The sequence below is a fragment of the Onychomys torridus genome, chromosome 11 (genome assembly GCF_903995425.1).
Source record: "Onychomys torridus chromosome 11, mOncTor1.1, whole genome shotgun sequence".
Classification (NCBI taxonomy): domain Eukaryota; kingdom Metazoa; phylum Chordata; class Mammalia; order Rodentia; family Cricetidae; genus Onychomys; species Onychomys torridus.
In genome coordinates, this window is record NC_050453.1 from 20,957,375 (window position 1) to 21,101,553 (window position 144,179).

The 144,179-nt window shown below is 38.6% G+C and overlaps 6 protein-coding genes across 6 annotated transcripts; 1 reads left to right on the plus strand and 5 right to left on the minus strand.

Moving 5' to 3' along the window:
- Positions 1-7,206: 7,206 nt before the first annotated feature.
- Positions 7,207-8,204, minus strand: LOC118592784 (olfactory receptor 10X1-like). The gene has a single exon (XM_036201846.1). The coding sequence runs from the start codon at positions 8,181-8,183 to the stop codon at positions 7,251-7,253; it is 933 nt and encodes a 310-aa protein (XP_036057739.1). The 5' UTR covers positions 8,184-8,204; the 3' UTR covers positions 7,207-7,250.
- Positions 8,205-24,212: 16,008 nt separating this feature from the next.
- On the minus strand, positions 24,213-25,190 carry LOC118593281 (olfactory receptor 10X1-like). Its single transcript, XM_036202650.1, has one exon. The coding sequence runs from the start codon at positions 25,167-25,169 to the stop codon at positions 24,213-24,215; it is 957 nt and encodes a 318-aa protein (XP_036058543.1). The 5' UTR covers positions 25,170-25,190.
- Positions 25,191-44,554: 19,364 nt separating this feature from the next.
- Positions 44,555-45,496, plus strand: LOC118592944 (olfactory receptor 10Z1). Its single transcript, XM_036202033.1, has one exon. It carries the CDS (start codon positions 44,555-44,557, stop codon positions 45,494-45,496), a length of 942 nt encoding a protein of 313 aa, XP_036057926.1.
- Positions 45,497-49,446: 3,950 nt separating this feature from the next.
- Spta1 (spectrin alpha, erythrocytic 1) lies at positions 49,447-120,858 on the minus strand. Its single transcript, XM_036202783.1, has 52 exons — positions 120,835-120,858; positions 118,989-119,225; positions 117,640-117,765; positions 115,288-115,428; positions 114,404-114,550; positions 113,881-114,014; positions 113,065-113,209; positions 111,046-111,200; positions 110,070-110,205; positions 109,856-109,957; positions 108,835-108,972; positions 107,960-108,070; positions 106,338-106,415; positions 105,592-105,747; positions 102,715-102,919; positions 100,587-100,768; positions 99,831-100,074; positions 98,332-98,454; positions 95,354-95,571; positions 94,765-94,857; positions 91,500-91,637; positions 89,605-89,756; positions 88,358-88,544; positions 87,420-87,521; positions 85,516-85,607; positions 84,337-84,481; positions 83,485-83,666; positions 83,027-83,126; positions 82,739-82,936; positions 81,405-81,548; positions 78,591-78,694; positions 78,146-78,308; positions 77,767-77,898; positions 76,871-77,008; positions 76,579-76,683; positions 75,383-75,591; positions 73,710-73,830; positions 73,026-73,147; positions 71,858-71,990; positions 64,198-64,296; positions 62,550-62,712; positions 62,143-62,219; positions 59,383-59,592; positions 56,953-57,249; positions 56,246-56,358; positions 55,141-55,158; positions 54,372-54,423; positions 53,022-53,209; positions 52,051-52,104; positions 51,432-51,578; positions 50,609-50,753; positions 49,447-49,572 (listed from the first exon to the last, which is right to left on the minus strand). Exons 1-52 carry the CDS (start codon positions 120,856-120,858, stop codon positions 49,447-49,449), a joined length of 7,251 nt encoding a protein of 2,416 aa, XP_036058676.1.
- Positions 120,859-130,052: 9,194 nt separating this feature from the next.
- On the minus strand, positions 130,053-131,068 carry LOC118593533 (olfactory receptor 6K2). The gene has a single exon (XM_036203071.1). The coding sequence runs from the start codon at positions 131,021-131,023 to the stop codon at positions 130,058-130,060; it is 966 nt and encodes a 321-aa protein (XP_036058964.1). The 5' UTR covers positions 131,024-131,068; the 3' UTR covers positions 130,053-130,057.
- Positions 131,069-139,350: 8,282 nt separating this feature from the next.
- Positions 139,351-140,356, minus strand: LOC118593516 (olfactory receptor 6K3-like). Its single transcript, XM_036203033.1, has one exon. It carries the CDS (start codon positions 140,323-140,325, stop codon positions 139,378-139,380), a length of 948 nt encoding a protein of 315 aa, XP_036058926.1. The 5' UTR covers positions 140,326-140,356; the 3' UTR covers positions 139,351-139,377.
- Positions 140,357-144,179: the final 3,823 nt, after the last annotated feature.

The window sequence follows — 144,179 nt, forward strand, 5'->3', positions numbered from 1 at the left end:
CCTATTACTCATTTAATGAAAAACTATAGAAAGGAGGTCAGTCTCCAAACACAAAGAAGATGGTAAGGAAATGCTAATAATCCCTCTTTAAGCAACCATTACGCACTGTAAGCCTGGGTTAAAGTGTCACCTCATATTCCACAATATATCATCATTACATTCAGTTATAAAGAAAAGAAATGAAAACATTTCTATACCCTAGAACACACTTACACTAATGAAAGTTTAAAAACATTTATTGTTTACCATTTCCATAATTGTAAAAGCATAGGTCTGAGGAATCATACTATGGGATACTGAATGATTAAAATTTCAGAATTTAAGCAGCCTGGACAGCCAGGGAAAAATAGCTTTGCAACTTCATGAATAATTTGTAAGGAATGATGAATGGCCTGAATAAATGACACATTTTCTTTGAGATGCTCACCTGGTCCTTTAGCTTTCCACTCCACAGTCACTTTCTTCCCATCTTTGGATGTTTGTTAGGTCTGTTTCCCTATTGATTCTGAGCAGGCATGGTCTATTACAAGTCCCCTTCAGTAGACCAGACAATTCATGATGAAATTAGAGTTATCTGTGGCAGGACAGGACAGAGCTGGAGCAGTTCGGGCCCCAAAGCCAACAGGGGTGACCGTAGCCAGCTCTTATCTGCAGAACTGTCCCTCATCAGGGACATGGCCCCTTAAGACATATTGTCATGGTGACCCATGCTTCCCCAACAAGACTGTCCAAGTCTCACACCCGAGGGAGAACTTTTTCCTAGGGAACCTGTGATAATGTAAGGCCTAAAGGGTACAACCTTCAAATGTATTGCTTCTCAAATTCTGATTTCAGAGAGTCTGGAGAGGCAAATAAATAGGAAAACTCAAGACTAAAATTCCGTTGAGGAAATGAAATAAAGAAGTCAGAGAACTGGGGATGAATGAAATCTCACAAACTCTATTTGGGTTTTAAAGAGATGGTCATTTGTCAAACTAGTCTTGTCTTTTCATCTTACCATTTTTTTCTGCCTATTAGTTGAAGATGCATGCTTTTTTTCTTCCCCTTCCATAGTTACAAGCTTCATGAGGGAAATGTCCTTTCTAGATTTCTATTTCTCCCAAACATGTTTCTAGATAGAACTGTGCTAGGAAGTCAGGTAGTGTGGGCCTCAGAATAATGGGACAGGGAGGCATAGGAGTAATTGCAGACTGCTGATGCTGTGTTCAGAGCCAAGGCAGTTTAAGAATGTGATGAATTCTTTCTACCACAAATCTGGATTTCATGACTGGTTTCATGGGCAGGCATCTTCTTGGTTTTTTGGTCTGCTGAAGATGTCACAGATGAACCAAGTAATCTCTTGAAATTCATGCTAAAAGTACAAATGGTTTCTCTCTCATGCCACGTTAAGGGAAGAATGAGTTGCAATAAACCCAAGTTCTCTCTCTTCTCTGCAGTAATGAAATCTTCCTGTGACTACAGAACAATAGAGATGCCAACACAATCATATGTGGTATAAAGGAGCATTGGTCCCATTGACGACAAGGGAGCTGACAAATTCTTTCCATCAAGTGAAGTAAAGCAGTATTATTCAGGAGTTTATTATGATCTGGTATAAATGATCTTACTACAAAGCTAGTTTTATAAAATGCTAGTACATAAATTGTGTGTATTGCATACTTCATAATGACAATAAACGACTACTGGATTATTTACTTCAGCGTAACTCTAGGGTCTATTTCTTTTATATATTTTTAAAGCTAATAATGGTAATAAACAACTATGCTGGTGTACTTTTTGTCAGTTTTATTTCAGTGCTGGAGATTGAACTCAGGGTCTGAGATATGTTAAGCTTGTATTATATCACCAAGCTACACTCCAACCATGACTACTTTAGAATTTTTTCATACTTATGCATAAAGACTGTTTTATATAAATAATATGCATATTACATCTGCAGCAGCCTCAGATAGCTCATGTTTACAATGTCTTTTGATTAATATACACTGTCTAGGCCTGTACAAATACTTAAAATTGCCTATTGGAATGTTTAGCAGAATATGCAGCCCTTGCTAAGTGATACACAACTGCATACTTTTTGACAGATTAGTTGAGACTATAAGAAACCAAAGCTCTAGAGTTATGTCTGAAGCTTTAGTCCAATGGTTCTCAACCTTCCTAATGCTGTGTCCCTTTAATACAGTTCCTCATCTTGTGGTGACCCTTAACCATAAAATTATTTTTGTTGCTGCTTCTTAAATGTAGTTTTGCTACTGTTATGAATTGTAATGTAAATACCTGTGCTTTCTAATGATCTTAGATGATCCCTGTGAAAGGGTTATTTGACCCTCAAAAGGGTCATGACCCACAGCTTGAGAAATGTGAAAAGATGACAATAACTTTCAGAAAGACACAGGTAAAGCACAAGAGAAAATCAGTTTGACATATGAGTGCAAGGAAGAAGTTGATACACACTGTTATTGCTTTGAATCATTGACTTGGGTCTTAGATTTAATAAATGCAAAGGATCATATTTGATATGACTAACAGAGGAACAGAATCAGTGACAGAGAAGGATGGGGAGAGGAAAAGGACAAAGGAAAGAGGGATAATGAACTGGAAAGGGATGAGCAAGAAGTCTTTGAAAAAGCTACTTTGGCTGACAAAAGGATGATTAAAAGATCAGGAGTCATCTAAGAGAGGAATCACAAGACTCAGGAAAAGACAAGAGTCTAGTACTCTGGATGTTGAGAGACTAGATGTTTCAAGAGGTGTGTGTGCGCACAAATGGGAGAAAGTGCTTTCAGTAATGGAACAGATAGAACTATAAGCTTCTTCCTGGAGGTACAAAAAATACACACATGCATTTTATTGGATATTTACAATGCCACTGTATGATTCCCACTGTGCGATTCAGTGCAGGATTCTCACAGATATCTATGTATACATACCTAGATCCCACATGTAATAAATGGTGTAGTGATTGGCCATAGATCTCTCCTCACTTTCCTATATGATTAGAATCATCTAAGATTAGTTATAATTCTTGACACAATGTAAGCAATATATAGCCATCAATCTAGATTGTTTCTAATTTGTATTTTAAGGTGTTTATTGCTATATGTGTTATTTTACTGCTTTTTTCCTTTAAAATGTTCTTTTTAAATTTAAGTTACCTTTATTTTATTTTTTAACATTTTAAAATTTTATTTGATGTGTATGAGTATTTTTCCTGTGTACATGTTTGCATACCACATGTGTTCCTCGTAGCAAAGCCACCAGAAAAAAAATATTTGCAACACAATGTATGTATAATCTGAAATGACAATATATTAGGCAATAGCTTATGCAAGACAGACTTTTATTTCTTTTTACATGACTGCAGTGGTCAGCTGCTCACCATTAGCCATGCTGCCGGGACTTTAGGAAGGTGATGATCACTATATAAAGAAAAGAGGGTTATTTGCACCACAGTTTGGAGGCTGTAACAACAACATTGAAGGGTTCATCTATAGTGAGGGACTTGGGGCTGCATTACAAGGTGAGGGCACTATGGAAGGAACATATGTGAAGAGAGAGAAGAGGGAGAAAGAGGGAGGGAGGGAGGGAGAGAGAGAGAGAAAGAGAGAGAGAGAGAGAGAGAGAGAGAGAGAGAGAGAGAGAGAGAGAGAGAGTCTAATAATGCTATGCTTATAGAACTATTGCATTCCAATAGGACATGGATTTGGTGAGATAAAGCATCCATCCATTTATGGGAGTAGAGCCTCCATAACTAAATTAACTTTCACTAGGTTCCACCTCTTCAAGACCCTCCATATTGTGGGAGGCCAGCTACCACCTTCTAAAGAGTTCCTATGAGAAGGAGAGAGGGATAAGAAACTTTTAGATAGAAAGATAGTGGAGAGGAGACAGACAGAAACACAGGATAGCTTCAGGAGGACTTGGATCAAAATCCAATGTCCCTTCTGTCTCTTCAATGGGGCTGCAAAAGTTTCTCACATATGCATGGGTGTGGGGCTATCCACTGGGACTTGAGCAAGCTACCAGTGGTGACACTCCCAAAGGAATGTGACTCTTCCTCTCTCAGCAGTCATCAACTGACAATAACTTCTTAGAGGTAAGGCCCTGGAAGGTTCTGCTCTATCTGTGTTGGAATTTTGATGGGCTTGGTCTTGTGCAGGACTTCTGATCTTGTGCTGGTAAACCAAGCTGCTACAAGTTTATATGTGGAATATCCTTGCCATGTCCAGATGACAGCATTTCACAACATTTCTTCCCACCCTATCTCTTGAATTAGTTCTGTTTCCTCTTCTGCAATGTACTTTGGACCTTGGATCAAGGAGGTTGTTATAGATGACCCATCTAAACTTGGATAAATAGTGTCATAGTTTCAGTAGTTTGTTTTTTTCCTTTTATTGAAAATAGATTTTTTTTCGGTTTCTCCTCACCTCTATTCCTCCCAACTCCTCTCCACCTTTCTTCTCATCCAGATCCACTTCATTTCTGTCTCCCATTAGAAAATAAAAAAAGGCTTCTAAGGTATAATAATAAAATTAAAATATAATAAGACAAAACAAAACTAACATATCACAATTAGACAAAACAAATCAACAGAAGGAAAAGAGCCCAAGAGAAGGCACAAGAAACTATAGCATGAATCTTAAAGAGTCTTATTAATAAAAACAAACCCGGCACCAGGTATTGGGTTAAAGCTATAGAGAAGCAGAACAAGCTACAGCTTCCTCACCTCACAATTCCTCAGCTGATCCTGTTTCCTCAGACTGGAAGCCTCTATGTCCTTATCCAAATGGATCTCAGCTGAATTGCTTCTCAAAAGCCTGAAAGCTTAAGCAATCCCAGTTCTGGTTTTCATGTCTTATATACCTTTCTGCTTTCTGCCATCACTTCCTTGTTACCACACCTAGCTGTTTCCAGTGTGGCTTTGAACTCACAGAGATCTGAATGGATCTCTGCTTCCCAAGTCATAGGATTAAAGGCATGTGTGCCACCATTTTCTGGCCTCCATATCTAGTGGCTGTTCTCTTCTCTGACCCCAGATAAGTTTATTAGGGTGCACAATACTTTGGGGAACACAATATCACCACACATTCACATTTAGGAATCCCATAAAAATACTAAGTGGAAGCCATACTATGCATGCCAAGGACCTGGTGTAGTAGATCCTTGCAGTTAACTGTGCATGCTTCCCCAATCTCTGAGTTTATAGAAATCTTGATCATGTTGATTTTTGTTTGTTTGATGTCCTCCATCCTCTCTTGATTTTACATCCATTCTGCCTCCTCTTCATCAGGGTTCCCTGAACCCTGAGGGAGGGGATAAAGACACCCCCTTTAGAGCTGAGTGTTCCAAGGTGTCTCATTCTCTGCATATTGTCTGACTGTAGGTCTCTGTATGTGTTCCCATCTGCTGCAGGAGGAAGCTTCTTTGATGTCGGCCAAGCAAGGCACAGATCTGTGAATATAGTAGAATCTCATTAGGAGTCATTTTATTGCTACTTTTTATATTTCTTTTTTAGAACAGTACTATCTAGTTTTACCATGGGTCTCAGGTTCATGTTCACTCAAGCAGTGTTAGGTACAGGCTCCATCTCATGGAGTGGGCCTTCAGAAAAATCAGATATTGCTTGGTTACTCCCACAAACTTTGTGCCGCCACCACACTAGCAAGTCTTACAGGTGCTACATCACTGTAGATTAAAGGGTTTGTGGTTGGATTGGTGCTTATGTTTCTCCTTTGGTAGCATGCAGAATACTTTCTTATACTAAAGACACATAGGAGTGAAGGCTCTGTGTAGGCACCTGCTTGACATCTCCATGTTCGATGAGTTGTGTAGGTATTGTCTTCAGCAATGGAAATTTGTGAAGTTTGTGAATCTTTAGTCTTAGCAACAACCTGGGTTGTCTGAGGATTCCCACAGGACCCCTTTGATCTGGTTGCTTTAAGGGATTTTTAAAAATTTCCTCTATAAGGACCTCTATTATACTCATGCAGGCTATTTTAAGGTCTTTGTCTTGTACATCAGCTATGTTGAAATACTCAAATACTCAAGGCTTGTTGTGGTAGAGTTGCTGGACTCTAGTGGAGACATCTTGTCTGGACTGTGTTCTTTTTTTTTTTTTTTTGGTTTTTCGAGACAGGGTTTCTCTGTGTAGCTTTGCGCCTTTCCTGGAACTCACTTGGTAGCCCAGGCTGGCCTACCAAGTGAGTTCCAGGATGATTTTCATTCATTACTTCATTTGTCTTTTTAAAACATCACATACGTACCCCCTCCTCATACAGAACTTACATCTTTTATACACATCACAGTCAATTAACTGAAAAACTGATAAAAGCTTTCAAGGAATTTTCTATATTTTTGTTCCTAAATTGTTAGTAAGAGCTCTCAATATTCTTCTGCTGCAAAATTTGCACAGTGTTTCTTTTTTATTTCTGACTAGATTTACCTAGTATTAAAAGTTTTATACACTTTTAATCTTGCTGGTATTGTCAAAAATGTTTTTTGGGGCCTCAAATATCTCATTATCCCAGCAATTTTATTTGAATAACCTGGCAACAGAGAATAAAATAATACATTTTTATATCAAACATTTCACAAATCACAGAGCACTCAGGTATTGGTATCTTATTTGTTCACATGAAATGTGCTGGAAGAGTTGTCCTATACTTAGAAGTTATTATTTAGAAGTCATGTGATGTCATAGTCACAAATAGGGCACTATTAAAGTATTTATTAATCAGTCTGTCATTAGTTTGGTGTGACTACTCAACAAGTCAACAAGTGGGCTTGTGTGTTTGAGAATGTGTGTGTACATATGCACATTTATGTTTGTACAAATAGCCCATTGTTGGATTTTACAACATAGATCTCCTACCAGAAATAGCTCTTCTACTGGAAAGTCTAACTCCATGCATTACAATCTGTGACAGAAAAAAAAAATTAAGACTTAATCATTAGATAATGAAGACACTTGTCCATGCAGTAGTCATATTGCAGCTTATCATGTTGTTTTGTTTCTTTTCTCACTTGTGAAAGACACAAGAGACCCAGAAATTGATTGGCAGAATCCTCAGCTCAGCAGGGCTAGGTCTAGTAGAGAGACTGGATAGCTTCCTGAACTAGCTTATAAATTATTCAGAAAAACTTTGATGAAAGTCCCATCACTTGCTCATACAGCTAAGCCATTTTATAGAAGTGACAGAGCAAATGTTCCATGGACTAATGAAGAACCACATATTAACAAGAATATAAGATTATTTTTTCAGTACTACTGTCTTTCTCATGACCTTTCTAAAAGCATTCTTCATATCCTTATTCCTGAGGCTGAATATGATGGGACTGAGGAAAGGAGTAATGACGGTATAAGGAACTGCTATGAGCGTGTCATCTCCTCCCCAGGCTTCTGGCTTCAGATAAACGATAGAGGCAAACCCAAAGTGGATGATGACCACAGTGAGGTGTGAGGCACAGGTGGAAAAAGCCTTTTGCTTACCCTCAACTGAAGGTATCTTGAGGACAGAAGAAAGGATGAACACATAAGTTAAGAAGATGAGCAAGAATGTACCCAGCAAACCTGACACTGACATCAGTGTTACAGTGAATTCTGTGAGGTCACTGTCTGTGCAGGATAGCCTCACAACTGCCCTCATATGGCAGAAGAAGTGTCTGATGAGGTTGGGTATGCAGAAAGACACCCTGAATATCAGTGCAGTCTCTATTAGAGAAATCAAGAATCCTCCAGCCCAAGCAGAGACCACAAGTTGTCCACATGCAACATTGGTCATAAGAAGAGGATATCTGAGGGGGTTGCAGATGGCCAGGAAGCGGTCATACCCCATCAAGGTGAGAATGATGCAATTTGTTCCACCAAGGCCCAGGAAGAAGCACATCTGCAAGCCACAGCCAGTGACTGAAATTCGTCTGTCCTTGTCCAGGAGATCCACCAGCATCTTGGGGATGATAGTCAGGGTATAACAGGTCTCAGAGAAGGAGAGTGCACTGAGGAAGAGGTACATAGGGGTGTGGAGAGATCTGTCCACCCAAGTCAAAGCCATGATGGCCAGGTTGCCTGCAAGAGTGAGAATATAGAGGCAGAAGAAGACCACGAAGAGGAAGGTCTGTACATGTGGGTAAGCAGAGAAGCCTATGAGAATGAATTCCTTCAGGATTGTTTGGTTGATTGCCATTGCTTGGATTCCTGAAATGTGAAAGAAGAAACAAATAAACCTTCAACCATCCTTAGTTTTTTTTATATTGTCATATGAAATGCATGGTGTGAATAAGAGAAATCATCAGACTTATAACATCCATCAATTTTCCATTCAGTTTAGCGAAACTCAGCCATGTATGTAGATGATGTGATTTCCTAATTATGCATTCACTTATGTCTTCAACAATATCTTAATTATGACTTACCATGTCACCAGAAAGTTTACTTATTCTGGCCTTAGAGAGGTTGACTATCACTTAAAAATCTTAATGCTATGTATGGGTGACCTCTCTTAAGCTGTTGGTTCCTGGGGTCCCATAGATCACCAGAACAATAAAGGCTGTTGCCATTGCTCTTGGTGAACATCCAAAACTTATGGTAAGACCCTATTGTTATAGACATCACATAATTAAGTCATATGATTTAGGGAAATCAAGGTGATATGGATTCACTCATGGTGACTAAGTCTGATAATGATAGAACTATAACATTTATTCATGCTGACTAGGTCTTGTAGTGCTAGAAATTTCTGTCTACACAATTGGCGAGGAAAGCCATCAATCCTTGAAAAAACAGTAATGGCTGGCCTTGAAGATATACCCACTGTTGTAAAAGTGCATCAAGGTTGTGGGAGTAACCAATTACTTTCTAATTGGATTTAAATCTTGCTTCACAAAAGATACTTATGCCTGGCACTATTAACTGGTCCCCAAACCATTGACAGGACATGTTATAGGCAATAAGGGATAATTTAATGCTACTATTCTGATATGTGGGCATAGTAATTGACTACTCCCTAAGTTCTTGGCTTTATACCCATAGGTTAGCGCATCTCTCAACTCTCAGAGTTGAAATTTTTTGTCACAGATTGTGGTTAATACAAAGACTAGTCAATATGCAGAGAGCTAGATTCTGTGGCATGCTCAGCTCTAATTGGGACATCTGTGTCACACTCCTACCCAGAGGGCTCAGGGATCAATGAAGAAGTGTGGGGTATTGCTGTGGGCTGTAAGTATATGAATTAGAGATTCAGCTATATATGATAAAGCCATATATAAGACTTATAAGGGTCAAGGAATTCTAGAGGAAAGTCAAATATCAGGGAATATTTGATGTTATTTGGCTTTTAATATATCAGCCTTTTCATACTATCAATTTCTTGTGTGCCCATAACTCCTAGGCCATAATGGCAAACAGTATAAGCTTCTCAGACCTACTGCTGATCTGAACTAGGTAACTTCTCTACATAGACAATTCCTGTCTTCTAAGTATAGGAGACAGGTGGATTATAGAAACATAGCTTTGTTTCCTATGCAAATGAAGCTCAGCTGATCCCTTTCCTCTGGGCCTAGAGGCATTCTAGAGCTATTGGCTGAGAACAAAAAGGTTTTTTTTTGTTTGTTTGTTTTGGTTTTTTTTTTTTTTTTTTTTTTTTTTTTTTTTTTTTTTTTTTTTTTCTTTTTTTATAGCCAGGTATGAGTGAGGGATGGGGCAGGTTTTCCTGGTTTGGGCAGAGTCTCATATTTGGAGAGGAAGGGACAAGGCAAAGCTTTTGTACCGAGTAAGGATTGGGTCAAGTGAGGAGAGTAGGAAAAGGAGAAATGAGCATGGACAGAAAAACTGAAAAGGAAAATGAGATGGAAAGTATAAGGACTTAGTCAGGGTTATGAGAGGACAAGAAAAGAAGGGACAGGAACTGAAGTTGTGTAGACAGAATTTCATCATAAAGAAATAAAGTGGATGGACAAAAGAGCCCAGTGTACCTAGATTCTTTTCCCTCAGAATACCCCATTGCGGTCATAGCACCTTCCCCAGGACTCTGGGAGGAATCTTCTCAGGGCAGGCCCGTGGGAAAATTCTGATAGGGTATAAGACTGTAAGAGCTGGAGGTTGTAGATGTGTGCAGTGAAAAAGAAAAAAGTATTTGCTAGACATGACCTCATAGGGGCTGTGACCTCAAGCACAACGTTGGCAAGATCATGCCAACCACTAATCCCAGCATGGCCGGGGAGGTGATCGTGAAGTCCCTCCTTTATCTGAGAAGCTAGCAGGAATTGATAGCTGTTGGGAGGGAAAAGCAGTGAGAAGGTGAGAGGGGATTGGATCAAAACATTGCATATATGTATGGAAATTTGCTAACAATAAACATTAATAAAATTAAAGAAAATATTTGGGGAACATATATGAAAAATATTGATCTTTCTTAAAAGGAAAGTAATTTACCTCAAAAGAGATTTCTTTGGCTAGTAATGTAACAATGATGAGATACTGCAACTGATGGTCTGAAGAAAGAGACTCAGATACATTAATGGATCCACCTTTGGATAAGACTCTCAACACTGAATGGTGATCAGTGAGTCTGAGGCTTGCGGGGATAGCTCAATGGATAAAGCATTTGCTTCCCAGGTATGAAGACTTGTATTCAGACTCCAGCACCCACATACAGGTTGGGCAGTCATTGCTGCCTGTCTGTTATCCCAGTGCTCAGGAGTTAGAGACAGCGATCATGAGGACAACAGTCTAGTGAGACCATTTAGAATTGGCAAGCTCTTGGTTCAACAGATATCCTTTTTCAATAAACATAGAGCAATTGACAAAGACACTACTCAGTGTCAACTTCAGATCTCCACATGGATGCACATACATGTCCTTCACACATATGTCAACATGCCAAACACATATACATACAACACACAATATACCACATATGTGTATACATGCAACACACAACATACCACACATGTATAATACAATACAGAACATACCACACATGTATACACATATAACACCAAACATACCACACACGTACACAAATACCACATACCACACCATAAACATGTACATATATAACACACAACATACCACACACATACACATAACAACACACAACATGCCACACACATTTACATGTAAACAAAACCAAACAAAGTAAATGAAAATATGCCAAGTGATTTTCTTAGTTAGATTTTCCTTGCTTCAATAACCATGACCTACAAGCAACATGAAAGGAAAGATTTTTCTCATCTTATAGCTCACAGTGTGTCATGGAGGAAATTCAGGGAAGAAATTCAAGGCAGGCACTGAAGAAGAGACTGAGGAGGAATAAAGCTTCCAGGCTTGTTTCCTATGGCTTGATCAGACTGCTTTCTTACAACATCCACAAGAAGGTGCCATAGGTGCTGCCATACCTAGTGAGGTGGGTCTTCCCACATCCATCATTAACCAAGAAAATATCTGATAGGTTTACCCACAGGCCAGTCCTACAGAGGCATTTTTCTCAATTAAGATTTTCCCTTCCCAGATACATATAGGTTTGTGTCAAGTTAACAAAAAAAAACAACCCAAACACTTGAAAAAGATAGAAGCAGTCTAACCCAGCCATTCCTATGGAACATATAAGCCTATGTCTGTTAAGGAAATATTGAAATGGTTTCCCGGTCATTTTAGGACTAAGCTTGGACAATGACTTAAAATTGTTGGAGAAACCTGAAATCATCATTCCTTCTTGAGGTTGGCAACCAGGCACTAAAATATCAAAAGAAATTAAAACAAAACAAAACACGCCTACCTCCCTTTTAATACTTTGAGGGGAGAGAAGGGTGGACATTAGGGCACCCCAGCATTGTTAGGATTCATAGTAATTAGCTAGAAGTGTAACACTAATTGATGAAGACTATATGTAAGCTTGAAACAGGAGGCAACTGATATTATACCCATTTTCATAACAGCAAGCTCATCGCACAAAGGTAAATGTGAAGTCACTGTGTGGATTCTTCAGTAATTCTTCATCTGTTTACTCTCAACTTCCAAATTCCACAACATGATACCTGTCTATATAATTAAAACATTCAGTTTCCTATTAGGCAGAGGTATTTTTCCTGTCTCACATGTCAACATATTTGATAACTAGCATTTATGGAGTTTGCACTTCCCCAAATTCTTTCAAATGTTTATTGATTTTTCACTTCACTGCATAAATATGAAGGGCATATGGCAGCTGCGATCTGTGTGGGACAGCTGAGGTTATCTCACTTTGAAAATAATTATATCTAGGAAGTGGCATATTTGTAACTGGAATCACACTGTTTTGACTCCAACCCCCCATTCTTTCCACTCCCCCGTGTTTTCCTTACAAGAATGGGACCATGATCATCATGATCATCATTTCTGTATTTCTTGAGGTAACACTTTAAGAAGACTAGAATTCCCAGTAAGTGATGTATAAATAAGTTAAGAATCAGAAAGTAACTAATTTAGAAACAGTGTTTATATCATGTTTTCAGTACTGTGAGTTTTGAACATGTAGAGCACCAGAGTTTTCATGCTCCTTAGATTTAATTCAGTCTAGATTAAACTTCTTGGCATTGTCAGAAGAGGCACAGAAAAATAATGTACATATAAACAGCTCCAGAGATAATATAAAACCCCATTGATTCTGTCTTACAGGTTTCTTTGATTCTTCTGTCCTCTTAGACCTGCTTAGAGCATCATTCATCCCCAGGCATGCATGAACAACATGCTCTGTTTTTCCTTCTTTTGCACTTCCGGTTTTTTTTAGTCATATTGTAATCTTTTCTCAGTTCTTTTCTAAAGCTATGATGTTGGGGATTGTATTTTAGGAAACCCAGGGCTTCCTTGTTAGTCATTTGGTGTAAGCCTCCTTAATGTCTAATTCACTGTGATTCTTCCTCATTTCAAAATTTGCTTGGGGGTGATTGTTCCATTCTTCAATGATTAGTTTTCTGTAATATTCTAGACTTTCACCCCATCCCCCCAAGGAAAATTAAGCCATACTAGGGCCCTTCTGTTTCCCCTAATACAAGGAAACTCATTTCTCCCATCAGAACATCTTACACACCAAAGCTTTTAAACTTTCACTTTAGGGTTGGGGATTTAGCTCAGTGGTAGAGCACTTGCCTAGCAAGCACAAGGCCCTGAGTTCGGTCCTCAGCTCTGGAAAGTAAAATAAAATAAATTAAAATAAAGGTGTGAAAAATAATAATAAAGTAAAAAACTATTTATGGCCAATATTTAAAAAAAAACTTTCACTTTATAACAACTCTATAAGTAAGTCAATTCTAAGTATTTAAAGCCAAAAGGGTTAAATTATTGTATCAAAGACATAATAGAATACATTACCAAAGCAAGCTGATTTAGTCTCTTGTGTATTTAGAATAAACCCTGTGATTTCTCTATAACATACTATGTATAAGTAAATGATATATTTCATTCCACATGCATGATCCCCTTCCAGCACAATTAAGGGATGGGTATTGTTGGCAAAACCATCATTAATTTCAGAACAATTTTGAGATGAAAAACATTGAAATATGTTCATGTAATCATAGAACTCAGGAAACCAATGCAGGAGCGCTGCATGAGTTCAATGCCAGCCTGAGCTACAGTGAATTCCAGGAAAGGATGGCTAGAAAGCACTGCAGTGTGAAATCCAGTCTTTCTTTCTTTCTTTCTTTCTTTCTTTCTTTCTTTCTTTCTTTCTTTCTTTCTTCCTTCCTTCCTTCCTTCCTTCCTTCCTTTCTTTCTTTCTTTCTTTCTTTCTTTCTTTCTTTCTTTCTTTCTTTCTTTTTTTCTCTCTCTTTCACTATAGCTTGATGGATTGCTCAGTGCTTATGAGCATTTGTTGCTATCCCAAGGGACCATAATTCTGTTCCTATCATGCATATCACACAACTCTCAAGTGCCTGTAACTCTTGCTTCAGGGGATCTGATGCCTTCTTCTGGCTTCCTTAGTGCAAGCCACATGCCCATGGCATGAACACACACATGCACAATCACACACACACATATAAATAAAATAAAAATTTAAAAATCTTAAAAATAAGAAAGAAAAATAAGTGAAAAGAACAGAAGCATTTTGAAATATTCTGCAATGTAAAGAATAAGCAATATACTTTCCACAAAGGGATCTTTCCTTATCTGGTCAATACCTAACTGTGTGCTAGACTTTTTCTGGGTAAATCGTTGATACCACAGTACAGCTTCCAGATTTTTGCTCTACCTTAGGCATAGTCTGAGTTAGGATGTGGCTATTAGATCCCACCTCATCTTCACTGCTCTCTGAAGTTAACCAACTTGTGCCCATTTTAATTTGTGTTACACATCTTTAGACAAAAGAATCATGTATTTTTCCAACTTTAAAGAGGAATGATGAGTGAGTGATAACAATTCATTGCTAATAAAAGAGAGTCACAGGATGTGAGTAGTATCCTACCTTGTTGCTTCATTAGGTTACAAAGCAAGTCACTGCCACTGGTAAATTCTGAAAGATATTCTTCATGGTTTTTGTAGAAGCACACCTTGTTCTTCACTCAAAAAAAAAAAAAAAAACCGAGTTATGAACATCACTGCTCTAAGAGTCTGGATCCTTCTATTGCTGGTTGTTGCTGTACCTTTTGTATTTGAATTTCTGCAGTTGGCAAGGATGGAGTTTTCTGAGTTTGTGCACCTTTACTCTCTCTGTGGCTCTAGAGTTGTGGGATATGAGGGTTAAGTGACTAAGTAGGCTATGCTCCCTCACCACCCATGAAATGACTGTGGGTAGAGCCTTGCTTTCTGCCACTGTGAGATGCTGTGTGATTATTATCAAAGGCTGAGGCTCCCCAGCTCTTGAGGTTTGTATGGTTCTGGTTAGGAGAGCCCTGGAGATCCCTGTTGTCTTTCATCAGAGAAGGAAGAAAACTTTCTTCCTCAACTTTATAATTTGGTCTCATTAGTTATAGGGCTTTGTGTAATACACGACCTTTAAAACACTTCTGCAAATCCTTGGGGGTTTCAGGTGTGCAGGATTCATCATGCACATTAAAAAAACTTTCTGCTGTCTGTAAATTTCCTTTTGGCAGGAAGCCTAAATGAGAGTTAGAACACCAGTGCTCACTGAGTTCACTTTCATTGACAAAAATCCTTCCTCGAACCAAACTTTTTGACAAGACTTTAAAAGCACTTACAGAATGTAAGTCCTTGAAGGACATTCAGCATTATCATTCACTAGTTAAATGAAAATTTAACAGTGTGACTCTACTAAATGACTATGTGGATGGCTAAGGTAAAGACAATTGTATGTACACATTTTTACCATGTGTTCATCAGTTGAAGGCTATCTAGGCTGCTGCCATTTCTTGAAAATATGAATAGAGCAGCAATGAACATGGCTGAGCTATCTCTGATGTGGGATGTTGAAGCCTTTGGGTATAGGCCAAAGGATGATATAATTTTGTCATACAGTAGGTCTATTTTTAGCTTTCTGAGCATTCATACTGATTTCTACAGTGGCTATACCAGTTTAGTGTCCTAAACAGTGAATGAGGGTTCACCTTGTCCACATCCTCATCATTGTATGTCAGTTGTTTTCTTGATCTTAGCTATTCTGACTGGAAAGTAACCGAACTTGAGTTTCCTTGGTTGCTAAGGATGTTGAACACATTAAAATAAATATTTTAAGCCAGGCAGTGGTGGCACACGCCTTTAATCCCAGCACTCGAGAGGCAGAGGCAGGTGGATCTCTATGAGTTCGAGGCCAGCCTGGGCTACCAAGTATGTTCCAGGAAAGGCACAAAGCTACACAGGGAAACCCTGTCTTGAAAAACTACTAAACAAACAAACAAACAAATATTTTAGTCATTTTTATTTCTTATTTTGAGAGCTTCCTCTCTCCCCAGGTCAGTAGCATGGGTACACACACACACACACACACACACACACACACACACACACACACACACACACACACATTTAATTGAGTCATTTGTTTTCTTGATTCTTTGTGTTTTGAGTTCTTTATATATTCTGGATATTAATCCTCTATTGGATTATAGCAGGCAAAGATTATCTCCCACTTTGTGTGCTTTTTCCTCTTTACATAGATTGTTTCCTTCACCGTGCAGTAGGTTTGAGGCCCCAGTTGTCAAATGCTAGCTTTATTTCCTGAGTGAATTCAGTCCAATTCAAACTCACACTCCACTCCCATATCTTGAGGGACATCTTGCCCATGGTTTCTTTTATCAGTTTCAGATTTAACTTTGAGATTTTTGATTCGTTTGGAATTAACTTTTGTGTAGGTATTAGATACGGCTGTAATTTCATTCTTCTGCATTTTTCTCAGTACCATTTGTTGAAGACGCTGTTTTTCATTCAGTGTGTATGTTTCACCATCTTTTTTCAAATACTAGACGGCTGTAATTAAATGTAATCATATTTTGTCTGTCTGACTGACAGATAAGGCGGAGGGAGGCAGGACCTGTCCAGCCAGTCTCTCCCTGGGGATGAACCGTATGGTGAGTGTTGATGGCCCAGACCTACCCTGTCCACTGGAGGGAAGCACACTGAGCCAGGAGTCTTGTCAAAGCAGGAATTTGTTTTATTGCATCAGGAGTGGACTTACATAGGTTGTAGTTATGGGGTGTGGAGGGCGGATATGAGGATAGTGGGCCAATGAGATAATGCCATCTCAGCGGTTACTAGGCAGAGGCAATTCTAGGTCCCATAGACCTGAGTCACTCCTATGCGGAAGTCGTGTCCAAAGATAGGTCGCCAAACTCGAGCTAGGCTCTGGAAGTTACACTGAGCCTCACACCAGGACCTTATGGGACCCAACAATATTTGGGTCTTATATTTAATTCCATTGACCAACATGCCTGTTGTATGCCTGTAGAATATTATATTTATTACTATTGCTCTGTAATATAGCTTGAGATCTGGTATGCTGCTCACTTCAGCATTATTCTTTTGGTCAGGATTGCTAAAGTCATCAACTTTTGTTCTTCCATAAGAATTTTAGTTTTTTCTCCTATTAGAATAATGTTGGTCCCACCCCTGGGCACCAGCCATCCTGGGAGGACCTGTCCAACTTGGCCCCAGTTTCTGGCCACTCCTCAGGCCCTGCAGGAAGGCTCCCCTTTTCCAAGACTGCAGGCAGATCCTGCAGTCTCCATGCCCTGCCCCCACACCCATCTGCTGGAGACCCCAGCCACTTCCTGAGACTCAGAGACCAGCCCCCAGCTCCCATCCACCCAGGAACTCCCATCTGGACCAGAACTTCCATCCTGTCCTGGAACTCCCATCTGGACAAGAGGAGCTCCCATCTGGACAAGATAAGGAGACCCCAGGGACTTCCTGAGACTTAGAGTCCAGCCCCCCAGCTCCTATCTGGCCAGCACTCTCATCTGGACCAGAGCTCCCATCCCACCCAGAGCTTCCATCTGAACCAGAGTGAGGCTCCCTAAATCTGTCAGCTCTGTCTGGACCAAGTACACTGATAAGACCAAGAATGAGCCCACAAGGAGATGGGCAGATGTCAAGGCAGAAGTACATACAACAAAATAAAGAGCAATACAGCATCACCAGAACCTAGCCCTTCTCAACAGCTAGACCTGAACATCACAGAATGGAAGAAGAAGAAGAAAACAACCTTATAAGTAACATCATGAAGAGGCTAGAGCCTTATATAGAAGAAATCAAAAATAAAGTGGAGGAACAGACAAACAAAAAATGGGAAGAATGCTATAAAAAACTAGAGGAAAGGACAAATAAAGCAGAAGAAAACAATAAGTCCCTGAAAGAAAATCATGAAAAAGCAATGAAACAGATGAGGGAAACAGTCCAAGACCTGAAGAGGGAAATAGAAAAAATGAAGAAGACACTAGCAGAAGGAATGCTGGAAATAGAAAATCTGAGTAAACAAACAGGAACTTCAAATGCAAGTATAACCAACAGAATGCAAGAGATGGAAGAGAGGATCTCTGGTGTTGAAGATAAGGTAGAAGAAATAGATTCATCAGTCAAAGAAAACACTAAAGCCAACAAAGACATGACCCAAAATGTCCAAGAAAATTGGGACACCATGAAAAGACCAAGCCTACAAATAATAGGGACAGAGGAAGGAGAAGAATACCAACTCAAAGGCACAGAAAATATATTTAACAAGATTATTGGTGTAATTATTAAGGCCACTCCACGTAGTTAAAAGGGAGGTTTATTTTGTGGGGTAACTTACAAATGAAGGGATAGGTTGCACGGTCTGGCAAAGGTATAGCGCAGTCCAGTGGTGTTCTCTGGAGAACTCTGCTCGGTCTACCTCCAGCGTCCAGAGCCCCAAACCAAGAGAGCGACCTCCTCCTGATCCTTGGTCTTCGGCTCCCTCCTCTGCCCCGCCTTGTGGGCGTGATCATTACTGAAGCCTCAATGGGGGTTGGAACTTCCAGGCCAATGCTGGGTTGGCTATCCACTACACAAGATCATAGAAGAAAACTTTCCCAACTTAAAGAATGAAATGCCTATGAAGATATAAGAAGCCTATAGAACACCAAACAGACTAGACCCCCCCAAAAAGTCCCCTCTCCACATAATAATTAAACAACTAAATGTACAGAATAAAGAAAGAATATTAAGGGCAGCAAAGGAAAAAGGCCAAGTGACTTATAAAGGCAAACCCATCAGAATAATACCCGATTTCTGGATGGAGACTTTGAAAGCCAGAAGGACCTGGACAGATATAATGCAGACACTAAGAGACCATGGATGCCAGCCTAGACTAATATACCCAGCAAAACTTTCAATCATCATAGATGGAGTGAACAAGACCTTCCAAGACAAAACCAGATTTAAACAATACTAATCCACAAACCCAGCCCTACAGAAAGCACCAGAAGGAAAATTCCAACCTAAGGAAGGCAGATACACCCATGAAAACACAGGCAATAGATAACACCACAGCAGTAAACCCCAAAGAAGAGAAGTACACACACACACACTACCACCAAAAAATAAAAATAATAACAGGAACGAACAATCACTGGTCATTAATATCCCTTAATATCAATGGACTTAATTCACCTATAAAAAGACACAGACTAACAGAATGGATACAATAATAGGACCCATCTTGCTGCTGCATACAAGAAACACACCTCAAATTCAAAGACAGACACCTCCTAAGAATAAAAGGCTGGGAAAAGACTTTCCAATCAAATGGTCTTAAGAAGCAAGCTGGTGCAGCCATCCTAATATCCAGCAAAATAGACTTCAAACTAAAATCAATCAAAAGAGATGATGAAGGACATTACATACTCATCGCAGGAAAGATCCACCAAGATGAAGTTTCAATTCTGAACATTTATGGCCCAAACACAAGGGCACCCACATATGTAAAAGAAACATTACTAAAGCTCAAATCACATATAAAACCCCACACATTAATAGTGGGAGACCTCAACACCCCACTTTCACCTCTGGACAGGTCAGCCAAATTGAAACTTAACAGAGACATAATGGACTTAACTGATGTTATGGCTCAAATGGACTTAATCAATATCTACAGAACATTCCACCCAAATAAAAAAGAATCTACCTTCTTCTCAGCACCCCATGGAACTTTCTCTAAAATCGAGCACATACTTGGCCAAAAAGCAAATCTCAACAGATACAAAACAATTGGAATAACCTCCTGTGTTCTATTGGACCACCAAGGTTTAAAGTTAGATTTCAACAACAAAAAAAACCCTACAGAAATCCTACAATCTCATGGATAAATGCTCAATCATATCACAAGGGCATTTGCTCAGCTATGTTCATATCAGCATTGTTTGTAATAGCCAGAACCTGGAAACAACCTAGATGCCCTTCAACTGATGAATGGATAAAGAAAATATGGTACATATACACAATGGAGTACTACTACTCAGCAGAGAAAAACAATGACATCATGCGGTTTGCAGGCAAATGGATGGATCTAGAAAAAATCATCCTGAGTGAGGTAACACAGACTCAGAAGGACAAACATGGTATGTACTCACTCATAGGAGGATACTAGATGTAAAACAAGGATGACTAGACTGCTACACAACTCCAGGGATGCTACCTAGAAAACGGGACCCTAGGAAAGACACAGGGATCACCCAATGACAGAGAAATGGATGAGATCTACATGAACAACCTGGACGACAGTGGGAGTAATAAAGGGCAAGGTTTGAGGGAAAGAAAGCTTAGGGGAGCAGGAGATCCCAGCTGGATCAAGAACAGAAAGGGAGAACAAGGAATAACAGACCATGATAAATGAAGACCACATGAGAACAGGAATAGGCAGAGTGCTGGAGAGGGCCCCAGAAATCTACAATGATACATCCTCTGTAGACTGCTGGCAATGGTTGAGAGAAAGCCTGATCTGACCTAGTCTGGTGATCAGATGGTCAAACACCCTAACAGTCGTGCTGGAACTCTCATCCAATAACTGATGGAAGTGGATGCAGAGATCCTCAGCCAGGCCCCAGCTGGAGCTCCAGGTGTCCAGTTGTCGAGAAAGAGGAGGGACTGTAAGAGAGTGAATTGTTGAGACCAAGATTGCAAAAAGCACAGGAACAAATAGCCAATCGAATGGAAGCACATGAATTATGAACCAAAGGCTGTGGAGCCCCCAGCTGGATCAGGCCCTCTGGATAAGTGAGACAATTGAATAGCTTGAACTGTTTGGGAGGCATCCAGGCTGTGGGACCGGGACCTGTCCTTAGTGCATGAGCTGGCTGTTTGGATCCTTGGGCTTACACAGGAACACTTTGCTCAGGAGGAAGGAGGGGACTGGACCTGCCTGTACTGAATCCACCAGGTTTAAATGAATCCCCAGGGGAGTCTTGGCCCTGGAGGAGATGGGAATGGAGGGGAGGGGAGGGGATGGGGGGAAGGTGGGAGTGGGGGTGGGAGGGGGGAGGACAGGGGTACCCATGGCTGATGTGTAAAATTAAAACACAAATATAATAATAATAAATAAAAAAGAAAAAAAGAATAATATCACATATAATTTGACTGGGATTGCATTGAATCTGTAAATTGTTTTTAGTAAGATCGTAATTTTCCCATTATTAATTTTTCCAATGCATAACCATCAGATATCTTTCTGTCTTCTAGCATTTATCTCAATTTCTTTGTCCAGAGGTTTAAAGTTCTCCTTGGAGAACTTTATCATGTTGATTAGGTTCATTTTTGGGTATATCTTTGAAGCTGTTATGAATGGTAGTATTTCCATGATCTTTTTCTTGGTGTTTTTGTTCTAGATTTATAGAAAAGCTACTGATGTTTTGTAAGTTGATATTGAATTCTGACACTTTGATGAAAATGTTGATCGTATTTAGAAAATTTCTGGTAGAGTATTTTGGAGCTCTTGTATAATACCATTTTTGTCTGCAAATAAAGAAAATTTGAGTACTTCCTTCCCAGTTTGTATCCCTTTAAGTTCCTTCCCTCATTTTGATGCTCTGTATAAGGTTTCAAGCACTGACTGAAAAGGAGGAGGGACCATGGATAGCCCTGGCTTATTCCTCATTTTAATAGAGTTACTTCAAGTTTTTCAGCACTTACGATAATGTTGGCTGTGTTTTTGTCATATATAAACCTTGTCAGGTTGAAGTATGTGCCCTTCATCCCCATTTTCTCCAGGATTTTTAGCATGATGCTATATTGAATCTTATTAATGGTCTTTTCTTCATCTATTAATAAAATCAAATAATTTCTATCTTTACATCATTATTATTATACTAATAAACTAACATATGTTTAATCATCTCCATGTTTCTTGGATAAAGCAATCTTGATTGTTGCTGGTGATTTTTTTTTATTTATGTGTGTATTTTGTTTACAACTATTTTAAATAATTCTAAATGAGTTACTTATTTTATGTGTATGAATCCTTTGCCTGCATGTACATATCTGCACTGCATGTATGCTTGGTGCCTGCTGAGGTCAGAAGAGGACACTGGAACTGAAGATCATTGTGAGGCACTCTGTGGGATCTGGGAACTAAACCCAGTTACTCTATGAGAGCAAGTGATGTTAACCTCTGACCCATCTCTCAAGCTCCTAATTTGTAAGTATTTTGTTGAGAAATATTTTCATCTATGTTCATTAGTGGTAATGGTCTATAGTTACCTTTATACATTTTTAGAAATTTGATCAAAATATAATTATGTCACTTTCCCCTTCCCTTTCCTTCCTCCATCCCCTCACAGCCCACTCTTTCAGTGTTTCCATTTCCCAAACCCATTTATCTCTCGAACTCATAGCCTCCTTTTCTTTGAGTATTTGTGTTCCCTATGTGTATATAAATAGGTAAATATATAAATACAACCTGTGAATTTCATTTGTGTGTCTGTGATTTCGGAGCATCCACAGTGGGGATATGTACAACACCACTCCTGCTCCTAAGGCTCAGGGAACTTCATGGAAGATGGAGGGGAAGGATTGTAAGAGCCAGGAGAACCAGGAAATCCGTTGTGAGACTGTGTCTCCTAGAAATGGCAGGGAAGCTTCACCTGTGACAACTCAACAATATGGGTACTTCAGCAAGAATGAACAATGGCAACAGCATTAGACATGCCACCTCAGAAAGTCAAATCTCAGACTCCATGATAGGGGAAAGAACCACAGGGCACTGCTGAAAGAGGGAGAGATCTTTCTCCTTTGTGTCGTGTCTTTTCCTGGCTTTGCTGTTAGAGTGCTATTGGCATTGTAGAAGGAGTTTGGAAGTGATTTCACTGTTCCTATGCTCTGAATAATTCGAGAGATATTGGTTCTTCTTTGAAAGTCCAGTGGAATTTTGTATCAAATCTATCTAGAGCTGGATTTTTAAAAAAAATTTATTTTGGAAGAGGTTTTATTACTGTTTCAGGTGAAAAAGAACACACTTAGTATTTAAACAACTTTCACACATCATCAACAGTAGAGATTGTGGCTGTAGATGTGTCCCAAACATGAGCCACTGAAACTAAGAGAGTCAAGACAAAGGTACCCTTAATAAACTCATATGTGTGACTATTTTAAGCAATCATTATCTCCATAAAAATATCACTTAAACCAGAGTTAAAATTACTCTAACTACGTGCCTCAGTTTAAAGACACACACACACACACACACACACACACACACACACACACACACACATGCCTTTCACAGAAGTCATAGAGTTGTTTGACAAAACATAATTGAGGAGACGTTTCCATAAGTTTTCCAGACCTTCATGACTGAATGCTTAGTAAGTTCTGCACCACTCTTCTGTTATACGAACTGCACAGTGCTTCTGTTTTGTTCTTGGCTTTAAAAAAATGATGGTATATCCATCTTGTATCCTGTTTTACATTTGCTTACTCTGTTACTGTCTTTGTTAAGTGCATTTTTGGTCAAATATCTTAATATCATACATAGCCCATTAACACTTGCTTTTGAATATTCTCCCCACAGAGATGACAGAAACACACTCCTTATATTCAACTTCCACCAAATGATAAAATATGCAGTTATTAATAGCTTGTTTATTTACATGAAAGGTATTGAGTGGTTTCCTCTATTCTCCAAAGGGGGGAATCATTGACAGGCAACAGTCTCTTAAACATGGTATTGTTAAAACAATAAGAAATGGGAAGAAGGATAAGTATGAAAAAAATACATTGTAATAAACTGGAAATCTAATAGAACCAATAAAATAAGGTTAGTGCAAAAATGAATTAGTAAGCAAGGATCAGTATGGTGTGAATATTTAACAAATGGGATTTTGTTAGTGTGCATATATTTATGTACATATATATGCATATATATGTTTTCACAAAAATAGCTGCTGGTTTTTATAATATATGTATCTCCTACTAGAAAAAGCTCTCTCATGAGAAGTCCAACTTGGTACATTACAATCTTTCCAGAAATATTGACCATTTGCATCTTTAGACACTGAAAACATCTCTCAGTGCATGGTCACACTGTGGCTTTCCCTTCTGCTCTTTCCTCACTTATGAGAGGTACAGAATGCCCAGAAATTGGCAGTTTTCTTATCAGTAGCATTATTCTTCCCATAGCTGTGGAAAGAAGAGTCACTGGAGAACTTCCTGAGCATACTTAGAAAATACTTGGGACAGGTTAGGTGAAAGTCTCAGTCATGTATTCCTGGATTTCACCTTTCCATAGAAGACACAGATTGCATGCTCCATTGACTCCTGGAGGAAGTTAAACAATACACTAAACTAGAAACAATAGCCCAATGTTATTTTTCAAGGCTACTGTTTTTCTCATGATCTTTCTAAAAGCGTTCTTCATATCCTTATTCCTGAGGCTGAATATGATGGGACTGAGGAAAGGGGTAATAATGGTATAAGGAACTGCTATGAGTGCATCATCTCCTCCTGAGGCTTCTGGCTTCAGATAAGCAATGGATGCAAACCCAAAGTGGATGATGACCACAGTGAGGTGTGAGGCACAGGTGGAAAATGCCTTTTGCTTACCCTCAGCTGAGGGGATCTTAAGGACAGAAGAAAGGATGAACACATAAGTCAAGAAGATGAGCAAGAATGTACCCACTAAGCCAAACATTGACATTAGTGTTACAGTGAATTCTGTGAGGTCACTGTCTATGCAGGACAGTCTCACAACTGCCCTCATGTTGCAGAAGAAGTGTCTGATGAGGTTGGGTATGCAGAAAGACACCCTGAATACAAGTGCAATTTGTATAAAAGAGACCAAGAATCCTCCAGCCCAAGCAGAGGCCACAAGTTGTCCACATGCAACATTGGTCATAAGAAGAGGATATCTGAGGGGGTTGCAGATGGCCAGGAAGCGGTCATACCCCATCAAGGTGAGAATGATGCAATTTGTTCCACCAAGGCCCAGGAAGAAGCACATCTGCAAGCCACAGCCAGTGACTGAAATTCGTCTGTCCTTGTCCAGGAGATCCACCAGCATCTTGGGGATGATAGTCAGGGTATAACAGGTCTCAGAGAAGGAGAGTGCACTGAGGAAGAGGTACATAGGGGTGTGGAGAGATCTGTCCACCCAAGTCAAAGCCATGATGGCCAGGTTGCCTGCAAGAGTGAGAATATAGAGGCAGAAGAAGACCACGAAGAGGAAGGTCTGTACATGTGGGTAAGCAGAGAAGCCTATGAGAATGAATTCCTTCAGGATTGTTTGGTTGATTGCCATTGCTTGGATTCCTGAAATGTGAAAGAAGAAACAAATAAACCTTCAATTTGTCCTTCATATTGTCAAATGAAATGCATGGTGTGGATAAGAAAAATCACCACACTTACAGCATACAATCAATTTTCCATTCAGTTTAGCAAAACTCAGCCATGTATGTAGATGATGTGATTTCATAATTGTGCATTTATTTCTTCAGCAATAAATTATTAATTTATTAATCAGCCCAGAGGGATGATTTGGGACTATTTAAAGCATTCTATTGGCTGGTAATTTAATATTGGTGAAATACTCCTCTTGGTATTCAGATAAAAGGTGCTCAGATCAATTAGCTGAACTACATGTGGATAAAACTCTCAACGCTGAAAAAATACTGAGTGACTTTTCAGCCTGAGGAAATTACTCAGTAGATAATACATTTGCTGAACAATCATGAGGACATTAGTTCAAAATACAGCACCTAAATAAAAGGTGGACATGCCTGTATCCAGCACTGAAGATGCAGAGACAGAATACCTAGGGCAATTGGCTATCCAGACTATTTGGAACTGCGTCTCTGACTTCAGCAGAGACCCTGCCTCAGTAAATGAAGTAGAGAATAATAGAGGGAGACACTCAGTATCAGCTTTGGGCCCTCATGTGCATGTGTATCCATGCACACCCAAACACATATGCGAAAAAGCATACTCCCATGTAAACATGAAAACCATAATATAAAATAAAAGACATGCTGAAGGATAAAAGGACAGAGTTAGGTCTAACACAGATACTCCTAAATAATAAATAGCCTGTAAATATTCAGTAAGTGGAGACTGAGAATTATTTCTAAGTGCAATGGCTTACAACTGTTGGAGAAACCTGAAGTGATTTTACTTCTTGAAGAAAGTAACTAGGTTCTAATTTATTAAAGAAATACTTTAAAAGTTGTTTTGCTTTTGATACTCTGAGAAGAGGGATGCATGAAAGTTAAAATACCCCAGCTTTAACAAAACATAGCATATCAAGTTGCAGTAAGACTAAGCCCTCCACATGTAGTAAGGCTGGGCAAGAAGCCCAAGTATGAGAAGCAGGATCCCAAAAGCAAGTAAAAGAGTGGGAGACATGCCCTGTTCCCACTGTTAGGAGTCTCACAAGAGGACCAAGCTACACAACTGTAACATATATGCAGAGGGCCTAGGTCAGTCCCATGCAGGCTCCTTGGCCATTGGTTCAGTCTCCATGAACCCCTATGAGCCCAGATTAGTTGATTCTGTGAGTTTTCTTGTGGCATCCTTGACTCCTCTAGCTTCAACAATCCTTTCTCCTCTTCTTCTGCAGGATGTCCTGAACTCTGCCTAATATTTGGAGACCCTCCCTAATGTGGGAGACCTGCCCTTTCCTAAACAGAAATATAGGAGGAGTGAATTGAGGAGTGTGAACAAAGGGACTGGCAGGAGAGGAAGGTGGGGAAACATCCCTGGAATGTAAAATAGAAATAAATTTATTAAAAAATATTGCAGCATTAAATTTGAAAATGGTTAGTTATCATGAGACAGCTAAGCCCTAAATGGGAGATACATACATATATATTTGGCACTGCCCCACTATTAAGGCTCTAGATACATTACAGAAAAGGAGGCAGAAAAAATTTGAGAACTGGGTGATGGGAAGCATGTTTTGAGTTGCTGTCTTGTGGACATTATATGGTGACCCCAATCGTGTTCTTATAACTACACAAGATCGAATCAGCAGAAATCTCAACATATAGAGCTGATGGTCTCCAGACCTAATTACATTCTGTTCTCCATTGCCATTGATTATTTCTGGAAGAAGGGAAAAAAATCAATCTTCATTGAATATTTGGCCACTGGTAGGTTTCCCATACTTCAGTGGAAACACCCATGCACAAATGGGTAGGTCTAATTGGATTGAGTGTTCAGATCTATGTGTAGTGCATAGATATGATTATACTTCATTGCATCTATATATGCAATTTTCAAAAAAATGAGAAAAGAATTAAAAAGAACACCCCAGGATACTCAGGATTAATAATAATTAGATCACGTGATATTGACAGTCTCAATATGTAAGCCCGATACAGGAGGTAATGAGATTGTGCTCATTTCCTGAATGATCAGCTCGTCATTAAAAAAGGAGAGACAAATTCTGTGAAATCAGTGTGAATTCTTCAGTAACTCTGATGTATTTAATCTTATCCTCCCATGACTTCCACAACATGATGCCTGTCTTTATAATTAATATATTTGCCTTTCTATTATACAGAGCTATTTATCCTGTCTCACATGTCAATGTATTTGATAACTAGAATTTACGGAGTCTACATTTTCCCAAATTCTTTCAAATGTTTATTGATTTTTCACTTCACTGCATAAATATGAAGTGCATGTGACAGCTGTGGTCTGTGTGGGACAGCTGCGATTATCTCACTTTGGAAATAATTATATCTAGGAAGTGGCATATTTGTAACTGGAATCACACTGTTTTGATCCCAACTCCCCATTCTTTCCACTTCCCTGTGTTTTCCTTTCAAGAATGGGACCGTGATCATCATGATCATCATTTCTGTGTTTCTCGAGGTGATACTGCAGAACACTTTAAGACAAGTAAGTGTTGTATGGATAAGTTCAGAATCAGAAAGTGGCTAACCTAGAAATGATGTCTGCCTTGCTTTTTCAGTACTGTGAGTTTTGAACATGTAGAATAACAGAGTTCGCACTGCTTAGATTTCATTCAGTCTAGATTAAGCTTCTTATGGCAGAATCTGTCTTGCACTGTCAGAAGAGGCACAGAAAAATAATGTAAATATACTAATAGTTCCAGAGATGATATACACCCTGTGGACTCCACCTTACATGTTTCTTTGATCTTTTCTCTTCCACCTGCTTCAATCATCCTTTTTTCATGTTGTGCAAGAACAGTGTGCTCTAATTTTCCTTCCTTTTTTCCCTTTGTCATATTGCCTCAGTAGCTTCTTATCTGTGAATTATAATTTCTCAGTTGGAAGCTAGGGACTTCTGTTCTCTTCATAGATATCTTACAGAGGGTTGCATTTTAGGAAACTCTGGCCTTCTTAGTATCTGAGTATACTGTAAGTCTTCCAGGCCTCAAAACTTGCTCACACAGTATTACTCCAATTACCCCTAGGGCTACCATTCTGTAACAACCTGGGTCTTCACTCTTCCCCTCCCAGAAAAGTTAGGTCCCTCAAGGCCTCTTCTGTTGTGATCTGCCACTCAAACACACACTGATGGGAATCAGTAGAACACCTCACACACCAGTACTCTTAAGTTCTCTCACTCTTCATGTAGCAACTCTGTAAGAAATTCAGGTCTATGTATCCTAAAATTGAGGGTTAACTTATTTTCTTAAATCACATAATAACACATTAGCAAAAAGGATGCTGATTTAGTTTCAGTGTCCTTAGAACAAAACCCATAACTTCTCTGTAACATTAAGTACAAGCAAATTCCATATTTCATCCAACCTATATAGTTACTTCCAACGAAACCATGGGATGGGGGTTGTTTGCAAAGCTTTCATAAATAGAAACATTTTGAATTGCAAACACAGGTGTGGTGGCTCAAGCCTGTCATCCTGTAATTTCAGCACACAAAAGGCTGAAGCAGGAGGTTTGCTTAGTTCAAGGTCTGCCTGGGTTAAACAATGAGCTCTAGGCCAGCATTGGTTAAAGTGTAGTATCATTTTATTTTTAATGAGGTGGAGAGATGGCTCAGAACACTTGCTGCACTTCCTAAGGACCCTAGCTCAGTTCCTAGTACCCACATAAGGCAGCTCACACATGCTTGTAACTACAGCTCCATTACTGGATCCCACCTTACCTTCATCTATTTTTGAAGTTGCCGCTAACTCTACTCTCTCCAGTTTAGTTTGGGTTATCAATCTGTGCTCTTCAATGACAAACAGAAATAATGAGGAGGGGCATAGTCAGTGCTGTCTTTCTTTCTGTGGTGATAACTAATTATGAATAAAAGAGAGCCAGCAGAGCTGGAATACTTTCCTACCTTTCATTTAATTAAATGCCAAGGCCAAGTCACTGTCGCAGGTATATTCTTCTGGAAGATACTCTTCACAGTTTTGGTGTCAGCATTTGTTGTCTCTACTCATCAGAAACAAAACCGAGTTATGAACATCACTGCTCTAAGAGTCTGGATCCTTCTATTGCTGGTTGTTGCTGTACCTTTTGTATTTGAGTTTCTGCAGTTGGCAAGGATGGAGTTTTCTGAGTTTGTGCGCCTTTACTCTCTCTGTGGCTCTAGAGTTGTGGGATATGAGGGTTAAGTGACTAAGTAGGCTGTGCTCGTCCCTCACCACCCGCGAAATGACCTCAGGTCATTGCTTCCTGCCACTGTGAGATGCTGTGTGATTCTTATCAAAGGTTGAGGCTCCCCAGCTCTTGAGGTTTGTATGGTTTTGGTTAGGAGAGCCCTGGAGATCCCTGTTGTCTTTCATCAGAGAAGGAAGAAAACTTTCTCTCTCAACTTTATAATTTGGTCTCATTAGTTATAGGGCTTTGTGTAATATGCGATCTCTGATACATTTCTACAGATCCTTGGGGATTTGCTGTGTGCAGAGTTCATCATGCCCACAAACAAAGCTTTCTGCTGCTCAGTGATTTTTTTTTGTCTGGCAGGAAGCCCCAGTGGAAACTAGGAACCCCAGTGCTCATTGGGTTTTCTTTGACACAGACGCTGTTTTGAATAAAATGTTATTGAGCCTCCTTCCCCTTACTTCTTATTTAGAGTTTGGCCCCAGGCTGCAATGACCAGGCTTATTGGGCCCCTATAAGCCAGCTGTAGCAAAAACAAAACAAACAAACAAACCCTTGATGTGTAAATGTAGTGGAAATCTCCTGTCTGATCCCCTCCAACATCTGGTTAAATGTATCTACTCCTTTCCTCCAGGTGATGTCTGATTATCCCAGCTTGCATTCAGCAAGAGTCCTATTGGATCAGTTTAGCAGGAATCCCCTTTGACTCATCATATATCTCAGTAATTTCTCATCCACAGAACTTCCTCCCTGTGCCATGGCTACATCTCTGCTTTTCCTTGCTGTGTAAAAAGTTGTGTCTGTGCTCCATTTTTAAGTGGATTGTTTTTTCCCTTGATGTTTTGTTTTTAGTTGTTTATATATTCTAGATACTAACCATCTCTCAGATTTATTGCCAGTAAATATTTTTCCCATTCTGTAGGCTGCCTCTTTACTCAGTTAATTATATCTTTTGCTATACAGGTTCCTTTTCTTTTTCTGAAGTCCTATTTACTAGTTGTTGGTCTTAATGCCTGTGTCAGCAGGGTATTGTTCAGAAAGTCCTTTTATCTGTCAGTGAGTTCAAGCTTACTCCCTTCTTCCTATTTTTTTTTTTTTTGTCAGAGCTGAGGACCGAACCCAGGGCCTTGTGCTTGCTAGGCGAGCGCTCTACCACTGAACTAAATCCCCAACCCGTCCCTTCTTCCTTCTATATCACATTCAGGGTATCAGGTCTTATGTTGAGGTCCTTGATCCAATTGGAGTTGAGTTTTATGCAAGATGAGAGACAAGGATCCACTTTCATTCTTCGGCATATAGCCATTTAGTTTAACCAGCACCATTCGTTGAAGATGTTGTCTTTTCACCCAAGTACATTACTGGCCTTGTTTTGGTCATGAATCAGATGGCTGTATTAGTGTGGGTTTATATGTGTGCCCTGCATTGTAGTCCATTGATCAGTGTGTCTGGTTTTATGCGAGTACCATGTTGTTCTTTTATTACCATAGCCTGCACTATAACTTGAAATCTAGGATAGTGATTCCTCCTAGAGTTTTGTTATTGCTCAGGATTGTTTTGACAACCCCAGGTCTTTTTGTCTCCATATTAAATTTGAGGTTTATTTAAATGGAGAATTACATTGAGATACTGACAGCTATTGCAATGAATCTTTAAGATTGTTTTGGTAGTTTGACTAGAGTTTTCAAAAGGTAAAATACAAATGGCTGAGAAACATTAAAAATTATTTATGTTCCTAAGCCATCAGGAAAACACAATTTAAAACTACTTTGAAATTTCAAGTTTCCTTGTGGCTAAGATTTAAAACAACACCCCTTCCACACACACACAAATGACAACAAATATTGGTGTAGATTTGGGGAAAGGGGCAATTACTCATTGCCAGTGGGAGTGCTAATGGATGCAGTCACTATGGAAATCAGTGCACCATTTCCTCAAAACGCTAGAAACTGATTTACCATAACACTCCTGTGCATATACCCAAAGAATTGTACATGTTAGTATAGACAGTCTTGCTCACCCATGTTCACTGCTGCTCTATTCATAATATCCAGTGGTTCAGAGCACTTACTACTCTTCCAAAGGAAGTGAGTATAGCTGCAGTTTTTCTGATACAGCCTGACCCACGGTCAGGACAAATCTCTCTCACTGGCCAGTTCTGCAGCTGCTCAGACCCAACCAAGAAAACATACAGAGACTTGTATTGCTTACAAACTGTATAGCCATGGTAGATTTCTTGTTATCTAGTTCTTCTATCTTAAATTAACCCATTTCTATTAGTCTATACTTTGCCATGTGGCTCATGGCTTATTGGTATCTTACATCTCACTTGTCATGGCAGTGGCTGGCAGCATCTCTCTGCCTCAGGCTTCCACTTCCTATAATTCTCCTCTCTCCTTGTCCCACCTATACTTCCTGCCTCTCTACTAGCCAATCAGTGTTTTATTTATTAACCAATCAGAGCAACACATTTAACATACAGAATATCCACAGCAAGTGATTTCAAATCCCAGCATCTAAAGGGTGATTAAGAATCAATTGCTCCAGTTCTAAGGGGATGCAATGTCCTTTTTTGGCCTCTGTGGGCACTGCACACATGTATTGTACAGACACACATCCAGATAAAACAATGAAATGCATAAAAACAAATAAATCTTCAAAAACAATGAATAGATAATAAAAATGTGGCTCAATGGAATATTATTTAACTGTTAAGGAAATTGAAATTATGGAATAGGCAAGTAAATTGATGGGGCTGGAAATAATCATTCTGTATGAGGTAACAGATCCAGAAAGACAAAAATCACACATTCAAAAAATAATTTGTGAATGTTAGCTTTTAATCATCAGACATGTATTCTCTATTCTCCATTTGGAGTACTCACAAAGGTAAAGAGCCATATAAGGTAATTTTAAGGCAGTGGAAATAGAATGTAGTGGAGTATAAATGGATAGAAGAGAATTATAGAACAGCCTGACCAAGACAATTCTCATATAAGAAGACATTTAATTGGGGCTACATCCTTATCCATAGTTTGAGAGAGAGGCTGGACCTAGAGGGACTTTTGAAACCTCATGACCAACCCCAGTGACACACTTCCTCTACCAGGGCCAAATCTTCAATACTTCTAACCCTTTCAAATAGTGCCATTCCCTGGTGACTACACACTTAAATATATGAGCCTGTAGAGGTCATTCTTAATCAAATGACAACATTCCACTAACTGACTTCCATATTATAATGAAATCAGACAATTAGCCTATCTTCAAAAGTCCTCATAGTTTATCACAGTCTCAACAATGTTTAAAAGTCCAAAGTTCAATGTCTCTTATGAGACACAAGGCAATCTCTTAGCTGTAACCTCTGTAAAATCAAATAATCAAAAAAATCAGATCACATGCTTCCAACAAATAAAGGCACAGGATATACTTGACCATTCCAAAAGGAAGAAAGGAAGCATAGTGAGCAAATACTGGAGCAAAACCAGAATGAAAGCCAGCAGGACAGACTCCAAATTCTGCACCTCCATGTCTAATGCCAAAGAGCTCTTCAGATCTCAAACTCTTTTCAGCTCTGTTGACTGAAACACACTTCTCTCTCTTGGGGTGATTCCACACCTGGTTTACAGTAGGTATCCCATAACTCTGGTGTAGTGGATAGCCATCCCAGCATTGGCCTGGAAGTTCCAACCTCCATTGAGGCTTCAGTAATGATCACGCTCACAAGGCGGGGTAGAGGAAGGAGTGGAAGACCGAGGAGCAGGAAGAGGTGGCTCTCTTGGTTCCGGGACGCCGGACGCTGGAGGTGGACGGAGCAGAGTTCTCCAGAGAACATCGCCGGACTACCCTATACCTTTGCCAGACCCTGCAACCTACCCCTTCATTTGTAAGTTACCCCACAAAATAAACCTCCCTTTTAACTACATGAAGTGGCCTTAATAATTTCACCAATATCTGGCGCCCAACGTGGGGCAAATTCCAAAGACCCAGGCGGCTCCCTCCCTCAGCCTCCTCCTGGCTGGCGGCTGGTGGGCACCTAAACCCGCCTACAAAGTTCCATTTAACCAGGGGACACCTACACGGTCCCATTCCCAAAAAAGGGAACAGCTAATCCAGTCTCAGTTCCCCAGCTTAGCCCCTAGACCAGCGAAAACCACTGTGAGTGAGGCATTCCCACTCCTCCCTGAGTGCCAGCTCCACGCCATCTTGGCTCCTGCCTTCAGCTGCCGCCAGCCAAGGTCGCTAGCAGGCCTTGCTTTGGAGCTATACCAACGCCTCCTGCTGGCTGAAAAGTGCTACTGCACCCCCCAAAACCACGGAAAGGTAAGCTTCTTTCAAGTAAAAGTACTTGATAATTTTACACCTTAAAACTGACTAACAAATTTTGAGTAATTCTTATAATATGGCTGACAACATTACCTCACAAGAATTTAAAAACCTTTTTGCCTGTATGATGAATGACATTTTCCTGGAAATATACGACCTCCCTAAGACATATCTGGCCTGTACCATTTTGACATTCATTATAATAATTCACACAGTGTTCAAACACTGGTTTAATAGTAAGAACAAAGATGAGTCATTATTGGGACTGATACAGGCTTTAAAAGATAGCAATGAGGATTTACATAAAAAGATTCTCTCTCTGGAATCTGCTAACCAGAATTTACAAAACAAGCTTGTACCCAAAATTGCTTTTATTGATAATAAATATGAGTATTTAATGGATAGAACACTAACTCTCCAGAGTGAAGTTGTAGCTACTCAGACACTATATAAGGAAAAAAAAATTATCATTACTTGATAAGATAAGGTCCATGGAATCATATGTTTCAGAAGAACATAAAAACTTCCATGATTCCATGAAAAATCTAAAATCCCTTACAAGAGAGGAGGTTTACTCCCTGGAACAGACCCTAGGAGCTCGTTTACAAGCCCTGGAGAAAACTCTCAATAAACGTGACAAGGGACCTAATAAGCAGAAGGGCAAGACCATACAGGTTGTAACATCTCCAAATGGCTCTCATACAATGGCTTATCCTGTTATCATCCATGAGAAGCCAGCAGATGACACACACCCCGAGCCATATACAACATATACATTACAACCAATTTCAACAAGGGACTTCCAAGGCAGTTCATGTTTCATTTTCCCAGCTTCACACAGTGACCTCTTTGGTCCTACATTCAGGCACACCCCTGACACATACTTTCCCTCAATGGCTTTTCTTAGCATGAAGGGGGAGGAAGATTCCACAATACCCTTTTGTGCTTCCTTTACTCTAAAGCCAGAGTGATGTGGCTGAAGCAGCCTGGTTCTGCTGCTTGCTGGGGCTGGAACTTGACCCCCCTTTTCAATTACATTTGTATTAGCTTTCTGTTATTGATTTTTTGTTTTTTGTGTGTTTTTTTTTTTTACACTGATTAAGCTTTCTTTAATTTCTTTTCACAAGTTCAAATATTACCTGAGTGAGGTCCTGCCCCAGCACTGACTTTCATGTTTCTTCCAGTATGACCCAATAAGCCTTGCTTAAAGCATTCAATCACTCTCCTTGTTCAAAGTCCCAAAGTCTTCCATATTCCTCCAACAAATAGCATGGTCAGTCCTGTCACAGCAATAGCCCAACCCCTGGAACCAACCTCTGTCTTAGTCATTGTTTTGTTGTTGTAAAGAGATACCATGCACAAGGCAACTTATACAATAAAACATTTAACTGGGGGCTTGTTTATAGTTTCGACAGATCAGTCCATTATTAACATGGTGGGGAGCATGGTGACATGAATGGCATTGGAGCAGCAGCTGAAAGCTACCTCCTGATCTTTAGGCAGAGAGGCTGGACCTAGAGTGGGCTTTTGAAACTTCAAGGCGAACCCCAGAAACACATTTCCTCTAACAAGGCCAAACTTTCTAATCCTTCTAATCCTTTCAAATGCTGCCATTGCCTTTCTCTGGTGAGTAAGCATCCAAATGTAAGAGACTATGGGGGCCATCTTATTCATAGCACCATAGCTGGCCAACACATTATTCCATTTTGTAGACTGCCTCAAAGGTATAGTGATTGTTGTTTTTGTTTTGTGTAATCTCAACGTGTTAATAAATAAGTATTTGAGTCCTTTTTCTAAAAAACTTTGTTTATGTGGTGACTTAAAGTGTTTTACCTTTAGCATTTTCTAAGTTGCAATTCTTATATTAAAGTATTTGTTAACCGTTTGAGTTGATCTTTGGACAGGTTGAGAGATATGGATTTAGTTTCTTCTTCATGTGGATATCCAATTTTCCAAGTTCCATGTTCTAAAGAAGATGTCTTTTTATATGATGTGTATTTATGTCATCTTTGCCAAAAACAAAGTGAACATGGATATTAGGGCTTCTTTCTGGGTCCTCCATCTTATTCTATTGGTGTATATGTTTGTTTTTATGTCAGTACTAAACAGCTTGAAATTCCTTCAGCATTGCCCTTTTTTACTTAGGGTTGCTTTAACTATTCAGTATCTTTTATGTTTCATATGAATTTTATTTTTAAGGATTTATTAAGTATACAGTGTTCTGCCTGCACGTATGCCTGCATGCCAGTAGAGGGCACCAGATCTCATTACAGATGGTTGAGAGCTACCATGTAGTTGCTGGGAAGACTTGAACTCAGGATCTCTGGAAGAGCAGGCAGTGTTCTTAACCCCTGAGCCATCTTCCCAGCCCCTGCATTGTTATTTTTTCTAGAACTTTGGTGAGGATTTCATTGAATCTGCAGATCACTTTTGATAATATAGTATTTTCAACAATATAAATTCTACCAATACAAGAGCATGGGAAGTCTTTTCATATTCTACTGATTTCCTTACTTAGTTTCTTGAGTGTTTTGAAGTATTTGTTATAGAGATCATTCACATTTATGGTTAGGTTTCTTCCTAGATATTTATTTTTTTCCCCTAGTGTACTGTGAATCAGATCTTTTATTATGTTTCTTTTTCAATAAGTTTGTAACTGGTATATGGAAAAGCTGTTGATTTTCTACCCTGCTGCTTTGCTGAAAGTGTTTCCACCATTAAAAGTTTTCTGGTGGAGCTTTCAGGTATTTAAGTTGTAATCATATTATCTATTAATTTGGATACTGTTGACTTCTTTATTACTTGCATCTCTTGTGTTTCTTTTTCTTGTCTTATTGCTCTAGCTAAGATTCCAAGCATTGAATAAAAACAGAATAAATGGACTTCCTTGCTTCATTCCTGATGTTAGATGCAATTCTTCCAACATTTTACAATCAGTATAATGCTGGCTGTAGATTTGCTATACAAAATTTTATGTTGGGCAATGTTCTTTCTATCCTTATTTTTCTCAGTGCTTTTATCACAACAGGATGTTGAACTTTATCTGAGGCTATTTCTACAACATTATCCTGTGTGGTTTTTTTCTTATCTACTTATTATGTATATTACTGATTCACATATATTGGGCCATTATTATATTCCTGGAATGGAATGGACAAAGTTGTGGTCAAAGTGCTTAATATGTTCCTTAATTTATTCTCAAATAATTTATTGAGAATTTTGCATCTATGTTCATTAAGGAATTTTGTCTATAGTTTTCTTTTGTTGTTGTTTCTTTCTGGTTTGACTATCAGAGTAATACAGACTTCATAGAATCAATTTTATATCAATCTTTATATCTGTGAAAAGTTGTTTTCAATGCCAGTATTATTCTAATATAAAAACCAGGTAAAGGCACAAAAACAACAAAGAAAAACTATAGTCCAATATTTCCAATAAAGATAGGTGCAAAAAAATCCTCAGTAAAATAATTGCGAACTGAATAAAGAAGTATATAAAAATTATCATCCACTACAATCAAGTTGGCTTTATCCTGGTGAAACAGAGATAGCTCAACATACTTAAGCCAACAGATGAAAAATCATATAAATTAAGTTAAAGACAAAAATTACATGATTATATCAGCAGAAGAAGAAAAGGCCTTTTGACAAAATGTAATATAGCATAATGGTAGGTGTCCTAGAGAGAATACAACTGGAGGGAACACATTTAAACATGATAAAGGTTATATATGACAAACCCACAGCCAAAATAATCCTAAATGGAGAAAAACTCAAAGCAACCCCATTTAACTCAAGAACACAACAGGCCTGTCTACTATCTCTACTCCTTTTCAATATAGTTCTTGAAGAACTAGTTAAATCAATAGTATAAGAGATGAAAATTTAAAGAATATTTATATTTAAATATAAATTATTTTATTTCCTTCTAGTTGTATACAAATAAAAACCTACTGGTATCATAAAAATTTTTGGCTTTAAACAATTTATTATTACATATGATTTTACTAGTTTCCTTTTTCACTTTTATATAAACAATGTAGAATCTGTGATATTTGCTATATTTATTGAATACAATTAATACTATTGTTTTTAATTTTGATACATTTTTCCTAAAAGTTTTCTATTCATCATGAAATAACTTATATAAATAATAGTTCATATTTTAATTGCAGGCACTTTAAGTTTTATATGCTTAGAAGACCTAGGAAAAGAAAAAAATATTATTCAATAAATATTTTGCAATTTTTTATTTTTATTGATTTTTTTTTGTGAATTTCCCAACATGCATTCTGATCCCATTTGTCTCCCTGCCCCCTACCATCTCCGCTTTGCCCTTGCAATTCCCCCCTCAAACAAAACAAAATTTAAAAGAGAAACTAAAATCCAAATGAAACAAAGAAACAAAACAACACAAAAACAAAATGAAGAATCTTGTCATGGAAGCTGCTGTAGTGTGTCCTGTTGAGACACACAGTTTAATCTGTTCATCTTTATTTGCAAGTGTTCATTTCCAGGTCTGGCTTGAGGCCTCTGGTTTCTGCTACATCACTGATAATGGACTCACACTGTGGCTCCTCTTTGCTATCCTGTTGCTTTTGTCATGGAGATGCTGCTGTTTTGGATCTATAGGTTCCTTCCCTTCACTGGTTCATTTATTCAATGGATGTTGGGGTGGGACAACTCATAGTCCTGGTTCTGAGCCTGAGTGGCAGCTGGGTTGGTCAGCTCATGTGTTTTCCCTCATTGTATAACATATTTTAACTTTTACTCTCTATTTTCCTATGTGTAAAAAATATATGATAAGTTTTTTGCACTCAGACAAGCCTCTCTGCCTGACACAGCAATCCAAATCAGACCAAATTAGAAAAGTTTAATGTGTAAAGCATTCCTGGATGATTCTCCAGCCCTGCAGAGAGGAGACTGGAAGGAGAGACTGGAAGGAGAGACTGGAAAACCATGTGTCTGTTTTCGGGGATGCAGTTTATATACCTTGTGATACTGGTCTTGAGCCTCTCTGGGGGAAGAGCTGTGTTTGGTGGGCTTTGAAGGAGCGGGTGTGGGGAAAGAGATGGGAGGAAGGGAGTTGAGGTGGATTTTCCACCAGAACACCCCAGACTCTTTGGGTATAGGGTTGCCAGGGTGCTAGGGGTTGAGGTGTAGCTCCCCCAAAACAGTAGAGATTTCACTCATTCAAGTTATGAAACTCTTTGTGATTTATATAACACCTAACTAAAACCAGTATGATTTTCACTTTTATGAAGTATTTAACCCATGACTGCCACTTAGTACAATTGAAAGACAGTTTGATACTAAAATATTCATTTTAAACATTTCTGAAGGTTGGAGGGTGCACAGAGAAGGTTCAGACTCCATAACCAAAAGGAAACATGGCAGTATCTTCCCTAGATAGTTTTGGTTGCCTCATGTATCCTATCTTGGAGCTGATGCAATCATCAACTCAGAAATGCCAATAGACAGTTGATAAATAATTGTTTAAGAACTTAAGTCCTAATTCCTTTTTCTGAAAACCAGAAATGTGGAAGCCTTTGGATATAGAAAATGTCTGGTGATAACTGTTTCAGTCCAGCCAAACACCACAGAAAATGCTGTCATCTTGTTTTTATTTATGACAAGAAAAGGCCATATGAGGAGGATAACCTACCCTTTTGAGTCTGTAATAAGGTGGCCTTGCAGAGTAGTGCTAATTATGACTGACTATAGACTGAAGATTCCTGCAGGTAAGTAGTAATCTCCCCTCCTGATTCTAATTTCCTCTATGAGAAGTTTGGTGGAACCTGGTATTTCCACTTAAACTAGGAAGGACTCAAGAAAAGTTGGAATTTCTCCATTCCCAGAGGTGCCTGGTGAAAGGGAGGCTTTTGGGGTGAGTGTCACTTAAGAACTTCCTGGATGGCTATGGTGGTATAAACAGAAACACAATAGGGAACCAGAAATAAAACGCTCAGCCAGTTCTGAGAAGTCTCATCCCATTCCCAGTGTTAGGATTCTGCCACTCCAGCTACATGACCACACATGTGCAGTTCAGTTGCTAGGTAAGGGGTCTTACCTCTTACATCATCAGTGAGTGCACTGTGTGATTGAACATATGTGTGGTGTAGCTCCTTAAGCCCACCTGCACAGGTACATGGGAATCCTTAAAAGCTCGACACAGACTTCTCCCTTCTCCCTTCTGCTCTCCCACCCACCACTCTCTTTCTCTCTGCATGTGCTGCTTCCAAGGGCTGGTTACTCTCTTCTGTACCACCTCCTCATAATAAAGCTCTGATATTATTATTTAAAACCAACACCCAGTGCCAACAGATGCTGAGTGGGAAACTGGGTCAGCTGGTCGTGAAATTCTGATTTCCCACTTTTCCTGCTGGAGTGGTTTCAGAAGAAGTGAAATAAAATGAGAGATTTAAGTAAGATCTGAATTGTTATGATGTGATTATCGGGTTTCCAGACACTCATCCTATCAACCAGGAAAGTACTGTGGGATGTTCTGTATGTTAAATGTGTTGCTCTGATTGGTTAATAAATAAAACACTGATTGGCCAGTAGCCAGGCAGGAAGCCTAGGTGGGACAAGGAGAGAGGAGAATTCTGGGAAGTGGAAGGCTGAGGCAAGGAGACACTGCCAGCCACTGTGATGAGAAGCAGATGTTAAGATACTGGTAAGGCACGAGCTACATGGCAATTTATAGATTACTAGAAATGGGTTAATTTAAGATAGAAGAAGTAGATAACAAGAAGCCTGCCTCAGCCATACAGTTTGTAAGCAATGTAAGTCTCTGTGTTTTCACTCTGTTGGGTCTGAGCAGCTGTGGGACTGGCGGGTGAGAGAGGTTTGTCCTGACTGTGGGCCAGGCAAGACTGGAGAAAATTTCAGCTATAGGAAAACTCAGTCACTGTTTTTAAATCTCCCATTTCTTTGGTGACATTTCTTATTTGCTGAGTATATCTCAAATGCATAAACCTAAAGAAATGCACCCTAATATATGTTGAAATAAAATTTATGAAACCCAAAGACAAATCACCTTGAAATCATTAAGGAAAAGAAAGGATTTGGGTTTGATTGTAGAATGTGTTCCATGGGCCTATGTGTCTGAAATACTTGGTCACTATTGCTGGATATGTTATGAAAGTTTGTGGAGGTAGAGTCCCACTAGAGGAAGTGAGTCTTGGTGGGGCTTTGTTTGATAGCACAGCTCTACTTTTTGTCCATTATATCCTTCCTGACTATGGATGTAATATGATGGCAACCCCAGGCATATGCCTCTATGTATTTCCATTTTCAGTGGACTGCATCCCTTAGACTGTAGACTTCCCTAGTCATGTATTTTTTTCTCAGCTACAAGAGAAATAATGCAAGAGATAAAGAAAATTGAAGCATCACAGATTTCTCATGAGGAACTGAGGATTCGAAGATAGGATTTTGCAGAGATAATTGTTTTTGCAATTGATAAGTGACATATTTTCAGGAGATCAATAAAGCATGAACATTTTAGGAAATCCCAATTTCCTAAGATTAACAAACATCTTCAGCTTACTAATTCTCTGAATATTAGATATAAATAATTTAATTTTCACACTAATTTCATTTTAAGCTTTTAATAGAGATAATGAACACATCAGTAAGAGATTATTAATAGGACAACACAATGCAGTTTGCTTGTCTTAAAATCATATGTCTTATTTTAGAACTGCCAAATCTAATATTTTGCTGCGTTAAAAACTTACTCATCCTAAAATAGTTACAAGTAAGGAGAATCACAACTCACTTCAAAACAGAAACCACATTTAAACTTAAAATACCAACTTAAGTCAAGGTAATTTTATGATGTATATTATCTCTAAACTGCAATTTTTTTTTTTACCATTCTCTCTCCAGTGTGCAACTATGATCCAAAGATATTTTGTTGAGCTTTATTGTGCATATTTTTACATTAGTAAATCAACATGCTTTTAAAGTTGAGTTTTTATTTGCAAACAGCAAAATGAGCAGAACAGGATAGTGCTTGGACAGGACCAGAGTCTGGTTGTCAGCAGCTATACTAGAGGGCTCATAACTGCACATAGCTCTGGTTCCAAAGGATTTGATGCCCTCGTCTGGCCTCCTTGGGTACCTCCTGTACATACATGCCATTCATTCAAGCATACATACACCCATACATAAAAAGAAGCCTTAAGAAAAGCAAAGAAATGCTGACCTCCATTTTTTAATTCACAGAGTAGACCTCACTCATGAGAACTCATTACAGAAAAGAGTGAAGGCTACTGAAATGATGAACACTTGGTTAAATATAAAGCACTGTGCACAATTATACTTTTCTCTTACTTTGTTATTATGATTCATGTCTAGAAATACTAGAAATAATTCCATAGTAATTTTAACTGGATTGTGCTTAAAATGCATGCTAAAATTCCAAGAGCACCAACTAAAACAGTCAAGGAAAAGTCATAAATTTGTATTTACACTAATACTTAACTTCATTTAACTTTATTTCAAATTATTTCTCATCTTTTTCATGTTTATAACTGGTGGTAGTTTATCAGGAATAGTACTGAAGTAGAAAGAATATTTTTTAAAAAAAGATGATATATTATGGCTTCATGATTCCTCTTGCTACAGTGTCACCAGTTAGCTTTCTTATCATAAAATCATGTTTTAGGTATTGCATTCAATTTTTCCTTGCATTAGTTATCTCTCAAACATAGAGATAACATTATTAATCCTTAAGTATTATACTAAATCCATAAAATGGAATTAAATATTTTATCCATATTAACCATTTGCTCCATAAAATAGAATTGAATCATTCTAGTGTTGAGTTAATGTTACCAGTTATTATTATGGTTTCCATTGCATCAGAGAATACAGCTGTATATCACAGGTGCACATACTGAAGAAATGTGTTTTGAGAATGTAAGTTGCATACAATGATTAGCTATCCTGACTTCAGGGAGGGAGGGTTCATGTTATTCAAGGGTGGGAAGTAGAGGCAAATCTGGATACAGACATTTCAGCTTTGTAGCAAAAGAAAGAATATGAAAATAGGTGGTGTTACTTTTTAAAAAAGAGTGATACTAACCAAGGGAAAGATGCAGGTAAAAGAATATATTGACCTGTAGAGATCAAGATCGTCTTCACAATGGCCTTGAGACTGAACACACTATGAAATAGTTGCTACGAACTCCTCAGTCCACAGTAAGAAAATGTGAGTTCCTGCTTTCTTATAAGTATATTTTATAAATTACACATTTTATCTGTGAATTTGAAAGCACAAGTCCAGAGTACTGGAATCTTGGATGAGCCATTTCAACTTTACATATCCAGAAAATGTAACTTAACCTTATTTTCCTTATTTCAAGTTTTAAAAGAGATTTAGTATGTGAAAATAATATTTTTATTGCATACTAGACACACTAATTATTGTGGCTTGAATCGTGATCTTAGCTTCTCTTTGTTTACATTTTTCTTCACTGCTTTCCCCAAAAGGATAGTCCCAAATGATAATAAGGAACACAATTAGATGTGTTTCCTGAAACAGCACCTGATGGGACTACAGAACCCTCTGAGAGAGAAGCTCTTTGGAGAGAAGCAGATACAATTCACCACCTGGGGCCAAAGTTGAGGAAGGAAGCTTCCTGGTATCCCTTGGACACATCGCTGTGCTCAGAGTAGGAGCTTCTGAGATGGACCTCAAGTCTTACTCCTGCAGAGCAGGCTTCTGAGAGCTGCCTATGGCATGGCACGGCTGCCAGAAAGCAGGACTCAGTCCCACTGTGATCTTCTTCATGTGAGTGAAGACTCCCCCTTCCTCTCGAAACACTGGCTGCTTTCATTCATGCCTGGACTCACAGCTAATCTGAGGGTGGGAAATGTGGTGCTGGGTGGCTGATCATTGGGCTAATGGAAGCCTGATGCCCAAACCTCTACTGTACCCTGTTCTTCCTCCAGTGTTCAGCATGTTGGTAACATAAAAAAGAAGCCTGCTTCACTCAGGGAAGGCATTTGCAAAGGTTAGAATGTCTTGGAGGGGAGTGATTGTATAGAAACAATCAATTTTTATATTGGGCAAGATACTTAATCCACACTTATTAAGTATAATGGTCCCACAGTGCCTGAAGAGAGTAATCATTGTGTGGAAATGTGATGCTGAATTATAACACAGCAAATCTGTTTTCTTGTCCTACTTTGGTTTGACTTCAAAAACTTAACCTCTATTGACCTTTCTTGCCTAATCTACAAAACATTCAAAAATCCTTCCAGCTCTACTGTACATTTTAATAGGCAATGTATTTGTGTTTGTCTAAATGTGTATTCTTAGGTATAAGGTCAGGATGAATGAATACATGGTGCATGAAATTTCAAACTTGCCTATATGTGAATATATGTGCATTCATTAGATAAAAATACAACTTACTTATACAGGGTGGTGATTTGTTGAAGATGTGTAGCACACAGCTTGAGTACATTATATAAAATCATTTGTTTCCATATTTGCCTACATGTACTTAGACATACCAGAGTTTATGTTAATTTGAATGTAGTAACATACACGGATAGGTATAGAGTAGTCTTATACATGATTTGTGTCTAATGCAGCACATAATTTTCTAAAGTTTAATTATAGTATAAATCAGAGATTCTTTTGTTTTGTATTCCTGACAGGCACACAGAGAAGAGAATCCCTCTCACTGGCATCTAAAGAGGCTAGACATCTGCTGGCATGGTGGAAGGAGTCAACAGAATTATCAGGACTACCATTCAAAATGTTACAGACCAACACCACCTGCTGGAGTGGCTTTGTCTTCCTGGGCTTCTCTAGCTTTGGGGAGCTTCAGCTTCTGCTGTTTGTTTTGTTCCTCTCTTTGTACCTCGTCACCATCACCAGCAATGTCTTCATCATCATAGTGATCAGGCTGGATAGCCATCTGCACACACCCATGTATCTCTTCCTCTCCTTTCTGTCCTTCTCTGAGACCTGTTACACTTTGGGCATCATCCCGAGGATGCTCTCTGGCCTGGTTATGGGGGGACAGACTATCTCCTTTATGGGATGTGCTACCCAGATGTTTTTCTCTGCTTCCTGGGCTTGTACCAACTGCTTCCTCCTGTCTGTCATGGGCTTTGACAGGTATGTGGCCATTTGTGCCCCACTACACTATGCCAGCCGTATGAATCCCACCCTCTGTGCCCAGCTAGTTGGCACCTCCTTCTTGAGTGGATACCTTTTTGGACTAGGAATGACACTGGTCATTTTTCGCCTCTCATTCTGTGGTTCCCATGAGATCCAGCACTTTTTCTGTGACACGCCTCCAGTGCTAAGCCTTGCCTGTGGGGATACAAGACTAAGTGAGCTGGGAATCCTCATCCTCAGTCTTCTGGTCCTCTTGGTGTCCTTCTTTTTGATTACTGTCTCCTATGCCTACATTCTGGTAGCAATCCTGAGAATCCCTTCTGCCGAGGGGCGGAGGAAAGCTTTCTCTACTTGTGCCTCTCATCTCACAGTAGTTGTCATTCACTATGGCTGTGCCTCCTTCATGTACTTGAGGCCCAAAGCCAGCTACTCTCTTGAGAGGGATCAGCTTATTGCTGTCACCTACACTGTGGTGACACCTCTTCTCAATCCTGTTGTTTATAGTTTAAGAAATCGGGCTGTGCAATCAGCTCTAAGGAGTGCCTTCCGAGGGAATTTACTGGGCAAAGGATGAAGGTTAGTGCAATGACACTCTCCTTTGTGTAAGCAGGTCCTAGACACAAAAGAATCCCTGATTTATGCTGTAATTAAACTTTAGAAACTTATGTGCTGCAATAGATGCAAGCATGCATAAGTCCACCCTATACATGTCCATGTATGTTATGGATAACCAATCATTACATTCAAATTAACATAAACTCCTATATGTCTAAGTACATTGTAGGCCAATACAGGAACACATGATTATATATCTCAAATTGTGTATTACACATCTTCTACAAGTAGCATATGACCTTCTACTTGCATCTACACTGCAAGTAAGTTGTACTTTTATGTAATGAATGCACCATTCAATCTAATGGGCCAAATATTCCAAAATTTTGGCAAAACTGCTGTACCTCAAAGCCCACATCCTCCTCTGCCTTTCCTCCTGCAATACCTGAAAGAATAAGCCAGGATTTCCTGCTCTGGTGACTGTCTCCACCCACAGTGAGCTGAAAATCTTAATATTCACCTTCAGTCTCGTAGATGCCACTCCCAATGATCAAAATTCAATAAGAAGTAGGAATTTTCTTAATTCATTAATATCATTACAAATTTCCCAGGTGAGGTAAAAAAGATGAGGGAATTTCAGAGTATTTAAGTTCAAGGCTAAGATGTCAGGAACCAGGTACATTGTAGAGAGTTGTAACATGGTTACACAATGAGAATATTTGACCAATAATGTTCTTTTAATGTCTGAACCTCAGCATGTAAGAGTCCTGGAGATGCCAGGCAGACAGAAGCCCTGCTGCTGTATTTGCTTCTCACTCCTCAACACAGCTCTTATCTTTCTGACTTTGCTGTAGAACTATTTATTTTGCCTGATCCAAATTCCACCTGTAGTGTTCTATATATGTTCTGCTGGGTATTGTTAGGAATAAATAAAAGTGAACTCCCACAGTGCTCTGGCAGGAGTGTGAGCACCAGCTCCTTAACTAGCTGTGCTAAGCTGGGTAAGTCACTTAACTTTTTCAGCCTCAATGCCCTCATTTGTAAAATAGTTATCATTTCATACTTTTGTGTTGGAGACTAAACATGTACATAGATAAAGAATTTATCAATATGCTTGAGTCAGTCATTTTTTAAAAATAAATGTAAACTGCAACTTTTAATAATGTAGTCTGGAGAATGATGTTGGCTTTTTGTCCACGGAAGGGGTTACTCTAGGTGAGAGGCTGTAAAGGCTTAATGCCTAAGGTAGCATATGACCTTGTTCCTCAAGAGTGGGTGGAACATTTCCTAAACTGAATGGGACATTCAGAGAAGATAACAGAATAACAGAAGCTGGGCAATAAGACACTGTGAATATGTAACAGAGCTGATTGAGGGTGAGAAGTGTTTTAACCCGTCGTGGGGGGTGTTGTTGAGGGTGGTCATCAGTTGAGGTAGAATCCTTTCACCAAGAGGGATACAGGGCACAGTAAATGAAGCTGAGAGGCATCTGTGAACTGACTTAGAAAGATTAACCCATGAGCAGTGGGGATGGAGTTTCATCAGAGAAAATAAGAAGTAAGGGGATGAGGAAAGAGTCACAGCTATCACCCTAGAAGGGAAGGCTGAAAGCTGAAGGAAGCAGGAAGCTTTGAAAAGCTAAGTCCAGATCTGCCAGACTTATGAAAGAGATGGAAGTATGAGTGACCTGAGAAAGGAATGTAGGCAGACTGGACAATGTTTTTCTTTAAGAATTTTTTTTTTTTATTCATTTTACATACCAACCACAGATCCCCCTCCCATCCCTCCTCCCAACTCCCCCAGAGCCTCCCCTCACTCCCCATCCCTTCCCCACAAACATTCAGTTGAGGCAGGACCAATCCCCACCCTCCATCAAGGCTGAACAAAGCATCCAGCCATAGGTAATGGGGTCTAAAAAGCCAGCTCATGCACTAGGGATAGATCCTGATCCCACTGCCAGGGACCCCTCAAACAGACAAAGCTACACAGCTGTTCCCCATATGCAGAGGGCCTAGTTCGGTCTCATGCAGGCTCCACAGCTGTCGGCCTAAAGTTCATGAGTTCCCACAAGCTTGGTTCAGTCAGACATGACAATTTTAAGACAGGAACTTATTATACTCATTTTTGATGGTCTATTATGTCATACACCTCCATTGTAAAGATTTTGGTTATTTGTAACTCATTTAAATATTGGCAAACAACTATTTTCAGGGTGTGTTCTGATTGCTGTATTCCACTGTAGTTAATGGCCTAGGGCAAGTATCATAAAAATACTTACATATCATTTTCAAATACCTTTATTTGTACCCCAAATTATTATTTTTTTATTAAATTTTTTTCATTTGTTCTACATACCAACCACAGTTTCCTCTTTCTCCTCTCTTCCTGTTCCCTCCCCCTACTTCCTGTCTACTTCCCCACTCCTCCTCCGTTTAGAAAGGGCCAGGCTTCCCATGGAAGTCAACAAAGCATGGTATATCAAGTTGAGGCAGGACAAGTTCCTCCCCCTGCATCAAGGCTGGGTGAGGCAGCCCAGCATGGGGAATAGGTTCCCAAAAGCCAGCTCATGTGCCAGGGACAGGTCCTGATTCTACTACTAGGGGCCCCCCAAACAGACCAAACTACACAACTGTCACCCATATGCGGAGGGCCTAGGTCGGTCCCATACAGGCCCCCTAGCTGTTGGTTCAGTGAGCTCTCACTAGATCGCATCAGCTGTCTCTGAGGGTTCCCCCATCACAATCTTGACACCTATTGAATGTACATTCCCTCTTGCCCCTCTTCATTTGGAGTCCTGGAACTTGACTTAGTGCTTGTAACCAAAATTATTTTAACTGGCTCCTGTGATAATATTTTTCCAAAAATTAAGAAGGGGTCGATTTCTACTTAAGTGGAAGAACTTAGACGTAGTATAGTAAGTAAGGGGCAATATTCATGGGTGAGGGACTCTGTGTAAAATGCTATGTTATTCACTAGGCAAAAAAGTTACCCAAGCAACATCTGTCCTAAAAATACCTGGATATAGTATCCTATCCTCTTGGATGTTCCCCTTAATTCATAAGTTCTGAACAATTTCCCTGATTCTTCAGAGAACATAGAAATGAAAAAACACATGCATCATATGAAAATGTAAGAGAGTATTCAGGGATTTAGAGCACAAGAAAGTACTCTGATATGCCAGAATTATGTCTTTCTAAGAGTAGAAACATCCACTCTAATGGTGAAATACAAAAATAAGTTTTGTGTTATCTTTATGTGGTTCTGCTTCACAGAATAAGATAAATTGACACACATTTTTTTTTTTTTTTTTTTTTGCCAGAGCTGAGGACTGAACCCAGGGCCTTGTGCTTGCTAGGCAAGCGCTCTACCACTGAGCTAAATCCCCAACCCCAACACACACATTTTTTTAAAAATTTTCAAATTGTAAGGATTTAAACACACACTAAAGCTACAAATTGTAAATCATCTTGAATTTTATTTACTACTTTATTATTGTCCTTCTTTACAGCATAATTAACTACTTGTATTTAGTAATAATATTGTTCCCAAAATGCAGAAGCACAATTTTAGTTAAGTTTCCCCTTTAAAAAGAAATACTTCTATAATCAGAATTGCAGAAAAATACTAAAGGCATGCAGAATACATGTGTGTGACACACACACACACACACACACACACACACACACACACACACACACAAAAAAACCTTAGCACCCGAATTAGAGGCTATGTATATTCAAATAATCCTATAGCTGTCTGTCCTCTCTTTGCAACATCTCCATAAGCTTGATAAAATTTTTTTGATTCTGCAATAAATGTAAAATACACACATACACACACACACACGCATGCACACACACGCAACACACACACACAGCATCATCTTTTCTTTTTCCACACTTGTCTGTGCTTCTTATCGTTCAACACTCCCTGCCACAGTATGACCTATGTCCCATAAGCATCTGCTTATCAGTTGCCAAAGAACGAATTGGTGAAGCCGACATAGTCGTAGCCGGCAGGTTGGCTTCGACCCCGTGGGTCCATATATTGCTGCATGTGTATGGTGCAGAATGACACTTGTTCTGGGGTTAGAGCCTGAAAAGAATGGAAAGAGAAAGATGCAGTTACAGAGATCCAACACTAGTTGTCTCTGTGGGTTCCCTTCCTGTCCTAAGTAAACACAGGAGGTGGAGGGACTTCAGGAGAAGCAGCCTTGTTCCTATCACTCTCCTCTCTCATAAATTTATTACTTCCAATGAATTAAAAACGATCCGAATTCCTACCTGAGTCTTTCTTCATAGCCCCTTCTTTAAAGGATTTTGGGAAAAAAATGAATACATGATGTATTATGTTTCTTTATGGCATTTCAAACACAATTTGATTTTATTGATCTCGCCCTCCCCCATTCTTTTCCACCACCTTCCTGCTTGTCTTGTACCCTTCCATCCCGACAGTCCTCTATGCATTTTATGTGTTGTCGGTGTTCTGTCTGTCTCCACTTCTACTTCAAACCCTCTTTTCCTATCTGCAGTTCGCTTTCTAGTTTCTTGGTTTACACCTACTCATTCCCAACCTACATACATGCTTACAAACATCACCATTTAGTGTTCCAGTGTAAGACAGAACATTCAGCATTAGTCTTTCTGAGTCCTGATTAACATACTTAATACATTCTAGATTCATCAATTTTGCTTCAAGCTTCATATTTTTTCTTATGGCCCAATAAATTTATATATATATATATATATATATAAAGATGATATAGATATATGTATATCACATTTTTTTTCATTATCTATTCAATAGTCCATGAGCATCTGGAACTTAAATTTTTTTATTTTCTAAATTTGGCTTTTCATTTCTAAATTAGGTGGAAATGAAATTAAATTGTTGAAAAATTGAGTTGCATATTTTGAACTGACCATAATAGTCAGTAGTAAACCTTTAGAGGTTTTTGAGCTGGAGCAAGGTAAATGATTTAACTGAAACAAGTGATACCTTGTGAAAGAGGAGGCCTGAGGTAACACAGTGGGTATGTATGTGGAAGGTTATGGACGAAACAGCCAAGGCTAAGATGACCCAAACCAAGGTTACAGTGTCAACATGGAAGAAGTACCATTGAGAATCTCACCTGTTTCATGTCCTCCTTGGTAATATAGGCCTTGCCCTCTGCCAAGGCTTGGAATCCACTTTCTATGTCATCACAGGTCTTGATGTTCTCTGACTCCTTGTCAATCAGGAATGCTGTGTAGTCCTCCAGAGAAACATAGCCTTTCCTGTAGGAGAAACAGCAGGAGCTGAGCCTTCTCAAGACAAGTTAGTGTATTCCTTCCATCCTGTGCAGTATCTCAGGGGCAGGGGGAAGCCAGATCCTCTGTAGTTCTATTTCAAGTAGGCTCTATGACACTTGGGGTCTGCTCTCCACTCTGAACCCCCTATCATCCTCTTATAGACACACAGTAGTCTCTGAGACTCCAGAAGTGCCTATATGGGTCACCAGACATGTTTCTTTGGAATTTTCTATCAGTGCAAGTGCCCAGATAATAGTCCTTTGTCCTCCTCCATCTTTAGAATCAGAAAGAATTAGTTCCTTGTTCTTACTTGGCTCTGTATTATCTATTGCAAGCACACAAGACTCCACCATAAACTGTGGCCTTTGAATTACTAATTTCCCCTTAAGAGCTCATGAGCAAGAGAGGATTCTTCTCTCAAGTCCCTCTCTCAGAAACATCTGAAATATACAGAATAAACATAATCACCAGTTGAGAAAATTGTTGTGCTTGGGACTAAATTAGGGACAGTGCCATTTACTTCTGAGCCAATTTCAAAAGCAAATAAAGCTTCACAATTGTCTTATTTGCCTATTTTCAAGAAAGTTAATTTTGTGTTCCAGGGACTATGTCATTCTATGTTAATCTCCAGTCAAGTCCCAACCTTTAGCCTCTTCTTCTTACCTCCCTGGATCCACAGCATTCAGGAATTTCTCGAACTTGGGCTCAGGTTCACCTTCCTCTACCATAGGCAAGTAGTAATTGAGTCCTCTCAGGCAGGACCGGAACTCTTTATGTGTCAAACGCCCTGTCAAATTCTCATCAAAGTGTCTGAAAAACAAAAACATTTTTTTTCAAGCTCAAGAAAGATCCATATAAGAACAGAACAGATCAGGTCCTGTTGTGTTGACTAGATCTTTAATGCATACTATAAGATTGCTGGAAAATAGAGTAGAGAATCTATCTGTAGATCTCTGTGTTTTGTTATACCCAGTAAAGGGAGGACTAATAGCACTGAATATTCTTCTCTCAAGTTCTGCCCTCAGAAAAAGCTGTAATTCACAGAGCCAACATAATCACCAGTTGAACAATGTTTTAAAGACATGTTTTACTTTTAAAATCCAGGGATCTCATAGGTTATTAAAATCAGATAGTAAAATCCAATACTGATGTTAATTAACATACCTAGACTAGATCTTCACTGAAGATCCCATGAAGACACACAGAGAGAAAGGCATTATTTGTAAACTTGTTCTGAATTTTCTAGAAGAAAAGGACCACCCAACTATGAACTTATACTCACTTATATGTGGTACTAAACTCCTTCAGTGTCTCTTCACTCACACCTATGGTGTCCCTGGAAGGGAAAATATGAATTAACTCTGGAAATAAAACAGGAAATTTCAAAAGACTGTCATATGAAAGGTAGAAGGGTTTTAATGAACAATGTATTACTTGCGCTATCTAGTTCAGAGATTGCCAAGCTATGCTCTAGGAGCCATATGCTCCAGGAGTGTAGCCTCCTCCTGTTTCTAAACAGCCATGTGCCAAGAATGGTTTAAAATTTCTTTATAGTTGAAAACAATAAAAAATATTCTATGAAGCATGAAAAACAGGTGAAATTAAAATTTCAATGACTACAAATAAAGTTTTATTGGATCACAGCCATGTTCATTCAGCTACAAATTTTCCTTGGCTGCTTTCCAGTACATTAGAAAAATTGAAAAGCTTCAACAAAAACTCAATGGTTTGAAAAGGCTTAATTATTTATAATGAGGTAATTTACAGAAGGTGATTGTCAATTTCTAATGTACAAAAAAAAAAAAAAATACTTCCAAAGACTATTGAGACAGAAAGCTTCTGTGATAGGTTTAATTTATCTAGGAAAGATTAATTTCTTCCGTTATACACCATTAGTCTGTAGTTTGAACCTTGCATTCTAGATATTATAGCTTCAACAGAATTTTATCAAAGGTAATGGTTTCTGAAAGAGCATAAGATATTAAAGGGGCCCTGAAAACTGGATGGAGGGCTCGTGTGTCTAGAAAGAGGATGTGTACATACACAAGGAGAGGTACATCTTATTTCATAGTAGACCCCGATATAAAGAGAAATGGCCCAGGGGTGGAGCAGAAAAGAGAGAATATTGGTATGGTAGGTAAGCATAGCATCTCTAAGCATCTCTTTATTAGGTGTCCTAAGCCCGGCCTAGTTAAGCTGCAACATCTAACATCACCTGCACCTCTCCCTGCCCTGGATTCAAACCATCATTACTTGGCCTGGATCTGTTGCTCCAGATTGTGTTGCATTCGCATCCCCAATTGGTGCAGCTGATCCCACTGCTGGGCCAGTCCAATGGTGCTGTATTTGATGTCAAGGATCAGAGCCTCTTCCATGCTGTCCCCCAGGTCTTCAATCTTAGTCAGATGTCGCTTCATTGCCTGGATTTCTTTTTGCTTCCTCTGGAAAAAGAAAAAGAAGAGAGGCAGTCAATCAAACCACCCGTTACAACCTCAAAAGTAGGGTAGAAGAGGCTGAATGTCCTCAATTGGTTCATTTTCAAAGTTTCATAGTTCTCTATGAAACATGAACGACTCAGGAAAACTACTTCACTTCCACAATCACCCCTTTGTAAAACAGTAAGAAGTCTACGAGAGATGATGTCTGTCATCCTGGAACTCAGATACCTCCAGCTCCAGTCATCACACTATGAATTATCCCCATCATTCACTGGGGCTGAGCTGTGTGGCTCATCTAATGCCCTCAGTGTATCCATTTCCCAGACTCCCTCATCATCAGGGATGATGGGCTGCTGTTGCCATCTAAGCACATTATGCAATTTTTTTTTTTCTCTAGACAGGGTTTCTCTGTGTAGCTTTGTGCCTTTCCTGGAACTCATTTGGTAGCCCAGGCTGGCCTCGAACTCACAGAGATCCACCTGCCTCTGCCTCTCAAGAGCTGGTATTAAAGGCGTGCGCCACCACCGCCCAACATGCAAAATTTTTCTACATTTTCCCAAAGCATTCCAACAAGGGGGAACTGTTCACGGAGGAGTCAATGGGCAATGTGGCTCTGAGGGATGGGTGAAAACTTCAATGTTATAAAGCAGATTAACTCTACCTGACATGTTATTCTTCTCTCATTAAGAAAAATTTATATTTAACTATTCTTTTTTAATCCTGGAAAGAGGCAATAAAGTATACAAGAATGAGAAATACTTTTCTAACTCGCTGCTTCCCTCAGTTGGAAAGAGAAGATTTATATGTAGTTATACCATTTGGCCACATCAAATAATAGAAATGTGTTGATGCTCCAGGTTATAGGCTAGGAACATGTATATCTGCTCTTTTGGTTAAGTGAATCAGCAATCTTTAATGTATATGTTAGCTCAGTTGTATTGTTGCAGAAACTGACAGTCAAAGATTTAATTAAGCTGAGGCCTGCATCAATAATGTGGTGGTCTATAGTTACAAGGCAAACTGACATCTGAGTAGGACTACAACCTTGGTTTCTTGACCTTAGGTAACCTCTACCTAAAATATCACTGGGCTGCTTCTATGTGGTTTTCCCCATGCTTTTTAAAATTCAAGCAGTGTCTTCAGTTAGTGAACAAACATTACTCACTTTATTTGCTTCAAGTTGAGATTCCAGAGTCCCGGTTTCCTTGAGCAATGATCTAATTAAGAATCAAAAGGAAACATTATTTGTTATAACAGAAATCCATATTTCACAGACCCATTAGCTTAAAGCCTCTGCAGCTCATTGTTCCTGCTTCTTTCAAGTTACACAGAATCCATAAAATAAAGTTTCATGAAGTCAAATTTTAATAAACAAGGCTTCTAGCTGTCAATCTTTCTAGATAGATGAAATGGAAAGGAAAGCCAGTCTTAGTTCTTCTGTGTCTAGAGGAAGGTGTCACACGTCTTTCTTAGTTCTTCTCTCCCTTGGTATCCATGGGGGTCTCTATGGTTACCAACATAACGGATGTTGCAGTTACAAAATGAAAATGTAGCATGTAGTATATCTGTATAATCTATATAATCTATAATCTAGGTACTTTAAAGAGAATGATGACAAAATATAACATTTATAGATTCAGTAGAGACACAGGGTTTTTTTTTTTTAGTATTTTCAGTCCATAGTTGGTTGAACATATAGATATGGTTCTCATTAGATAGGAAGGTTTTATGCTATACCTTTAAGACATGTGAGAAATGTACCACCTACTACAAGTGCAGGGCTAGGAGTCAATATGATTTTTTATTCTTGCTCCACATCTTTAATTAGGAACTACCAGATTATGATGAGATAGTATACCTCTGCCCCCAAATTATCTTAACTAATTATTCTAGGACAATATAAGAAAACAAACATAATTATAGAAAATACTGACCCATCCAGAAAATAAGCCCTGGACATGATGGAGTGGAGCAGGAATCATGACAGAGAAAAAAAAAAAGGAAGACATATGTTAGCACAAAAAAATGATTTCATTTCTTCATGTTGATGAAACATTGTAAGTCTGTTTTGGTCACAAACCATAGACCCACATGCTGACTTCAAATCCTCTGGTACTCTGGGAAACTCAGAGACTTTGTGAATCTCGCCCTTTGGGAGAAAGAGTACTCACAGCAATCAGTATGCCGAGCCTCTAGCATACATTACAGGGTAATATAAAGGAAATAAAACCAGGGCAAAGGAGGATGCATTGATTCACACAGCCTCAGTCGGACGTATGTTTTCAGATAAAATTCAATTTTTCTTCTTGTCTAGTGTAGAAGCATTAATTATGGATTATCCAGACAACACTAGACCTCAAAATAGCACATTAGTGACCTACCTAATGGGCATAATCTTCATACCTTAACCATTTATTCCAACATATTACACTTTTATGTATCCTCTTTTCCTGGTCATTTACTCAGAAGCTGTAATACACATTATCTTCACGTACATCTTGCATATAATAAATGAAATTAGGCTATATCACACTACTTCATTTTCATTATGGCTTTAGTTGGCAGGCAACATAAAAGCTACGCAATAGGTGCTCACAGTACATTCTGATTTGGGTCATTTCAATAAATACATATGTGACCTTGAAAAAGTCAATTTATCTATGTGAACTTTCCACACTTGAAAGCAGAGGTAATAAGATACACTCTGCACTTTTCAAGGTTGCTCTGACAGTTAAGTATGATAATGGCTGTTGAAGTACTTTATAAAGTGTAATGTGGCGTGCAGTCACAGGACTATTGTTTTGAAGTGAAAGTATACACAATAGAAGGAGAAGTATGAATTACCAAGAAGTAAATAAAAAGGGTAGGTGAGAATAATGGACATATTATGGAATTGTGAAAGTCGTTAAATACAAATATAAAGCAGAGTCAAAATATAGTGATGGGGACAGTGTACCTAACACTTCCTCCTGCCACGTATGCCATCCCTACTTAAAACAGCATGTGTGGGGGTCTTGGTTTGAAGAGAGCACAGCATACCTGGTCTCTTGGATCCACTGAAGGAAGGCACTGGCACTCTGCTCAAACTCCTGGCACATTTCAAAGTTCTTGATCTGCCTGGCCTCTTCTTTCTGTAACTCCTGCTCCCGCTCCTACAAAGCGACAAAGAGAAGAGCTGGTTCACATGGAAGGACTTTGTTTACCATAAAAGAACTGTTTTGTAGGTATAGGTGCACATTTCTATTCCAATGCCAACCTGTTTTCCATGGGTACACATCAATGTATGTTACGTATGTATGTATGTATGTATGTATGTATGTATGTATGTATGTATCAACCTATCTGTCATCTATCTATCTATCTATCTATCTATCTATCTATCTATCTATCTATATCTTTCATCTTCTTTTGCTTCCTTCAATCATTTTTTAATTTCCCACAAAATAGAAGACAAAAAACCATAAGATACACCTAATGCGACACAGATATGTATATATATATATATATATTATACACACTCACACAAATACACACACACATATATACATATATATATATATATATATATATATATATATATATATATATATATATTCCAATTTTCCTTAGATAGTTTGGTTCTTGATTTCTGCCACAGCCTAATAAATGACCACATTCCCCTCTTTCCTCTAACACCTCCAACTTTCATGTGTATTCACTGGTCATGCTTCTTATAGCACAGGATGTTAGGTTGCCCCCCAAGATACCTTGATGATGTCAGGCAGGTGCTTCCAAATCCTGCCCAGCACCTCCACTGTTAACCAGGTATAAGGACTGGATGGCTTATTTAAGGCTTTAATCTGCTGGTCTAGCTCCAATAAATGGTTGAAGTCTTCTTGAGCTCCAGCCAGAGAGGCCAAGAAGTCCTGGTGTTCCTTTTGCAGCTGCCGAATCTCATTCAGGGAGACACAGTGCACAGGTTCTGACAAGTCCTCTTCAGCGTTCTCACACCAGTTGTTGAAAGCTGAAGCCTTGTGTGCAAATTCCATGAATAGCTCCTCAGCCTGCAGAGAAAAGACACCCTTACTGCTTCTGATAATGTCTCCCAGGAGAAGAGAATACTGAGGATAAAAATAATGTCCTCCAATATTTGCAGAGCAGCAGTCTGAACTGGTGAGACTAAAATTAGCATGGACACTGTGATAGGGTGGGATGAATGTGAGTTAGAGGAACTGCCAGGGATTAGCCTTTTCTTTCCTCAAGTTCCCCACCATCTACAGATGAAGAAAGTGACTAGCTCATGAAGATCTTTCGCTTTCTTGATTTGAAGGTGGCAATGGTAGTTTTTAATCACATTATTTCTTATTATGAAGTCTGTACTGTATTCCTACCTGGCAAGGAGACTCTCAGAAACAAGTATTAAATAAGCATCTAAGAAAATGACTGACATAAACTAAGCAACTCTGTTCTATCCCTTACCCACCCTCTCTGTCTCCCCTTCAGCTCTTGTAGATGGCATACCATGACAACTGTTTGACTACACCAAGCCACTTTCTTACCTTCCTTTCTAAACCTGTGATCTCATCTGATGCCTAACTGAAACTTTAAAAGTCACAGAGTAAACCCATCTTCTTCGTATTGTCCTACACCCTATGCATGAACTACATTCTCCAACTGTTGTTCAGAGCTACCCAGATGCTTAAAGGACTCTGAACTTATGTGACTGGGAGACAGAAAAATCATAGACATTTCTAAGCAGCAAATGATAAGGAATGACTCCAAATACTAAGTACACCACAGATTTTTAACTCAACTGATTGACTTGTCCACATGATTTGTCTTAGCAATTATGAAAATGAATTTTCTTTTTCAAAATTAAACCAGGTAGAAGAAAATTCATTCAAATAGAGAAGGGGACTATATTACATTAATTTCAGTAATCCACACACTAAAATAAATCAACATAAAGAAAATGAACACAATCTATAGACCACTTTATGTTATATTAAGAGTGTTATAGATTAATTGAATATTATAATATAAATTTAAAATAAATGTTTTGCTATTTAAAATTAAAGAAAACAGAATAAGAAAGTCAAGTAACTTTCTATGTTTAATGTATATATGCACAGAAAGCTACCAATATAATTGTTTTATTTTTTTCACTTAAGATTTATTTCTGCTGTGTCTATATACTTTAATAGAGTAGTAATTAACTAGGGGTTAAGACTATGTATTTTTCAAAGTTCTTGCCTTAAATTATTATCAAGTACAGTTGTTTCTCTCATCTAGAAATAGTAACAACAATGACCATTCTGAATCAGTTTTTCTGTGAGCCTGAAGAATAAACCCAGGGCCTTGTGTATTCTAGGCTAGTATTCTACTACTGAGATATACTACTAGTCTTTAATTTCTTAGACAGAATCTTTCTATGCAGTAGAGTCTGGCCTAGAGCTCTTGATCCTTTTGCTTCTGCCTGAGTCAGAAATCTGGGATTTTAGGCATACACCACTACATTCAGCTTGTCTTCTTTTTATTATTGATATGTTTTATGAGTGTCATTAATATGTCTCAGACGCTACCATTGGAAAGAACACTACAGTCTCCCACATCTACACAGACTACTGCACTTCTAGATGCATTATCTCATTTAATAGTAAGAACTCAGAAAAGCAGAAGGGGATGAAGATATCTTCCTGTTTCTTAAGAGGGAGGCACACATTTTAGCACTAAGTAAAACATTCAAGGATGCCCTCCTAGTGAAGGAGATACACTGAGAACATGTTTTATAGGTACTTTTTTGGTGACCATTTTATTTGGGTTAGAGAAACGCACAGGACCAGTTTTGTTACCAGTTTTAGTTTTGTGTATAAAGTCTTTCCACACTCTGGTTCTATCCACCTATCTCACAGTATATGGTTGGTTTCCATCCTAAGTCAACTACAAAGTTTCCTAATCCACTGAAAACAAAACACAAAGAGCTTCTATTCATTCTAAGAAAATAAATTCCTTTTTGCTCAATAAGAATGTTTTGTTGATCTTTTTCTCTGTCCTGAAATGTCTATAAAATTTACAAATTGGGTTTCTAGTTACCATGCTGAATTCTCTAGCTAATAACCAGATCATTGAGGTCCTGTCCTAGTTCATTGCATTTCATTTTCACCTTACTCTGTCTTTTCCCTTCCCTCCTTTCTCACCTTCTGTAAAGGCAGCTGCTTCTCTAGCAGTTTCTGCCTGTGAACAGCAGAGGCCTCCAGCAGCTGCTCCCAGCGTCTCAGCAAGGCTGCATGCCGCTCCTCAATGGCTTTGCTTTGGCTGTGCTCAGCAGCCACAAGCTGGTTCTTCAGATCTGTGATCTCGGAAAGTCGTTCTTGCTGGAAGCTCTGAAGACTGGCATCCAGTGTGTCCTTAGAAGATCAGAAGAGAAGCAATGAACAGGCATAGTGAAGCATCCAAAGGACCACTCACGTCTGTGTCCAAACAGATTTTTATCATGGTGTGATGGCTAATGACAATTGTCGACTTGATAAGATATGTTAAAAAGGATGGTTAGAATGTTGTCCAAGGGAAAGAGAAAATGATTTAGAGATTAGAGTGAACATTTGAACTTGGAATTATGGCTAAGTACTAGTGTATGTATATTTTATAGACTATATTTTAGTGATAAAATTGCTAAGGGGATGGAACATGGTATGATAATTCAAATATTTACAATTAAAATGAAATACTTCTTATAACACACTTAAATTGTTACATTCTAGTGCACTCTACATTGCACTGTTAGGGGCCTTGGATACACAAACTCATAAATGCCCTGTACATGCTGGTTACAGAAATTACATTTTTGCAGAAATGTTAATATCAAAGGTACAAATTTCAGGAATGCCAAGTCAGCTTTAACAAAGTGACTTGCATTAGAACAGTTCTATCTCCCTCATCTTCCTCCTTCTCCTGTTCTTCCTCCTATTCTTGGTACAAGTTTTTTGATACATGTTCTCACTATGTAGCATTCATTGGCCTAGAGCTCATTATGTAGATCAGGCTGGCCTCAAACTCATAGAGATGTGTCCTCATCTACCTGCCTCTGCCCGTTTCTGCCTACGCCTCTGCCTCTCCAGTGCTGGGATTAAAGGTTGGACCACCATGCCCACCCAGCACATTAGACTAATTCTCCTTTTGACAACAATTAAACATTTCATTTTGTCTATTTTATTATTTATGTGTGTGGTCTTTTATCTGCATGTATGCCTGTGGAGACCTGAAGAAGACATTAGGTCTTTTTGAACTGGAATTTCAGACAGTTGTTACCACCGTGTGGGTGCTGGCAACCAAACCCAGGTCCTCTGGAAGGGTAGTCAATAATCTTAACTCCTGAGGCATCTCTCCAGACCCACTGAGAACAATTTAAAAATTATTAAAAACACTTATTGTTTAAATGAAATCAGAATACAACTGAAGTAGCTACAAATGAATGGCCCACAATGCCTGAGAGCATGGAAGAGCATTGCAGTAATAGCAATATTCACTCCACGTTTCCCTTCTAAGAATAAGCTGAGCAGGGTAAGACATTCATAGAAAAGCATCTCCAAGCCTTTGGCAATCACATGCAGTTAAAAGGACAGAAATAGCCATTCCTGGGAATTGGGGCATCCAGTTTTGCAGATAATGTAGAAAGAAAACTGCAGGAATGTACAGTCACTATTCTTCTGTATTTTAAGGCACTTTAGACTCCAAAGAGCAGGCAGTGTCTTAGTAGGAGTCAAGCAGAAACAGTAGTAAGAGCCTCAGATGCTAGGTATGGTTTCTTGTGGTGCCAGAGTGCTGACTGCAGGACCTACCAAGCAGATGCTCTAGTTAAAGTGCTTAGGAAAAAGAGCAAATGAGGTGTGCAAGTCCTCACACAGAGGATGTTTTGTATCCTTTTAATTAATGACCAAAAAGTAGAAGGTTTGGTGGAGCAGGTGTTAAAGCTTCACATGAAATTTGTGAATTAATGACCTTAAATGTAAACAGATTCACCTTTCCAACCAAATATAATAAATTAGGAAGTAGCATGCTATCCAAATATATAATATTTGTAAGACACCCATGTGAAACTTTTCTTCCTCTGTGCAGTGATGATACTGTGAGTTCTTTAAGAGATAGTGCTGAACAACAAGTGGTCCTTAGGTCACTTGAACCAATGTCCTCAGGAAAGATTTGCATTGCTCCCGTCTCTTTCCCACTTCCTTTATGATCTCATCCTTCCTGCCATGCTCTTCTCATTTGGCAGTGACCTTGTTATTTCTTGTACTGTTTCAACTAATAGCATTATACTATGAATGAAATACTCTTTTTAAAACAAGCTACCTGTGTGCTTATTGGAAGGTCCATATCTTGCTTTCTGTCTGTGTGGGGTGTTTATATGTGTGTGTCTATGTACGTGCAGAGGGTACAGGTTGACATCAGGTGTCTTCCTCATTTCCCTACATTGTCTTTTTTGAGACAAGATTCTCCTGTTGAATGCAGCAGCATAAATTCCCAAGATCTTTCTGTCTCTGCCTTCCAGAGCTAGTACTGGATCTGAAATCAGGTCCTCATGTTTGTGTAGCAAGCACTTTACCAACTGAGACATCACCTCAGCCTTAAGTTTCTCCATGGAATGTTTAATTATAATAACAAAATGGCCTAATTACAGGAATTAGTAAAATGCACCAATGGAGCAAATTAGAAAAGCCAAGTTGACTCTTGACAAAATTCAAGATGACAAACACATACACCTTAATAGCAGGGAATGGGCCTGGAAGTAAGAGGAGAGGGAGAGAGAGAGAGAGGAGAGAGAGAGAGAGAGAGAGAGAGAGAGAGAGACAGAGAGAGAGAGAGAGACAGACAGAGACAGAGAGAGAGACAGAGAAATGCAAATTAAATGATAAGTATTGGCTGCCCTGGCCCTGTTTGACATGGCATCCCTCACTCACATGCTTTGCCAGGAGTGTGAGGAAGGCAGTGAGGTCTGCACCATTGCTCTTGGTCTTCAGGCTTGCTTCTTTCTCACCTGGAAAGCAAGGAAAATCAGGAGGGACTATTAGATGGCTATTTGTAGTAGTCAGTGAGAAAGCTTCCTGATTCCCAAAACAGGTATATCATACATGAAATTACCAGTCCCTAACAACTGTGTTCTATGGGTTTATGACACTTAATTCCCTAATGTCAGTGTGTGTGTGCGTGCGTGTGTGTGTGTGTGTGTGTGTGTGTTTGTGCAATTGTGTCCAGAAGGAATAAAAATGAGTAGTTCACCTCATTTCCAGAGGTAAAGGTAAAATCCAGAGACCATTCTTCAAATAGTACTCTTTGAACCAAGGAACTCAGCCCCAGCATTTCATACCTATCCATGATTCCACCACATCAGCCTTCCAGTTAAACTGCTGGAACGCATGATCCTCATCCAATTGTGACTTCCAAGCAGCTATTGCCTTGGCCAGAGAAGTTGTTTTTTCATTCAGAACTTGGATCTTGGTGGAAATCTTATCCTTGTTTTGAGTTTCTTCCTATAATGCCAAGGTTGAGAGGAGGAGTCAGGCAGACAAGCTGAGGAGCTAGAAACATGATTCTTTGGCCCCAGTAAAAAGCTCTCAATTCTCTTATCCAAAACACCTAACTGGTATACTCTAGGTATATTGCAATGATTCCATTCCTCAGATGTGTTCAAAAATGATATTTCCATTCTAGCATTTGGACAATTGTGACATATTTGTTTACTCAAGTGTGATTTTATTTATGAAGTCTTTGGAAGGCATAGAGTCATCCCTGTTTAGAGATCAATGAGGCTTTGTAAAGATAATGCAAGTGGGGCTACAGAGATAGCTCAGTGGTTAAGAACACTGGCTACTCTTACAGAGGTCCTGAGTTCAATTCCCAGCAACCACATGGTGGCTCACAACCATCCGTAATGAGATCTGGTGCCCTCTTCTGGCCTGAAGGCATACATGAAGACAGAATTATATATATATATAGAATTGTGTGTGTGTGTGTGTATGTATGTATATATGTATATATATATATATATATATATATATATATAATATTTTTAAAAAAGATAATACAAGCAAAGAAAGATTTACAAATTATCAAGATGTTCTTGTGTGGTCCTCTTCTCAAGAGGTCTAGAAGACAATGCACTTAAGGCTTTTGGGTTACTCTATGGATGGGCTGGCTAGTTTTATGTCAACTTGACTCAAGCTAGAGTCATTTGGGAAGAGGTAATTTGAATTGAGAAAATGTCACATCCAGATTGTCCTGTGGATAAGTCTGTGGGGGCATTTGGTTGACTAACGATTAGTGTGAGAGGACCCAGGTCATTGTGGGCAGTACCACCCTTAGGCGGGCAGTTGTGTGTGTTATGAGAAAACAGAATAAGAAAGCTAAAGGGAGCAAGCCAGTAAGCAGCATTCCCCCTTGGCCTCTTTTTTAGTTTCTGCCTCCAAGTTCCTGCCCTGCTTGAGTTAGTGCCTGGAATTCCCTCTGTGATGGGCTTTTAACTAGAAGCATACAAGAAATAAGCCCTTTCTTCCTCAATGGAAACCCTAACTAATATAATAAAACTTGTTTTAGGATTTATGGAGATTGGCAAAAAGGCCAACAATGTATTTTTATGGAATGATGAAAGAACATATAAGGACTTGTAAATAATTTTCAGAAAACACCAATTGAGTAGGTAAAGAGTTGCTGTGGGAAACAACTAAATTCTGCTTTCAAGAGGTAAATAAAATTCTGTGTTTTGGGCTGAGTATGATTAAGCAGGTTTTCAAATCTAATACTTGAGAGGCAGAGGAAGAGACAGAGGCAGGGGGAGGTAGAGATCTGTTGGTTTGAGGCTAGCCTGGTCTACACACCAAGCTCTAAGTCATTCAAGAGTTACACAGTGACATTTCATTTCAAAAGAATCTCTCTATAATTCCATTTTATTACTTTATATAGGCAATTTCATCACTCTTTTTGTTTTCATATTTGGGCCAATCATTTTCAGAACTCACCTTACTAATAATTTCTTCTCCTTGTGCACACACATTTTGTACTCGGGTCTGGTGCACAGCAAAGTCATTCTCCAAAGCTTCAAGCTTCTTTAGCAAACTCTGCATGAACAGATCAGCAAAGATCATGATGTTCAAAAATGGTCAACCTCCATCCACACACAAGTCCACAGTATGTTATTCAACAGAGTTGGCCCAACCTATTAATGAACTAGATGAGGGTGTACTTCCTCTGCAATAGCTCTATCAAGTTCCTCTTAAAAACTCTTTCCTGCCAAACAGGGTGATCTCACTGGAAAGAGTGGCAGGAATCCAGGGATACTATTTCTCATTTCCCATGTGCCTCTAAGAGTTGTTCTCTTTTTATTTTGGAATCAAAAGATTGAGGTGAAATATGAGGATTTCTCAACACTGAGATTCATGCAACTTTACAAACATTCCATCTTTGAGAAAATATCAAGTATTAAGAACATTCTAAAGTAAGAACTGTTCCTAAAGGTAGGAGTTAAGAAGAACATGGCATCATCAAATCTCATCCCAAACCTTCTTTGTTTAAAACTATTTTCTGGAAATCAGGCAGTTTGTGCAGCTCACAAGATAGAAAGAGAAGTGAGGATAGAGTCTGAATAGTGTTTCTATCTCTTTAAGAAATTTCCTCAAAAAAAAAATATATATATATTTTGTCAGAGCTGAAGACCGAACCCAGGTCCTCTACCACTGAGCTAAATCCCCAACCCCGGCCCTCAAAAATATTTATGCTAGCCCTCACCACCTCCATTACCACTGTTACCACTGTCTATCTCTTTTCATACAAACATCTTATTAATACTTATTTTTCTTATGTGGCATCATAACTCAAGTTAATTAAACAAAAAGAATATCTGTACCTTTATTAAATCCTAATTCGAAAATAAATTTCAACATATCAGGTGCCTATGCATCAGAATAGATGCTTATTACTTTTCAAATTATATAGGATACATTGTGGTTTTTATATAAGTTTTGAAAAAATTGTAATGGAGATCTGAAAGGTAATTCATGTTGTAAGACTGAATGCTTTAGTTAACCTTGAATTGTGTGTGTATACCATGTATACTGCTTGAAATAAAGTTCCTTTACCATTTTTATCTTCTATTTCCAAATGATATGTTCAGAAACTAAAATATAAATAAATAAAAGAAAACTGATGCCACACAAAGAGAAAGAATCTCCAAAAATAACTGTCAACAATTAAATGAAACTAAAATGCACAATGTTGAATAGATGGATGGATTCCTGGGAATTAAACCTACCTTGAGTAAGTCATTAATAAATACAAGTCTGTCCACCCTCATGAATGCTTAAGGGAAGCTCCTCGCCTGTGTATCCAGCATATTGGGTGTTAACAGCTTAGATGCAAGATTGTAAAACATCAGGAGTGGGGGGTGGGGATTTAGTTCAGTGGTAGAGTGCTGGCCTAGCAAGTGCAAGGCTCAGGGTTTGATCCTCAGCAAAAAAAAAAAAAAAAAAAATCAGAAGCAAACTTCTGCCCTCCAAGTTTCTCCCATTGTGCTGTAAGCCTGTATTTAAGACCTTCCTCCTTCAATAAATGGCATTCGGCATTCAAAAGAAGAAGAACAAGAAGAAGAAGAAGAACAAGAAGAAGAACAAGAAGGAGAAGAAGAAGAAGAACAAGAACAAGAAGAACAAGAAGAAGAACAAGAAGAAGAACAAGAAGAAGAACAAGAAGAAGAAGAAGAAGAAGAAGAAGAAGGGGGTCAAGATCATGATGGGGAAACCCACAGAGACAGCTTACTGGTACTAGTTGGAGTTCACTGACTCTGGACTGACAGCCCAGGAACCTGCATGGGACTGAACTAGACCCGCTGAATGTGGGTGACAGTTGTGTGGCTTGATCTGTTTGTGGGGTCCCTGGCAGTAGGACCAGGACTTATCCCAGGTGCATGAACTGGCTTATTGGAGCCCATTTCCTGTGGTGGGATACCTTGCTCTGCCTTGATACAATGGGGAGGGGTTAGGCTCTCCTTCAATTTGGTATGCCAGACTTTGTTGACTGCCATGGGAGGCCTTACCCACTCTGAAGAGTGGATGGGGGTAGAGTGGGAGGGAGGTGAGGAGGCGGGAGAAGGGGAGGGAGGGGGAACTGAGGTTGGTATGTAAAATGAAAAAAATTTTAATAAATAAATAAAGGGGGAAAAAAAAGAAATACAAGTCTGAACAGTAGTCAGAAATCAGAAATTTCAGCTCAGCAAATCTAGGACCAGATGGCTTCACTGACTAATTCAATCAAACACTTAAATAAATAATGCCAACCATTTATAAACTGTTCAAAACTTTAAGAAAAGAGGACATTTCCTATTATCTTTTATGAGGAAAGCCTTATGGCTATCAGAGTCAGATGAAGACATCAGAATAAGAGAAAGTTATGGGCTCATTTTCTTGAAGAACTGAGAGGCTTTTGCTGTGTTGAAATTTTCTGATCTCTGACTACTGATCAGACTTTGTTTTTCTTAATGACTTACTCCTGGTAGGCTTACATTCCCAGGAATCCATCCATCTATTCAATGTTGTGTATGTACGTGGTGAACTGAGAGGCAGACTCCTCAACAGAATGTTTTCCAACTGAACATGCCGGGCAATGAAAAGGTTTTATAGGAGAACAAATGGAATTCACTCCTCAGATGCCAATGTGCATCAGCATGTACAGATTAACAAATGGGGTACATCACATTAAGAGAAGAAAAGAAAAAAAAAATCACATCGGATCTCAATCAGTATCAAAAAAGCACTGAACAAAATTGAACAATTTTCCCAATATAAAAATTCTTGACAAAATAGAAACAGCCTATTACCTCAACACATTCCACATATGAAAAGTACACAGATAATATTGTACCAGATAGTTTTTAAAAATATCAAAAACTTTCCCTTTAAAATCAGGAACAAGATAAAAATATGCACTTGTGATACTTTTATCCAACATAATACTGCTACTTACTAGCCAATGCAATTAAGTAGGAAAAAGAAATAAGATGATCTATATAAGAAGGGAATAAGTAAAATAGCCTGGAAATCAAATGATGTAACATGTTAAAAACTCTATACTTCATAGAAACTGTGAAACCAATAAATCTAACAGAAAAAATTCAGAATATAAGTCAACACATAAAAACACTCCATTTCTATACATTAATAATGAACTACATGAAAGATGAATTAAAAACTCTTCTTTATATAAACCTCATAGAAACCAATGAAATTCTTGACCATAAATTTAACCAAGGGAATCAAAAAGGTATACATTGAAATTTAGGTAACACTGATGTAAGAAATAATACACAATGCAAGTAAATAAATCAACTTCCCATTTTTCATTGATTAGAAGAATGAAAATTGTTAAATCCACACATCATATGAAGAGATCTACAGATTCAACCTAATCCTTATCAAAATTCTCAGGACATATTTTACAGAAATAAGAAAATCAAGTCTAATATTCAGGTGGAACTACTAAAGAATAAGAATAGCTAAACCAAGCCTGAAAAGAAGAATAAAGCTAGACATCTGATGTCATGATTTCAAAAGCATGTCATAAAACTGCAGTAATGAAAACAATATGAAACTGGCATAAAGAAAGACATAAGTGCATAGAATAGAAATAAAAAAAAACATATATATGCAGTCTCTAATAGTCTCAAAATATACCACAGGGAAAGGACAGTCTCAATGGTACTTAAATCCTGTATCTTCCCTTGCATGAGAAATAGATCAGCTCATTGTCTTAAATAATGTCTTTAAAAAATCAAGTAAAATAGATTAAAGACTGAAGTATAATAGTGAAAAGTATGCCCCCTCTCTCTGAGAGGACACATGCAGGGAAAATTTCAAGACATTTGTTTTGGCAATATTTGCATGGGTTTTTACAACAAAATCACAGACAACAGGAGCCACAAATAGAGAAGTAGGACCGCATCAAACTCCAAAGCTCTGCACAGCCCAGGGAACAATCAACAGAGCTCAAGCACCACCTGCAGAATGATGACACAAACCATTTATCTTGTAAGGGTTAATTTCCAAAGCTTTAACTCACTACTGGAATAAGTAAGTAGGGGAATAAATGACAGAAACATTAAAAAGGAATGCTCAATGGTTCGATTTAAAAATAGGATAATGATCTGAATGAAACTTCTTCAAAGAAGACATGAACAGCTCACTGGTGTATGAGACATCTGTTCATGATTGATCGGGAGGAAATGGAAATTAAAGCACAATGGGCTATCTATTACCTCATGCCTAGGAGGGTGGTTATTGACAAAAGCAAAAGGCGACACATGTTACCAAGGATTTGGAGAATGGCAGCCATGTTAGGCTGTTGGTGGAAATGCAGACTTAACTGCGTTGAGAAGTGTTATTGATATTGTTCAAGACAATTTAAATACAATGTTCATATCCTCCAGAAGTGCAAATATTGCATATTACTGGGGTTTTGAAAAGACATTGAAGTTTTCATGCTCAGTGTAGTGTTCATCTCAAGTCACACCTTTAGGCATGAAAAACTAATCTGAAAGTCTAGAGCAGTGGTTCTCAACCTGTGGGAGGTGGCCCCTATTGGTTCAAACAACCCTCTCACAGGGGTCACATGTCAGAAATCCTGCATATCAATAACTACATTATGATTCATTACAGTAACAAAATTACTGTTTTGAAATAGCAATGAAATGAAAATAATTTTATGGTTGGGGGTCATCACAAAATGAGGAACTGTATTAAAGAGTGGCAGCATTAGGAAGATTGAGAAACACTAGTCAGATGTACAGATAAAAATGTAGTATAAACTTTTATACACATATAAGATATAACAGTTTAGCTTTATAAAATTATGAGAGACAAATCTTTATAACTTAAAATGACAAAGATAAACATTGTGGAATCATGCCAAATAAGATAAGCCAGTTATTTAAAGACTTTCTGCATGACTTAACTTGTGGTGGGAAATGCACAGAAACAGTAGGATGGCAGTTACCAGAACTAGGAAGGGAAATGACCTGCTGCTAATGATCCATTGTAAGTTTCCATCAAACAAAGAGATTAAGAGTTTTGATATACACTGTACCTATCTTCACCAATAATAATATTTTGTGTATATAGTTTCATTAAGATGACATATCTCATACTAAATGCTATTATATATAGAAATTGATACAAAGTGTGAAGAGACATTTCACTGTGGAAAAAAATGTAGATGTCAAACAAAAATATTATTAAGAAAATGCACATTAAAATCACAGCATGGTATCATTGTCCACTGACTGGAATAAAGTAAAAATAATGACAACACATAATGTTAGTGAGCATATGGAGAGACTGCATCATGTATGCATTGGTGATCTGAGCGTTAAATGATCAATCATGCTGGAAAACAGCTGAGCTTAATTTATTGTTGTTGTAAAACTAAGCTGGTGTTAGCATACAGATGGTCCAGCAATGAACTCCTGAGTCTTTGTACAAGAGAAATAACAAAAATTGTGCAACAGTATTTACAAAGGCTCTTTTCAAAAAAGGCAGAAAGTACAACAACCCAGGGGAGTGGTTAAGCTGTAGTACATTGCTACATTAAAACTACCTAGGGATAAAAAGAAATGAACTTTGTTGCACACAGCAGCCTGAACTAACCCCTAAAGTATGCTGCATGAAAACTCCAAACTTCTGCAAAAGTTACAAATATCTGCCTCCTATGTTTTCCCATCCATTTGGCTATCGTTTTATGTCAGTGATTATTCTGCTTATGGTTTCATATCCATCTTTTTGTTGTTGTATCAAAACGTCAGCTGGTCTAGCCTAAGATGGATTTGAACTCACAATAATTATCTTTCCTCAGTCTTCCCAAGAGCCAGGATTGCAGGTGTGAACCACAATACTCAAGGCATCTTAAAATGACAAAACTACAGAAATGTAAAAGAGGTCCAGACCTGGTGTCATGAGACTCTAATTCCACTATTTGGGCAAGGCAGGAGAACTACTTGTTGAAGGCCTACCTGGGCTAAGAGTGAATTTAAGGCCAACTTGGGCCACTTCATGAAAACCTGTCTCAAAATTAGAGTAATATGGTTGGGATTACAGCTGTGATAGGGTATATTCCAAGTAAGTGTTAGGCCCTTCTTTTAATTTCCAAGATGAAAGAGCTATCTATATCTACCTACCATCTATCTATATATCTATCATCTCTCTCTCCATCCATGCATCTATCTTCTTTCTTTCTTCCTCCCTCCCTTCCCCTCCCTCCTTCCCTCCTTTCTTTCTTTCTTTCTTTCTTTCTTTCTTTCTTTCTCTCTCTCTCTCTCTCTCTCTTTCTTTCCTTTTCTTTTCAGAAGGTTAAAAGAGTTAAGAATATCAATTTGAGAGCTGGAGAGATGAGTCAGTTATTAAAAACTAGACTCAGAGCTAAAACAGCAATAATAGCAGTTTGAGGTAGAAAGCACTGGAAAGAGTTATAGATGAAAAGTGGGGATGGGCCATTCTGTGATGGCATCTTGACAATGTGAATATTATAATACTCTGCTGCATCTTTTCAAATGTGAATATATTAGTATTAGATTATATTAACAGGTTATATTAATTAGATTATATTAACACAATTAGAATATATTAAATAAATGATACATAGTTTCTCCGAATTCTTAATTTTAAGGCATGTAATCTTTGGCTTTCAAAATAAAAGGCTTTAACAGTGCACAGTCACACTCTTAGCTCTTGTGAGGCTGAGTTAGGAAGACTGACATGAGTTTGAGACCAGCCACTGCTCCATGGTAAGTCTCTGTCTCACAAAACCAATAAAACAATTAATAAAGCTTAAGTTTTAAAAAGAGAAGCCTTTGGGAGTATTTGATATGAAATATTAAAATGTTAGAGCTTGTACAGGGCATGTTACAAATAATATTTTTAGATAAAATGCTGATAATTTGAGACATTCGCCCTTCGGAATTTAAATGTTTTCCTGAAAATCTAAGTCTTCCTTTATGATCTCACATAGAGTTGACTCATCTCCACACAGAGCTCTTATCAAACTTATATAAGGCTGTGAAACAGACTCAAAGTCATCAGAACATTACTGCTCTGTGAAGGCTTCCCCCGCAGTTGCCCAAACCCACATTAACTAAAGATCACACATAGAACTTGTTAATTTCTTTATTCACAAAACTCAGTAAAGATAGCTTAAAAGGATGCCTCTAAATGTGGAACTGTTCTGTTAATAGGCATGCTAAAATCCTTCTTTTCCTAAAATTATGTATTTTGGACCTGTAGCTAATTCAAGACAAATAACTATTAATTTTTTCATATTAATGGAACATTGATACTTAGAGAATCTTTAGAAAAAATCTAGACACCTTGTAAGGACTTACACCTATAAGGAAAGGCCTCTCACTGTGATGTCTTCTATGCAGTCAGCTCACAGGTGAAGCTCTGAATTCTGCTTTCATTCCTGTTTGGCTCTATGACTTGAGACAAGTAAGATCTTGTTTTCTCATACTAGAATTAACAGAAGCACCTGCATTTCACTAAGCCGGGAGACAGGTTCTAATTTTACAGGTGAAAACACCACATTCTTAAAGAAAGATTCAAAAGATAGGGATGACACAATTGACCCATTCTGCTTTTTCTTTACCTGAGTAGCAGCCAGTGTGTCTCCAGAATCCCCCCGGCTGACCATAGCATCTTTTTCACTCAGCCAGGCTTCCTCTTCCTCTGCGTTCTCCATGAATTGCAGATGCTGAAGAGACTCTTCCAACTGTGCCCCTCTGTAACCAGGCAGTTAGCCCAACAGGAGGAGGAAGGAACAGGTCAACTGTGGAGCTACAGCAGGTTTTTCCGCCCCGGAAAGCCACTGGTTCTCAGGACAGTCACAGCTTCACTGGGCAAGAACACAATTCTACATGCCTGTTGGTCAGTGGTGCTGATCCCTCCATGATGCAGAAGTGACTAGTGTCCTCGAAGTTTATTTTGCAATAGCGTTGAAACTTTGATGAATGAAGGAAATCCCACCCAAACAAAAGTCTCAGTGCAGTAGACACTCCATAGTGAGGCAGTGGCTCCCCATGTCAAGTACTATCTTTCCTCTTATCTGATGAAAGTACTGCGTATACAGAAAAGATCCTTGTTTTGAAAAAATATTTACTTTTTAAAAATTTATATGCATGTGTGTATGCCTGCGTGCTAACTCTGGGCTGGTAATCCAAAGTGCTTTAAGAAAGCAGGCTGAACAACCATGGGGAGCAAACTAGTAAGCAGCACCCCTCCATGGCTTCTGAATCAGCTCCTGCCTCCAGGTTCCGTGCTGCTTGAGTCCCTGCTTTTACTTCCCTTAGTGATGGAATGTGATGTGGAATTGTGCGCTGAAATAAACTCTACACTCCAAGTTGCTTTGCTTTATGACAGCGGTAGAAATGTTAACTAAGATAGTATGAAGGTACACCAAGTGCATACCAGTACCTGTGGAGGCCAGTAGACAGCACTAGATCCCCTGGAACTGGAATTACAGATGGTTGTCAAGCACCCAATTGTGGATGCTGGGAACTGAACTTGGGTTGTCTGCAAGAGCATCAAGTGTTCTTAACTGCTGAGCCATCTCTCCAGCCTGGCAAATTCCTCTTATTCCCCAGAAAGAACTGTCTGCCTCCATGGCCACCATGGTTTGTGAAGGACTTGGTTTTTGAGTGGAAATTAATAGATTAGGGTCTGTAGGCCATGTTGAGCTGCAATGTAAGCATCCTTCAAACAACAGTCTAATTCTTCAAACACAGGAACTTCATTGGGATTTCTATTGTCCAACTCACCTGATCTTGGCCAACGCTTTGAGCTTTTCCCAATGTTGAACAAACTGAGCCAGCCGCTTCTGGATCTCCTCTTTCCCTACAGCAGCCTTGTCTTTCAGGCTCTCTGCCGTATCCAGCACATTCTGAAGAACACATATTCCACATTTACATCATTCTATAATCTCTTCCTCTCAGTCAGTCATAGTTCATGGCAAGGGATCTAGCCTTTCCTAACATCAGATTATCCATGTGCTCCTGGGACTTGAGGTGGTCCCGGGATCCTGGGAATATAAAGAAAGTTATAGCTCTATCTTCTGTGTTAAGCTTTCCCAAATATTGTGACAAACATCCCAGAAACCAGTAGGCTACTACCCTTATTCTGCATTATGGGTCATTCACAATCACATGGGGGACTCTATTGCCAGTTCAGAAGCAGAGTTATCTTTTCCAGGCATCTCAACCCACATCTCAATTGTCATCAGTGTCAGAATTAATCATTCAAGGAGAGATCTTGGCATCCTGTTTACAACCTCCTATTCCAAGAACACAAAATACGCACAAGAGAAGAATTCCCATGATCTAAATGAGGTATAGCTATGTCTGAACACTGCTTTTGCATTTTACTGTATTGATTTATCTAACTACGTTGTGAAAAACTGCTTTTAGGTGATTTCTATCCCTTTAGGTCTGGTGTTTGATTCTTACCTGGATAGCAGGTTCATGGGCCACCAGCTCTCCCTCTAGGCGTTTGTGTTTCTTCAGTAAGTTCTGAACACTCTGAAGGTCCCTCCCATAGTCTGTAGAGCTCACTCGTAACAACTTCTCCCTGAGACCCAGGAAGAAAATGGAAAAATCAGAGGTTAGATATATCTGAGATCAACCCAGAGCCATAGCTTTTTAAGTGTATGTGTGGTGAAAGCTGGGAGATTCTGATGAGATCTACAACTATAATGGCTGTATTATGTCCACTTGACACAAACTAGAGTCATTAGGAAGAGAGAATCTCAACTGAGAAAATGCTGCTACCACAATGGTCTGGGGGCAAGCCTTTGGTGCATTTTCCTGATTGCTGATTGATATAGGAAGGTTCAGTTCTCTGTGGTCTATGAAGAACAAGCAGCACACACTCATTGTCTCTGCTATTGGCTCCTGTCACCAGATTCCTGACCTGTTTGAGTTCCTGCCCTGCCTTCCTTTGGTGAAGGACAGTGCTGTTGAACCGTGAGCTGAAAGAAACCTTTTCCTCCCCAAGTTGCTTTAGGTCAAGGTGTTTTATCAAAGTAATAGAAACCCTTACTGAACCAAGAACCACCACCAAAATGATAAGCAGTGGAAGAGAATTTCAGAAAACTTGATTTATATCAACAAAATTAAAATAACATATCAACATCCACCATGCATATAGCTGTAACAGCCTTTCTATTGGTACTCTAGAACATATATTAATGTTCCCTTCTTTAAAACTGTAAAAAATTATATTACTTTCATTATTTTTGTGTATCAATAACAATATCTGGGAATATAGCTTAGTGGTGGAGAACTTGCCTTATTTGTACAAAGTCTTGAGTTTGATTTTTATCACTACAAACTGCATGAATGTTTGAATAACAAAAGGTTATAGTATTTTATGACTACTAAAAGGTCCAACTTGACACTGTAATAAACCATGCTTCCATCTAATTTATTTGTTACTTGTAAGAATCTGCAGATTGGCAGATGAAAACTCAAGAAACAAAGTAACTATGAAGCAGGCAAGAAAATACTGATTTGTTAAGAATTTCTCAGCCTATTTAAAAGGATGGGATCAGCAGTAAAACTGTGACAGATAATGTGACTGCTTAGTGTCACGTGTTATGTAACATGGAGAAGTGCCTCAGTGGTTAACAGCACTTGCTGTTCTTGCAGGAAACTGGGTTCTAGCTCTCACATCAGGAGTCTCAACAACCACCTGCATCTCTAGCTCTAGGGAACCCTATGTTCTCTTCTGGCCTCCATGGCACTTGCATGTAAGTACACATACACACAGACATACTCATGTGCACATATATAAAAACAAATAAATCTTAAAAGGAAATGATAATGGCAATGTTGTGGTCTTCTACATAAGCTGCAAAGAGTCAGCTATCCATGCCCTACAATTTGATGTACTATTTAAAACAAATGTGTATGAAGTCTGAATTTTATTCCCAGAATATGGATGAACTACTCTTCCTATCTCCCTTTGGACTTGGTTTCTTGCCTGCATCGATTGAAGGTGAAAAGTGAAACCAATGTTGACTTTCAGTTAAGGCAGAGGTTTAAAAGTATTATCAACATGAAAATCAACTACATAAAATGAGTCTGTTTGGTGGGTTTTCCAGAGAGGTGGTGATACATACTCTATCCAGGCTTCCTCATCATCCAGGTCTTGGAAGAACTGGAACAAGGCATAGGTCTCTTTCAGTTTTTCATGGTGTGCAGCTGCCAAGCTCTGGACATTTTTGAAGCGCTCATTGACACCATTCATTTTCTCTTCTATCTGGTCAATGTTGAAAGTTCCACTGGAGATCAGCTCCTCAGCCAGATTATTCAGATCTTTGAGAGGGTCCTAGAAAATCCAGCACGCTTAGTGAACGGAGTATGGTGTTATACAGACCGAGGTGTCAGTGGTTCTACTTCCTTGACTGGGTTCAATAATAGACTGCTTTTGAAGATACTGAATTGATATACGTGATTAAGTGTTTCACACAAATGTAGTTGGGGAAGAGGTACACCTGCAATATAGATATCATGCTATATTTCTCCAGATCACATGTATTCTTAGTTAACCTAACCCTCCTCCTATGTTCTCTCCTGGTTTCACCAACAAGAATAATAACTTGTCCCACACACAACTGTCTTCACAGTGCTGCAATTGATAGTTACTAACCAACTGATCAAAACACTCAGTAGTACCCTGTTTTGTAGTATTCTTGGGCTGAGCGCACAACACTTATCCATGGCCTTTTATGCATGTCTAGAGCAGCCCAATAATTATGTAGTGTGAACTATTACAAAATCCTGACACATCAAAACCAGAGAGCCTTTGGCTTTTTGACCTTTTAACGTATATCTTTATTATTAAGTAAAACTGATTTTATATAATTATCTGGTAGGTAATTGATAGTTAATCTTGTCAGAATTTTGGTACTGCCCCAGGTTAGATTGCAAATGGAATCCTCCACAGGACTTACATATGTACTTATGTGCTTCAAACAATTGCATTCTCCCATCTGGTTTTATTTCTTTTCTTTCCTTTATAAAGTCAACTTTTCTTTCAAACACCAGCTCAACTTTGTAGTTTCAGAAAGTAGTAAGTTTATGCACCAATAAAATGATAAATAAAGATAACTTCCAGGATCCACTTCCCAGAGTCTTAGATCCTATGCTTTGGTGCTAATCGACAATGACTGTCACAATGGCTCTGCAGCCCATGGATTTGGCCTGGCTAAAATGGTCAGTGACCTCAAGGCTGTCATCTCAAGTATTCTCCTAAGATAGGAGGTCAGAACTCTTTCCACCTTGTCTAGAGGAGTGAGATTCCACCACATCTTACCTCTCGAGCCAACATCTCTGCTTCCAATAGCTGATGCTTCTTGAGTAGGTTTCCCGCTGAGGTTAAGTCTCTGGCCTGATCTTTCATGGCCAACAAGCCTTCTGCCTGGGAATAGAGAAACAGAAAGGAAAGATTTTAGGAAAAAAACTGCATTTAAGGAACATAAAATTTAGCAATCTATATTATCAGATATTTCTCAAGAAGGGTCAAGGAAGCAATTCAAATATAAATTAAGTTACTTAACAGGTATTTATTAAGTTCTAATGTTTACATCATTCTCAGGTACAATTACCTCTGAAAGCCAGAACTCAAAGTCCCTGATGCTGGTGTTGAACCTTTGCTGGCGACTGGCCTCATTGAGTTTCTGCCCTTTGTCTGTTGTTCTCTCGAGGAGATAATCCCAGTTTTCCTTTAGCTTGTCCAGTTGCTCCTAGCTCCAAGAAAGTGAGAACTCATTACAGTCTTTGGAATCATGGGCCCTGTAAGAGCTTGAAGGGATATAGCAACTATTCTTGCTATAAGTGAAATGGTGATATGTGAATGTCATACATTTCAAACTAGTCATGCTGAATCCGGGAAAATAGAAGGTATGAGGCAAAAAGCAAAGTTTGAAAACCAGGATGCTGAGCTGTGTTAAGTGACTGGTGTCTGAATGCCAAGAGGTTCTTGGAAAGATAAAAAAATGTCAAATGTCTTTTTTTAATTTTTTTTTATTTATTTCTTTATTATGTATACAGAAGAGGGTGCGAGATCTCATTAAAGATGGTTGTGAGCCACCATGTGGTTGCTGGGAATTGAACTCAGGACCTCTGGAAGAGCAGTTGGTGCTCTTAACCTCTGAGCCATCTCTCCAGCCTTAGCAGAAAAGATAAAAAATGTCAAACAGGCTGGGTGGTGGTGGCACACACTTTTAATCCCAGCACTTGGGAGACAGAGCCAGGCGGATCTCTGTGAATTCAAGGCCAGCCTGGGCTACCAAGTGAGTTCCAGGAAAAAGGGTACAAAGCTACACAGAGAAACCCTGTCTCAAAAAACAAAACAAAACAAATGTCAAACAGACAAGATTAAGCCAGAAGCCTGGTTGGAATTATGACTGTATTTCTATTTCTACCCAGGAAACACTGAAAGAGTGGAAGACTTCTCTTCACATGCCTCTGGAAGCCAAACTTATCCAAGCACAAACTTTACCTTCATGTTTTCTTCATCACCATCACATGCTCTCCGCTCAATCAGGGAATTCCCAAGGTTGATGACACCGTCTACCTGCTCTGCACGGCCATTGACTTCTTTTTCAAAGGCCTGATGTTTCAGATATTTCCTCTGAAGGCAAATAAAAAAAAAAAAACTACATCAGTTGCTCATCTAGAGAAGCATTATTAGAGCCTTATCAAGAGAAGCATAATTAGACTAATGGAACAAAACAACTATCTCCCCGCAACCTCCCATACCCCCAGCAAAACAACAACAAAACTAAACCAACCACCATAGGAAGTGTTGAATATCAAGATGCCCCTTCAACCAACAGTGAGAGTGGTGAATTTTTTCAAGATTTCTATTTTGAACTTGCCTGAATGTTAGTGGGATCTTTGTAAGATTCATCACAAGCTGTGGGCAGCATCTCATTGATCCATTCCTCTAGATCCTCAAGGTCACGATAGAACTGTTTCAGGTCAGCATAGTCCCCAAGCTTTCCAAGTTCAGTAAGCAGCTGTTCTTTGAGAGCTTTCCATCTAAAGGATGAGGCCAGATCATTGGCTACCCAGGAATCCTTTGATCTGATGCTACATACGTAACATTTTCCATTTTCCAATCTGACCCTTGGCCTTTCATAGACTCTCACTTTTCATATATACAACACAGTGTTTAAGTAATCTGTGAACTATCTTCTATGCTTTTCATTCTATAAGTCTAGAACAGGAGGTCTCCTAAGAAAGATACATCAAGAGAAAAAGAATTTAAAAGTATCTACTTATCATGATGCTGATGCAGAGAGGGGACTTTGCAGGCCTGACCTGTCTAGCACACGTTGGAGGCGAGTAGCAATCTCTTCCTTGGCATAGTGATCATCATCTATGAGCCTTGTGGCAACACGCTCTAGGTCTTCAATCTTCCCTTCCTGGAAAAAGGAAGTGAAAGAACAAAAGTGCCTAGTGATTAGGTCTTTGATATAATGCTAGACTCCACTCTAAAGACAAATGTGTGTGTGTGTGTGTGTGTGTGTGTGTGTGTGTGTGTGTGTGTGTGTGTGTGTGTGTGTGTGTGTGTGTGTGTGTGTGTGTGTGTATGTGTCCTCAGATCAGCATCAAAAGTTTCTTGGAACACAGAGAAACATCTGCTCTGCTGGGATAGTACTAACTTCCTTATAGAACAAACTTTTCTTGTGGCTGTTGTGAAGATGAATTCTGCTTTGTGTAAGATGCTGAAACAGAGTAACATGAAGTCACATAGAGTCCTAAAGATTGTGTTTTAGAATAATGGAGACCTTAATGTGAGAAAGTCAAATGTCCATATATAGTTTGTCAACCTCCCCTTGCTGCCCCATCATTCATGTAAGATGCAAAAGTGACTTGGGGATTAATAGCCTATGGCTTCTGAGAGTAATGATGTCCACCCACACAGGGTACATCCATTCTAACTATTCCATTTTATTTTTTGATGAGTTTATCAAGTATCAAATTTCCCCATGACCACTTTCTACATGTTTAGTTTTGGTTGACCCTTATTCCCATCCCTTTCTCTCTCCCATATCCCTTTACCTTCTTCGTGTCTTTAAGGCTTTACGCAAACACACACACACACACACACACACACACACACACACATACACACACACACACACACACACACAAAAACCAAAAAACCAAAACAAAAACCCCATATTCCTGCTTCACTTTCACATCACATGTGATCTACATGTGCTTAAGGAATTGTTCTTCCTCTCCAACAGACACCTATCTACCCATGTTCACTTACACACAAATGCACATGTACAAAATTAGAATCAAGGGTCCTCATATGAGAAAGGACATTTGTGTTAGATAGGGCTGATAAAGCCTCACTCCTCCCTGAGGATTTGTGTACAGTTATGTGGGTAAAGGAGAGTTATCTGTCTCTGTGCTGTAGCCACTGGTGAGGGGCTCTTCTTCCTGCAAAGAAACTTACACCATGTTCCAGTCAATGAAATTTATGGGCCATTAAAAAAGAAAAGGCGCACGGTATGGAAGTAGAATTAATCAGGGCTAGTTGAGAGGAAGAGGATGGTAAGAGTGGGAAGAAGACAAGGACAGGTAACAGGAGATAAATATGTTCAAAACACTGTGTGCATACATGGGAGTATTGTAAGGAAACTCACTAGTCCATTTAATTAACATGCTAATAAAACAATGCTTAAAGAGAAGCAAATGGAAATTAAAATGCTTTAAAAATCAGAAAATTAGGTGAGGGTATAGAGTATCTGTGATTATTACTAATAGTTTGCCATGGTCCAGCCACAGCTTGAGTTCCCTGAGACTGGGAAGGGGTTTCAATGTGGAAGAGCCCCAAAACAGCTTGACCGCATAGCTGCCATGACAGGCGTAGGGGCCCAGACACAGCTTTTGTGACAGGCTTACTGGTAGGTAACACTCAGATCCAGGAAAAGCCATAAGCTGACACCACCCAGGGATACACCCAAGGATAGGGAAGTACCTAACATCCTAAACATTCCAACCATTAGATAAAGTTGCCAGATGTCCCTGAGTCTAGCACACACCTATTTTTGTTTTACAGATACCCCTAGACAATTGTCAGCCAATCAGGGTCCTAAACCCTGGAAATCCCCTCTCCCCAACCTCTGCTATGATTTAAAAAACAAAAACAAAAACAAAAACAAAAAAAACAAAAACAAAAAAACTACGCTGAATGGGCTCAGGGCTCTCCACTCTTACTACTGTATGGGACAGACAGACCAAGGCCTGGAGCTTGAAAATAAGGGCTCTTTGCTTTGACATACAGGATTCGGTCTCCATGGTGGTCTTTTGGGGGTCCCCAAGATCTGGGCATAACATTAGCAGAAAAAGAACTGTGTCTGACCACCAGATGAATTTCACACAAATGCCTGGCCCCGAATAGCTTTAGCAGTGTTTATTTATACTTTAAAAACAAGCATGTTTTCTCCAGCCTCCAGGATTAACCTCTAGTTAAAAACAAATACATTTTTTTCCCCAAACTTATACATCAAAACAACTTTTAAACCAAAAACAATGTAGCAGTTTGTTAGCTTGGCTGAATATTAAGCCAGACACATCCTGTCCTTACAAAGCTAAAGGGTGATAAACTTAGGCACATATTCTCAAGAACAATATCATTCAAAACTTAATAAAGCCTATTTACAGAAATAGGGATGGTCTGTGGTAAACTTCTTGCATACAGTTAGCTTGTATTTCTCTAACTGCTCTCTTGTTCTACAAAAGGGTCCTGCATGCCTAAGCGTCTCTATAAGAAACCTGAGAAGCTTCAGTTCCCGAAGAATTTTAGAAAATACTGGAGTAAAAAAATGGAGTTTGCAGGAATGATTATATCTGTCCCATGTATGACTGATAAAGTAAAACTAAAAGCAGCCAAGAGAATCATCAACATCATGAGAGAGAAGAGAGTGTGTAGGCCATGTGCTCCTAGCAGTATTCTGTGCTGTCTCAATGTCCACTGGTCTTTGCCAAGTGAGAGACCATCTCCACGGGCTCTGCCTCATGGACATCCACTGGACAAGTGTTTATATGCTGATCTGAAACTAGGCCATATGGCTCTCAACAGTAGTTGTTATTGGAATTTTTAATATTGATTTTTACCTGCGCAGCGATTGCTTTGTCCAAATCATCCCGTTTCTTCATCAAAGCTTGCAGACTGTTTAAGTGATCCCTGTCGTCTGACCTCAGGGAATTCTCACGTGCCACCATCCAGCTCTCAACCTGTTCACAGTTTCCTCGGAACAACTATAGTGGGGGTGAGTAGGTGAAATCAGAGGCATACATATGGTTAAATGATCTTATTCCTCTTCAGTGGATATGACACAAAGCATCTTGCCAGGGCTGTTATGTTCTCTCATGAAGCATTCTTTTAATGAATCTTAAGTATATTGTTACTTTACTTTTTGCTTTGAACATACCTTATGTGTTCTATAAGCTATAATAAATGTAGTAAATGTGAGGATGCTTTCTCTATATGGTACATCTAGCAGCTACTGACTAGCATTCTCTCCTTCTCTTCCCCCTCTCTCTACTAAAATTTGAGACAGAGTTTTTGGTAGCCTAGGATGGCATCAAACTCAGTATGTAGCTGAAGATAACCATGAACTACTGACCTAAGTTCTGAGATTTTTCTATAGGTCTAACTTTCAGCTGGTTATTTATTTAAAACTTTGTCAAGTATTATCCGTAGATGTGTCTGATATTTCCATACACTTCCCTCAAACTTTGTGATCAAGCCTTCCTCTTTATTCTCAAAGCATTCATTCATTCAATTTTATTAGTAAACATCTCCTATATTACAATGATCTGCACTTCTTATATAAAGAAACTCTCATGATATTTGTAGTACTATGACCTGCACACAGCAGTTGCTAATGAAAACTAATCTTTCAGCTAATTACTTAATGGTAAGTAATGGTAATCATCCCACTCATGTACAAGACTGATTACCATCTTCTTTTTCTCTCTCTTTTAAAAACAGCTTTTAAAATTTCATTTGTTGTTATTATTATTATTATTATTATTAGTAGTAGTAGTAGTAGTAAGTCTGTGTGTGTATGAGAGAGAGGGTGTGTGTGTGGCAGGGGCAGGGGGTGTTTCCATGGTGTGCATGTGAAAATCAGTGGACAACTTAGTGGTGTCAGCTCTCCCCTCTACATGTGTTCTGGAATATAACTCAGGTCATCAGGCTTGTTCAGAAAATAGCTTTACCCACTGAGCCATTTCATAGACACTGGTTTGTCTTTTTTAACAGGAACAAGAACACAGAACATAAGGATGCTCAGTCTAACAACACAGAGTACAGTGTGAAACAATCAAGAGATACTGGTGTTTAAAGCTCACAGAGCTTAACACAGTGGATGCCCACAACCAACATATAAAACCATTCTCAAGGAACTTAGGCAAAAACCTCAACTATCCAGAAGATGCTGTACCTGAAGTTCTAAGCACTGGTCTAGCATCTTCTTGCGGTTTTCCCAACCCTTCTCCAACTCATCTCTCTTTAATTTAATATCCCAAAGAGTGTTTTCAATTTCATAGCTGTTACGGTGGTCTCTGTCTATAAGCTCCTTGCCAAAGTCCTCTAAGGCCTGGAAGGTGGGGTCTTCTGCCTCCATGTCATCATGATGCTCCTGTGGGGAAAGTTGGAAAGGTGCTTGGTGAAGACTGGAGGAACTTTTGAAGTGAGAAGAGAGTCTTACATCCATGGTTAGTAGCTGTACCTGGTGTCGCTCCAGCAAGATCTCTGTGCCAGTTAAGTCCTCAGCCAGCTCTGGTGATGATATTATGCCACCAATGGCTTTGATCCAATTCTCTAGGTCACTGTTGAAGTAAATATATTAGGTTCAATCATGGTTATCCTTATTCTTCTCTGCCTCCAGCAACAAGAAAATCCATGCCCCAAACTCCTCTTCCGGCAACACCTCGTGTATAATATGTACTATATAGAAGCTTTCTTAGTTGGCCTGTTTACTTCACATTCCTTAAAGCAATAGTATTTTAGAGCTTTGAGCAATAAACCTGGTTTTTCTGTGCCTTACTGGAGATGACACTTGGACATTGTCTTCATAACCCACCAGTGAATAATATGTGTACCCAGGCTATTCCTAGGGGCTCTACACAGGGCATTGTGTAGAAACTGTCCATCATGCCTGTTGAATGTCAGCATTTTGAGCTTTACCTGGTCTTGCTGAGGAAGAGGAAGAATTTATGGGCCTCATTCAGACTCTCCTTTCGATCATTTGTAAGACTTTGTAGGGTATCCCAGGCCTCATTCAGCTCTGTTTTCTGCTTCTGCAGGTCCTCAGTGGCATCTGGGTGGGACTCACAGAGACGATCAGCTGTCTCCCCCAATGTAGTCACCTGGATAAACAGAAGTATTCTGATAACCACATGGTATTTCACTGAACTAGGAAAAATTGCCTTTGCTGTTTTTTTGTTTTTCTTTTTAAAAGAATTTGAAGGGAAGAGGAGATGAGTGACCCTGCTGCTCAGTAATACTTCAATTCTGCAACCCCCTGGGTCTTAATTCTTCTTATGAAAATATTCTTTGTGCTCTGCATGATGCCAAGCTATAGGTTGCCTCCAATGTATTTGGAAAATTTCAGTCTCCTCTTTTCAGCTTTAAGGTAGGAATAATCTTATTTAATTATTGATTGAGGAAACACTTCCAAATATCTAGACATAGTCTGACTTTACTGGCTATGAGTATTCATTTTCTCCTAGGCATTTGTTTCCTCAGATGGCCATAAGTCTATTCACTTGACATTCTCTAAGGAGGCAAAGGAATATAAACTATTCATTTAGACAGTAAAAGTTCAATAAAGTTTTTCCTATGTTAATGGATATGGAGGCATGATAATTTGATGTTTTTTTTTTTCTGAAGGAGAGTGTACAAAAATTAGTATAATGAAAGATTTAAAAAGTGAATAAGAATAATGGGTTTGGCAAGATAACCAAAGAAAGGCACACTGACTGTTGTAGGCATAAACTTGGAGAAAGTATTGAGAAATATTGAGAACACATGTCTCACCTTTTCTCCCAGGGGGATGATGTCTCTCTCAAAGACCTCATGCTGCCTCTGGAGGGTCTGGACACTAAGCAGGTCAGAACCAGGGTCAGCAGCATTAAGAGCCTGACATTTCTTATTAATCTGTTCCTTGATATCATCTGCTTCTCTGGAACACAAAAGAGTAAAGAATATAGGAGTAATAATGTGCCATAGGAGGCTGGCTCACAGGGAGGCCACGACCACCATCACCTTCAACATCATTCTCATCCTTTGTGATACACTAGCATTTAGGCTGCTTTGATCTAGAGGCATAGATACTGTTATTATTTCCATTCTATGTATCAGAAAACAGGAGTTTAAATATTTCTCAAGATGCTGTCATTGTCAGATGGTGGAGCTCAAGTTTGAACCTCATACACTAACTGCAGAGCCACTTCGTTAAACAATACATTTCACATCTTTGCGATGTAAGCCATTCTAAATAGCCAGACCCATCCATGTCTCTGTTTTCTCTTTGCATCCTCAAAACCACATTCATATGCAGGAAATTATTCAGTTTCTCTTTTGTTTGCTTCATGATTTACTTGTGTGTGTGTTGTTTTTTTTTTTTTTTTTGTGTGTGTGTGTATGTGTTTCTTAGTATAGATGTGAATTTGAGAATGAAGCATTAAAAAGATTGTGGGAATAGATTAAGAGTGGTTGATAGCATTAGAAAACCTGCTCCATTGAAGGGAAATGGAAGAGCAGTAGATCTGAGGGAGAAGGGAAGTGGGAGGGCCTGAGAGGGGTTGAGGGAGGGGAGGCTGTGGTCAGGAGGTATTGTATGAGAAAATAAATAAAAAGAAAAAATATATAAAAGAGGTGTGATATCTGCTGCCATTTACCTTCTGTTTCTAGTTCAAAGGCAAAATGACCTAAGCCCAATTTATACTCCAAACTTGATTCTCTGTTATAGAATCATATCTAAATTTCAAATTATGTGCCATGCCCAATTGAATATTGAACTTGGTTATCTTGGAGTATCCAGTGTGTCAGGTGAAGAAAACTTGCTGGAAAAAAAAAAATCCTGTCTGTTAGTAAACTGTCTCTTTTTGAGAAAGAGGGCTATATACTATCTTTTTTTTCTCCACAGTGACTAGACTTAAGAGCCCTGTGAGGGGGCTGCAGTGGAGCAGTCCCTTCAGGCATTAAGATGCTTACCTGTGAAACATCTCAACAGCATGGGCACTGCTTAGCAGCTGATGTTGTTCATCAGCCAGTCTCTTCAAGGAATGCCAGCGGGTGTTCAACTCCTTAAAGAAGTAGACACAGGGATTTAATCAGAGAGCTAGTTCAGACAGCTTCATGTTGGGGTGTCACCTCCTGCTTTCCTGGTAGCTCTTCAGAATGTATACAGCTCTGCTTTTCTCTTCCATAGCTTTAAGATAGTGCCACAGAGGAAGGGATTTCCTTTCATCCCAACTGATGATATATGTAGGACCATTGGCCCTAGGGCAAGGACAAATGCCTATTGTCACAAAGGGTACATTAGAACCTCTAAAAATGAGTTAAAAGCATTGACTTGGTAGTTGGATGTTAGCTCATTTATTTGAGTAAAAAATAGCTTTCTGCATTTTAAATTCAAAAGCAGAAGTAGCCTCACAATGCCTTGCTTGCTTCCTGTAGGGAATAAGTACCCTGTTTTCATATCTCTTCCTTCTATGTTCAATTTCAGGAAAACTACCATAAGAAAGAGGAAGTGAAGTCATCCTTTTTGGTTTATAAAAACCAAGACTGCAAGACTGGTCTTTGCAATAAATGCTCATCAAATATATAATAGAACTGCAGGTCAAAACACAATGCAGGTGAAGAACCCCACCCCTATCTCTGCAAATGATGAAAGAGACATTTAAATTCTCCTTCATCTATGCTTGTCAAAACCAGTCATTTCTAGTAAACTTTCCCAACTAGCCTCTTCCCACAATCACCAGTCTCTTGTGTGTAATATCTTTGCTTTCTTGTATCTGAGCACTGAAATTTTAGTGTGTGGTAGGCAGTAAGAGGTAGGTGAGTACAGGTCAATTTTTACAGATTTCAAGCTAGTTAAATTGTATATAGTTTTAAAAGTTCAATATACAATATCTAATTTTGGGTATGGCCATAAGATAGGAATTTCATGATCCATTTATTAGAACACAATGATATAAGTTGAAAGGATTGTTTTATGCAGTAACAAAGGTCCTTACACATTAAGTAGTTTTTACAAAGAACATACAGATAGGGTTAGGCCAAGACTAAACCCAACTTTCCTGATGCTCAGTGCAATATCTTCTAAACCTCATTTTTCGGTGTGTGTGTGTGTGTGTGTGTGTGTGAGAGAGAGAGAGAGAGAGAGAGAGAGAGAGAGAGAGAGAGAGAGAGAGAGAGAGAGAGAGAGAGAGAGAGAGAGACAGAGAGAGAGAGACAGAGAGAGAGAGACAGAGAGAGAGAGAGAGAAAGATATGTTTTTGCATGTGTGAATGTGCACATGTATATGCATAGATGTGCATTTTCAGGCCACAGGTTGATGTCGGATGTCTTCTTTAGTTACTCCCCACTTTATTTTTTGATAAGAAAACTCAGAGCTCATCAATTTGAACAGACATGCAGCTCTGCAGACTCCTCTGTGTCCACCCACCCTCGCCTAGTGTTGGGACTAAAACCGTGTTCTTTGATGTTTGGTTGTTAAATGTATTCTGGAGATCCAAAATTAGGTCTTTATGATTTGTTCAATAAGTCCTTTACCAATGGAACATCTCTGTAGTAACTAAGCATCCTAACACTGCCTCTTGAATATAAACATGAATTTATTGTCTCAGAACTTTTGTTCTTCACACTCCAAAAAAAAACACAAGATATTTGAAAAATGTCACTAAGTAAATCTGCTTTATTAAAGTTCTTTGAAACAATAAAAATGACAGGACTATTTGGTCTGCTCTCCTTGGCCTTTTCTACAACCGGTTTCACACTGCCTTTCCGTCCTGGTCTTTGGAATACGAAGATAAATCAACCAATGAGGACTCATTGAAGTAAGGACTCCAGAGCCCAGCTGGCACTGAGGAGGAATGGAGGGAGCCTGTGATTACCTGTCGTATGTGAGCGCCTTCTGGTGTTAGGAGCTTTTCATGTAGCAATGCATCAGCCACCTTGTTGATATCGTTGAGCCGAGGTTCATTGCTCTTCAGATCCTGGGTAAGAAAATTTATCCAAAGCACTATAAATCTTATTCCTGGACCTTCCGTACATGCCTGCCACCTGGGCTCACATTTACTTAAATGTTACTAAAGCAAACATGGCTAACATCGTTTGAGATACACATGCTGCTCTCTCATTTGCCACTGCACTGTGCCCTTAAACACCTTGACACTCAACAGCCATCCAAAATTTGCCAGAACCACCATTTATTTAGAGTTTGAAGTGTATCTATTTATCTTAAATTCCTTAAATTATTTTCCATGTATCTATTTATATTATCAAAACATTTTATACCTCAGGTATATGTGTCTACACACCAGCATATATGTATATCGCCACATGAAGAATAGCAAAAGGAAAAGACGAGATGAAGCACATTTATTCTTTGTTCTATTTGAGATAATAGAATAAATACGAGTGAGGAAAAATTGATGAAAGAGTTCTCAGGAGGTAAATAGTAATTTTCTGACTGTGAAATCAGGTCACTTCTTTTTCCATCTCAACTGATGCTTCCTATTTGGAGTCCACATGAGTCCTGTGACACCCCATCTCAGCTTGGGATTCAGCAGTACAGTATGTCATAGGGCAAATTTTGAAGAATCACGGCAGTGGCAGGCAGCATTTCCCTCAACTCCCTAGCAGATTTTCAGAGAGTCAGGAACCGAAGCTAAAAAGTTAAATCGTCTAGTTTCAGATTTACTTGCTTTCTAGTTATTAACAACCATTGGGGGTATTAACCTGTGGAGGTCTCAAAAACTGTGGAGAATATTTAACAAATACAAAACAAACACCTCCAAAAGAGACGTTTAAGCCAAGTCCCCTCGCTTACCCGTTGAAATTCATCAAATTTCTTCTGCAGCTCCCAGACATCATCCAGTTCCACCCCGGTATTCTCTGCCTTTTTCTCTTGGATCCACTCCAGCATGTCTCCCGCCTCATAGGCTAGCAGAAACTCATTGTAACGTTGTAGCAGGCGACGCCTTCGCTCTTCTGCTCGGTCCAGGAGGGAATGGTAGCTGAGTGGAGCAATTGAGAAGGTGGGAAAGTAATGGGTTGAAAAACAGAGAAAGCATAAAATAATTAGAGCCTGGGTGATAAAACTAGAGGAAGAAATGGAGGGAAAGGTAAAGAAGAGTAAATTAAAATACGATCAGTTGAGAGAGAGAGAGAGAGAGAGAGAGAGAGAGAGAGAAATAAAATGGGAATAAAACAGACAATAAGAGCAGAGGGATGGAGAGTACTACATTTAAAAATTGAAGTGTCCCCTGCACCCAAGGCTTAGGGGACATCTTGGAAGAGATGGCAGAGAGATCGTAAGAGCCAGGGGACCAGGAAGCCTTCTCTGAGACTATATCTTCTAGAAATAGCTTTCTAAACAAGACCTGAACAATGACATTACCATTAGACATGCTAACTCTGAAGGGAAAACATCTCATGCATTCATACCCTTAGACAAAGAACTATAGCAGCTAGTGGCAGCTGAGAGAGAAAGAATTAGCCTCTCCCAGGGAAAAGCCTCCTCACTGACTATCCAATAGAAAATGGTCAGGCATGAAATCATACACACCCAGCAAAAAATATATTTAGCAGGTTTCATTTACATGTTTGCCCATCTATCATCTGTGTATCTATAATCAAAGAAAAATAGGCCATCAATTTGAGGCGGGGGTGGGTGGGTGGGTAGGAGGACATGGAGAAGTTGGAGGAGACGTGGGAGGAGGTAGAGGGGAAAGGGCAGGAAATTATGTAACTATATTTTAATTACGAACCTTTAAAGTATCAATGGGTGAAAAAGGCATCTTTTGAGAAATTTTACATTCCAGCTAGATATGAAAGAATATATAACATTCTTATGAATGTCTGGAAACTTAGAACGAGTTGGAAGGAAGACATGGTTTCAGAAAGTGTCTCACACTGAGACAAGTAATGCTCCTGGAATTTCCTTTCTTCATATACAAACTAAACTGTGTGAAGGTTAATACTTGTGAATTTACATCTCGGAAATGAAAGAGACAGGACCATGAGAGGAAAGCATGTCCCAATCCATCAAAGCCTCCATCCATCCTGTGAACTTACAGGCTCTCTATCTGCTGCTGGCGCTGGGGGATGTTGATTGGCTCTTCTTGTCGTCGCTGCGGGAACCCGGGTAGCTCATCGTGGGCCAGTTTCCTGACGTGGTTCGCTGGCACAAAGCCCTGGTGATCATCAGCCTCGACCTTCCACCAGTCCTAAAGGGAGGACAGATTCACACTCCTTCCTTAATCCTTCAAAAAGTCACAAACCTTGGAGTCTTCAGCTCTCACAACAGTCCCCAGGAACAGGAACAGCTGGCTGATGAGGGCTAAGCATCACTCAGGGATGGCACATAATTTCCATGCCTTACAGAAAGAGTTAAAAAGGAGCTGCAAGATTTGCAGAGGTCAGCCCAGGAAACCAATGAATCTGGTATCTGATGTCAGATGGGCCTGGTGATCGAAAGCCAGTGAGGGGCAGCTTTGTGCCTCAGGAATCAGCTTGCCTTCTTGGGGGTGGGATCTATGTTTGATAGCAGTTTGTGACAACTGATTCCTCACATCCCACTTCCAAGGCACTAAACTATATCAATTTCATTAAAATTCGTTAATGCAAATTCTTATAGTACTAGCACACTAATCACTCCAGTTTCTTAGAGAAAAAGCTGCGAAATGTGACCAGGCAAAGAAGAAGCAGGACTTCACTTAGATTTTCTGATAAGAAGGAAAACATCTTGACTCTCTGAAGCATTCATTTATCTTCAATAATAGTAACAAAAATCAAATTTCTTCTCTTTTCTTATTAATATCTTTAGGAGAGTAGTGATGCACTAAAATATTTTTATAGGGAACACATATTATAAAATTCCATTCATTGTTTTTGTACTGGCTTTATAAACATATAAGAATTCAAGTCATTGGAAGATAAACCTTTCTTTCTTCCTTCCTTCCTTCCTTCCTTCCTTCCTTCCTTCCTCCCTCCCTCCCTCCCTCCCTCCCTCCCTCCCTCCCTCCCTCCTTTCTTTCTTTCTTTCTTTCTTTCTTTCTTTCTTTCTTTCTTTCTCTCATTCCTTCTCTTCCTTACTTCTTTCCTTCCTTCCCTTCTCCTTCCTCCTTAAACAGGGTATATCTTTACACTGCTTAGGCTAACCTCAAACTTTTGGGCTCAAGAGATTCTTCTGCCTCAGCCTTCCAAGTGCCTGGGACCAAGGTACATATTGTTTTTCACCAGGCATCTCCTAACCCTAAAGATGTTTTACTCACTAGGAATCTTGTCACAGAAAAGGAACAAGCAGGGATATGAGAAGAAAAGGACGATTTAGTCCTGTAAATACAAGAACAATTATATGGTTGCTCAACCCTTATATATCTTCAAGCTAACTCCAAGAGGTTTTTTTTTTTTTTTTGCTTCATTGTTTTATTAATGCTAAAATTAATTAGAACGCAAAAAAAAAATCCCAAAAAACCAAAGGTATATAGATCTATCTGTCTGTCTATCTTTTCTTTTCTTTTCTTTTCTTTTCTTTTCTTTTCTTTTCTTTTCTTTCTTTCTTTCTTCCTTTCTTTCTTTCTTTCTTTCTTTCGTTCTTCTCTTGCACAATACTTTGAGAAAAATATTACTTAAACTATTTAAGAGAAAAAGGATTAATTGTTAAATGTTAAAAAACCTATCTGAACCAGGCAGTGGTGGCGCATGCCTTTAATCCCAGCACTTGGGAAGCAGAGGCAGGTGGATCTCTGTGAGTTCGAGGCCAGCCTGGTCTACAGAGTGAGTTCCAGGACAGCTAAGACTACAAGAGAAACCCTGTCTTGAAAAAAGAAAACAAAACAAACCCCTCCCCCACAAAAAACCCCAACCAACCGAACAAACAAAAAACAAACCCCACCTATCTGGTGGAGTCAGGAAGGAGCTATGGAAGAGCCGTGTTGTAGATGGTAAGAAAGTTTAAGAAAAACTACCTTGTTGATGGAACTGAGCAGAGTTAAGACATCGCCCTTCTTCATGCTGACCTCTCTGTGGCTGCGGGCCTCAAAGTCAAATAAAGCTATGATCCTAGCTTCTCTACCAGCCTCATCCACTGGTGCTGCCTGCTGTTGCTGGAGAAAAACAAACAAAGGAGATGTCAGGTGCACAGTGGAAGTCTTCCCCTGTTCAGCTCACCAGTGGTGGCCAGTTTCCAGCACCTCCCAGGAGAGGGTGGCGAGAGTTCTGATGTGGCTGCTGGGTCTGACAGTGGTCATCTTCAGGGATGCTGCACCATGAGGCAGCTGTTAGAAGACTGGAAAATATGAACAGTCAACAGTACATAGGCATTCTTTCAGAAGCACTGAACCTGCTAGTGAGAAGGGCTATACACTTCTCTGTGCAGATTCAAAAGGACCACATACATCCATATTTCAGAAACCTGAGAACACGATAGACTGTGGTGAGCCACAGGAATATGAATGAAATAGAAGTCCAGCTGTATATTAAAAGCTATACCTTGACCAGACCAAGGGGCAGTTGAGTGGGAAGCAAATTAGCAGGGACTATTGGTGTTATGCAGCTTAATATTCAGTTGTGCCTTGCTATGCATTCCTTGTGCTCATAATTCTCCTAAAATGTGTATGTGTGTGTGAATCTCCAGTTCAAAGCACCTGGATAGTCACATAGACAGAACCTTCTGCCTCTGAGCTCCAGGCCCCTCTTTAGTGTTTGTTTTGGGTATCTGCCATTTGCAAATACCCTCTGTGAGCTACTTCCTAAGATAGAGTCAACCCCAAACAAAGCCTTAAAAGACAAACAAGGAACCAGACAGCTATCAGGCCATCTGTTAGACACCCTCTCACCCTCCCCACCCCTGCCCTGAACTAAGGTAAAGCATCCTCTCTGAGACAACCGTGTCTCACAGCCCAAGTGCCTGCCCTCTAGACAAACAAGCTTTGTGCCTTGTGTAAATCAAGGCCTCCCCCTCTTTCTCACTGCCCTAGAGAACTTCTTAGATCAAAAAGGACTTTCCCCTCAGCAGGCATTTCAAGCTGTGGTGCAGATTGACTAGCTATCATCAGTACTCCTCCCCTGCCCTGCCAGGAAACTGGCGGCAGAGGAAAAAAGTGACAGTTTTAACTTTTAGTGACCTGCAGGCTTTCGCTACTCTATTCCCTGTAAGTTTGTAGTTGAACACATATGATAGACTTGTAATGCCTTCACCTAATCACAGTAAGGATATATTTCTAGCACATAAATTCCTTTCCTGATTTGTCCCAACTACTAACTGACTCCACTCTTATCTCTCCCCTTTGGGGTTGCAAATAAAATTGCCAGGAAGCCTCTGGCGGGACCCCTACAATCTTGTGCTGTATACAGAACATGAAGTGTTGCTGCTTAGGATAGGATATAGACCAGACCCAGAGAAGGAGGGTGAAATTAAGAGAATTGAAACTGAGGGGCTTAAGAGAAGGAGAGAGCTGAAGTGGTGACTGCATGATAGTGACTGACAAACAAACTGGACAAAAGAGCTTTGTGCAACTGCAGTCATTTCTGCGCTGCTGGTAGCGTCTCTCCTGGGCCCCTGGAATTGTCTAATATTAAGGCTGGGCCCTTAAATATTATACAAAAATAGACTCTCTGGCTGTAATCACGTTCTCCTTTCCCTGGGTCTTCACTAACAGATTTTCCCACCTGCTTGGTCTTTAATTCATTTTGTTAAGGAATTGTGAAATTTCTGCTTTAGAGATTGACAGCCCACAGCACAGGAAAAGCAACAGAGTTTGAAAAAGTGTGAACATAGCATATCACTTAAAAATCTCTCTTTCTCTTTAAAGAAATCCCGCTGTTCCAGGATACACTTTCTGTTTTAATTTCTGTTGAGTGCTGTGGTCTCCTAAGCATGCTCCCTTCAGGTTGCTGTTGAAGGTGAGTCTGCCATAATGGGTTCTCTGACTTAATGCCCCTCACCTGTTGCATTTCCTCATGACATGTGATGCATCAATCTGTCTGTCTGTGTCTGTGTCCAGGCACCTACTGGGTACAGCCTTGTTCAAGCAGGAGTACTTTGAACCTGTGTTGATTTGTTGTGCTCAGTGTGTGTCTATTCTGAGTGTGTGAACTCTCAATCTCACCTTACACACACACACACACACACACACACACACAATTCTCCTTTCCTTTTGCCCTTATAATAAATAAGCTGTTTTATCATTTACTTAATTCCAAGTTTATCACTCTTGCACACCCCTTTCATGCCACTTCTCAGCATCCCGGCACTCTCAGCTAGTCAGTTTCTGACTGCCCAGATATACTTGATTTGTCTGTGTCTTGGTGTGCCTATTTTCATAGACTATGGGCTATAAAAGAGCCTTTCCATATCTGGAATATAAAAATGTTTCTCTTTCCTGGCACTCATGTTCCATGTGAACAGAAGGTTCTTTTCTACTGTGGTGCCATTTTTGTTTTCTGCTTATACATAGACTTTAAAAGTATTTCTAGCCATTAACAAACTAATTTTCTGATATGATTGTTTCAATTAAAACCTGAATCTCTATATTTAAAAACTAAGTCACAAAGCAAGGAGACTAAGAGGATAAAAATGAAAGATATAGAGAATACAGACGAAAAGGAGAAAAAGAGAAAGCCAAAACGTTTTTTACCAAAGCAAATACTTATTGAAAATTATAAGGGTTCTGTCCTTAATTACATCAGAAGCCTGGGACTGCAGACCAGCCTAAAAAGCAGGAGGGCCCTCTGTGTGTCTCTCTTTTCTATTTCTGCTCTCTTCCCTCTGCGTTGTCTCTCTGTCTCTCTGGTTCTCTCTCTCTCTCCCCTGTCTCTCTCTCTCTCTCTCTCTCTCTCTCTCTCTCTCTCCCTCCCTCTCTCCCTCTCTCCCTCTTTCCCTCTCTCCCTCTCTCCCCCTCTTTCCCCCTCTCTCCCAATAAAGCTTTAGAAAGGTAACCATGGCTCATGATTCTTCCACCAACCAGCACGCTCCTCCATTGGCATGGTCGCTGGGGGTGGAGGCCAGCCATGAGCAGTGCCGCTTTAACCAACAAAAATTTCTTTTGGCATACATCTTTGTAGATGGTACTAAGAGGTTAGAATTCTTACCTAAAATAATTACAGAACTAATATTTTCTTTGCAATTCTTTCCTGGTTTGTTGAAAGTAGGGAAAAAGATGAGCCAGCAACAGAGTTCCCTTCCATCTATAGTGAGGGGTGTGATTACTGTCAGAACCCAGCACTTCTCACCTGGCAGGCTTCTGCCTGATCCCTCAGATCCTTTATGCTGTTCCCAAATGCATTGAGATCCACCAGGAAGGCCTCATGCTTCTTGAGAAGGGCCTGGATTTGTTGACGGAAAGATAATTAGAGCAAATATCAGAAAAACAGCAAGAATGCCAGGGAGGTGTTTTAGTGGCTATTATTAATGGATTATGTGATTGGGTTAAATCCGTTACTTCTGTATTAGAAAATTCCTTTTCATACCACATTTGCAGGCAAGACTCAAGGAAATTTCAGTGAACAAATGAATAACAACTTCAATGTATTTGCTCAAATCAAAATTAACTAAGATTTACACCAATTGTAACCAAGACATGTCACAGCTATAAATCTTTGATCACAGACTTTGGATTTTAGTGTCCTCTATAGGACCTATGGAATTCTATGAGATTAGAAAAAAAATGCCATGTTTCTTTGAGGTCCCTGTTAACTTTGGGTATATTACAGCAGATCAAGGCAAAAAGAAAAAAATTTACTGCTGAAACTTGTGATAATCTATCATTTGATGCAATTTGGTGACTATTCACTGGACCATGGTCATTCCATTCCTCCTTACCCCAGCTGCTTCTTCATCAGCTCCATAGTTTTTGTTGTCTACAATTGGTTCTTTCTCTTTAATCCATGCTTCTGCTTCATGCAGATCTGCCAGGTACTGTTGGAGTTGGACACTGGCCTTGAGATCATTCTCCCGTCTAATAGCTCGAGCATGGAGAGACTCCATATTTTTGTTCAAGCTCTCAACCCTAGATGCTATGTCTTCTGCAGCAAAGTGTCCTATGGAGTAGATATAGGCATAGTGAGTATGACCCTGGTTCATAGCTGTTGTGTTCTAATCCTTATCAAACCTTGGAGAAAAACAAGAGGCAAGAAGATGATGCTAAATTTAGTAATGATTACGATAGAATTCCTGGGAGTTGCAATGTCTTAAGTGAGATTAAGCAGCAATATGTGGGTGATAGATGTATATATATGATAGAGTGAGTTAGTTTAAGCTAAAATGTACATACACAAAAAAATACCATGAGTGCTATAAGACTCAGAAGATGAAAACCATTTCTTCTCTAGATTCAGCAGAAGGACTAGCAGATCTCCATTCTCCCTTAAAACTACAAAACAGGTCAATATGGAAAGTATAATGATTTTCAGAGCATTACTAAAAGCAAAGGAAAAGGAAAATATGAGAAATGCTCTAATGATGCTGTAGCTTACGTCCTGGATAGTTTGACAGTACTATGCCAGAAAACTAACCCAAGCTAAACCCAAGTTGATGAGACAGAGAACGGGAAATTCAAGAACTGGAAGTTGTGAGACAGAGAACACAAAAGATGGGGTCTTTACAGAGTAGGGGCTTCAAAGGTGTTCAGTGAGGTCCCTTAGGATGTCTGCCTAATGGGACATTTGTATAGATGCAAAGAGATGATGAGAAATGGTATGAAGGCAGCCGTCATACAGTCTTTAGGACTCATCTAAATCTGCAGGTAGGTAAACTACAACCCAATGAACTGAAAGGACACCATTAACACAAAGTAGGTTCGTTAGAAAGGTATGTTAGTACTAGACTTATCTCTAAAGTAGTCTAATGATGCATTCTGTCTGAAGAATCACAAGGAAGACCCAAGAAGCCCTATGGCTATAATACTGAAGAAACAAATATAAGGAATAAAGAGGAAAGGTAGCCTGGAAATGAAGATTCATAGCAGACAGTGGACAACATCAGACTTCAAACCAGAAACCCCAACTCTGAGGGCAACATACTTGCATATTTAAGGACCAAGGAAGCTACTTTGACATATAATGGAAATACACTTAAAAAAACAAACAAACAAATGCAAAATAAATGAAGACTTTCTTATGAACAGAAGCAAAGGGACTTATGGTTAGCTGTTCACACTACAAGGACCTCCAGAAGAAGTTCTTCAAGTAGGAGGAAAGCAGTGCAGATGGTAAGCTTGACCAGGACAAAGGAGCAAGGAATAGCAGAAAAGGTAAATATATGGAGAAAAATTTCTTATTTCTCAATATTATTCAAAGCTATTTGAAAATTAAAGTCAAAATAATGTTAAAGCATCAAAAAGATTTATAATGTATTAAATTGAAATGTGTAACAGCAGGAAAAAGATGGAAAATGGAAGAGTGCACTAGAAGATGTTTCATTACACATGAAATGCTATATTATTTGAGGTTAAATTGTCATAAATTAAAATATGTATTTTAAATCCCAGAATAATCGTTCCCAATGTTTTGCTCTCAGAATACCTATAAAAACTTAAAACAATGTGGAGTACCCCCATTAAGCTGCCACACATATGATTATATTTATCAATAGTTACCATATAAGAAGTTAAACATGAAATTTTGAGGTAAAAGCTAATTAAAAGATAAACCAAATGATCACATTAAAAAAACGTTGAGTAGATTCAGAAAAAGGAATATTTCTGGGAACAAAGATGGATACTTCATCTTGTAGTAGAAATTACAAGTGATCAGAAAGACAAATACCTCACCTGTATTTCCATATAATAATAAACTTTCAAAACATTATAAAACAAGAACTGATGAGCATATAATAAGAAATAGAAAAATATCAACATCTATAGTCAGAGATTTAGGGAAACAAAAAGTTATATGTTATGGTAAAATAGAATTATAAAACAAACAAATGGTTAAACAACAACAACAATAAAGGAAAATAAATTTCATTAGTTTGAGTAACTTAGTTCAGAACTCAAAATTTCTCAGCAAACTCTATTTCAACCTACACCCTTAAAAACTGGATACTAATAATTGAATAGTTAACAGGAGGATTGTAACCTGGATTGCTTGTCCTGGCACATGATGCTCAAATCTGAACATTCTATTTAGAGAGTAGAGCTTTCTAAGTATGGACGGCAATCATTGTGAATAGTCACTAAAGTTTCATAAAATGAAAAATTTAAGGGAATGATGAAGCAAAGATTTTAGATATTTGGAAGGCCTTACATAGGAAAAAGTCTTGTGTTTTTACAAGGCTTTAAAACTTAGATTTGAATTCTGCAACTTCTCCAGTGAAGCGTATTGATAATTAGACTAAAATTGATTTATGTTGCAGAGCCAAGTGGATCTCTGTGAGTTTGAGGCCAGCCTGAACTACCAAGTGAGTTCCAGGAAAAGGCACAAAGCTGCACAGAGAAATCCTGTCTCGAAAATCCAAAAAAAAAAATTGATTTATATTAATGAATTTGGATATGCAATAAATAATCCTCAAAAGTGTTTGAACATCTTCTACAGCAGGATTATAAAAATGTATACTGCTCTATGAGATGAAAACACAATGTATACTGCTCTATGAGATAAAAACACAATGTATACTACTCTATCAGATAAAAACACAATGTATACTGCTCTATCAGAAACACTCAAAGGGAATTTCTTTATTAAACTGGAAAGTGATGCCATCTATTCTTAAACTCACTTTAAATACTAAGATTATCCAAATTTCTTTCCCAAGGTCTGTCATGGTGAGGTTTTGGGCAAATCAATCAGGGTCACACATACCTTCCTCTACCATTTTGTTTCCCCTCTCTGTTATTACTCGAATGCGTGGCTCATGGCTGGCAATGTCTGCCAAAATGACTTCATGTCTGTTCAGAAGATTCTTGGCTGCAACCAAGTCCTTGCCTAGGGAGAAAAATACTTCATGGTTTGATATTATCCTTGTGAATGGGACTTGCTTATAAAACATGCTTCACCTGCTGCCCAATATTAATAACACACAAATATGACCACTGAGAATTCATACATCTTCACCCTCCCTGCTTCCTCAGCATACTTAACCCCTCTAATTTCCAGACTTTCTTCCCTGTACCTGGCACTACAGTATGTTGTAAAATATTATTTTAAGATGTGTTACATTTGTTTATGCTGTGGAATATTTGTTTAATGATGCAAAGATGTGTTGCATTCTTTTATGTTGCATTTGTTTAACTCTGTGAAGCTGTTAATTTTGCCTGTCTAAAATACCTGATTGGTCTAATAAAGAGCTGAATGGCCAATAGCTAGACAGGATAAAGGATAGTTGGGGCTGGCAGGCAGAGAGAATAAATAGAAGGAGAATCTGGGAGGAAAAAAAAGAAGGAATGAGAAATGGAGGAGGAGGAGGACATAGTGGCCAGCCACCCAGCTACACAGTAAGCCATGGAGTAAGAAATAATGGAAAGCATACAGAAATAGAGAAAGATAAAAGCCCAAAGGCAAAAGGTAGACATGCTAATTTAGGAAAAGCTGGTAAGAAACAAGCCAAGCTAAGGCTGGGCATTTATAATTAAGAATAAGCCTCTGTGTGTATTTATTTAGGAGCTGGGTAGTGGGCCCCTCAAAAGAACAAAGAGCCAAAAGCATAAAAAGAGTAAAAAAAACAATAACAGTATCTCTTCAGACACTCTCCATGCTGCTTCAACAAGAATCAGTATTTTTTTTAATGAAGTTTTTGCAGATTTATCCCTCTATGGCCTTTCATAGATACTCCCAGTACATGTGCATAAAGTTATACAATATTTGTGTGTGCTTTTCCTGTACATCAAAGAAACTATCCTACAAGTCACCCTTATGAATTAAAAAGTTCTAAAGTGTAAGACAATTGTAAAGTATATATCTTCACTTTACTTTTGAATCTTTGTGGTATGTCATATAATTCCCAAAGGGTCACCAATAACCCAGACAAATATATTTGATACTTCAAGCATTAACCTTTATGCTTTAAATCTCAGTAAAGAAGTATCAACAAAACAAATTTCAGCTAAATCTTCAGAAAGCTAAGCACTCCACATCTTCCTAAAGGCCTGAATTCAAGCCATTGTTCATGTGTATCTTATAAGGTGAATCTGTTGGCACAATTTTTAAATAATAAACATTGATGGAGGTCAGAGCAAAACTTCATGAGTCTGGTGTGGAAGAGCCAAGAGTAAACTTTTATCCTGTCACTGCTGTATCTTGTTCTCTCAATCTGGAGAACTTGGTCCTTTCCTGACTGCTCAGTCTGATGGTATTGCACTGACCGAGATGGGTGGAAGCTGCTGAGGGTTCAGTCTCCTGGATCCAAGCTTCCTCATCTTCTGAATCTCTGCAAATCTGTAGTAGCTTGAGTAGGTCAATGAGTTTCTTCTTCCTAGTGGTCAATGGCTCTTTCAGAGCTTCAAAGCGGGACACCAAGGATTCCTGCCTTGCACGGATATCCCCAGAGTCAGGATGGCCTATTTCTTCAAAATGCAGAGCCAAGTCTGTGAGGGTGTCCACTTGATTCTGGTGGATTAAAACAATGTGTGTTAGAAAATTACATAATTTATAAAGAATGAATGGAATGAGCTTTTTCAAATACTAAAAGTTGGGACTCTATTAATTTAATTTTCTGTGATGGTAGGATTATAGTATTTTTTTAAAAGGATCAGTATACCAGAATGGGAAGCTGTTACATTATAGGTGATAGTATTGATACAGACTAGTGTGAAATGAGCTACAAATGAGTAAATGAAAAGTGTCTGTCTAAAAAAGCCTAGGATTCTAGTCTGAGAAATTGGCGTGATATTTAGAAGAGTCAGTAAGTGCTTACATTGGTCATCAGTTCCTAGTGAGACATGCTCAGGAGAATGAAAGGACTTGGGAGATATTGGAAAGAGGCAGTTCATCAACTAAATTTTTGAAAAAATTCCTTTGGTTTCCTGATAATTTAGTAAGAATAATAATAATTATAGATTATGCATATGCATAGAGTATATGTCCAGTTTTATACAATTAGCAAAAAGCAAAAAACAAACCTGACGAGCAGTCACAGCTGACTCCAGAAGGCCATGTTTCTTCAGTAGATTCTGCACATCTGCCAGGCCTTTCCCATAATCTTCAGAGGTAACCTGCCATTCTACATCCTCTAGCCAGTGCTTCAGGTCTTCTGCATTGTTATCAAACTGTAGCAGCTGGTTAGCTTCATGCAGCTGAGTCCCTAGGGGAGGATATCAGGGAGAAGACACAGAGAATTATGGCTTTTTCTCTGCACACTGTAATATCCCATCCCTCAACTTAGGGAGAAATATATTTGGACATTCTAAAGATAAAAAGAAGAGAACCATCTCATGTGGTGATATTTTATCTATGTCCCCAATAAAGTTTATCTGAGGATCAGAGGATAAAGCCAGCCACTATATTAAACATAGAATTCAGGCAATGGTAGCACATGCATTTAATCCTATCACCTGGGAGGCAAGAATCCATCTGGATCTCTGTAAGATCAAGGCCACACTGGGAACAGAGTCACGTGTGGTGGCACATGCCTTAAATTCCAACACTAGTTAACCATAAAAGTCTGGAAGTCTGTACAGACAGACAGGAAGTGACATAGCTGGGCAGGAAGTGATGTAGTTGGGCGGAGAGAGAAAATGAGTTAGCAGAACAGAAAGGAATATAGGCATTGGTATATAGGAAGTAGATAAGGTAAGGTTGGTTTTGGCTTGTCCTATTCCTCTGTTCTTTCAGAACTTACCCCAATATCTGGCTTTGTGATTTTTTGTTTAATAAGACCTTTTAAGATTCGTGTTACAATCTCACATCCCATTATAGAAGTCATCTTAAGTTAGTACTAATTTTGGTGGTATTTGGTTTTAAATACAGAGATGCTATCAAAACATAAACAATAAGTTACATAATCTGGTGAAATATAGTTCTACTTGTTAACACTTACATTGTACAGACCCTTCTTTGGATGAGATTCAAATCCAAACATCACATTTTCTAAACTTTGGGGCTGAAGAAGTGTGAAATTCTGAGGTTGTTTGGAGTACTACTAGTGACTGTCTTTCATCACAAACCATGATTTATTATTTTATCTTCTAAAACTACCTTCATGATTCCCATTATATTTGGCTAATTCTTTATTCTATTACCTTGTAGCTAATTGCATTATTATTCTTTAAAGCAATTACTATGTCTCCTGCTGTGGAAAGTAGTCATTACATTTTATTATTAAAGTAACATTACATTTTTTTTCCTTAAGCCCCAAATCAGGATGACATACAAAGAAACCAATGTAATATTTTCTATACCCTTTTCTATACCCAGGTCAAAATTCTGTCAATGAGAGTCAAAACAATGCAGATATCAATAGAGAAAACATCATTTGTAATAATTACTGACAGACAAATGATTAATTTACAGATGTAAGATGCAAGAAAAAAGTAAGTTAGAGATACATATTTGAATATTTACAACAGGGTCTGATCAATTTCTACAGAGGCAAAAAAAAAAAGAATCATTTTATCAAACTCTGTAAGAACAAAATATATAGGACCATTGTGTGTAATATCAATAATCTTTTCATTCCTAAACTCTTAATGTCAATTTTAACATTTTATATTATGACCCATTTATATATCTAGTTTATATAACCAAAATATGTTAAAAAATATAGCATAAAAACTCTACCATATTATGTTTAGATACAAAATCAATACCAAATTTGTGGCTTTCAATATTTTAACAGATACCTTGCCTTGGAGTAGGTGGGAATGGGGGGGGGTGGATTGTGGGGGAGGGTTGGGAGGTGGGAGGAGGGAGGACAGGGGAATCAGTGGCTGATATGTGAAATTAATTGAATTATAAAATAAAAATATTTTAAAAAAAGAAAAGAAAAATTTAGGAGAAAATTGAAGAAAAAAGGAAGTTTCAACAACAACAAAACCCCAGTGTAAATAAAGAAAATATTTAAAGGATTAAATATATAATGTAATGTATTTAGACTAGATTTTAAATGTTGATAACCAGATGACATGGGGAAACAAAAGGCTAGGGTTCCACTGCAAACAGTTCACTAAATAATATGATGCTAAAGAGAGAAATAGTAGATTTCAGAATTTAAGAATTGAATTATCCTTTACGCAAAACTTTGCTCCTAACCTTTTTGCGCTGTTGCCTCCATCAACTCTTTCCAGAGGTTGGCAACCTCACTCATGCGAGTGATCACAGCATCAGAGGCGTAGTGACCATCCTCAATCATCTCCTTGCCAGTTTTCTCCAGATTGTTGAGCATAATCTCATTAGCTGCCAATTCCCTTTCAAAGTCTAGTTGCTTCTGAACCCTGCTCTTCAAGTTCTGTACATCCTGAGAGAAGATGAGAAAATCAAGGAAATCATTGCTTGAAGAAGGAAGGACAAACATTTTTAAGAAAAACAAGGAAGATGGTGAGACTCTATAAAAAAACCAAACTGGAACTGAGCTGGAAGATTCCATGTTCATTATCTTTCATAATACCAATCAGGCTAATAGACAGAAGGCATCAACAATCTTGGCTAGTAGAGGGAAGGCATCAACAGTCTTACTCAGCTATGAATTCCACTACATAGAACACTAACCTGCAAGATAAATGCACCTACTGGTGAACTGGGGGCAGGACTGCCGGTAGGGTAAACAACTACACTCTGCTTAGATTTGAAGCTTGTTCTCCCAAAGGGAACTCACATATGGTGCTATAAAGCTAGTCAAAAGGCTATGGCTAAGGAGGTCCTATTCCGCAGGGGTAACTACTCATGCAAATTGTCACAGTGTCAAACTGCCTTATAAACATTTATATTTATATCCATAGACAAATGTTATTCTTAGCCTTAATCAGAGAATCATATGTGTGCAATAAATGTTGGTGAATGGAGAGATACATGGTTGATGAAGGTGCTGACAATAAATGAAGGTTGAGAGCTTAGCCATCAACAGCCTATATAAGGCTCAGGGAACATCCAAAAGGGAGCGTGCAAAGAATATAAAAATCAAAGGGTAGGGAGAAGGGACACAAAATGCTGGGCACAGCACAGCCAATGCAGTCATGATCTGACTGCAGGTGTGACTGTTTGATTGCAATGGGCTGCATTATAGTGGGCCTATCAACAGTCAATCCAGGTCAACAGGAGCTTATGGGGCCCTACCCTTCACTGCTGAACTATTGACTACTGATGGGTCCTAGGAGAAGAGTATTTATTGTCTTCAGTTGTTCATCTACTAAGGAGTTCACTAGGTTCCAATGCATGCATAATTCCAAATCCATGGTCATACAGATGATTCAGGTCAATAAAGTCAGTGCCACAGGAGCATGTGCATGTGTGTGCATGCAAGCACACGCAGACACCCCCAAAAGCTAAGGAATAAAAACCTTGAATCAAACTCACAAACATAAAACAATAACAAAAATTTTGTGAATGTCGGAAAGAAGTTTATAGGGGAAAGGTGGAATAATAGTGTGGGAGAAAGATTAGAGAGGTTGGAGGTTATAATAAGAAAACAGGAAGAATGCAATTCACAATCCATGAAGCAGTTAAAGAACAAACTCAATAAAAGTTATTAAAAAAAGATTTTGAGAGCAAGGAGTTATGTGGCTATACATGTTAAGAAAAGAACACAGGGAGAGGCAAGGGGAGAGTTAGAGGGGGAGAGTGGTAAGACAATTATGTAAATACAGAACTCATGTAAACAAGTATCACAATAAAGTAAATGTAACAAAGAAGGAAAGACAAAGAAAAGGATTCTTTCCCATTGCTTGGGAAACTCATGTGGTAGCTTTTCCTATACACAAGGAAGAATGTCTAAGCCTTCCATCACTAGGTCATGAAGATTGTTAATAAGACCCCATGCAAGCACGGACGATTAGTCTGAGCTGTTGTGAGAGATGAAAATTATTTTCCATTTCTTCTTCAGTACACATACACCATCCATGCATTTGCATTTTAGATCACTGTTCCTCTGGGCACACAAAACTGCTATTCCTATAGAAAATACAAACACATGCTTTGTACTTCCATATAGTGAAAGGTGAAGTAAAATGTTCACAATTACCTAAGGTCTGAACCAAGTAGACTTTTATGAATAAAGCAAATATAGAAAAGTAGATACTTTCAGTATTAGCCTAGAAACTAAGAGACTAATCTGAGCCTTTATTGTTAATGTCAAAGGTTGGAAGCTGTATACACATGTGCACATAATAGCTTGTCATTACATATGTGAGTGAAAGCATGCATTGGCACAACTCTAATGAAAAGAAATCAGTAGCCTAAATATTCCATGGCATCATTCACAGTCATAGAAACTAAAAGACTACAGGGAAAAATTTCAAGCCCAGGTTGCATGTGAGAGTCTATACTTTCAATCTTTACAGGTAACATGCTCTAAATAAGTAGTTAGCTTTGGACACCTTCCAATTCAGAAGCATGCTTCTTCATTCATAAAATAAGAATTGGTTTCTTCCTGTCAGAAAGCTGAGGGAGTGAGTCTACATTATCCAAATGCTTAACTTTCTTCTGCACTTACTTTAGCTTTAAAGAATTTGAGTGAATGACTTGAACCAGGCACTACAAAGGTATATAGAAGGATCAGTTATGGTGTCAGCACACAGCTTTAATTCTAGCTGCTCAGGAGACTGAGGTAGGAAGATTTTGAGTCTGAAAGAATTTGTCTTAAAGGTTCACCAATGAGAGAGGTGTGTAGAAGAGCAGAAGGTATGCTAGGGGGACTATAAGTATCCAAGCACAGAGCATCCCTGCCCATCATCCGTTAAGGACACTAGAAGGTAGTCTGGTTGAGAGAGGAGAAAGAAAGGATATGGAAACACCAGAATTCAGACCCTTGGGTTTTATTTAAGTGTACAGCCCTAGGGGAGCCATCACATTTTTCATGCTCTGTTTTGTCATCTGTAGATGAAGGTCATCGGTTGCCTCTAGCTCCAAACTACAATTCTATGAATCCAATTGATATGCCAATAGGTACAAACAAGGTTGAACAAATCTGCTTACCTTGTATTCTTCATCATCAGCCAACTTTTTCTTCTTAATGATCCAGGTTTTCAGGTCATCTGAGTCTTGGTACAGTTGTTGGAGAAGCTGTGAATCTACCAACAATTTTCGTCTAGCAGCAGCCCTTTCACGCAGGGCGTCACGCCTGGCCAACAGCTGTGAAGCATACACACACACACACACACACACACACACACACACACACACACACCCATTAATCTGTGAATAAGCTCACAGCCAACAAAAGCAAATATAGACAGTTCAGGTTGTTGCCCACCCTGACCATCTTTCCCCCAACGCTCTTCCTGATTCTGGTGCACAGGTCACGTATTGGTTAGTTTTGATCCAATTGTACAAACTAGTCACATGGGAAGTCAAAACTTCAATTCAAGAATTACATCCGTAAGAGTGACCTGTGGGCATTTTTGTGGGGACATTTTCTTGATTAATAATTAATGTGAGAGGGCCCTTCCCACTGTGGACAGTGCCACCCTTGGTTAGGTGGTCTTCACTTCTATAAATAAGCAAGCTGAGGAAGCCATGAGTATTAAATCAGTAAGCAGCACTCCTCCATGGTCTCTGGTTCACTTTCTGCCTCCAGGTTCCTACCTTGGCTCCCCTTTATAATGTATTGTGTACCCTGAAAGCCAAATAAACCATTTCTTCCCTCAAGTCGCTTTTAGTCAGTGTTTTATCACAGCAACAGAGAAGGACAGGCAGATAGAGGCTCTTGGCTTTGGGCATACCCCATCACGAATAGCAGCAATGTTCTCAGAGTCGTAGTGGTCATTCTCAATAAGCTTGGTTGCAGTCTCATCCAAGGTCTGAAGAAAAAACAAAAAAAACAAAAAACAAAAAAACAAACAAAAACACAATGACGTTTCCTCAACAACAGTTAAATGAGTAGCCCCAGTTCGAGAATCTCTTTAAGATAAAGAATACCAATGTATAAGTACAACAATCTTGAAGATTAGAATTAGAAGGTCCAGATCCTTGTTATGAATTCTGATATGCCTGTACTTCAGAAAGTATACTCTAGGCTTAATGATTATCTTTTCTGCACTATAATTTTTCCAGTCTAGGTTATAGTGCATGAATTTAGATATCACTATGAGTAAGCACAGAAGAAGTACTACCAAGGATAGAACCAATATCATTTCCTTATCAGCTCTTCTGTGTAGCCCATCCAATGATCTATTATATGCATCTGTAGCTATATTTCTGTTTGTAGCTACACTGGGATAAGGAGAAAAGGAGTATAAAAAACAACTTTTATCCATATTTATTCATCAGTCCCTCAAATTGCTAAAGTTCAGAATGTATTTATTAGTTGGGATAGGAAATTATATAAAATATGTTATAACACAGTAATATGAATTACTCTCTCTATGTATAATAGATATATAAATTAATTAATAAAGTGTCACCTTACGTGTGATATTAATTAGGAGGGGAGATTTAGAATTCACTTATTTTTATGCTAGTGTTGGTGATGGTATATCTTTATCTATCTATCTATCTATCTATCTATCTATCTATTTATCTATCTCTCTCTCTATATATATAGTGTGTGTGTGTGTGTGTGTGTGTGTATGTGTGTGTGTATGTGTGTGTGTGTGTATGTCTGTGTGTCTGTGTCTATTGTGTACTATCTTAGGAGACAATTAAAGATAGACGGTGTATTTCATCCCTTACATATTCATCATGCTCTTTAAGTCCTTCTCATATATTGATAAATTGTATGGCATATTATAACCTAAGTTCCACAGAAAAAATCTATACTAGCATTAGATGAAAAAAAATAAAAAATGAATATGATAATATATTAAAGGAAAGTAGTGCTTCAGGAAAATTAATACGATTAAACATGAAAACTTTGGGAGAAGAAAGTACATTAAAATATTATTAAAAGGAAAAACATTTGAAATATTTAAATGATGATTCTATATTGAATATGGATCTAGCAGTTTTATTTACAATTCAAAATACATAATACAACATATGTGCTTCATTAGAAGATCTCCTACCATCTTGAAACCTCTTCCTAAATAAATTTTGTAAATCAAGAAATTTATTGATGAAATGGGTGTTATTACCATTTCTTTGGATGTTTTCCTTTTTTTTCCAAAAGATAAATCTTGATTTGGTTCTCACTTTCATGCTATAAACATTTTATATGCTCACAGAACCAAACCACAGTGTTTTAAGACATTTAAGTAGATATTATTAACAACAAAGGAAGGGATGGCAATCCACAGCAACAGCCCTGATGTTAGGTTTTAGTCACAATGGTGATTCTGTTTAGAGGCATGTATGGAAACAGTGTATGCAAATAGGAAACTAATGTTCAACCAGAATCATTACTCACTATAATCTTTTCTTCCTGGGCAGTGAACGCTTCTTCGAAGTCATCATGTTTCTGAAGAAGGGCTTCTACACTGCTCACTGAGTTTCCCAGGTCCTCATTTTCTAGGAAGGCCTGCAGAAGACAGAAAGACACATCCTAGATTTCCTCACTGGCAAGACCCTTTCCTTGTGGAGCTTCTCAGAGACAAGGACAAAGGAAGGAGTCTAGGGAACTGGAGAGCAAGGTGAGACTTTGCACAGATAAAGATATTATGTGGAAATTAACTTCAAATACCATGAGCTTAGACTCCCAATCTTTTAATGCTTTCTTGCAATTTTCTTACCTTTATCTCTGGTTCTATTCACATAAATTTTCTCAACTAACTAAATATTATTCAGAGGTCTCAAAACTATCCTAAGAGGACTACATTCTTTATCTAAGAAGTTTGTTCATTAACCATGTCTGACTTAGTATAAATTTTTCTTCTTGAGCCCTTACCAATTTGGTATTCACTTTATTTTTCTTTAACTGTAGTCAAAAATCTTTGTGCCACATACTTAAATGTAGCTTTTGAGATAGTGTCACTAGGTAGAACATACTGTTTTCAAATTTCTGACCCTCCTGTGGACTCAGCATCCTGAGTCTTGGGATTGCATGCATGCTCACTATGCTCAGCTTGTAATTAAATATTTTTTTTATGCTTTTGCACAGAAAGGGGATTGTAGCAGCAGCCTTAGAGAGCAAACTCATCCTTACTTTTTGCCATGGATCTTATTCCAGTTCCTCAGACAATTTTGTACCAAAGAAATAACTTCTTGGGTGCTGATAGTAGCCAAAGAGGTAAATAAAGAATGGACGAAGTGATATCTAAAGACTGGCCCAGTGCTTCCTGTTACCTCTTGTCTGCTCATCCAGCTATCCACTTGTTCACTGTCTCGGCAGAAGAGGTGGAAATCCAGGCACTGATGATACTGATGCTGACATTTGTCCCATAGTTCCAGCAGGGCAGCCCAGTCATTGGCTAGTCTTGTCATCTTAGCAAAGGAAGGGACATTGTATTAGAAAGAAAAATTAACTAATACATTTTATCCTTCACTTACTGAGCAGCTAATAAATGCAATGCTATTTAAAAAGTGCAAAAATGAGTAAGAAATGAGCTATTCTCCTAAGGTCCCACCATGCAAGCAAGTAAGTGTAGTATGGAAAAAATAGGATAAATTTCATGAAAGAGACATAACATCCTTTATATATTTAAAAAAAGAAAAAAAGATTAATTCAGGTAGGGGATCTAGGGAATGAAACTACAGAGGGTATAAGAACTGTTGTACCAAGAAATTTACAGAGTTAGTGGGGAGCATCAGGGATGATGAATAACATCAGACTGTAAGTAAATTATATTGCCAGGTCATGAACACTTATGTCATCCATTTCACTTTGGAGAAAAATGGGTGGACATTTGATGATTTCCTCATCAGTGGTGAAACGTCAGCTTAATTTGAGTGTTGTATAGAGGAGAGCAGAAATGGTACAGGTGCACATCCCTGGACTAGGCACTGTAGGAGATCTAAAGATTATCAAGGTACATGCATTAGTGAATTTACCATCTAGAGATTAGTGCGAGGTTGTGATAAAATAAAACAATGACGCAAGATTGTATGAAGATTTCAAATGAGGTGTTAAGTCAGAGAATTGATATAGTAGTATCCAAAGCAGAGCAATCACTCATCTTGTGAGGATTTCGAGTGACTCAGCTTAGCCAATGCATATGTGATAAGGACTAGGTAGACTCCAAACACACCATTAACATGTTTAGATGTCTCCTTCCCTCTTTTCAAAGAGAGATTACCATATGAGCATGAGATAGATTAGGGCTGAACATAGTATTGAAACTTTACACATTGTGTGAAAGCAGCTTACCTTCTCACGAATTTCCTCAGAAGCTTCATGATTGCCATCCAGCAGATCTTGGCCAGTTGCATCAGCAGATTGAAATCGGTCATCATAGGAGTCAATCTCATGCTGTGATCACAAAGCAGAATGTCTCAAATGTGGCAAGAAATGACCTGGATTTCTCAATATTGAACAAAATCCCTCCATCCTTTCTCCTATTAGGGAAGCCTTTGCTCCTTACCTTATGCTGCTGGTGTCTGGCTAGTAGTGCTTCCCCACTGGCTACATCTGTTGGCAGCTCATCAGCATTGATCAGAGCAGTCTTTTCCTTCATCCAGCTTGAGAGCTCATCATAGTCAGATAAGAACCGATGGTACCTGTGAGAAAAACAGGATAAAGGACAGGAAGGAGATACCCGATTTGAAAGGACTGTGAACAAAGGATTATGAGTGGCATAAGTAATGGCATGTAAGGCTAACCTTGTCCTAATACCATGTCTCTCTCCCTTTCCCCTTCAGTGAAGTAGGTTATGAAGCCTTTCTACACAGGGTGGTAGATCCAAGAGTAGGTATATCATCGTGTAGGTGTTCCAATTCTGTCACCTTAAGGTCACACCCACCTGAGTAAAGTCTCATGATGCAGCCAGAAAATGGATTCATATCCTACAACTCTCAGAGTAGGGAGAGAGTTGGGTTTTCTCAAAAATAACTTTGCTAATATTTACTCTACTAATCTACTGGTAAGGTCATTATCCATTCAAAAAGTTAAATATTCATCGTTTGGTTTTAAATCATAATGATACCATGAGTACTATCTTCTATCTCCTGATAGTTGGATTTCTATCCTGATAGTAGTTAAGAATTAACTACTAAAACAATACCTAGTTATCACAGATTTTTATAACTTTTGGCTAGTAGCCAAAACACAATTCTGGAGTCATTTTGACTCTTTAGCTTGAAACATTATTTAAACTCTTGCTAGAGTCAAGATCTTTCCAACTTTATAGTCTGCTTTATAAAATCTTACAACTATCCAGACAGGAACAATAAAGGGGCATGATTGAGGATGTATGATACTGAGTAGTATACCAGTTTACACAAGACAAATTAAATTTTCATTTGCCTCTACAGAGCAGGCAGGAGAACTGAGAGTCCTTTCACCCTTTCTCTGTTTTGGGACCCCCTGGAAGAGGTAGAACAAGATGTGCAATTTCTGACCCATAAGAAGCCTTCAGCTTTGCATATCTGTTAGTGGCCAACGCACGAATGTGTTCCCAGTTGGAGACCAGATCCACTTTCATCTGCTGGATCTGAGATGCATCTGCAGGATGGGAAATCATCAGCTTGTCTGCTTTGGCACATAACTCTTTCACCTTCGGAATAAGAAAGAAATCTACTAAAAAATCAAGCACTGTTGACTCCTGGCAGAGCTTTATGGGAGACAGTATAATAAAAATAATTACATGAATAATAATGACTGGTAAGTATATTTATATAAACATACTTTACTAATATATAATATCCTATGTTAATGACAATTTTTAAATCCTTATTGTCCATACTGTGTTCCATACTCTATAGGTTTTTCTCATATTATGTTTGTTCATTCAATAATATCACCAGAAATATTCTTTTCTTTTCTTTTTTGGAGAAATTATTCTTATTCTTATGTTATATGAGTAACAACAGAGAAATACTATTTTATTCACTCAGTAATTCTGCTCATTGTCTGAAGCAAGGTTTGGAACAATGTTGATCTCTCACCATCTCTCTATGATGTCTCTGTAGATGTTATTGTACAGTCATAAAGTACATTTTCCCCCAAACCTTAAAAAACCACATGACTCCTTTAGAGCTTTAGGCCAGGTATACTATAGTATAATATAGACATGGGTGACTTTCCACATGACACCATTATTTCTTTAATCATGTAAACATAATCAGATATTTTGAGAGTTTGAAGTTTTGTTACCATAACACATTACATCCTATAGTTTCAGCATTTATTACTAGAGGAAAATAGACCAGAAATAGCAACAACAACAAAAATCCAAGAAATAATAGTGGAAGAGGACACTGGAAATGGTCCCAGGGATTTATTCAAAGCAAGCACCTATGATCTTTCTGTACTCTGCCTCTTCGTTGGAAACATATGGGTATCTGCCTTAACTTCAGCTAAAGTTGTAAAATGGAGTATAATGGTACGTTTCGACCAACATGATTGGGTTAATAAATGACTAACCTAGTAAAGCACTTCTCCAGATGTCTGTGAGAACAGAGTGATTCTAGAGACAACTAGAGCTCCATTTACTCAGTCCCTTGATGGATTTTAATCTGGTATTGTGTGGAGGGGGATAGGGTGATAGAAGGTAAGAGACTAGGTGTAGTTGGAGGAAACAGGTCAAGGAAGGCATGTACTTGAGAATTCTATTTAACTCCACACATTTCCCATATTCCCATCTCTACATCCTGGTCAACCATTAAGTGAACAGCTGTCCTCCACCTCTTTTCCATCACCATGATGCCCTTCCAAAGCACATGAGGCCAAGAAACGATAGACTGAAATCTCTAGAATCATGAGCTAAAATAAGCATGTCTACACTTATATAATTTCTGCTGGACGTGGTGGTCACAGTGGCAGAAATGTTAGTAACAAGGGAAGAAATAATGGACAGAAATTGTCCAGAAATATAGGCTTGCTCTGAGTTCCAGTGTGCCTATATCTATCCGTTTCTCTAGACACAGAAATGAGAGCTTTTCAGTTTTTAGAAGGGAGTGAAAAGATAGATTTAGATTTTAATGTCTCTCAGTTTATTATGAAAGAAGAAAATTCATTCCTGATTTATGGTATGAAGGACAAAAACCAGGATCTAGCTGCAACAGAAGAAAATGTGCTCAGAGGGAAGACTCTAGTCCCAAAGTGTTTTAGTGAGAGCAACCAATGAGTTGTTCTTGGAGGTATTTTCTTTAGTTGCAAAATATGCCACAAACTACGAGAGCATATGAAACAGATGCGTGTGTTAAAATAAAAGCAGTCTGAATAAAAAGTAGAGACTTGTGGTCTCACTGAACAACTATGAATTAGCATGAGGAGGAATACTGTAATAGGACAGAAGAATCGATCCTTTATTGAAAAGTGTGAAATGACTGTGTCTTCTTGAGGATGGTGTTAGGCAGGAGGATCACCATGTACAGTTTACAAGTCTGGGGGTAGCCATCTCTCCAGCAAAGGCTTACCTTGTCATCCATGACAGCAAGACTCCTCTCGAGCCCCTTGTGGCTGTGAAACAGTGCCTCAGAACTAACAAGATCTTTGCCGTAGTCCTCAGAGGTGAGTAGAGGCTCTTTCTCTTCCATCCACTGGATGGCTTCAGTGACATCCCTACCAGACAGTATCATGAGTACCCACAAACCAAGACGGCAGGCATGACAGGGCAAACAGACCCACAGAACCAGCTTAGCTCCCACAAGTAGCAACACCTCTACTTTAAAGTAACTTAAATGAAGTAACTTAAAACATACTTGCTTGTCAGTTATTTTTTGTCCAATGTTCTAGCCCAAGGATTCTTGACTATTGAGCTACCAGAGACACTTCCTGTATCTGACATGTGAGCAGTTATTCACGAATGCCATTCTCTTTCCCTCTCACTCATCTAATTCTTATATAACCTCTTTGCTTCTGCAGTACCAATACAGCAGAGCTATACTATTTTATTGTTTGAATACCAAAATCTATATATTGGATATCAAGTTGGTCTTTGCTTTCTTAAGTCATTTGCTATCTCAAAGGTGAAATAATGATGGCTTTTGGCTTTTAAGGTATCGATAAGTAATTGCTAACAGGAGTAGACAGAGGCTAATACAAATAAATCTGATGCACACCCGTCAAGGCCAAGATCACACTTTTTGAAGTCCTTATTCACCAGTTTCCACTTCTGGGATGGCTAGGATTGTTTGCCTCTACTATCTTACTTTAGATAGTGATGGAGATCAGATCCAGGGCCTCTGGTGCACTAGGCCTTTATGTACTGTGCTGTATCTTCACCATCATACCTTTTGAATCTTTGGAGGTCTGCAGCATTCGAAAGAGTTTCTCGTCTTTTGAGAGCCAGGTTCCAGAGACGATCCCAGGCAGCATTTACCTCATCTTGCTTTGCCTTTATCTCAGGCAACTTAGGATGTCCCTCCTAAGAAAGAAAACCAACAAAGATGACATCATACCAAAAATCACTTTCACACTGAACTTATATATCACACCTTGTCACACTGTCATATAAAGAAGCATGGCTTCATAGGCGATGGGACCATAGCCATGGAACACACACACACACCACACACATACACATACACATACACACACACACACACACACACACACACACACACACACTGCCACTTTCATTGATCAAAAAGTGGAGAGTGTAACTAGAGGAGAAAAAGCTTCTCATGACATGTTAGTCCATGGAGTGCATCCCTCTACTTTCTCACACTCTCCTCATATCCCATCTGCTAGTGGCCATGAGTTCTTTAAGACCAGAATCCTTTCTCTGGAACACATCTTTTGTTTCCACCTCACCTGGGCACACTCATTAGCATACTGGTTCACTTTGTCCACTTTTCCCTTCCGAGCTGTCAGTTCTTCCTGGAACTCTTCAAACTTCTTATGCAGGACTTCAGTTCGTTCCCAGTCATCGCCCAGCTCCACTAATGTCACTATAGCTTCCTATAAGTAAGGAAAACATCCATGGAATCACCAGTAAAAAAAAAATCTAGAATTTTCTTTGCGGGTCGGAAATCTCAAGCCCCTGTTAATTTCCCAGGATCATTCATATGGGGCCCTTTCTTGAGACAAGCCAAAAGCAGGCTTATATCTTGGGATGGCACCTTGATCTGGGGATTAGCGTCTTTTGGGATAATCCTGTGGTGAGTTCAGGGGGATTGTTGGGAGTCTCCAGAAGTTCCCTCTATGCTTTAGAAGACAAATGAACAATTCTTCCTACTCTGCCTCCTTTTGAATCAAGCATCTGCAAAAAGCACTGCACTGAGCTCTTGTGTGTTTAAGACTTCAGCCCCAACTGGGGGACTATGCTTGAAGTAGTTATAGGTACTGAGAAACAAAAGTTGAAAATTATTTCAGCCAAGACTCAGAGTGTAAGGAAAACTATTGAAGTGGGGAGTTAAACAGCATGGGGAGAGAGGGGTAACGAGTCTAGACCATACTGCAAGTATGGTGTTAGTTTTGACTTTACCATAATCACACCCATAGATTTAGGCTTATGCCCTACAACATTAATCTTCAGAATCCCCCCAAATCTTTGCCAAAATTCACCTTTTCTCTAAAGAATGAAGTCCAGGACCAGATTCCTCAACTATTCCAGACTACTTGATTATGCTGCAGAGAGTGACAATAGAGTGCTTGAACAGAGCCATCAAAGTACCCAAGAGTATGCAAGGTTGTACCTTCTCTTTGATCCACTCCAAGATGTCTTCACACTCCTGCGAGTACTGATAGAACTTTAGTGCCCGAAGAAGCACATCACTTTTCTCTTGGGTCAACTCCCACAGCAGATCCCACAGGCAGCGAAGTTCCATCAGATGAGTCTTTAAGGGAGAGAGGAAGAATGGCTGGGCTGGCAAATAGCTCAGTGGGGAAAGGCGTTTGCCTTGCAAACCCAACAACCTGAGTTTGATTTCTGAAAACTATGGCTGAAGGAGAGAATGCCCTAAGCTCTCTGCAAACATGCCCATGTTACACACCATGAACACATGCACACACACAAAAACCCACACACATACAATGATAAATAAAATATGATTTAAAAATTATCAATGGAATGCAGAAATATGGAGGTGTAGAATAAAAACTTGTACAGAAAAATACCTGATTAATAATCCCTCCTCCTATTCATTCATATACTAATGACTCAATGAATATCTAATGATAGAAAAAAATATATGAAATAGTTACTAAGCATGTGATCTTCCATGAGAGAAAATTGTGTTAAAATATCTTGACATTTTAAAGAATTGAAAACTACTATCAGATGGCAAAATGGGGGCAAAGAGATGACTTTGGAGCAAGTTTGCACAGAAGATAGCTCTTTTTGCCGAGCTCTAAGGACAGAAATATTCCTGTTGTATAGATGTGATGTATAGACGATAGGCAGAAAATGTTCTACATACAGCAAACAGCCATAGTAACAGCATAGGAGAAACATATGAACTCTTTTCAGAAAGTATAAAGGCTACAGTTCTGCTGAGTAACTGGTAAACACTTTCATTAAAACAGGAAGATTATTTGGGTAGTATATAGTTTGACAACATGCAGAGGAATTTAAGTGCCTGAGGAGACCAGAACATCATGTTGCACCAGTCATGGGAAACTGGCTAGCATTGTGCCATCCTTTAAAAAGCTTGTATCTTCGACCCGTCTACTGCCTAGAGTAGGCTATTGAACACATTTCTCTGAACCTTACTGTGGTGTCCAGTGAAGCCTCAGTGGTGATGATGCAGCTGATTAAAGACTTCTCAGGCATTTTTGTTTTGTTTTGCATTGTAAGTTTTAGAAAACAACATCTTACTATATAGTGCAGACTAGAGTTGAACCTATCACACTTCGGCCTCCATCTCTCCATTCTGGGATTACAGGCATACACCATTATATCCAGTTTTAAATATTTTATTTAATATAAGACTTTACACAGAGCATTATAACATAGAAGTTCTATTTTAAACAAAAGAACAAGACTTGAGATTTTCTTGTTAATATTTTCTAATCAGATTATTTTTCTAGTTAAATTTACTTTTCTCTTTTGCTGACATTAACATGGGCTAGAATATTTATAATTCATATAGAAAGACTAGGCTTAATTGAAAATTATGTCATACAAATTAGTTTTGCAATTTAAAATTACACAAGCTAAAAAGTGTACTTATATAACAGGAAGAATATATGAATTAGTCAAAAAGTAGCTGTGACATTAAAAATCCTGGCAGTAGGACCAGGACCCATCCCCGGTGCATGAGCTGGCTTTCTGGAGCCCACTTCCTATGGTGGGACACCATAAACAACCTGTGGCAAGGGGAGGGGCTTGGGCCTGCCTGTATTAAATGTACCAGGCTCTGCTGACTTCCCATGGGAGGTGTTACTGCCTTGTAGGAGGGAATGGGGGGGGTGGACTTGGGGGAAAGGCTGGAGGGGTGGGAGGAGGGAAGGGGAGGAATCTGTGATTGGTATGTAAAATGAATAAAACTTTATTAATTAAAAAAAGAATAGGCACACAGTGGTAAATGATTATTTAATAACTGTGATTGTTCAGGTCTCGACATCCAAGAAAATTTTCTAAATTAGGGACTTGGGGGGGGTTGTTTTGTTTTTGTAATTAGAAAGGAATGTATGGAAAAGTATACTGTGAGAAATGGGGTGTATTTGAAAAAAAGCAAACTTTCACTGGCAAATGGGAAGAATTCAAAGAAGATTCAAATGGGAAAACCACTTTGAAGTCGGAATTAATAATTATGAAAGAGTCTTTATAAAAGTCATTTCATCTGAGAAATGTGGTATAGGCTGAAGTGGACTTGATCTTGACATGAAGGACTGCCAAATGACATTTCCACCCCATAGTCTTTCTCCACCTATGAAACACAAGGGTGATCTGTCATTTCTCCTGCCTCAATTTCAATAAAGAACAAGCATTTTGAGTCCTTGTTCTAAGGCAGCTACATGGAGGTTTATCTAGCACAATCCACAGAAACCCTAGTAACACAATTAGCAACTAGAGGCTTGACTTTAAGACCCTACAACTCATTTACCTTGGTGTCATCATGGGCAAAATGATCTTCTGTAAATCGGGCTTCCCTGATTTCTTCTAGTTCAGGAAGCACCCTTGATTTGACTTGTACCTCTGCTACAAAGGATTCATGCTTCTGATACTTCCCCTGAAGTTTAGAAATCAGAGTTTATGAGTAATGAAATGCAGTCTCATGGGAACACCAAGTACTCTTGTTTCTCCTCTCAATTCTAAGCAGACTTTCCACTTCCCCACCTGTACTCAGCAATTTCCCCTGGCCATAGCAGAAACAAACCCATTCTGAAACAAACAAAGGTGTACTCAAGGTAGAACACCTGAACACAACTCCCCAGAGGCCACACAGACAGTCTTTTCTGTTGTCACTTCTTTTGGAAAATTTTATCAATAAAATGATATTCTACTCAGGGATCCACAGACTCCTATGTGAATAAAACCATGTAACACATAGTATCATTGAGTTCTCTTTTAAAAAGTACTGTGCAGAAAATGAAATTATCCACTAAAAGTTCATAGTAAGCTCTGTTCTCGTCATATATGAATTAATCTGTTGCATACATACATCACCCAGATCTTGTGGCACTGTTCCCTGCTCAATACCAATCACCAATTATGATCTTGCAGATGCAACGTGTCAACTGATAGATGTAGAACTTTGTACCAAACTTCTTGTCCTGTAACCTTGTATTTGAACTTAACAGCCATTAAATAGCAACTTTGAGGAAATCTAGAATAATTGCCACTACTGAAAAGAATGGACAACCATTGCTTTAGAAGCACTAATGATTTTTACTCTCTTAAAGCAAATCAGTTGTATTATCATTAGTGTCATAATATTGAAAGCACATGGTGTGTCAGAAGTTTCTTCAACTTTCAGCCACTGTTTTGTCCAGTAAGCTCTCATAAAATACTGACTTGGATTAGTCCTATTTGCAGATAAGACTCTGAAAGTTAAGAAGTAGAAGACAGGGATCATGTAGAAGTAGAACTTCTGTCGATAGTAAATGGTCTAATCTTTCTATGATGTCTATATAATTATAAGAATGCGAGTTCTGAGTGAGATGTCAATGTGATGCAGTATGAGTCTGTATTTTCAACAGCTGATATACTGTCAGTTTTTGGTTACTTTTCTCTTTCTTCTATCTCATATTTCCAACATTACAAAGAAGGAACAATGTTAGCCTTTTTATTAACTAAATTTGTAAACTTCCCATTCCACCATTTTGGCTTCATTCTGTACATACAATCAGGTTGTGCTTACACCCACCCCTCAACATTAACATAAAGAAAAGCCCATTTCACTCTCTAGAGAACTTAGGGTCAGTTTGGAGAACATCTGTGGCACTAAGTCACCTGTATGTTCGTGGGCTCATAGGTCTTATCCTTTGCAATCTCCATCTTCTCCATGATCCATTTCTCCAGGTCGTCTGCATCTCTTCTGAAAACTTGATAGTGATAGGACTCTTCAAGCTTCTGACCCCTCTCAGCGACACGTTGCTTGAACCTCTGGTATTGGTCTAACACCTCCTGTCTTCTGTGCTGGATTTCTTCTGCTGTTTCCAAAACCTTTGGTCCACTGCTTTCCATAACCTATAAGGTAGAAAGTCTCTCCGTGTTTTGAAATATTATTCTGTATCCCAAAATATGGATGAGTGTGGTTACTATGTCAATTAAAGATTATAAAAAGAAAAATAAATAATGCTTCTGTTGTTACTTCTCATATTTATAATCCTATCTTTCTTGTATATCCCAAGGCATTCACCCACATTACAGCTATGCTTATATTTGTTAAGTCTGTTAATTCTTACTGTTGGAGGAGCTGTAATATAACTGTATAATTTTTAACTATAAATAGCTATTGCTCAGATTAATAGTTCTTAATTATCCAAAATATTCCATAGAAAGGACAAACTTGGACTGATGAAGCAACATCACAGAATTTCAGATAGACAATAAGGTAATGCTACTTTATACCCTTCAAAGGCTAAACAGCATTAATAAGTGTTGATCATACTGTAACTTTAAGGAATAGTCAGGGATAGTTTACCATTAATTTAATGAGTCACATACTGTGAATATTTTTCTTATTCAAAAGCATAGACTATGTATTAAGTACTTTTATTTGATTTACTAAAAAAATTCTAAAAGTGAAAGGAAATCTAAATTCAACCTGGTTTCTACTCATTTGTCACAATTTTAAATTATTAGTGTTCCAGTAATTGGTTTTTGGAGTATAAAATATTATATTCTTATCAAGACAAAATTATGTTTTAATTTAATGAAAACCAGTTGTGTGTAACAATATCCAGGAAAATTTCCATAAGGCCATTTCTATAGAGTATTGATTCCTTTGTTTCTTATATCTAAAACATGCAATACAGAGTTTATATTTTAATGTTTCTTTATTTTTTATAAATAGTTTTCTAGGGCCAGTAATTACTGAGATGACTATAAATTTAAGTCATTCCACAGAGACACAAACTATTGAAGGCATTATTTGGTTTCAAATTACCTAGTTGTTTTCTATATGATATATCTGACTGCAGCAAGTAATTATTGAGTTTTTATTACTATATAGGTTTAAAGTTCTAGGTTATAAACCAAACTAGTGGGAACTCATGAACTTTAGACCAACTGCTGTGGAGCCTCCACAGGCCTGAACTAGGCCCTCTGCATAAGCAAGGCAGTTGTGTAGCTTGATTCACTTAAGGGGCACCCTGGCAGTAGGATCAGGATCCATCCCTGGTGCATGAGCTGGCTTTTTGGAGTCCACTACCTATGGTGGGACACCTTGCACAACCTTGATGCAGGAGGAGGGGCTTGGACCTGCCTCACAGAATGTACCAGGCTCTGAGGATTCCCTATGGGAGACCTTTCCTTGTTGGAGGAGAAAATCGGGGGTCGGTTGGGGGAGGGAGGTAGGAGAAGTGGGAGGAGGGAGGAGAGGGGTATCTGTGATTGGTATGTAAAATGAAAAAAAATTCCTTATTAAAAAAAAAAGCTATACTCCACACACATACAAAAAGTTCTAGGCTATTTTTGAAAGTAAAACATTCACAAAATAATTAAAATCAAAATTTTCTACTACTGTAAAGTCAAATAAGTGTAATTTTTAATGACCCCGGTGAAGATGGAATAGAAAGTTCAGAGGAGATAGCTTTCCTAATTGTATCAGGGATGAGAATTCATCTGTACTCACAGTTTCCTTTGGAGGGTGCTCCATCGCTCCCCAAATGAAATGTAGCTAAGAGAGAAAAATTGTTCTTTGAATTTTTAGTCCACCTCAAGTAGGAATGTTGGAAACCCTTATGTGGCATGGACTAAGAGAAAGAAGTTTTAGAATCCCGCCAAGTGTAGACAATCAGCATTATCTCCAGGCGACAGTGTCAGTTGAAGCAGTGGCTGACAGCCACAGACAGGTGACTCAGCAGTTCTGGGGGGCTGTGGTTCTCAGGACCTCAATAGGAATTTAAAAAAGAAAAGAAAACAAAGTTTTCAGATGCAAAATTACCAAAGAAAAACAGTGAAAGGCAAGTGGTCGTGTTGGGTTGTGTTTTATTCAGTAATAGATCTTGTAAGGTCAGAGAATTTATAAATTAGGAAGGATTTCAGGTTGGTCCTTCTTGGACTCCACAGTGGAGGGCTAAGAGAATTCAGAAAGGACATCACTTTCTTGTTCTGATCTCTTTCTAGGAAGTACAGCGCAACTACTTTGTCAAGACCCAACTTCAGGGATTTAACTACCTTTTAGTCAATAACTTATTTCAAAGTTTGCTCCAGGGTCTTTCAGAAATTTGGGAGATTTTATTTATGACCTCATAGATCAGATTCTTAAAAATTATGATCTTGCAGTACCTTTAATCATTCACGTAGAAAGTACAGAACAGTAAGATGTATGAATGTGTTTATTTTAAAGTTAATGAAACAGTATTTTAAAGTTAATGAAACAATAATTATTGTTTGGAAATATATATAAATTATTCACAGCATGTTTAAACATGTATATAATATGAGGCAGAAACCACACTGTTTTACATATATTTAAGGGGTAGAACTTCTTTCCAAGGTATAGTTCCTTTAGGTTACTCTACCAAAGAAAAAATGATCATACAATGTTTAATACTCCATCACAAAGCACAAAGGTGTTAACCAGCTCCAACTTCATCCTGTTTGCTCTTATTGCTCATGCCTTTGTTCCTGTATCTCAGGAATCATTGTCAAAACTCATGTCACAAAGCTTTCCAACAGTTTTATATTACACTTAAGTATCCATACAATGAACAGAATTTTAATGTAATTTAGGATGTGTAAAATTTCTTTGTGTTTTTGTGTCAATATGCAATTTTCACAGCACTATCTGTTAAAGACACATTTTTTTTTTTTTATGACACCCAGTCCAGTCAATTGGGCCACTGTGTGTGTGTGTGTGTGTGTGTGTGTGTGTGTGTGTGTGTGGTTGTGTGTGTGATTATAAGCTACTAAACATTTTGTACTTACTGTGAGATGGACCCAGAAAGTAGAGACCACAAACATAAATATTGGTGCATTAAGAGAAGACTGACTATGGACCTGAGGTGGGATCCCGAGGCCTCTCCAGTCCGCTGAGGGACACCACCGGCCTGTCTCACCCAAAAAAAAAAAAAAAAAAAGAGAGAGAGAGAGAAGACTGACTAAAAGCAAGGAGGAGTAGAATGTCATGATATTTGTATCGGCATGGTCTTGACTTATTATTTGAATACCTCAAAGCCATAACTGCAAGATGAAACTTCGTATTCCAGTCCATTTATTATGTTTTCACACATAAAATGGAGACTATATAACTTTCAGAAGCCTATAAAATTAATATGAATTAATCACATCAATATATGGTAGATACTCAGCAAATCTATTGGATAAGAATAAAATTATTTCTCTTCCTCATTTTAACTGTAGGCAGAGGTTCCTTAGCAATGTGATATAACATATTTACTAAACTGGTGCCTTTGTCTTTCCTATCAATTTTTATTTGAATATATTAAAACCATATAAATATATGAAATGTATCTTCAAATTTTGAATATATTAAAACCATATAAATATGTGAAATTTGTCTAATAATGACTTCTGTTTTTAAGATTTATTTATTTATTTATTATGTATACAGTATTCTGCCTCCATGTGTCCCTGCAGGCCCGAAGAGGGCACCAGATCTCATTACAAGTGGTCGTAAGCCACCCTGTGGTTGCTGGGACTTGAACTCAGGACCTCTGGAATAGCAGTTGGTACTCTTGACCACTGAGCCATCTCTCTAGCCCAAATAATGACTTCTTGAGACTGAAAAACAAACACAAAAACAAAACAGGAACCACAAAAGACAAGTGTCACATCAAGTTGAAAAGCCTCTGCACAGTCAAAACAATCAACAAAATTCAAAGGAAAAATACAAGAGAAGGAAACAAATTGAAATATGTTTGACAAAACCATAAAGTCACACCAACATGACTGCCTAAACATGAGATGCCCAACAATGACATCAACAGACAAGGCAAAGTGGACTGGGAAGCCCATGAGGCCTCAATCCTACACAAAGAATTACAAACAACTAAGGAATGTTGTGAGTGGGAAAAATAGTCTTCCCAGAAAATATACATACAAGTAATATCATACAGAATGAGCAGGCTATATTTAGGTATAAATATGTAATACAAATGCGCATATAACAACAATCAATGAAAAAAGAAGCCATTAATTTGAAGATGAGCTGTCAGGGGTATATGGGAGGGTTTGGAGTGAGAAAAGGGAAGGGAGAAAGGTTATAATCATAATCTCATAAATTTTTAAAAATCTTAAAGAAAAGATAATGCTTGGTAGATCCCACAGAAAGACTATATGGTCAAAAACTGTGTTCAGTGAGTGAGTGAGGTACATAAAGGAATATTAATTTGTTATGTAAAAACCCAGAACTGATCACATACATATAGGTTAAAGAGAGAGCACAAGAAGGAAATTATTTAATTAAAAATATTAATTAAAGTAGTGTACACATGTTCAAATATAATTACAGGTAAACAGCCTTTAAAGCTCTGAAATGACAAGAACAGAAGTTAAATATTGACTGCGAAAGGAACTTGTAATTTTTAAAGGACACTGTTTGCTGTTTTGACTCATTCTTTCATCAAACGTTAGGAAGATTGTAAAATGAATGAGTTTTACAGGAGAAGCCTTTTGTGTGGGGGTGGGGTGACTTGGAGGGCTGTCATTGTGGGTTATCAGCTCTGGACATATCTACATTCACACAGCAGTAATCAGCCCTGAACAGCTTGCTTCACCCAGGCTTAGCCATCAGGACAAAGTGAGCTGTTTGATGTCCTCCTCTTGGGCTCAGAGCATCCGAGAGCTTCACAACCAAAATTACACTTTCTATACTGTAAACATTTTCAAGTCCAATTTTCTTTATTGATTCATCAACAAAATTTTCTTTATATTAAATTTAATGAAACTAATATTTCCCCTAGAATAGAATTTATCATCAATCCATTTTTCTTGAGGTTTTTACCTTTTATTTTGCTGGAGCTATTTCATATTTAAAATTTTCTTTGATTTTTGACTATTAAATGGGCCAAGATAGTAGAACATGTTGTTCAGAAAATGAAAAAGGTACTCTGTTTGGAGCATAGGGCTTCCATGCGTATCTCTAAAACTCTAATGATATCTGCCCATTCAGGTTCATTCTGCTCTATTCACAAAAGCTAGGAAATGGAAACAGCTTAGTTCTATCAACTGCTGAATAGATAAGGAAAACGTGCTGTTGTTTTTCAATTTATTTTTTTAAAAAGTTTTTTAAAATTTACATATCAATCCCAGTTCCCCCTCCCTCTACTTCTCCCCCCCCCACATCACCAATCCCACTCTCCCCTTCACCCTCCCATCCACTCCTCAGAGACCCTCCCTTGGGGGTCAATAAATTCTGGCATACTAAGGTGAAGGAGGATCAAGCCCCTCCCCTCTGTGTCAAGGCTGAGCAAGGTATCCCACGCTAGGGAATGTGTTCCAAAAAGGCATTTTATGACCTGGAATAAGTCCTGGTCTCACAGCTCCCCAAACATATCTAGCTACATAACTGTCACCCATATAGAGAGGACCTAATTTAGTCCCATGCACGTTCCCCAGATGACAGGTCAGAGTCCTTGAGCTCCCACCAGCTTGGGTCAGCTGTCTCTATGGTTTTCCCCATCATGATCTTGACGACTCACTTGCTCCTGTGATTCCTCCATTAAGAGAGAGCAGAAAACCAAGAGTGTGGAAAGTAGAAAGCTATGTGCCCATAAAAAGCCCAAAAAACAAAATGTCCATGAAAGGAGACTGCAGGTGCTGGTCTCTGGAAGAGTTTCAGAATGCCCAGAGATATGCCAACTCTCAAGAACAGAGGGTCTTGATACCTAAGACCTGAACATTATAATACTAACCTGTCTTAGTTAGGGTTTCTTTTTTTCTTTTTCTTTTTCTTTTTCTTTCTTTTTTTTTTTTTTTTTTTTTGGTTTTTTGAAACAGGGTTTCTCTGTGTAGCTTTGCACCTTTCCTGGAACTCACTTGGTAGCCCAGGCTGGCCTTGAACTCATAGAGATCCGCCTGGCTCTGCCTTCCGAGTACTGGGATTAAAGGTGTGCGCCACCACCGCCCAGCTAGTCATGGTTTCTATCGCTGCAACAAAACATCATGACCAAAAGGCAAGGTGGGGAGGAAAGGGTGTATTTGGCTTATACTTCAGCATTGCTGTTCATCACTGAAGGAAGTCAGGACAGGAACTCAAATAGGGCAGGATCCCAGAGTCAGGAGCTGATGCAGAAACCATGGAGAGGAGCTGCTTACTGGCTTTCCCCTGGCTTCCTCATTGTGCTTTCTTATAGACCCAGGACCACCAGTACAGGGATGGCACCACCCATCATGGCCTGAGCCCTCCCTCATTGATCACTAAATGAGAAAATGCCTTACAGCTGGATCTCTTAGAGGCATTTCCTCAACTAAGGCTCCTTCCTTAGTTGACTTAGATGACTATCTTGTGTCAAGTTGACACACAAAACCAGCCAGTACAACTGACCCTCTGTCGACTTGACACACAATCCCATCACTGTTTCGCCACAACTTTTCCTTTCTTATTCCTCTCCAAGACCTCACATTACATTTATAAATAATTTTGAAAGTCCCACAGTCTTTACAAATTCAAATACATTAAAATTTCATTCTCTTTAAAATATCCAATCTATTTTAAAAGTTTGAGTCTTTCAGCTGTGGGCTCCTTTATTTTTTTTTCTGTTTTCTTTTTTTTTTTTAATTTTAAAATTTAATTTAATTTTACATATCAGCCATGGGTTCTTAAATACCTTCTTTCAGAGGGAAGAAGCACGGCACCATTACAATATGAACCAAGCAAAACCAAACTCCAACAGTATAAATAACTCAGTATCCAATTATCCAAGATTCACTCATGATCTTCTAGACTCCTCCAAAGGGCTATGGTCACTTTTCTGGCTCTGCCCTCTCCAGTACACACAGCTTGTCTTCTATGTTCCAGCTGGCTCCACTCCACTGCTGCTGTTCTTGGTGGTCATCCCATGGTACTGGCATCTCCCAAACACTGGAGTCTTCTGCTGCACCTGGGCTGCATTTTGAACAGCCTTTCATAGGCTTTCCTCATGGTGCCAAGCCTCAACTCCTTTGCATGACTCCTTCAGTTCTTTGTCTTCTACTGCCACTGAGGCTGCACCTTTACCAATGACCTCTCTTGGCCTCTCACAGTCCTAAGTCTCAGCTGCTTTCCATGACCTCTTCTTGCCTTCAAAACCAGTACCACCTGGGTGACTCTTACACATTACCAAATCCAGCTGCCAGCACGAGGTACAACCTTGGCTGCCTCTGGAGCACAGCTTCTCTATTTGCTGAGAAGTCTTTACTTCTCAGAAGATGTCACCTCAGTGATGCTAGTCTCTTGTTAATCACCATTAATGTCGGAATTTAATGGAAATGATTTACAGGCTGCAGTCCAACAATGGCTAGCTGTAAAGCTAAGGTCCAAGAATCATGTAGCTACTCAGTCCCATGAGGCTGGATGGCTCAGCTGGTTTTCTGTAGATGCTGGAATCCCAAACTAGGCTCCAATGCCAGTAAAGGAATGGATATACTGACAAGGCAATGTCAAGTAGCTGAAAAATGAATGAATGTTTCCTTCTTCTGTTGTCCTTATATAGGCTTCCAGCAAGAAATGTGGCCCAGATTAAAGTCGTGCCTTCTTGCCTCAAGATCTGGATCACAAGTGTGCCCCCATTTCTGGATTGTAGTTCATTCAGGTATAGTCAAGATGACATCCAAGACCAGCTATCACTTAACTCAAGAGCTGAGGGTTGACATGTAGAATGTGAAATCTGTTTCACTGGCCATCACCAGCTGCTAAAAACTATGGGTCACTGTTTAGTGAGTGTAGGTCACTGACAGTCAAGAACCAGGGAAGGAAGCCTCTGACTTGAATAGCAAGAGTTGTAAATTTCTGAACTCTAGATCTTGGAGCTATAAGCTTCTAGTTCTTAAGATTCAGATCCATAAGCCTCTGGGGCTCATAGTGTAGATCATGGGTCCGTGGCCAATACTCTGGAAACCATGCTTTGGCTATTTGTGATTCCCCTCATGATACAGCAAATAGAACCTCAGTCAACTGACTAATCTCCCAGCTAATACAGTACTTCTCTATGCTCAAAGCAACAGTATTTGAAAATATTTCATGGTGGTTAAGGCAAAGCTTTTGGTAAGGATTACATTTGAGTTTGAGTTATAACTTAGCCTTTTGCAAAATAAATATACTTAGACAAGTCACTTAACCACTGTAAGCCAATTTGCTCTCTTTTGTAATAGGAACAATAAAAATGAATACTATAAATTACTCTTGAAAACAATATATAGGAGACAATTAGTATAGTGTCTTAAAAATATAAATGTGCAATAAAGAGAAAATTGCATTGTTAGTATCAAAAATGCAAATACAAGTATGAATTTGTATTGTTAATTTATTTTTACAATAATATTGTGCTAACGAATTCAGTGAAATTTTTGTTAAACAAGTATCCAACTTAAAGTCAACAGAGAATGTGTTAGTAGCTCCAATTACATTCAAGTCAGAAAGCATGTTACTTGAATTCTGTGTATTTATGCAGGTTATATTTACCATGTACTATTAAGGTCATCACACCACAAGTTTTAACACTTCCATTTTCTCATTTTTTTTTCCTGAGCTTGGAATAGTTTGTATTCAACACAAACACACACATGCATGAGCATAGGCACACATACACACTAGTTACTGAAAGTGCTATAATAATTTGTAGTGATTGTGTTTGACTGAGGAAGTTTCCTAGGCAAGGTAGCAAGCTGGTAAGAACTAAGCTTTAAGAAAGAAGCCAGTTTACAGGGAGAGGGAGGCTTGGCTTCAGTGTAGGAAAGTATGGAGGAATGAATTAGCTATATTTGTTTCTAAAGGCATTGGCTGTGTCTAGAAAATAATTATGTGATACAAAATCTAAAAGTGTAATGGTCAGAAAAGGAAATGGAATAATTTTTTCATACAGCTGTTAGTCATAAATATCACTTTTAATAATGATACTACAAGGAACAGAAGAAAATGGTGTTTGTTAAGTACTTAAGGAGCACCAAAACCACACCATTTTCCTGTAAATTGTGTGAAATCTCAAATTTCAAGAAAATTTAGGAACTTAGAATGTATAATATTGAGTGAGGTCACACATTCTCAGAAAGAAAAATAATCACATGATCCAACAATCTTGCCTGACTCTCTTTGTCATTTTTCTCTCACTCCAAAAAGAAAGTATTCTAAAGTGTGGTCTTACTTTAACTTCTACCCACAACATAAAACTTTCCTCATTTTCTTCCGTTTCTTCAGTCAGGCTCAGCATTAAATGGCATTGGCAGTTGCAATGTTAGACCTTCCTAAACTTCTGTCTTTCTGTAGATTTCAGGAATGAAGGTGAAAGATTATGGTTCAGAAACAAGAAAAATAGGCTGACCGCTGCAGAATTCCAGTTGGTGGAAGAAGGAGGGGTCAAATTTTGTCAATTGATGCAATAATGAGCCTTATCCCATCCAAACTGAAGCACAGGTCCTGGAGAAAATGACACCTTATGAAACATGCATGACAAGATGTCAACAAAGGAAGTCCTTAACACTGCTTTAGAGAGTATGGGATCCTGAAAGCCGAGGGAATAAGGGCCTTGAAAATGGATTTCTGTTCATTATGTTGGCCTGTCAGTTACAACAATCAGAATTTAGTGTGATGACCCTGGATTATTCGTTCAATAGACATTTATTACATACATTGCTTAATTTTCATGACACACAAGAGTACACTGAAAACAGATGAAATTTTAATTTATTATGAAAAGCTGATAATTTTGTGTGTAAGTTAGCTTAACTTAAATTCAAATAGTCAAATTATAGGTTAGAGTTGTTCCTCAATTTTGTACACAGTGGCACTTAGTCTTATGAAGACTCTACACTTAATATATTCCCAGAAAGCAATTTGTGTGTGTGTGTGTGTGTGTGTGTGTGTGTGTGTGTGTGAGAGAGAGAGAGAGAGAGAGAGAGAGAGAGAGAGAGAGAGAGAGAGGATTTTTCTATGTAGTTCCAGCTGTCCTGGAATTCTCTAAGAAGACAGGCTACTTGCCTCAAACATACAGAAATGTGCCTGCCTCTGCCTCTCAAACTCTGGTGTGCACCACCACGCCAGCCTTGTTGTCTTGTTGGTTGTTTATTTACATTGAGGATTGACCTTGAGGCCTCATGCCTGTCACATCAGCACTCTACCAACGAAGTTTCAGTTCAAATCACAGAATAACTGTTTAGGTTAAGTTCAAATTAAAGTGCTTATCAAGATAACTTCAGCAAAATTAAGTTACTGTATATAACGTGAGTGGTATAAAGTTCAAATGGTGAAATTATACCCCAAAATATGTTGTATTGGGCAAGATTAAAAAGAAGCTATCAAATTTAGGGGCTGGGGAGATGGGTCAGGTGGTCAAATGCTGGCCATTAAACAAAAACTGGCATGAGGAGGCAATGGCCCCTAGGCTTGCTTGCTAGCCAATTCAACCAATGGGTAAGCTTTTGATTCAGTGAGAGCCCCTGTCTCAAAAATTAAGGTGGAGAAATAATTGAAGAAAACATCTAATGTCTACTTCTGGCCTTGCCATGCATGAACGCATGCATTCCCAATACATGTACAGATACACAAGAACACATAAGAAAATAAGTAACAAGTCTAATTGAGTTATTTCTAAATAACAGAGATATTTATGAAACAAGTTTCAGTCAGAGGCTGATGAAAAGATTCTTAAAGAGGTGAGATTGAAAGAAAATCAATGCGCCCTCCCAAAGAAGAGATGTTATGTGAGGTTCCTGCTAGTATGAATGAAGACGCTCGCTTGACCCATGTGCTTTTTAATGGCTTCCTTTATCTCTTTGTTCCTCAGGCTATAGATAATGGGATTGAAGAAGGGAGAGAGGACAGCGAAGGCCAGAGCAATGGCAGTGTCCCAGAACAAGGAGTAGGTGGCAGAGAAACGAAGATACATGAGAGCCACACTACCGAAGAAGAGCAAAAAGACCGTCAGGTGGGAGACGCACGTGGAAAATGCTTTGCGGCGGCCTTCAGCTGAACGGATGCGCAGAATCACAGCAACGATACCCACATAGGACATGAAAATGAGGATCACTGCTGTAATGATCTCAACAGCATGGACAATATCCACCACCTGAATCATGACAATGGTGTGGGTATCCGTGCAGGCCAGACGCAGCACAGGGAGGAAGTCGCAGAATATGTGCTCAAGGTGATTAGAGCCACAGAAAGGTAGTGTAGAGATCCAGGCAATCTCAGGAAGGGGTGTGAGAAAGCCACAGATACAGCAGCCTAGGGTCAGCTGGGCACACAGCCTGGGAGTCATGATGGTGGGGTAATGAAGAGGACTGCAGATGGCCAGGTAGCGATCAAAGGCCATCGCTGTCAAGAGACAAACCTCACTGATGCCTGTGGAATGGAAGAAATACATCTGCAGAACACAACCGTTCAAGGTGATACTCCTTCGTTCACTAAGCAGGCTAGAGAGCATCTTTGGGATCGTAGCAGTGGTGTACCAAATCTCCAGGAAGGAAAGGGCACTGATAAAGAAGTACATGGGAGTGTGGAGGTGAGCGTTTCGCTGGACCACTGTGATGATAACCAGGTTTCCAACAATAATGAATGCATAGATGAAGAGCAATGGGATGAAGCAGATGACAGAATCACCCCAGGAGCAGGGGAAAGCAGAGAAAATGAACTCCTGAACAGTGGTCCAATTGGAGAACTCCATCTCCACCTGAGATGTGTGAGGATAAGCAATTCCTAGTGCACTCAAGCTTTTTAGAAAGTGTCTATTATAGTTCCAAGGGAAAACACACTTACCAGGAGCCAGCCTTTCAGAAGACACTGGCTGTAGATGAAGAGAAATGAATAATGAAATCATATGCATTCCACACTGGCTCTTAACTAAACTTGTCATAAGGGAAAAAAATAGAAACCACAACCCAGATCTAGACCTAGTAATTCTCAAGTCCTGGTATGGTTCAGAATCAGTGAATGGGCTGTTAAAACTCAGCTCCCCAGTGCCCTTTTACTGAAAGTTTTATTCAGGAGGTCTGAGATAGAGCCTGAAGATTTGCAGGCAATGTTGCCTCACTGGTCATGTTCAGACGTTTGGAGAAGAACTTGAAAAAAATCAGAATGAAAATGATGCTCATTCCTGAATTCCAACCTTACTGATTCCCCAACATTTTTTTTTTCTTTCAACTAAGTTCATCTGACTCTTGGCACATGATCTGAAACATTTTTTCTTTTATCAAAATAGATTTTTTTCATACAATATATTCTTATTATAGTTTCCCCTCCCCCTACTCCTCTGAGTCCCCCCCCACCCACACACACACCTTCCCTGCCACCTGGATCCACACTTTTTTTGTCTCCTGTTAGAAAACAAACAGGTATCTAAGGGATAATGATCAGCTGTCACTGGGGATTTCTACCTATCTTCTGCCCTTTCTTCCAACTAGCTCATCATCTCTTCATCTGTATCTACTTAAAATGATTCAGAGGATGGGCTATAATGGTGTTTTTGTGTTACTGTTTGTTCTTTAAAGGATGTACCACTCTGCTTCCTCCCATCACCTTTTCATCTTATTTAAGAGACTTGACAATGTTTTGTACCAGAAGTCTGACAAAATGACACAGTTTGTGAAAATTGAATACATTAAGCTGCATGGGTAGGCTTGCCCTTATAATTTTGTGGGTCACAGTGGGAAGGGAGAGATGTAGAGGTCTCTAATTAGAATACAACACAGTACAGGGCATTGTCCTGGTAACTTACTCTCCTCTCACAATGATTTGTTTCTGTTTTAATTTTAAATTGAATTAAGTTAAATTACTGATTTAATTTTCTATTAGTATCATATATGTTCACTGGGAGGACAATGTATCTCTATTTAGGCTGTTTTTTCTTTATATAAAGGTTGTTTCCTAATGCCTTGGGTAATGCTGTCTAATTGCTCCCATCTCTTCAAATAAATTCTTTACCTTCACCTTCCCATATTCACTTCCACTCACCTCCAAAGGCCAGGTGCACAATGCTCAGCGGTTGTCCGCCTGTCGAGACTGCCCTGCCCAGGTTTGCCTCTTAGATATTCCATTTTCATTTCCCAAGGATATAGATAACAATATTCTGTTCTTATTTTACCCTTCTCATCTCTATTGCATTCCACACAGCGGAGTCATTTTATTTCAACATCTCATTTATTTGAGATTCCCAATTTCCATTGGCCTTTGTTCTTTCTAATGAACAATACTTTATAAATCCCTGCTCTGAATCTCTGTCTTGGTCCCATGTTGACTCCCCCTCAGAAGCTGAACCTTCACCCAGTTTTTAGCCTCACCTATTGTGTCATGAGACCATCCCTCCTGAAAACCATGTGTTGAGTTTCTAACCCTCAGAACCTCAGAGGTGTCTACATTGTCACACACAGCATCTAAGGGAGTAAGTGAGTTAGAATACGGCAACTAGTGTTTCTGTAAGAAAGAGAAAATCTAAGGAAGACTCTAGGAAAGATGGTCATTTTTCAGCCAAGCAGACAGGCCTCTGAAGAAAGCCAGTGTGTCAAAACTGCGAGTTTAGCTTCTAATTCTCAGACTAGTGGAAAGTCAAATTTATTTTTTATTTTATTTTTTTAAAGATTTATTTATTTATTATGTATACAGTGTTCTGTCTGCATATACACCTGCAGGTCAGAAGAGGGCGCCAGATCTCATTACAGATGGTTGTGAGCCACCATGTGGTTGCTGGGAATTGAACTCATGACCTCTGGAAGAGCAGCCAGTGCTCTTAACCTCTGAGCCATCCCTCCAGCCCCAAATTTATTTTTAAAGATACTCCTTCACTAGTTGGTGCATGACCTTAACATCAGCATTCAAGAAGTTTCCTCGTAACTTTCTTGATTTTGGTCCTGTGTATGCCAGCCATACTCATTTTATGATTATCTTTCCACTAGTTTCCAAATCACATCAATTGTCAAGTTATGTTCAATTTTTCTTATTGTGTTAAAAATCTTCTTTATTTCCACTACCTATGAACTCTTGGTTATGTGATTAAGTCCCATCAAACTTCTCTTGTTTGAATACAATTGTATCATTTTCCTTTAACTCTATGCTAAAATTAGTTCTTATTTTCTGTATAGATAAAAGTTGCTTTATCTCTCATTGCTATAGGAACTTACTACTTACACATTCAGTTTAGAGAAGGGAAGATTATTCCACTTATGTAACTTATATTTTCTAGTTTCTAAACATCTGGAAGAGGAGTCACATTTTCCAGAAATATCCTGTTCTTATTTCCTTTCAATCTCTGCTTCATTTTCTAACCAAGTTCATTATGTCTTATAGCTTTTGCACTTCTACTTACTATATATTTCTTGTGATCTATGTGTATGTATACAGTAAGAGAATGCGGCCTATTCTGTTATCTGTGTTTATATATCTGTATACGCATATATGTATGTACACACATACAAACATATATATATATACTTATATATGTTCATTATTTAAAATATTTTTCAATTTTTCTTGATTTTTTAAAAAAATACGTCTTGATGTTCTCAACTATAACCAGCACATCTTCTAACTATGGTTCTCAGAACATGGTTTTAAAATGTGAATCACACATTTGCTCAAGAAACTAACTTCTAAGTAGACTCAGACTTCTCAGTAATCTCTGAATTCATGCTATTAAGCCACAGAAAGCATGAGGAAAACCTGAACCAAAAGCAACAATATTTAGGTTTATCCATTGAATTCTGTTATCCAAATTTCAGTCATGATGATTCTAGTACAATTGTCAGTGACATTAACTTCCCAAAACCTAACTGGAAAACTGGAAAAAATTGTGGGAACATTCCTGAAACATTTTAGAAATCAATCTCAGTGCCTATCTATGTTAAATTTAAAGTAGTCCTTTGTGTAGAGAAATCTATTAATTCAAACCTTTATATGTTGTACTGACTCAGCCTAGAGTACTCTTACATAAAAGCCATCCCAAAAGCTACTCACAGTATTTACAGACCCGGTGGCACTGTCCATTACTATTGTGTGTGGTTTTTTGTTTATTTTTTTTCCTATATATTTTTCCCATCACCCCTCCAAATAGTTAATCCACTGACCTTGCGGCTGTTGAGGTCCAAAGTCAGAATAAACATGAATGAGGACTCTATCCTGGCTCCCTTGGTGTGTGTGAGGTTCCTAACTACCATTGGAGAACTCACTTCCTTCACTGTGCTTCCACCCTGAGTCCTCTGTCTAAACTCAGTTTCTTTCATCTATCAGTGACACAACAGATCTGGTTCTCTTCGTGGGTCTCCTCCTCTTTCTCCCCCTCCTTTTTCCTTTTTTTAAATATGAGGAAAATGACTGACTCTCTTGGGAATTGAACATAAATGATTCAAGATTAGTAGAAAAACAATCATTCCCATAATGGCTTCAATTGGGAAAACCAGCTCAGGCTAATAATTAGCAGACTCTCAGGACCGAGGATCTCCAGCTCATTTCAAATGGGCTTGGGAGTTCCTGACATGAGAATCAATGTACTCTTCTTTTATTTATTTGTTGCCCTCCTTTCTGTGCCTCTCTTAATGGGCTGATGTTTTAATGAACCAAAATGAAGAAGATCTAAGACTCAGATTTGAGTGATGTCGGTACAGGAAAGGAGGGGAGATCTGTGGAACAATGAAGGGAGGGGAGGCTGGGCTGACTTCTGCTTTTTCCCAGGCCAGTCATCTTAGTTTAGAAAAATCAAGTGATCATTTGAATATTCCACCTGTTATTGCTTATTGAAATTTTGGACAATAGTGTTGATCTTTTGCTTTTCATCCTTTGTGCATTGAAGTCCAGACTTCTCAATGGAGACAAATGACAGGCAAATTAATAATGACATATGGTGACTTTATAAAACTATTTAAATCATGGCCTCAACCCCACAATCAGTTGAATTTGTTCTCCTATTGAAGCCCTTCTTCAAAAAACCCTCATTCCTGTATGGCAAAAAAATTGAAACCTATGTGCAAATTTTAGGGAAACAAATGACACCTTTTATTCTGTGAGTAGTATGTCATATAAGAAGTGAGGGCTAGAATTTTTTTTCCTAAAATTCATGTATTCAGATTGGTTACTTCAAGTTAATGTTAATATTGTATTAGAACTGCTTCCTCATTGTAAATCCATAATTTAACCTCTTTTATATTTGAGTTTGCTTGACTCCTAAGGGAACAAATTATTCCATTAGACTTTTATTTTAAGAAAATTTATCACTAAATCATTTCTTGAATGTTTGCCCATTCAAAGAAAATGTGACTAGGAGACAGAAATAGTTACCCCCAAAGCTCCAGGATATTCCTGATTACATTTCAGTGATAAGACCTCTTAAGAAAAATGGGCAAAAATAATGCAACTGAAAACATCAGATTCCATTACCATTGTTTGATACAGCAGGTGAGCCAACAGTATCTGCTAGAACCCTTCCCATCTTAAAATGTTATTCTCATAGTAAAATTTAAATTTAAAACCAGAATATTTTGGGTATTGCATATGGTTTCTGAGACTTATAAAACAAACAGCCTATTTACTTCAGGAAAGATTTTGTTTAAAATGCATAACATTGTATTACATAATGACTAAATATGTACTTAAATATTGGTGGTCTCTCATTCATATATAATGACATATCTAGGTGTTGTTCAAATCTTAAATAGAGATCTTCAAATATTAATAGAAAACCCTGAGCCAGATATTGGGGTAAGAGCTGAAAGATCAGAGAAGCAGAGCAAGCCACAGTCAACTTCACCCCACCAACTCCTCTGCCAATTCTGAAAGCCTCGGAGTCCTCACCCGAAAGGCTTCAGCCAAGAAGAGCCTGTAGTTCCCGTCTCTTCATGTCTTATATACCTTTCTGTGACCTGCCATATTACTTCCTGGGATTAAAGGTATGTGTGCTTCCCAAGTGAAGGCATGAGATCTCAAGTGCTGGGATTAAAAGTGTGTGCTACTACTGTCTGGCTCTGTTTCTCTCCTAGACTGAGTAGTAGACTCCTAGACTCTTGTAGTCTGGGGTGGTCTTGAACTCACAGAGATCCAGACTAATCTTTGCCTCTCGAGTGCTAGGATTAAAGGTATGTGCCACCACTGCCTGACCCCTATGTCTAATCTAGTGGCTGGCTCTGTCCTCTGATCCTCAGGCAAGGTTTATTGGGGTACACAATATATCACCACATCTAGGGAAGTTATTACTTGCATTTTAAATTTATTGAAAAATCCATAAATTAAAATATTTAACATTTGTAAGTTGTAACACACTATGCATACACCATTCTTTTAGGTTTTCAAATATTATAAGATTAATGAAATATATAAACACCTTCCCCTTCCAGATTACTGCTTTAATAAGGGATTTTTTTTTTTTTGAGAAAAAAGGCTCAAAGAATCAGGTGCCTCATAAAGTTATCAACAGTATCCTCTATAATAAAATATAAAGATTATTACACTATTTTTCTAAAGGGCATGTTTCACAGACCAAGTCCCATTCACACAAGTATATTGCTACATTTGTGTTGAAAAGTCCCACAGGGTACTTACTCATGGGAGACAGCACACATTGCTCTAACTAAAAGTTGCTCTAAGCTGCTACAACTAAATGAGATTTCCTTTACATGTGGGGAAGCAACTATGGCTGATTTTAAATAAATAAGTATGCTACATTATTGTCATAAAAATGCATCAAAATAAAAAACCAAAGAGGTGTCTAAAGTAAAAGCAAAATTGGCAGAACAAAAATTAACAAAAATAGACAGAATAAAAATTAATATGTTAGTAAATATTGGTTATAAATACAATTGTAAGTATTAATAAACAAATAATAGAATAAAAATTAACATCAAGGAAAATGAAAGAGGAGCCAGGTCTGGGGTCATATGAATGATTAAACACAGGAAAGATAAGGAGAGAAATATTGAGAATGTACAGAAGTTAACAGGGAAGCTCTAGAAAATTTCTCATATTGGACAAGTATCTAGGTAAAGAAACAATGAGATGAGACTTCTAAAGCCCAATATGTACTTAAGTGTCTCCCCATCATTGACATTGTCTCTGTCATTCTCTTCTTCCTCAGATACATTTTCATCATCTTTGATAAACTCCAATGGTCATTTCCCCAGTCTTCATTATCACCTCTACCAGACCCCTCCCCTGACCTGCTTCAGATTCCATTTTTACAGTGATCTCATCTATCTACACAGAGATGCTGTTCGGCACCACTTGTGATTTCCCATTCTCCATCTCTTCATTGTTTGCTCTATTCTTTTCAATTCTCCTTCTCCCCATCCATGCTTTTCAATAGAGAATCCACTTTGGTTTATCTGGGTCAGATTCTTCTCAATATCCTGAAGTCTATTTCTTTTCAACTAAAGACTTGATAGAAGATCCAGCTGTCCACTCTTAGAACTGAAGCCACTTTTGTTCCTTGGTGAGAGTTTCCTTATACACGATAATGTCTAGAGGGCCCCACAATAGAAACAGTAGGAGGAGGAAGAAAAAGTAGAGGGTAAACTAAAGAAAGAGGAAGAATAACTCAGGCTGGATATAAGGCCGAGAGTAAAGCAGCTACCCTGGGCAAGACCAACTAAGAAGCAATATGTAGACTCATAGGGTTGTGCATTACCTCCTCAATAGCAAACTAGGAGAAATATCAATGTAGAATTATGAGACAGGGAGGTGCTTACAACCCACTGAAAGCCCATTCATTGCATGGTTATGATTTTATAATTCTTATAGGAAGTGTAGAACTGAAGCCTTTGATTCAACATAATCAGAATCCTCTTTTAGTTACATTACAACTTCAGCTCATCAATGATCAATAGACTCCACAAAACATAGAGATCAGGTTTAGATTATAGATTAAATATTCTACAAGCCATACTGACAGTCTTACATTCATGTGTCAGTTATAAAACTGTTTGTAGCCAATGTTTTAACAATAACGGTAAATATTTTCACATATTTTTCTGTAATATATCGACTTCTTGAAATTTATCTTGAAGCAACATGTTAGGAAAGGAATTTTGTTCAAGATTATAACTATTACTGGATTTATAAGATAGAGAAACCTAGAACATTTCAAGTTCAAGTAAATTTATAACATATCAGTATAATATCTCATAATTAAGCTATAATAAACACTGTATGGATACACAAACCCTACCATAAAAATACAGATTTTACAAAAATGAGCTATCAAGTCACATATGTGTAATATTAAATATATTACAAAATTGTGTATTTTGTCCCTTTCAGGGGAAAAGATGCAAAATATTTTAGAGTGATGAAATACATGTATTTATTCAATCTCAGTTTACTCATTTGACTTTCTTTAAAATTTTAATTTCTTTTTATAGTGATTGACACAATACCAAATATTACCTCTGACTCTGATGTTCTGCTGATGAAATGTTATAATCACATCACAGAGATACATGAGTCTTAAACAGTCAGAACACTAATGGAAAGGAGACAAAGACAAAAGGAAAATGCCTATAGTTTGGATGCAAGGAAGTTTCTTTCTCCGAGACTTGTTAAAGGGCTTTGGATTAATCACTCAACAACAGAGAGAGTTAGTATGCATTCTGGTGCATCATGAGTCTATAATGACTCTAAGGTTATTGTGAAGACAATAATGTAGATAACAATGGCCAAGGAGTTGAGTCAGAAAGGTAATGCCTATGAATGTTCTTCATAGATAACCATAACCTAACCATTCCAGAGTTAAAGAACAAAATGAACTCTCTCTCTCTGCCTCTGTCTCTCTCCCTGTCTCTCTGTCTCTGTCTCTCTCTCTCTCACACACATACACAATTTTCAGTGGTTGGGGAAATTAAGATAAAAATTGTTATGTAAAAAAGAGAAATAATCCCCGTGAATTCTCAGAAGATAAAATTTATGTGTCTATCCATTAGCTCATTGAAAAAGTGTTTGTTAAAATCTTTTAAATTAAGTCATTCTTTGGATTCTTTGGGATCTATTTTTTCTTTTCTTTTCTTTTTTGAAATTATCTTAAGTAGGTTAAAAAGGCATAAGCTTAAATTACCTACCTGATTCATTGAACACCTTTTGAGAGCAAAAGAGTTTGTTAATTGCATCTTTCATGTCCTTATTTCTCAGGCTGTATATAATAGGATTGAAAAAGGGAGCAAATACAGAAAATGTAAGAGCAATGGTGTTGTCCCAGAATGGTGTATAAGTGGCAGAAAATCGAAGATACATAAGGGCCACACTGCCAAAAAACAACAGGAAGACAGCAATGTGGGCAGCACAGGTGGAAAAGGCCTTTTTACGGCCCTCTGTTGAAGAGATGCCGAGGATAACAACGATAATTCTTATGTAAGAAAGAGAAATAATCAGACTTGTTATCAGAATAGCAAGGGCATGAATCACGTCTTGAACCAGGATCACCGAGGCATCTGTACAGGCTAACTTCAACAAAGGGGTGAAATCACAGAATATCTGGTGGATTTGATTGGGACCACAAAAAGGTAGAGTAGAAATCCATACAATCTCAGGTAGAAGGATGAGGAAGCCAAATATACAAGAACCAGCAGTGAGCTGAGCACACAGCCGGGGTGTCATGATGTTAGGGTAGCGGAGTGGATTGCAGATAGCAACATACCTGTCAATAGCCATGACAGTCAGAAGGGTCCCTTCAGTGTTTCCAAGGGAATGGAAGAAGTACATCTGCAAGAGGCAGCCCATGAAGGAAATGGTCTTTTGCTCACTTATTAGATTGGAGAGCATCTTAGGGATGGTAGCTGTTGTATACCACATCTCAAGAAATGAAAAGATACTTATAAAATTATACATGGGATTGTGAAGACGGGTATCCAGTCTGACAGCAAAGAAGATCATCAAGTTTCCTGCCACAATAAAGATGTAGATGAAAAGTAAAGGGAAAAAGTACAGGAGGCCACCATCCTGGAGCTGGGGGAAAGCAGTGAAGACAAATACAGTCACTGATGATAGGTTTCCATTCTCCATATCCCCATCTGAGTGACCTGTGAATGAGAGAAAGGCCATACTCAACTAACGTGGAAGGAAGTCAAAGCAGTACAAACGTAAATATTGAGGCTGGGAGAGAGATGGCTCAGTTGGTAAAATGTTTGTCACATAAGCATGAGGACCTGGATTCAGGTCCACAGCATCCATGTGAAAATGCTGGCTGTGGATATCCATGTTTATAATACCAGTGCTGGGAGGTCAACACAGGAGGATCCCAGAAGCTTGCTAGCCAGCCAGCTAGCCAAATCACTAAGCTTCAGTTCAGTGGGAGTACCTGTCTAAAAAAAGACGGTGGAGAATGTTGGAAGAAGACACCTAACATTGACCTTTATCCTTCACATGCGCATGTGCCCATGGATGTGCCCAATTGGTGTACACACATGCAAATGTATACACACACACACACACACACACACACACACACACACACACACCAAATTTATATACATAAATGTAAATGTTACTTTCTTTAGATGGCATTTGCAATTTGATATTTCTAAGATTCAAAACAAACAATAACTTACCTATATCTCTAATTTTGCTTCTGGGTAAGCATATTATAATGGTTAGTAGAGTGGATTCATGTCAAACATTTGGAGCCTGAATGAATTTTCATTCTGTTCACTCTTAACTGAAGAATGGTCAGCTTACATAATTTCTCTGAGTTTTATATTTTCCACTGGGCATGAAAACTACTTTTGTTGAGTAGTGTTAGTCAAATTAGTTAATTTATGAAAGAACCCATTATTGATATATATGATATTTGTTTCCTTTATAGACCAGCTACCTGGGAGAATTATGTTAACTCAGCCATATTTAGATTGTATTCTCTCTTCAATCATTTGCCAGGAAGTTTTGTTCCTTTTTATTATTCAGAAACCATTCTGCCTTATGTATACCTGCCATAATAATGGTAAATGCAACAGAAATCTCAGTCCTTATGATTATACTTTTGAATCAGGCATTAACAGCTTACTACTCTTGGGAGGTTTTTGTTATTGATTTTCACTGAAACATCCTTCCTGTGTGTTCTGTCTTCCTATAGTCAAGTTTTCCAGATGATTTGTTATTTAGATCATTGTTTTGTACTTTCATGTGTTGAAAGTCATGTTCATTACTCATTCTGTATGTATGAAGGAACACTCAAGGATCTGTATGATCCTTAAAATCTCATCAATACACATTTTCTGTTGAGGAAAATACTCTGCCATAGGTTTCTATTATCCCAAATCTCAAGCTTTTGACAATTCTATATAATAGTCTCCATCTTTACTTTCTCACATTTCACTGTGGCAGTTTCAAATTTCACCATGATATACTCTAGAGCTTTGGTGACTTTTAGCTTTTTTCCTAGGAAGCCCCTTTGCTCATGCTTATTTACCCAGCTAACTCTGATCTATCCTCAAGTTTCAATTCAGCTCTTGTCTCTCATGAGAAGGCTACTGAATATTGCTACTGTCATCCCCTCTGCATATTTACACACACACACATACACGCACGCACGCACGCATGCACATTCACACTCCTTAGTTCATCTTTACACATGCATCTTCCAGGTAGTCTCTATCACAATTCTGATACTGTCAGTGCAGTTCATGATATATTTTTTAGCGTCAATAGATTCTATTAGGGCACAGTTTACCTGGGATAGATACTTGGAACTAACTTCTTTTCTAATGGAAACATTTGAATTGGAGTTAAAAGCACGATTAAAACAGAAGTGATCTGTAAAGGGAACAAGTGGGAAGGGAAAGCATCATCATTTACACTCATGAAGCTGATCACAGGACAAGTAACTGACTGCTAGTTCTCATGTAATTCTACAGAGTCTACAGCTGCAAAGATGAAATTTCTTGCACGTGCAAACCAAGTTTCAAATTCCACATCTCCAAAAGTTCTCACTATCTGAACCCTCAGCATTCAGTTACCGAGTGCCTCATTTCAAGTAAAAGAAATGAACACTCTCCCCTGTCCTCAGGAACCCCAAACTCACCTCTGTCAAATAAAGTCGTGTTTTTTCTTCTCTCCCTGGGTATCACTGCATCTCTTCTTCTAACATCTTTAAAGAGTTCTTATAACCATCCTTGGAAACATTGTGAAGGAAATGTGAGCCCCACTGAGGTTCTATTCCCTTAATAATAGAAATAAAACACTTTCCTCCTGGGGTCAATTGGCAAAAGATCATCCTCTGTGCTTCCTGTTCATTAGATCCTCAGGTCAGGGATAGTCAGTGCCCAGTGGGATTCTTACAGATTCTGCTCAACATTTCACTCCCTTTCTTCCCACTGCTATGATTGAATAAGTCATTCTACATTTATATTTGGTACTAGGAACTGCTGTGCCAAAAAACACCATGTAAGGAAGCTGTCATTGTTATTTTTTTAAAAAGAGTAAGTGGGGCAGTATTGAAGGTGATTTTTCCGACAAGTATCATCAGTAAATTAATGAGTAGAATACAGAATGATTTCTATTAAAAACTTACCAGTTAGAAAGTCATGAGAATTCAAAGAGGAAAATAAAAACTATCACAGTCTCCTCAAAGGCTGCACGAAGTCTATGTTTGTCCAATTGATCTGCTGAACTCTCCATATTTCTTATTTTTCACCACAAAATGCATCAATAGTTGCTCTCCATTTCTCTTCTTGTATAGGGTCTTCCTACTCATTTTGTTTACTTTTATATCCACCTCCCATTCTTAAAGAGGATACAGCACTAACAAATTATGGCCGCACTGAATTACCATCAAAATTGAATTGAATTTTCTGCATTGAAGAATAATTATTGAAAAACATTGTTTGTTCTAATATAATGACTATTTTGCCATTCAGAAGCAGATTCAGTGAAGTTTATTCATGTGTGGCGGGATGAGTAACATGTAAAAATAATTGGAAGGCAGAGAAGAATTAGAGGATCAGGTAAATGGTTCTGAGCTGAAAAGGAGAATATAGGATGTATTTTATAAGGAAATAATAGCAATTTATCATAGGGGAGGAAGATTCATTTCATATATAATATTGGCATAAGTAGATAGCAATAGAAACAAAACAATAGAGTATATTTGTCTTTCAGGTCTACTTTCAAAATTAAGGAACAAAGAGAAGAAACAAAATTATATTAATAAAAATTTAGGAGTAAACATAAAAAATGATTTAGGAAAGAATTTCTGCTTGCCTGTCTGTCTGTCTGTGTAGCTTTCCTGTATGTCTGTCTGTGTACCATGTGAGTGTGCCTTGTGTCCATGCAAGTCAGAGAAGCATATTGGATTCACTGGGACAGGAATTACAGATAGTTGTGAGCTTCCATGTAGGTGCTCAGGCTTGAATTTAGGTCCTCTGGAAGATCAGCCAGCTACATTAGATGAAAATAAGACCATTTCATTATTAATGTATCATTGGATATTTTGCTCAGACTATTTCATTATGAATGTGTTATTAGGTATTTTGTTTCAATATTAAAGAAAACGATGGGAAAGAGGCATGTTTTGTTCTCATGGTACAGATGTGTGGAAACATCTGCCTCTCTCATAGCTGAGCTTTTCTCCACATCTGCATGCTACTCCCTGGTGTCCTCAGCCCATGAGCTGGTGAAAATCCCAAGTCTTCATTGTTTTTGACTGAGAATAACTGCTTTTATTGTGTTATCCTCTCTTTGGAAATGTCAGGCTCTGGAAGAAGACAGGCTTTCTTTTTCCTAGAATTTGTTCAGCTCTACTGCATGGGAAAACTAACTTTACTAGATAACGTCTTATATTTCTCCTAAGATTCAAAACTGTCTATAGCTGTAATGAATTTTATTTCTAATAATTTTATACAGCATGAAACAATCTTAGGAGC

Coding starts and splice junctions, on each gene's coding strand:
- LOC118593281 (XM_036202650.1), bottom strand. CDS start 25,169: ATGGCAATCAACCAAACAATCCTGAAGGAATTCATTCTCATAGGCTTC.
- LOC118593516 (XM_036203033.1), bottom strand. CDS start 140,325: ATGGAGAATGGAAACCTATCATCAGTGACTGTATTTGTCTTCACTGCT.
- LOC118593533 (XM_036203071.1), bottom strand. CDS start 131,023: ATGGAGTTCTCCAATTGGACCACTGTTCAGGAGTTCATTTTCTCTGCT.
- LOC118592784 (XM_036201846.1), bottom strand. CDS start 8,183: ATGGCAATCAACCAAACAATCCTGAAGGAATTCATTCTCATAGGCTTC.
- LOC118592944 (XM_036202033.1), top strand. CDS start 44,555: ATGTTACAGACCAACACCACCTGCTGGAGTGGCTTTGTCTTCCTGGGC.
- Spta1 (XM_036202783.1), bottom strand. CDS start 120,858: ATGGAGCACCCTCCAAAGGAAACT. Junction 115,429..117,639: donor TTGCCCATGATGACACCAAG/GTAAATGAGTTG, acceptor TCTCCCTTAAAG/ACTCATCTGATGGAACTTCG. Junction 94,858..95,353: donor CTGATGAAGAAGCAGCTGGG/GTAAGGAGGAAT, acceptor CAACAAATCCAG/GCCCTTCTCAAGAAGCATGA.